The sequence below is a fragment of the Erinaceus europaeus genome, chromosome 17 (genome assembly GCF_950295315.1).
Source record: "Erinaceus europaeus chromosome 17, mEriEur2.1, whole genome shotgun sequence".
Classification (NCBI taxonomy): Eukaryota; Metazoa; Chordata; class Mammalia; order Eulipotyphla; family Erinaceidae; genus Erinaceus; species Erinaceus europaeus.
The window spans coordinates 210698-330000 of record NC_080178.1 but is presented as its reverse complement, the minus strand read 5'-3'; the positions used below and the strand labels follow the sequence as shown (position 1 = coordinate 330000).

Sequence of the window (119303 nt, the reverse complement as noted above, 5' to 3'; positions counted from 1 at the left end):
GTTATGCAAACAGTTCTTGCGCCTGAGGCTCCTAAGTCCCAGGTTCAATCCCTCGCACCACCATAAGCCAGAGCTGAGCAGTGCTCTGGTTTTTCTCTCTGTGTGTCTCTCTGAATCTCTCTCGAAAGTAAAATATTAGGGAGTCAGGCAGTAGCACAGTGGGTTAAGCACACGTGGCGCAAAGTGCAATGACCGGCTTGAGGATCCCGGTTCGAGCCCCGGCTCCCCACCTGCAAGGGAGTCGCTTCACAAGCGGTGAAGGAGGTCTGCAGGTGTCTGTCTTTCTCTCTCTCTTCCCCTCCTCTCTCCATTTCAACTTTTTAAAAATATTTTATTATTTTATTCCCTTTTGTTGACCTTGTTGTTTTATTGTTGTAGTTGCTGTTGTTATTGATGCCGTTGTTGTTGGATAGGACAGAGAGAAATGGAGAGAGGAGGGGAAGACAGAGAGGGGGAGAGAAAGACAGACACCTGCAGACCTGCTTCACCGCCTGGGAAGCGACTCCCCTGCAGGTGGGGAGCCGGGGGCTCGAACCGGGATCCTGATGCCGGTCCCTGCGCTTTGCGCCACGTGCGCTTAACCTACCCGACTCCCAACTTTTTTTTAATAGTTTTTCAGGTGGGGGTGGGTAGAATAATGGTTATGCAAAGAGTCTCTCCTGCCTGAGGCTCCAATAGTCCCAGGTTCAATTCCCTCACCACCACAAACCGGGGCTGAGTAGTGCTCTGGCAATAAATAAATAAAATTGGAGGCTGGGCAGTAGCGCAGTGGGTTAAGCACACAAGGTGTGAAGCACAAGGATCCCAATTTGAGCCCAACAACAACAAAATGGGAAGAAGGATGGCCACCAGGAGCGGTGGATTTGTACTGCAGACACCAAGCCCCAGTGGTAACCCTGGAGGCAATAAATTAATTAATTAACTAATTTCCATTTTCTTTTTTTTACCAGAGCACTGCTCAGCTCTGGCTTATGATGGTGCAGGGGATTGAACCTGGGACTTCAGAACCTCAGGCATGAGATTCTCTTTGCATAACCATTATACTATCTATGCCTGCCCTTAATTAATTTAAATTAAAAAATTATTTATTCCCTTTTGTTGCCCTTGTTGCATTATTGTTGTATTTATAATTGTTATTGTTGTTGATGTCGGCATTGTTGGATAGGACAGAGAGAAATGGAGAGAGGAGGGGAAGACAGAGAGGGAGAGAGAAAGACAGACACCTGCAGACCTGCTTCACCGCCTGGGAAGCGACTCCCCAGCAGGTGGGGAGCCAGGGGCTCGAACCAGGATCCTTCCTCTGGTCCTTGTGTTTTGTGCCACATGCGTGCATTTAACCTGCTGCACTTAACCGCCCGACTCCCAATTAATTAAAAAAAATTTTAAAGATTTTATTTATTAATGAGAAAGATAGGAGGAGAGAGAAAGAACCAGACATCACTCTGGCACATGTGCTGCCGGGGATCGAACTCAGGAACTCATGTTTGAGAGTCCAAAGCTTTATCATTGCACCACCTCCCGGATCACTAATTTAAATTTTAAGAAAGGACTTATTTCAGGGTTGGGGAGACAGCACAGTGGTTCTGCAAAAAACTTTTTTTTCTGCAAAAGATTTTCCTGCCTGAGGTTCTGAGGTCCCAGGTTCAATCCCCAGTACCACCATCAGCTAGAGCTGACCAGGGCTCTGGTAAATAAGTAAATAGAAGGCTGGGGGTAGATAGCATAATGGTTATGCAAAGAAACTCTCTCCAATGTCTCAGGTTCAGTCCCTTGCACCATCATAAACCAGAGCTGAGCAGTGCTCTAGTAAAGAAAAAAAAGTAAATATAAATTTAAAATAAAAGACCTCTTTAAAAATTGCAAATAAGCAAAAGCATTTTATTCTTTGCTTTGTAGAGCCAGGAATGGCAGAGGGCTGAGCCCCGGGGCCTCTGGTCCACAAGGCTGGTGCAGTACCTCCCCTTCCCCTGCGCCCCAGGAAGCTCTCAGAGTCCCCTCAGAACAGGGGTGACACTTGGCAAGGGGTCGGGGTATGATGATGCCCAGGACCCAGGGACCCGCTGGCCCGACTGGCCCCTCCCTGGCAGCTGCCCTCTCCTGCCCAGACCTGCGCCCGCCCGGGAGGGGCGTCTGTGGCTGGGGGTGCGGCCCGGGGTGACAGCTTGGGGGGTGGCCCTGACCTTCTACAGGATCGATGGGGCGGGGCAGACGGAGCCGGCCTGGCGCCGAGCCCCCCCCCCCACTCAGGCGAGTATAAAGGGCCGGCTCCAGGGCAGCACCCCAGCCCCGGCCCCTGGCCCCTGGCCCCCGGCCCGCCATGCTGCCCCCGGCCCTGCTGCTGCTGCTGCTGCTGGGGGTCTCCGCTGCCCGCCCTGCGCCCCCCAGGTGAGCCCCCCTGACCCCATACCCCAGCCCCAGGCCTCTGCACTCCCCCTCAGGTGCACAGGGTCCCCCAGTCACCCCCGGCCCCCTGAGCCGCCCTGTCCCCACAGGGCCCCCCGACACTCTGATGGAGCCTTCACGAGCGAGCTCAGCCGTCTGCGGGAAAAGGCGCGTCTCCAGCTGCTGCTCCAGGGGTTGGTGGGGAAGCGCAGGTGAGGGGACGCCTGGGGGGGGCACAGGTGAGGAATGGGCACAGGTGAGGGGACGCCTGGGGGGGCACAGGTGAGGGATGGGCACAGGTGAGGAGGGCACAGGTGAGGGATAGGCACAGGTGAGGGGGGCACAGGTGAGGGGGGCACAGGTGAGGGATAGGCACAGGTGAGGGGGGCACAGGTGAGGGATGGGCACAGGTGAGGGGGGCACTGGTGAGGGGAGGCACAGGTGAGGGGGGCACAGGTGAGGGGGGGCACAGGTGAGGGATAGGCACAGGTGAGGGGACACCCGGGGGGACACAGGTGAGGGATAGGCACAGGTGAGGGGGGGCACAGGTGAGGGATAGGCACAGGTGAGGGGGGCACAGGTGAGGGATGGGCACAGGTGAGGGATGGGCACAGGTGAGGGGGGACACAGGTGAGGGATGGGCACAGGTGAGGGGGGCACAGGTGAGGGGATGCCCGGGGGGGGCATAGGTGAGGGATGGGTACAGGTGAGGGGGGGCACAGGTGAGGGGTTTTCAGGTGAGAATAAGCACAGGTGAGGGCAGTCAGGCAACAACAGCACGCAGGGTGGGGCCAGGTGAGGGGCAGGCACAGGTTGAGTGGGGTAGATGGAGGCAGGAGCAGGTAGGGGGAGGAGTGCAGGAAAGGAAAGGCTTTTGCAGAAACAGGGTGGGTAGCAGAGGGCTTGTGGGCAGGGGAGGGCGGGGGCTGGCAGGGGAGGGCAGGGGCGGGCAGGGGAGGGTGGGGTGGGCAGAGCAGTGCAGGTGAGTGGCTGAGAGGCCTCTGGGACAGGGGGAGCCAGCAGGCGGAGGCCTAGGGAGCCGGGACAAGCACTGGGGTCCACAGCCGCCATGTCCCACCCTCAGCCTCAGTCCTAATTCTGATCTGGGGTGGGGGGCAGCGAGCCTGGCACAGAGAACAGCACCGCCGGGACCCCTCCCACAGAAGGCCGGATCTGTGTGCTGTGGGCACACACACCTGTCAGAGAGGCCTGGTGAGCTGCGGTGGCTGGCCCTACCCTCCTGGGACCCCAGCCCCCTCCCTCCCTCCTGGGACCCCAGCCCCTCCCCTCCCTCTTGGGACCCCAGCCCCTCCCCTCCCTCCTGGGACCCCAACCCCTCCCCTCCCTCCCTCCTGGGACCCCAGCCCCTCCCCTCCCTCCCTCCTGGGACCCCAGTCCCCTCCCCTCCCTCCCTCCTGGGACCCCAGTCCCCTCCCCTCCCTCCCTCCTGGGACCCCAGACCCCTCCCTCCCCCCCTCCTGGGACCCCAGACCCCTCCCTCCCCCCCTCCTGGGACCCCAGCCCCCTCCCCTCCCTCCTGGGACCCCAGCCCCTCCCCTCCCTCCTGGGACCCCAGCCCCCTCCCCTCCTTCCTGGGACCCCAGCCCCCTCCCCTCCCTCCTGGGACCCCAGCCCCTCCCTCCTGGGACCCCAGCCCCCTCCCCTCCCTCCTGGGACCCCAGCCCCCTCCCCTCCCTCCTGGGACCCCCACTAGCCAACCTGGGTCTGAGAAGGGGAAGCTGAGTCCAGCGCCAACTGGAGGAGACCCCCCCCCCCGCTGTGGGGGCTCCCGCTCAAGCCCCTCCCCTCCACAGGTTGCTGAGGACCCTACTGGCCCCCGCCTGGGCTGCCCTGCCGCCTCCCAGGGCCCTGCCTCAGGAGCTGGTTGCTGCGGGGCCCCAGCCGGCCGTCGTCCTGAGGGTGAAGGGGGGACAATAAAGAGGATGTCCGAGGAGTCTACTGTGTGTGTGTGTGTGGGGGGGGCTGGCAGTGCCCTTTGCCCGGCGGCCGCCATCCTGCCTCCCGCTGCCCCAGCCCCACCCAGCTCAGCCGCAGCGCAGCTGTGCTCCGTCTCCGTCTCCGGGAGCACGGGCCCACGGCCACCCTCACTGCGCTCCCAGCAGAGGGACCCCCAGCCACACCCTCCTGTTCTCCCAGCACAGGGGCCTTGGCCCAGGAGCCTCCCCAGACCCCAGGGGACGCCCCCAAGCAGCCACAGTGGGGGCAGGCTGGGCGGGGGAGGTGGACTGGAGCTCAGGGTAGAGCAAACCAAGAGCCAGGGCCCTCGAAGGCCACCCCCCAAGGCCCACTCAGCACACAGCAGCACCCTAGAGACCTCCTCCAGCCCAGAGGCCCCCAGCACCCCAGAGGCCCCCCAGCACCCCCAGAACCCCCAGAGGCCCCCAGCACCCCCAGAGGCCCCCAGCACCCCCAGAGGACCCCCAGAGGACCCCCAGCACCCCCAGTGACCCCCCAGCCCCCCAGAGGCCCCCCAGCACCCCAGAGGCCCCCCAGCATCCCAAAGGCGCCCCAGCACCCCAGAGGCCACCCAGCACCCCCAGAGGCCACCCAGCACCCCAGAGGACCCCCAGCACCCCCAGAGGCCCCCCAGCACCCCCAGAGGCCCCCCAGCACCCCCAGAGGCCACCCAGCACCCCCAGAGGCCACCCAGCACCCCCAGAGGCCCCCCAGCACCCCCAGAGGCCACCCAGCACCCCAGAGGCCCCCCAGCACCCCCAGAGGCCCCCAGCACCCCAGAGGCCCCCCAGCACCCCCAGAGGCCCCCAGCACCCCCAGAGGACCCCCAGCACCCCCAGAGGCCCCCCAGCACCCGAGGCCCCCCAGCACCCCAGAGGCCCCCCAGCACCCCCAGAGGCCCCCCAGCACCCCCAGAGGCCCCCCAGCACCCCCAGAGGCCCCCAGCACCCCCAGAGGACCCCAGCACCCCGAGGCCACCCAGCACCCCCAGTGACCTCTCGGCCCCCCAGCACCCCAGAGGCCACCCAGCACCCCAGAAATCCCCCAGCACCCCCAGTGACCCCTCGGCCCCCAGCACCCCAGAGGCCCCCCAGCACCCCAGAGGCCCCTCAGCACCCCCAGAGGCCCCCCAGCACCCCCAGAGGCCCCCCAGCACCCCAGTGTCCCCCTCAGCCCCCCAGAGGCCTCCTCAGCCCCCCAGAGGCCTCCTCAGCCCCCAGAGGCCTCCTCAGCCCCCCAGTGACCTCCCTCAGCCCCCAGAGGCCTCCTCAGCCCCCCAGTGACCCCCTCAGCTGCCCCCTTGCCCCCCCACAGTGGCATCAGCCTCCCAGCCCCCCAGCCCTGCCTGTGGTCAAGGCCGAGGCCCAGGGAGGCGAGAGGCGGCCTGCGGGAGCCCCCTTGCCGGCTTCCAGGACCATAAAGTGGGGCAGCGCCCAGGAAGGAGCGAAGGTCGTGGGACAGGCAGGCCAGGAGTAGACAGACGGGGGAGGGACGGACGTGTGGACATGGGGGCCTGGGCTTGGGGCCTGCTGCTCCTGCCACTCCTGGCCTCAGCCCAGATCCAAGGTGGGGGTCCCTGACACGGGACGGGGGCAGGTGGGGGCGGGAGCCAGGGAGCTGGGTGGCAGGTGTGGGTAGGTCCCTGGGAGCTGAGAAGCTGGAGAGGGTGGCGGGGCAGCGGTCACCCCTGTCCCCACAGTCTGCTCCGTAGACAAGACCGTGCTGAGCGTGGAGGAGAACACTCAGCCCCAGGGGCCCCTGGTGAAGGTCTCCCTGCCGGACGGCCAGCAGCTGGCCCTGGGGGCCCAGTCCACCCCCGGGGCCTTTCGGGTGGAAGGAGGCGAGCTGTACCTCAACATGACCCCCGACTATGAGGTGCGCTTGGCGGGCCGTGTCCTGTTGTGGCGGGCAGCCCCTCTCTGCCCTGGTGGGCCCGGGTGGGGGCCGGGGGCCTCACCTCAGGCAGCCATCCTCACCCTGTGCCCAGGAGACCACCGTGCTGCGGGCGGAGCTGGAGTGCAGAAGCGGGGATTCCGTGGTGAGTACTCACTCTCCTGTCAGATGCTGGCCCTGCCCGTGTCCCCTACCCCATCTTTGGGTCTGTCCGGATGCCCCCTTGCTCACACTGGCATCTTTCTGGAAGCCCCTCCTCTCTCAGCCCTGTCCACCCCCATGTGCCCTGGAGGGGTGTCCCCAGTGGACCCTCCAGAAGGCTGAGACACCCCGTCTGCAGGTGACCCAGCTGAGGGTGTTCGTGACGGTGCTGGATGTGAATGACAATGCCCCCACCTTCTCCTCCACGATTTTTGTGAAGAAGGTTCCTGAGGTGAGTGTCTCTGGGGCCAGGTGAGTGTGACCCCAGGTGAGTGTGACCAACCCCCAGACGAGTGTGACTGAGCCAGGTGAGTGTGACCAACCCCCAGATGAGTGTGACTGAGCCAGGTGAGTGTGACAGACCCAGGTGAGTGTGACTGAGCCAGGTGAGTGTGACTGAGCCAGGTGAGTGTGACCAACCCCCAGATGAGTGTGACTGAGCCAGGTGAGTGTGACTGACCCAGGTGACTGTGACCAACCGTGACTGAGCCAGGTGAGTGTGACTGAGCCAGGTGTCACTGAGCCAGGTGAGTGTGACTGACCCAGGTGAGTGTGACTAAGCCAGGTGAGTGTGACTGAGCCAGGTGAGTGACTGAGCCAGGTGAGTGTGACCAACCCCCAGGTAAGTGTGACTGACCCAGGTGACTGTGACCAACCGTGACTGAGCCAGGTGTGACTGACCCAGGTGAGTGTGACCAACCCCCAGGTGAGTGTGACTGACCCAGGTCACTGTGACCAACCTCCAGGTGAGCATACAGGGTCTGTGTGAGTGTGAACGCGACCCCTGCATGTTGGAAACCCCCAGCCCCACGCACCGAGGGAAGTGGAGGGACAGTGGCCAGGGGACAGTGTGCAGATGGAGTGGCAGGAGGGTGCCAACACCAGCTGTGTCTCCAGGACACCAAGGTGGACACGATTGTCATCCCAGCGTCCACCCTCCGGGCCCAGGACCTCGACAAAGACGACATCCTGTTTTACACCCTCCAGAGTGTGACCCCGGTCAGTACCCCCAGCCCCACCTGCCTGGCCACCCAGCCCTCCTGGCTCCACCTCACTGACCACTCCCCCCCCAGGATGCAGACTTCTTCTCCCTGGCCGGCGTGAACCAGCCGGACCTGATGCTGATCCAACCGCTGCAGTTCCAGGAGTGGACAAACATAACCCTTAAGCTGCTGGTGCAGGTGGGGAGAGCCCCCGCCGGACACAGGGCTGGCCCGGGGGTCTGCGGGCTCTCCTGACCCCCCTGCTGGCCTGGCCCGGGGGTCTGCGGGCTCTCCTGACCCCCCTGCTGGCCTGGCCCGGGGGTCTGTGGGCTCTCCTGACCCCCCTGCTGGCCACGGCAGGACGCCTCACCCAACCACACGGCCGCGGCCACACTGGCCCTGGAGGTGCAGCCAGCTGACCTGCGGCCCCCCTGGTTCCTGCCCTGTGCCTACACGGACTCCCACGTCTGCATCCAGGCCCGGTACCGCGGAGCCGTGCTCACTGGCCAGGCCATGGTACCAGCAGCTTCACGGGGGCTCCCTGAGGGTGGGGAGCCTGGCCGTACCCCGAGCCGCATGCGGGGTTGAGCTGGCCGCGTGGGGAGGGTGTCCTGGGACTGTGGCCATTCTGCCAGTGGGGAGCCCAGGCCCCACAGCTCCCTTGCTCCCTGCAGGTGGCCCCACTGGCCCTGAGCCCAGGGCCCATCTACGCAGTGGACGGGGACTGGGGCATCGGCGAGGGCATTGAGTACAGCATCATGGGGGGTAAGTGGAGTCCATAGGTCAGATGTTCTCCTGGGTCAAAAGTCCCCCCAGGTCAGGGGTCATCAGGGTCAGGGGTCTTCTGGTCATGGCTCTCGGCGTTCTGGCCCCCCCCCCAGGAAACCAGGAGGCCTTCTTCTCCATTGGCACTGACTCAGGCAACCTGACCCTGCGGGCCACTGTCCCCAGCCCCCAGACCTTTGAGCTGCTGGTCAAGGTGGGTTCTCCCCAGGTCGGCTGGTGGGGCTGGGTCCAGGGCAGCCACTCAGGGCCCCGTCCCCCCAGGCCGAGCAGGTGGACCGTGCCCGATACTCAGTGACGCAGGTGACGGTGGAGGCCAAGGACCCCGGCGGGGGCGCCCCCAGCTTCCCCCTGAAGTTGTACCGCGGCTTCCTGGTGCTCGGACACGGCGAGGGCGTGGCCGTCAAGGACACCGCTGACCCCTCCCAGCCTCTCACCATCCGGGCGCATGACCGAGAGTTCCCTGTAGGCACCTGTAATCAGTGTGTGTGGGGGGGTCCAGCCCCCTTGTGTTGGAGTCTGGAGTGTCCAGACCCCTGTGGTGGGGGGGGGGCCAGTGCCCTGTGGTGGGGAGTCCAGCACCCTGTGGTGGGGGGGATCCAGACCCCTGTGGTGGGGTGAGGGTCCAGTGCCCTGTGGTGGGGGGGAGTCCAGCACCCTGTGGTGGGGGGGAGTCCAGCACCCTGTGGTGGGGGGGGTCCAGACCCCTGTGGTGGGGTGAGGGTCCAGTGCCCTGTGGTGGGGGGGGTCCAGACCCCTGTGGTGGGGTGAGGGCCCAGTGCCCTGTGGTGGGGTGGGGAGCCCAGCGCCCTGTGGTGGGGTGAGGGTCCAGCGCCCAGTGGTGGGGTGAGGGCCCAGCACCCTGTGGTGGGGGGGAGTCCAGCACCCTGTGGTGGGGTGAGGGTCCAGCACCCTGTGGTGGGGTGGGGAGTCCAGTGGTGGGGTGAGGGCCCAGACCCCTGTGGAGGGTGGGGGCCAGGCTGATGGGCGCCTTATCCAGGACTACAATGGAGCCTTCACCTACCACATCACCAATGACTCCCACTTCCGCATGGAGGGTGAGGCCGTGCTGACCACAGGCCTGCTGGCGACCCCGGGGGTGTACTTCCTGGAGGTGAGTGCCGTGAGGGGCCGGGGTGGAGGTCTGGCTGTCCTGCTGCCTTGGGGGGTCACGTCCTGCCGCCTGCAGGTGCAAGCCGCCAACACGCAGACAAGCCGCTCGGCCTCTGCGGCAATAGAGGTCCAGGTGTCCTCGGAGCCCACGGCTGCCCCTGCCACCCCCTCCCCAGGTGAGCCCAGGGATGCGGGAGCTGGGAGGAGGGGAGCCCATGGAGGATCCCCTCACAGGGGTCCCCTCAACCAGCAGGGCTGGTGCTGGCCACACCTTTCCCAGGCACCACTCTGAGGCCTCCTGCCGTAACCTGGGGCCCCTGGGTGTGGGAACACAAGTCTCGCCTGAACTCAGGAAGCAGCCACACGGCCCACAGGTAGCACCCACAGGTGCCCCACCCTGGCACCTCCAGCTGCTCATTCTAGGGAGGTCAAGGCAGGCCCACCGCAGGCTGGCCACTGAGCTATAGGGGTTGCTTCTGTGTGGGGACCCAGTGATGAGGGCCATCTGGGGCCCTGGACCCTGGCCTCAGAGCTGGCCCCCAGGGCCCTGAGACACAATGGTGCCCGCTCCTCAAAGCTGCCACTGGACCACTGCCAGATAGGGCTCATGCTGACACTGACCTGACTGTGCTCTTGTCCACAGGGACATCGGTGACCAAGCCCGTGACAGGGGTCGTAACAGGGACGGTGACCCAGCCCGTGACAGGGACAGTGGCGGTGACCCAGCCCGTGACACGGACAGTGGCGGTGACCCAGCCCGTGACAGAGACAGTGACGGAGACCCAGCCCGTGACAGGGACAGTGACCCAGCCCGTGACAGGGACAGTGGCGGTGACCCAGCCCGTGACAGAGACAGTGACGGAGACCGAGCCCATGACAGGGACAGTGACCCAGCCCGTGACACGGACAGTGGCGGTGACCCAGCCCGTGACAGAGACAGTGGCGGTGACCCAGCCCGTGACAGAGACAGTGGCGGTGACCCAGCCCGTGACGGGGACAGAGACAGAGCCCGAGCCCGGGGGCAGCCTGGCTGAGGCCCCGCGCTTCTCCACAGTGCAGATGGCAGCGCTGGGCGGCGTGCTGGGGGCCCTGCTGCTCCTGGCACTCCTGGCCCTGGCGGTGCTGGTGCACAAGCACTACGGCCACCGGCTGCAGTGCTGCCCCTGCTGCTCCCACAAGGCGCCGGTGAGGATCTGGGCGGGGGGGGCGGGGGCGGGGGGCGGGGGGCAGAGGCACCGGCCGGTCTGCAGTAACCCACCCCTCCAGGAGGCCCTGCCCGACGGCCAGGACGACCAGGCCTTCGAATCGGACGGCGAGGACAACTGGGCACCCGTCCCCAGCCCACCCCCTGCGGCCCCCAGCCCGGGGCACACTGCTCTGGAGCCCCGCGCGCCCCCCCAGCCCCCTGAGTCCCCCAGCCCCGGCCCCGGCCCCAAGTCCCCCGCCTGTGCCGAGGGTAGCCCCACGGCCATGCGTTCCATCTTGACCAAGGAGCGCAGGCCTGAGAGCGGCTACAAAGCCGTGTGGTTCGGGGATGACATCGGAGCGGAGGCCGATGTAGTGGTCCTGAATGTGCCCGCGGCTGACACCGGACGCTCGGACAGTGAGGATGGGGATGGCTGGGACAGTGGGGACGATGAGGACAGCAAGAACATTGAGAATGGGGATGGCAGGGGCGGTGAATCCACCTTCGTCTAGGCCCCGGAGGATGCCCCACACTGACCACCCACAGCTAGGCCCAGGAGGACGCCCCACACTGACCACTCACAGCCAGGCCCCCGGGAGGACGCCCCACACTGACCACTCACAGCCAGGCCCCCGGGAGGACGCCCCACACTGACCACCCACAGCTAGGCCCCCGGGAGGACGCCCCACACTGACCACTCACAGCTAGGCCCCCGGGAGGACGCCCCACACTGACCACTCACAGCTAGGCCCGGGAGGACGCCCCACACTGACCACTCACAGCTAGGCCCAGAAGGACGCCCCACACTGACCACTCACAGCTAGGCCCAGGAGGACGCCCCACACTGACCACCCACAGCTAGGCCCAGGAGGACGCCCCACACTGACCACTCACAGCTAGGCCCAGGAGGACGCCCCACACTGACCACTCACAGCTAGGCCCAGAAGGACGCCCCACACTGACCACTCACAGCTAGGCCCGGGAGGACGCCCCACACTGACCACCCACAGCTAGGCCCGGGAGGACGCCCCACACTGACCACCCACAGCTAGGCCCGGGAGGACGCCCCACACTGACCACTCACAGCTAGGCCCGGGAGGACGCCCCACACTGACCACTCACAGCTAGGCCCGGGAGGACGTCCCACACTGACCACTCACAGCTAGGCCCAGGAGGACGCCCCACACTGACCACCCACAGCTAGGCCCAGGAGGACGCCCCACACTGACCACCCACAGCTAGGCCCAGAAGGACGCCCCACACTGACCACTCACAGCTAGGCCCAGGAGGACGCCCCACACTGACCACCCACAGCTAGACCCCCGGGAGGACGTCCCACACTGACCACTCACAGCTAGGCCCGGGAGGACGCCCCACACTGACCACTCACAGCTAGGCCCAGAAGGACGCCCCACACTGACCACCCACAGCTAGGCCCAGGAGGACGTCCCACACTGACCACCCACAGCTAGGCCCAGAAGGACGCCCCACACTGACCACCCACAGCTAGGCCCAGGAGGACGTCCCACACTGACCACCCACAGCTAGGGCCCCAGGAGGACGTCCCACACTGACCACTCACAGAGAAGACAGAGAGGAGGAGAGAAAGACAGACACCTGCAGACCTGCTTCACCGCCTGTGAAGCGACTCCCCTGCAGGTGGGGAGCCGGGGGCCTGAACCAGGATCCTGAGCCCAGTCCCTACGATTCGCATCACCTGCACTTAACTCGCTACACTACCGCCGGACTCCCCACCTCCATCTTCTGAACCTCCTTCCACCCCAGAGCCGGACCTGAGGAAGGGGAGGCTGCCCCCACTTCGTGCCTCCTGGCACGCCCTGCCCACAGCTGGAGCCCTGGCTGTGCCCCGTCCACCCACACGAGGGCCTCCTCCCTTGCAGGCACCACAGCCTCAGCCTGTCCACCCACAGCAGCCTCGAGGGGCCCCGGCCCACTTGCCTACCTGCCCATCTGCCCTCAGAGCTGGGTAGGCTGCCTGCACCCCGGCCCACCCGTTCAGAGGAAGACCCCCCTCACCCCCAGCAATAAAGACCAGCCCAGCCACTGGTGTCTTGGTGATGTGCTCACAGCCAGGCTCACGACAGTGCTGTCACGCTCACCCCCACACCCCATGCCGGAGGGGCCTGCCTTTAAAGCACTGACACAGCCAACAAATCTCTAAAGATAAGCGTTTTGATAAATTACAACACTTTGGAAACTATGTACATATAAAAACCGGGAGTGGGTGGGGTGGGGTGGGGTGGCTCAGCCCTCTGCACCCGTCTCCTCCGGGGCCTCGGGCCGGCGATGGCGCCTCATGTGGCGGTACTTGTCCACGTAGGCCTTCACCAGGTTGCCCACCTTCACGGGGTTGACTTCCCCACTCCTGCTGTGGCAGATCTGGGAAGAGCCAGACACACCTCGCCCTCACAACCCGCTTCAAGGCCGCTCCGCTCCGCTCCGCTCAGCACGCACGCACGCACGCACGCACGCACGCACGCACGCACGCTGCGGGGGCAGGTGGGGCCCCACACCCAGAGGGAGACCTGAGCCTGGCGGGCGGCCCGCTCACCTTCTGCACGGCCTTGCGCAGAATGTCCTTGTACTCCTCCTTGGTCACCTCCCTCTTCTGGTAGAAGGGTTTGATGGCCAGCTTCACCTCCTCCACGGCCCGCTCCTGCACCTGCAGCTTCTTCATGTACTGGGGGGACAGGCGTGTCACAGGGAAGGCCTGGGTGCCCGGGGGCAGTGGGGGTGGGCGGCGGGGCTGACCTCCTCATTCCTGGCCTTCTCGGCGGCAGGCTTGGGCACAGCAGTCCTCTCGTCCGAGTTGTTGGCAGCACGGCCGGTGGGCTCCGTGGCCGCAGGTGGGGTGGTGGACACAGGGGCCAGGCTAGGGGTCAGCCCGCAGCCCAGCAGGGGCAGGCCCCCCGGGAGGACGAACGCAGGCTGGCTGGCAAGTGTGCAGGGCGGGGCGGCCGAGTACAGAGCCGGGGCGGGCAGCAGGCCGGGGCTGTGGGCCTGGGGGAACACAACTGAGCACCGAGCCCACAAGCCACCCCGCCCCGGCCCCAGGAGTCAGGGAGGGTCCCTGGAGCACCACCACCACCCCCTGCCCCAGGAGTCAGGGAGGGTCCTTGGAACACCCCCCCCCCCGCCCCAGGAGTCAGGGAGGGCCCTGGGCACCCACCAGAGGAGGCTCGCCGGCAGGGAGACAGGGCTCATGCAGCAGGTGTGCAGGGAGCCCAGAACAGGGGGCCATCTGTGCCACACCCCAGGCCCCTTCTGGGGGTTTCAGTGGCTGGGGAAGTGGTGTCCCTGGGGGGGAAGAAGGAGACGGTCAGCCCATCTGTGACACCGCTTCCCACAGGAGGTGCCAGACGCTGAGGCCACAACCACCCCCCGCCCTGCACCCCAGAGAACACTCATGCTGGGCCCCCCACTCTCAGAAGCCCCCCCAGGAGAACCCCACTCACGCAGCACCCCGTCCTCGGCCTCCTGCAGGTTCCAGGTGACCCGCTTCACCAGGGCCTTGGCTCGCAGCAGGGTGGTCTGGGGGGTGCCCTCCTTCCCTGCGGCTGCGAGGACCTGGCCTTCCAGGAGGCCCAGTCCCGCGGAGGGCTCTGCTGCGTCCTGCTGGGGCCAAGGCTGCTCCTGGAGGCCCTGTGCTGGGGCTCCCCCAGTATCCTGGCCACAGAAGGGTGGCCATAGCTCCTGGAAGGTGGCAGGGGGAGCAGCGGGGACTGCAGGGAGGCTGGGCGGGAAGCTGCGCTCTGGCGAAGAGTCTGAGCTCTCCGGGGAGGGGGGGGAGCTCATGTCATCCAGCTGCATGAAGACGGGGTCACTAGCAAAATCCTCGAAGACGTGGCCTGCCTCCACCGAGTCCCCGTAGTCTAGGTCATCCGGGAGACACTCAGCTGGCATCTCAGGGACCCCAGTGGGTGCTGGGGCCATGCTCCAGGGGGCTTCGGGCAGGGTATCCCCTCCTGCCAGGGCTGGGAGCTCCTCCTGGGGGAGCTCTGCACCAGGCCTGGGGTCCTCCCGGGGAGGGGGCGCCCTGTCCAGCCTGGGGTCCTCCCGGGGAGGGTGCTCCCTGTCCAGCCTGGGGTCCTCCCGGGGAGGGAGTGCCCTGTCCAGCCTGGGGTCCTCCCGGGGAGGGGGCTCCCTGTCCAGCCTGGGGTCCTCCCGGGGAGGGGGCGCCCTGTCCAGCCTGGGGTCCTCCCGGGCAGGGGGCATCCTGTTTAGCCTGGGGTCCTCCCGGGTAGGGGGCATCCTGTCCAGTTTGGGGTCCTCCCGGGCAGGGGGCATCCTGTCCAGTTTGGGGTCCTCCCAGGGAGGGGGCGCCCTGTCCAACCTGGGGTCCTCTGGGGCAGGGGGCACCGTGTCCTGCCTGGGGTCCTCCTGGGGAGGGGGCGCCCTGTCCTGCCTGGGATCCTCCCGGGGAGAGGGCACCCTGTCCTGCCTGGGGTCCTCCAGGGAAGGGGGCGCCCTGTCCTGCCTGGGGTCCTCTGGGGCAGGGGGCTCCCTGTCCTGCCTGGGGTCCTCTGGGGCAGGGGGTGCCCTGTCCTGCCCCGGCTCCTGTGGACAGTGTGCTGGGGACACCTCAGCAGCCTCCATCTTCCTCTCTGGGGAGTGGGGCCTAGGCCGCTTCTCTCGGGAGCGTGGCCGCCGGTGCTCCCGGGCATGGTGCTCAGTGCCTGGGGACCAGGACCTGCGTCTCCTCTCTCGGGGGCGCTCCCGGCTGCGCTCCCTGGTGTGAGGGTGGCGGCGGCGGCGGGCGCGGTCCGGGCTGCTGTGGGGTGAACCCTCCCGGCCACGTGGCCTCTTGCGGCGGCTCCTGTCCTCGTGGGAGGGCCGCTTGCGGTCCCGACTCCGGTCCCTGCCCTTCTTTCTCCGGGCCCGCTCGTGGCTGCTGGAGCACTCGCTGGAGGAGCGCCGGCCGTGTGCTCTGGGCCGCCTCCTGGCCTGGTTGCTGGGTGGGGGCGAGGCAGAGCGGGAGCTGTTGGGGGAGCGGGAGCGGGTCCTCCTGCGCTCATGGGCCTCCGCCCCCTTCCTCACATCCTTCCTCGGGCTGCTGGAGCGTGCCGGGGCCGGGGCCCGCAGCTCCACAATCCTGTGCACGGTGGGCCGCGTGGCCTCGGGCTCCACGATGGTCACACAAGTCACCATGCGTTCCTCGGAGCTGAAGAAGGCGCTGCAGGGCGGCCCGTCCCCGTCATCCTCGTCCTCCCAGGGCCTGGGCGCAGGGGGGCCTGGCTTCCGGAGCTGGGCGGCTGGGCCCGGGCTGCCCGGGGGCCCCTCCTGCTCCCCGTCCGACTCCCCGGGCAGCTGGCACCGAAGCAGCAGGGGCTCCACGGTATAGGAGGTGACACATCGCACGGCCCGCTGCGGGGGCGCCGGGGGGCTGTCCAGGGAGATGGTGCGCGTGATCTCGGAGGGCAGTGGGGCAGTGCCCCGGTGCTCGGGGCTGTGGCCCGAGGAGCTGGAGTCGGAGCCCGTGGGCTCGAAGGGGTCATAGATCTCGCTCTTGACCTGCCTGTTCTTGCGCAGAGAGAACGGTGGCACGGGGCTCTCCTCGCGTGGTGCCTTGCCAGCCACCGGCCGAAAGGTGTTGTAGAAGCCGGGGGTGGCGGCCCGGCCAACGGGGGCGGCGTTCCCGGGAATGTTGATGCGGAAACTCTCGAAGGAGGAGCCCAGGCCCTTGCCTCTGCCGGGTGCCCTTGGCCCTGGACCCCGGGTGCCCCCTGCCTGCCCACCTGGCTCCTGCGCGCCCCGGCTGCTAGGCTCGCCCTCTGCCCGGGCGCTGCGGCTGGGCTGCCCGGGGCCTGCCCCACCTGTCAGCCGGCTGATGCAGGAGCCAGGCAGCTCCACGCGCTGCCTCGGGCGGGGGGCCACGTCGGCGTGTTCCCTGCTGACCTTCGGTATTCGGGGCAGCTGGGAGAGGTCGGTCCTCAGGGGAGCCGGCCTGGGGGCAGGAGCGCCAGAGCCACGGTTTGAGGCCTCAGAGGTGGCAGCGCTGAGCAGGGGGCCTTGTTGGCCGCTGCCTTCCGGCTGGGCATGGCCACTCTGCTTTGGAGCGGGCTTCTGGGGCCTCAGAGACTCTGGTCTCAAGGCCGTGCCCACGGTGGGTGCAGGAGCGCAGGCGGGGGTGCGAGCGCAGGCGGGGGTGTGCAGAGCCTGCGGGGGGCCCGGGGCACGTCTGCCCCCACCGCTGCCCGCGCCTGGTCCGTCTCCTACACGTGGCACTCCTGGCCGAGTGTGGGCCCTGGAGTCCTCGCCATACCTGGACAGACCGGCTGGGCTTCTCGGGAAAGACACAGGCGCTGGAAGAAAGCCAGAAGTTAACTGCAGGCAGCCTGCAAGGCCCCTGCTCCCGGGCAGCATGGGGGGGGGGGAGGGCGGGGTCACAAGGTGACGGGTGTGAGGCGCGGACCTGAGCACACGCCAGGCCTCAGCCACTATCCCACGGCCCCCCGCTCACTGGGCGAGAAGCCCCTGGGGGACGCGCCCTCACCGGCCCGCTTGGTGCTGAGAGAGCCGTCGCGGTGGATGGTGACGTCGGCGCTGTCCATCATCAGCAGACTCTGGTCCGACAGGATGCTGCCTAGCAGGTCGGGCATGGGTGCTGTGTCCACCTCGGGGGAAGGCGCCGCAGCAGGGAGGCTCCTCCTGCAGGTGGACGGAGGCGCTGAGGCTGGGAGACTGAGTGGCCTCCCCGTGGGGATGGTGACACTCCACCCGCTCAGGCCGGGGCAGGGGTGGGACGCACCTGGAGAGGCCCATGGAGACCGGCCTGGCCACGGGCTGGTGTGACCGCAGGGCCGATCGGGACAGCACCCTCCGCTTGGCACTCAGAGGAGAAGCAGACAGGTCTTCACTGCTGGAAGGGGCGTGGGCAGAGGGGAGGGTGACCCTGGCAGGCAGTCTGCGTTGGGGGGGGGTCCTTGGAGTAGGCGGGAGCTGGGATGACCCAGAGCGACTCCCAGGTGACACCCCCACTCGCTAGGCAGCCCCTGCAGAAGGAGTCCTATACCTGTCAAAGGGGTCCAACTCATAGGGGTCCCCAAACAGAGACAGGGCGGCCGCCCCAATGTCAGCACGCATCAGCGCCAGGGAGGAGTCTGCAGGCTTGTACACAGTGGGGAGGCAGGTTCCTCGGGCAGGCCTGCAGAGGCCCAGGGTGCGAGCCATGCGGGAGCGTGCCGTGACTTCATTCTGAGCCAGAGGGAGCCAGTCAGGGAGTGGCTGACGTCCTACGAGCCCACCAGGGAGAGCCTCCCGTGCCCCCCTGCCTGACACACCCTGTGGCACCAAGAGGGTCCTAGCCACGGTGGGCCCCACCCCCAGGAGCACCCTCGAGGCCTCAAGGTGAGCACCGGTGAAGGGGAGCATGTGGCCAGGTGGTGGCCGCCTTCCGGGTCCTGGGTCCAGCCTGGAGGTTCTCAGACCAGGCGGGCAGAGGCTACACCTCCCCCCGGCTCTCGCACCCGTAACTTATCACGTGCCGCAGAAATGCCAGTCGGGCCCAGGCCACGGCCGGCGGCCCTACCTTGGGCACCCTCGCCCGCCTCTTCACGCGGCCCTGGCGTCTCTTAGATCTTGTCCCCGAGCTCCGGCCTTTCCCGGACGACTTGGGCTGGGTCTTCTTTCTTCCCGACACCTTCTTCCGCCTTCCTGAAAGAGGACAGACGGTCAACTTGATTGTAAGCAGAGGCCCTCGGAACGTGCCCGCACAGCCAGCAGCTGGCCCCTGCTGCCACAGACCGGCCACCACTGAGGATGCCTCCCCTCGGACACAGCCTCATCTAGCCGGTGTCCAGGCTCAACCCCAGCACCGTACAGACTGGAGAGAAGCTCCGGATGGCGGGGCCACGTAGCGTCTCCCCCGCCCCCTCCCGGCTTCTATGTGGAACTAAAGCGGCCAGGAACAGCGGGATGGTGCGGCGTGACAGCCGGGCGGGAAGATGAAGCCTGGATGGGGCACGGCCGGGGGAGCCAGAGCCGAAGCTGGGGACACTGCCTGGCAGACTCAGCAGTCAGGAGAACCAAACCCTCAAAAGCTAGGCGGGGGCAGACGGCATAACGGTCATGCGGAGACTCTTATGCCTGAGGCTCCAAAGTCCCAGGTTCAACCCCCCGCACCGCCACAGGCCAGAGCTGGTGTTTCTCTCTGTGTCTTTCTCTCTCTGCATCTCTCTCAAAAAGAAGTCAGTAAATAAACACTTAAAAAAGTGAATTAAAAAACAAACACACCCTCAAGCGTAGTAGCCAGGAGAGTCCACAACTCTTCAGCTTGAGGCCCTGAGTTCAATCCCCGGCACTCCATGAGCCAGACGAATGCTCCAGCTCTTTCTCTTAGTTTTTACTATCTTTACTCACTTATTGCATCGAGACAGCCAAAAATGGAGAGAAGGGCAGACAGGGAGGGACAGAGACAAAGACACCTGCAGTCCCCTTTCACCACTTGCACAGATTTCTTTTCCCTCCCCTAGCAGGTGAGGACTGGGGACTCAAACCTGGGTCCTTATGCGTTGTAACCTGTGCATTCAACCAGGTGAGCCACCATCTGGTCCCTCTCTAATAAATCTTAAAAAAAAAAATCAGGGAGTCGGGCGGTGGCGCAGTGGGTTAAGCGCACATGGCGCAAAGCGCAGGGACCAGCGTAAGGATCCCGGTTCGAGCCCCCGGCTCCCCACCTGCAGGGGAGTCGCTTCACGGGCGGTGAAGCAGGTCTGCAGGTGTCTGTCTTTCTCTCCCCTCTCTCTCTGTCTTCCCCTCCTCTCTCCATTTCTCTCTGTCCTATCTAACCGCAACGAGGCTGCAACAACTAGGGCAACAAAAAGGGGGAAAAATGGCCTCCAGGAGCGGTGGATTCATGGTGCAGGCACCGAGCCCAGCAATAACCCTGGAGGAAAAAAAAAATAAAATAAATAATAAAAAAAAAATCAATTAAACTGCTCCCACATCTGTGAGATGAGAGCTTCCAGCCTGTGCAGCAGCCAAGTGCCGAGGGAGGAAGCTCCTGTCTGGACACTGCAGGGGGGAGGCTGGTGGCCTCCCAACACACGGGACTTCCTAGAGACCCCAGACGACGCCCTGTGTGTGACCTGCCCACGTGAAGCTGAGGCCTTGTCCCCTTCGAGGACCAGAGGCGCTACAGGGACGCGCCCGCCCGCTCGGTCAAGACCGAAGCAAGTCCCTCCACCAGGAGCAGAGCAACACTCACGCACACACTGTGCCGGCTACAGCCTGGGACAGGCCGGAGCCGCCAGAGGAAGGCACAAACGGGCAGGTGCCGTGCCCCACGCTTACAAGGAGACCCCTTACTTCAAAAGCCCTCGGCCTGGACAGAACGATTGCCAGCCTGCAGGGCGGGCCCAGAGCAGAGGTGCGGCCTACCGCAGGAAGACACGCAGGCCTCGCCGTGCCACCACCTACCTGTCTTGCGTCTGCGCTTGGCGGGGGCACGTGGAGCCGGGGGACGCTGATACACGGCCGTGCTCAGGCCGGCCACCACGGCCTCAATGGTCTCGTCCAGCAGAGACGACACGAGGTATCTTGGCGCGTGCTGGAGGCAGGACGGGCGACATGGTCAGCGGGGACCCCTCCCCCCACGGCGCCACGGCCAGGCGGGGGGGGGGGGGGCGGCTCAGCCCAGGCCTCCAGGAGCCCCCTGCCCCCCTCTGCTCCCCAGCACGCCACCTGGACGCCTCTGGCAGTGGAGATACGATTCCGATTCACCGTGGCTCTGACCCTCTCGCTCTGCCGCGTGCGGGCGATGGCCCGCGTCCGCCCCGTGCGAGGCCGTAGCCGCGTGCCAGTGGGCACCACGTCGGCCAACAGCAGGGAGACCTCCTCCTCACTCACGGGGCCCGTGTCTGCAAGGAGGATGTGTATGTCCGCCGACGCGGCCAGGGTGCCGGGGTCACCCTCCAGGGGCCGTTTGGCGGAGCCCACAGGAGGCTGCTACCCACAGACCCGGGCACCTCACCTGCAGCCGCCGCCACTGCAGGGGCACTGCACTCGGGGCAGAACCATTCGTCCACGGGCACTTCCTGCAGGGGGGGGTCCAGGCACTCCATGTGGTACCTGCAGGAAGGGACAGGCCGGCACCCCACGGTCAGCACACCCCAGACTGACCCAAACGGGGCGGGGGGGGGGGTGACAGGCTAAGTGACGCACCCGCCTGCCCAGGACTGCCCGGGACGTGTCTGCGCCGACCACCCACAGCACCGCCTCCTCCGCCACTCTGGTGACCAGACCCGCTTGGTCCTGGGCCCCACCACCTGGGGGACGGCGTCCCGGCGCCCACGCTCACCCGGCATCACAGCCGTCACACAGGAGCAGGCGGTCCTCCCGGTCGCTGCGGCCACACACCTCACAGAAGGTGGGGTCCTCCTCTTCCTCCTCAGGCTGGGCGCCCGTGCTCTCCACAGGCAGCTGGAAGCAGGAAGAGGTGTTCAGTGCCGGCTGAGGCGGCGGCCAGCCCACATACCGTGCCTCCGTCTCAGGATACACGGCAGGCGTGGGGGAGGCAGACAGACGGCCAAGGACAGAGACGGTAACCAGGGTGCCGCTCGCCTCTCAGAACCAAAGTGAAGAGACACAGAGTACAACGGGGCAGCAGGACAGCAGGCAGGCCACACCGGCAGGGCAGCCCGACTGACCTCCCCTCCCCAGCAGAGCTCAGGGCCCAGGCCGTCAGTGTCCCTCCCCTGGCAGTGCCCAGGCCGTCAGTGACTCTCCCCTGGCAGTGCCCAGGCCGTCAGTGACTCTCCCCCTGGCAGTGCCCAGGCTGTCAGTGACCCTCCCCTCACAGAGTGACCCTCCCCTGGCAGTGCCCAGGCCGTCAGTGACCCTCCCCTCAGAGTGACCCTCCCCTGGCAGTGCCCAGGCCGTCAGTGACCCTCCCCTGGCAGTGCCCAGGCCGTCACACCCCAGAGGGGTGTCCACAGTGGCTGGGAGCCGCTCTGCCCGCTGGGCCTGGGGAGCCTGGCCCCTCAGCGCATCCGGGGGAGCCTGCACAGCTGCCCCTATGCCACCTGACCCCCAGCTGCCGGGCGCCCGGTCCACGCCGCTGCCTGCCTGTGGGCAGCTCTCCAAGGAGCCGGTTTACTCAGGTGGGGGAGGCAGAGCCTGCGAGGCTGCGTGTGCAGGCCACTCACCTTCTTCAGGACTCTCCCGCCAAGCGCAGCCCGGATGCAGATGTGGCTAAAGGCCATGCGGTCCACGGGACAGGAGTTGGCGTTCTGGGAGAGACGGAAGCCCCGTCAGGAACCTGGTCTCTCCCCACCTGCAGGGGGGTCGCTTCACACGCGGTGAAGCAGGTCTGCAGGTGTCTGTCTCTCCCCCTCTTCCCCTCCTCTCTCCATTTCTCTCTGTCCTATCCAACAACATCGATGACAACAATAACTACAACAGTAAGACAACACGGCCAACAAAAGGGAATAAGTAAATAAATGTAAAAAAAAAAAAAAAAAGAAGAAGCCTTCTCAAGTCCCAGGTTCAATCCCCCACACTGCCATAAACCAGAGCTGAGCAGTGCTCTGGTAAAAGAAAAAAAAAAAGGAAAATAAAAAAAGAAACCTGGTCTCTCTCACTGCAGGCGGCTCGCACTCAGCAGGGACAGGGAGCTCAGTGAGCAGCGCCGAGCTGCCACTCAAGGCAGACGGTGAGAGCCGGCACGCACGTGCCCGCCCGGCTACGGGAAGCGAGGAGCCGGGTCAGTCACAGCCTGGGCTGCGCAGCCAACACAACGAGTGTTTAGTGTAGTGGCGGCCAGGACACGGCACGCAGTTCACTGTGAGACCCTCACGAGGAGCAGGAAACCACCATCCTCTTAAGATGGCCTCTCCTGATGTCCTCCACACACAGCCCAAAGTTGAATGCTGGCTGGGAGCAGACAGGTCGCTGCACAAAACAAGCCCACGACACACACACAACCGGGGATCCCCGTGACAAGAGCCTACGGGAGCTTCACGAGAAGCCCAGAGCCCGCCCATCCCGAGACACCCATGCCAGAGCCCGCCCAATCCCAGAGCCCGCCCAGCTCGAGCCCGCCCATCCCAGAGCCCACCCAATCCCAGAGCCCGCCCGCCCAGAGCCCTGACCACGAGCAGACGTCACCTTGGACCACTCCAGGATGCAGTCCAGGCAGAAGTAGTGGGTGCAGCTCTCCGGGGTCCCCACGGCCTGGTCTCTGAAGGCGTTGAGGCAGATGGGGCAGCTCTCGGACTCCTCGTCAGAACTGGCAGCACCACCGGCTCCCATCTTCCCCAGAGAGTCTGCCACGTCCTCATCTTCCTCTCCTTCCTCTCCAGAACCTGGAGAGAGGAGACAACGCACAGCACCTCCATGAGCCGTGGCAGCTCAGGGCAGCCTTAGCTGGGTCCCTCTCGGGTGCCACAGTGGGCAAGGGGACCCTCACACCTTGGGCCCCAGCCTGCAGAGCAGGACCCACAAGGGGAGGGGGGTGGGGGTCCGCAACTACACCTGCTCTCAGCCCCAGGCGCCACCTGTGCAGGCGAGCGCCAGAAAAGCAGAGAGCACAGGTGTCAGTCCGCCTGTCCTGGAGAGAGCTCAGGATGGAGTCAGCGAGCACCAGAAAAGCAGAGCACAGGTGTCAGTCCACCTGTCCCGGGAGAGAGCTCAGGATGGAGTCAGCGAGCACCAGAAAAGCAGAGAGCACAGGTGTCAGTCCGCCCGCCCGGGAGAGAGCTCAGGATGGAGTCAGGGAGCACCAGAAAAGCAGAGAGCACAGGTGTGAGTCCGCCCACCCGGGAGAGAGCTCAGGATGGAGTCAGCGAGCACCAGAAAAGCAGAGAGCACAGGTGTCAGTCCGCCTGTCCCGGAGAGAGCTCAGGATGGAGTCAGCGAGCACCAGAAAAGCAGAGAGCACAGGTGTGAGTCCGCCTGTCCCGGAGAGAGCTCAGGATGGAGTCAGCGAGCACCAGAAAAGCAGAGCACAGGTGTGAGTCCGCCTGTCCCGGAGAGAGCTCAGGATGGAGTCAGCGAGCACCAGAAAAGCAGAGAGCACAGGTGTCAGTCCGCCTGTCCCGGAGAGAGCTCAGGATGGAGTCAGCGAGCACCAGAAAAGCAGAGCACAGGTGTCAGTCCGCCTGTCCCGGAGAGAGCTCAGGATGGAGTCAGCGAGCACCAGAAAAGCAGAGAGCACAGGTGTCAGTCCGCCTGTCCCGGAGAGAGAGCTCAGGATGGAGTCAGGGAGCACCAGAAAAGCAGAGAGCACAGGTGTGAGTCCGCCCGCCCGGGAGAGAGCTCAGGATGGAGTCAGCGAGCACCAGAAAAGCAGAGAGCACAGGTGTCAGTCCGCCTGTCCCGGAGAGAGCTCAGGATGGAGTCAGCGAGCACCAGAAAAGCAGAGAGCACAGGTGTGAGTCCGCCTGTCCCGGAGAGAGCTCAGGATGGAGTCAGCGAGCACCAGAAAAGCAGAGCACAGGTGTGAGTCCGCCTGTCCCGGAGAGAGCTCAGGATGGAGTCAGCGAGCACCAGAAAAGCAGAGAGCACAGGTGTCAGTCCGCCTGTCCCGGAGAGAGAGCTCAGGATGAAGTCAGCGAGCACCAGAAAAGCAGAGAGCACAGGTGTCAGTCCGCCTGTCCCGGAGAGAGCTCAGGATGAAGTCAGCGAGCACCAGAAAAGCAGAGAGCACAGGTGTCAGTCCGCCTGTCCCGGAGAGAGCTCAGGATGGAGTCAGCGAGCACCAGAAAAGCAGAGAGCACAGGTGTGAGTCCGCCCGCCCGGGAGAGAGCTCAGGATGGAGTCAGTGAACACCAGAAAAGCAGAGAGCACAGGTGTCAGTCCGCCTGTCCCGGGAGAGAGCTCAGGATGGAGTCAGCGAGCACCAGAAAAGCAGAGAGCACAGGTGTGAGTCCGCCCGCCCGGGAGAGAGCTCAGGATGGAGTCAGCGAGCACCAGAAAAGCAGAGAGCACAGGTGTCAGTCCGCCTGTCCCGGAGAGAGCTCAGGATGGAGTCAGCGAGCACCAGAAAAGCAGAGAGCACAGGTGTGAGTCCGCCTGTCCCGGAGAGAGCTCAGGATGGAGTCAGCGAGCACCAGAAAAGCAGAGAGCACAGGTGTCAGTCCGCCTGTCCCGGAGAGAGCTCAGGATGGAGTCAGCGAGCACCAGAAAAGCAGAGAGCACAGGTGTCAGTCCGCCTGTCCCGGAGAGAGAGCTCAGGATGAAGTCAGCGAGCACCAGAAAAGCAGAGAGCACAGGTGTCAGTCCGCCTGTCCCGGAGAGAGAGCTCAGGATGGAGTCAGCGAGCACCAGAAAAGCAGAGAGCACAGGTGTCAGTCCGCCTGTCCTAGAGAGCTCAGGATGGAGTCAGTGAACACCAGAAAAGCAGAGAGCACAGGTGTCAGTCCGCCTGTCCCGGGAGAGAGCTCAGGATGAAGTCAGCGAGCACCAGAAAAGCAGAGAGCACAGGTGTCAGTCCGCCTGTCCCGGAGAGAGCTCAGGATGGAGTCAGGGAGCACCAGAAAAGCAGAGAGCACAGGTGTCAGTCCGCCTGTCCCGGAGAGAGCTCAGGATGGAGTCAGCGAGCACCAGAAAAGCAGAGAGCACAGGTGTGAGTCCGCCTGTCCCGGAGAGAGCTCAGGATGGAGTCAGCGAGCACCAGAAAAGCAGAGAGCACAGGTGTCAGTCCGCCTGTCCCGGAGAGAGAGCTCAGGATGAAGTCAGCGAGCACCAGAAAAGCAGAGAGCACAGGTGTCAGTCCGCCTGTCCCGGAGAGAGCTCAGGATGGAGTCAGCGAGCACCAGAAAAGCAGAGAGCACAGGTGTGAGTCCGCCCGCCCGGGAGAGAGCTCAGGATGGAGTCAGCGAGCACCAGAAAAGCAGAGAGCACAGGTGTCAGTCCGCCTGTCCCGGAGAGAGCTCAGGATGGAGTCAGCGAGCACCAGAAAAGCAGAGAGCACAGGTGTGAGTCCGCCTGTCCCGGAGAGAGCTCAGGATGGAGTCAGCGAGCACCAGAAAAGCAGAGCACAGGTGTCAGTCCGCCTGTCCCGGAGAGAGCTCAGGATGGAGTCAGCGAGCACCAGAAAAGCAGAGAGCACAGGTGTCAGTCCGCCTGTCCTGGAGAGAGCTCAGGATGGAGTCAGCGAGCACCAGAAAAGCAGAGAGCACAGGTGTCAGTCCGCCTGTCCTAGAGAGCTCAGGATGGAGTCAGTGAACACCAGAAAAGCAGAGAGCACAGGTGTCAGTCCGCCTGTCCCGGGAGAGAGCTCAGGATGAAGTCAGCGAGCACCAGAAAAGCAGAGAGCACAGGTGTCAGTCCGCCTGTCCCGGAGAGAGCTCAGGATGGAGTCAGGGAGCACCAGAAAAGCAGAGAGCACAGGTGTCAGTCCGCCTGTCCCGGAGAGAGCTCAGGATGGAGTCAGCGAGCACCAGAAAAGCAGAGAGCACAGGTGTGAGTCCGCCTGTCCCGGAGAGAGCTCAGGATGGAGTCAGCGAGCACCAGAAAAGCAGAGAGCACAGGTGTCAGTCCGCCTGTCCCGGAGAGAGCTCAGGATGGAGTCAGCGAGCACCAGAAAAGCAGAGAGCACAGGTGTCAGTCCGCCTGTCCCGGAGAGAGCTCAGGATGGAGTCAGCGAGCACCAGAAAAGCAGAGAGCACAGGTGTCAGTCCGCCTGTCCCGGAGAGAGCTCAGGATGAAGTCAGCGAGCACCAGAAAAGCAGAGAGCACAGGTGTCAGTCCGCCTGTCCAGAGAGAGAGCTCAGGATGGAGTCAGCGAGCACCAGAAAAGCAGAGAGCACAGGTGTCAGTCCGCCTGTCCTAGAGAGCTCAGGATGGAGTCAGCGAGCACCAGAAAAGCAGAGAGCACAGGTGTGAGTCCGCCCGCCCGGGAGAGAGCTCAGGATGGAGTCAGGGAGCACCAGAAAAGCAGAGAGCACAGGTGTGAGTCCGCCCGCCTGGGAGACAGCCCAGGAGCCCAGAGAGGGTGCTCCCTATGCACCAAGCCTGAAGGGAGCTGTGGGGGCCTTGCCCCAGCTCTGCAGGCTCAGGGCAGCGGGCACAGGCTGCTGAGCAGGGCCTCCAGGGCTCAAGAGAAGGAGCCAATCCCCAAGGACCCCAGGCCCCAGTGCAGTCTGTGCCGGAGCACAGCTGACCCCCAGCTCAAAGGACCCGACCAGGGGATGCAGAGAGAGCGGCGGCCGACCGGACCAGCAGCGGTGCAGCCTGGGGAGCCGAGAGCGGGGGAAGGGGTGCGTCCCAGCGAACGGCAGCCCGTGGGGGACGCGTGTCCGCATGAGCTGGCCAGCTGGTGTGGAGATGCGCTCTGTCCCCTCACGGCACGGCCTCGGCCTCTCGCCGTCACGACTACCCTGCTAGACCCTGCTCCCAAGCTTTCCTCCGAGTCTCTCAGTGTCGCAAGGCTGCGGGGTCCTGTCCTAGCGTGCCCCCACACCCGGCACCTCTAGAACGGCAGGGCCGCCGCCACGCTGCTGCAGACTCCCCGAGACCAAGGACGGGGCCCCGCAGGCATGGGGGACCGGGCCCTCCCCAGCACGGGCCGAGCGCTGCTGGGCCCCACGCGCCTCTGGCCGGGGTCTTAGGCCACCCTGCCCTCAGGAGGCAGGAGGCACCCACAGGGCACGTCCATCGGGCGCAGACACCCATGCCGGTCAGACGTTCCGGGTGCCAAGCCCCGGGTCCCACCGGACGCGCCCTGTGCCCAGGGGCCGTGAGCTCCTCAAGTTCACGGCGCCTCCCTCAGCGCATCACCTCCCGCCCTCCCAGAGAGAAGCAGCGGCAGGGAGCCACCTGCCGAGGCTGTGCCGGGGTGGGGCGGCTCACAGGGGCGAGGGGGACGGGCAGCGTCCTCACCAGATCCGCCCTCCGCGGGCCCGTCCCCGTCCCCGTCCCCGTCCTCGCCGTCGCTGCCGTCGCTCTGCTCGTCGCTCTGCTCGCTGCCCGAGTCGTCCTCAGAGCCTGCGGACACGCGGGCCGGGCGGTCAGTCTGGCTGACACAGGCCGGGGCTCCAGCCTTTAGCAAAACGCATTTTCCCGAAGAAGAGACTTGACTCGACGGGTGCAGCCCAGGGGGCGGCTCAGCGGAGGCGGCGCCGGACCCCAAGCTGGAGGAGCACACGCCCACAGCGCCGGTCCCCACACACAGGCCCTCCCTAGACGGAGGGCGGCCGCCATGGGGAGGACCTGCCCTCACGGACACCCCAGAAAGACACGCGGGCTCTGTCTCTGTCTCTCTCCCTCTCCCGGGGGCCAGGGAGATCCCACAATGGTTCTGCAAAAAGGCTTTTGCGCCAGAGGCACCGGAGGTCCCAGGTTCCACATGAACGAGTCCGGCGAGAGGCCTGACTCGACCGGGAGGGGCCTGCTCGACTCTGCCGGAAAGGCCCCGCAGCACACCTGCCGAGCGCTGCTGCTCTCCTCTCCGCACTCGGCTACGGCCCGCACACCACAGCCCCGCTCGGCCCCGGCTGATGGTGCTCGGGAGGGGCCTGGGGCCTGGGTGTTTTGCAGAACCACTGTGCTGTCTCCCCAGGCAGGCGAGTGAAGGACTGATAAAAATAAAATAGCGGGAGAGAAACCAGCGAGACAGAGATGGCCGCTTTGCCATGCACGTGACCCAAGTTCAAGCCCCACTCCCGACACACGGGAGGCTTCCAGGCGGTGATGTTTTTCTCTCTCTGTCCTCATCTAAAAAAAAAAAAACAAAAAAAAAAACACTTAACAGGGAAACCCTGGTGACATCTACGAAAGACAAATGACGCCAAGTCAGGGCCAGGAGGGGTCACGCCCAGTCAGCGCACGAGGACCTGGGTTCAAGCGTCCAGTCCTCACCTGCAGAAAAAAGGCCTAAGAGAAATGCTCTCAACGTCTCTCCGGGGCCTTCTACCAACACAAACCAACAAACCATCAGGGAAAAGCGCACAGGAGAAGATCGCCGCCCCCGGGAGCAGCTCGGCTCCCGAGGGGAAGGCCCACCCTCGGGCCCAGGAGACCCGGCTCTGCCGGGAGCGGCAAGAGGCTCACCGGCATCGCTGGCCGGGGCGGCGGCACCGAGTCGCCTGCGTCCGTCTGTCCGCGGGCTGCGGCCCACGAGCTCGTCCATGCTGTCCTCGTCCATCGCCAGACATGGGAGGTCGGCCCTGAAAGAGACGCCCGTCGGAGTGCCGGCCCGGCCGGCCCGACCCCCCCGCTTCAGCGGCGCCGGACGTCCAGCCGGGACAGGAGAGCTCGGCACAGCCGCCCAGCGGGGCCCTCCAGGCCAGGGGCCCGGCACCGGCAGCCTCTGTGGCCGTCCCGCGACAGGCAGAGGCGACAGGGCCGGATGCTGGGACCGGGGCAGCTCCTTTCTCAGACGGCGGAGGGCCCACGGCCCCGAGCTGACTGCACCGCCGGGCGCCCAGAGGGTCCCGCGGCTGCTCGGCTCCCGGGACACAGCAGCTCCGCGGCCCAGAGCCGCACCCTGAGCACCGAAAGGGCCCCGGGGGGGGGGGGGGGGGGGGGGGGCGCGGCCGGGGGCACAGCACAGGCGCCAGCCGGGCGGCCAGGAGTCCTGCCCGAGCTCCTCCGCGGCCGCCACGAACGTCCCCAACCAGAGCCCCCCAGTGCCGGCAGCGCGGGGACCCTGCGCCACCGCTCCGCTCACCCCGCCGGGCCAGGGGCTGCCCCCCCTCGACGAAGCCGGCAGGAGGGCGGGGCAGGCGGGGTCCCCCGGGCCGCCCGGCCTCACCTGGGCCTCGGGCTCCGTCCAGGCTCCTCGCCTCCCGCAGGTGGCCTCCCGGGTCCGGCGCGGCTGCAAGGTCAGGGAGAGAGCTGCGCCCAGGGCCCCCACGCCGACACCGCCCGCCGCAGGACACCCCCAGCTGGGCAGGTAGCCGCACACGAGAGTCGGGGAGCGGGCATGGTGCCCGGGGGTCACAAGGCTGCGGGGCAGGGAGCCGGGGGCAGAGGGGGTCCGAGGGGCAGGTACCAGGGGTCAGAGGGGGCAGGTACCGGGGGTCAGAGGGGTCCGAGGGGACAGTGGGGACAGGTACCGGGGGTCCGAGGGGGCAGGTACCGGGGGTCCGAGGGGACAGTGGGGGCAGGTACCGGGGGTCCGAGGGGTCAGAGGGGACAGGTACCGGGGTCAGAGGGGCAGAGGGGGCAGGTACCGGGGGTCAGAGGGGGCAGGTACCGGGGGTCAGAGGGGGCAGGTACCGGGGTCCGAGGGGTCCGAGGGGACAGGTACCAGGGTCAGAGGGGTCAGAGGGGACAGGTACCGGGGTCCGAGGGGCAGAGGGGTGCAGCGAAGGGCCCGGGGGCCAGCAGTAGCCGCAGGGGCGGGGTGGAATCAGGGGTCCGAGGGCCAAAGGCCGGGGACCGGGGCGGGGGGCGGAGCACCGGACGCGCCCTCAAGCCCCGGGACCGCCCGCAGCCGCAGGCCTCACGCCCGGCAGAGCCCGCCGCCCTCCGCGCCCTCCGCGCCCTCCGCGCCCTCCGCACCCTCCGCACCCTCCGCGCCCTCCGCGCCGCTGCCGCCCGAGCGACCCCGCTCAGACCCGCCACCGCCACCGCCGCCGCCGCCGCCGCCGCCGCCGCCGCCGCCGCCGCCGCCTGGGCCGCGCGCCCCGCAACCCGGAAGTGCTGGGCCGACTTCCGGCGGCCTCGCGGCGCGCCCGGCGGCCTGAACTACAGGCGGGGGGAGCGAAAGCAGAGGCGGGGGAGCGCGGCTCTCCGCGACCGGGCCCCGCGGTGCTGGGAACACGACTCGACGCCCCGCTGCCGCCCCGCTGCCGCCCCGCGAGGCTGGCGTCGCCTGTCCCCGCCGGCCCGAGACTCCCCCGCCGGCGCGTCTGGTACAGGCCGACCTCGCGCCCCAGCCAATGGCAGCGGCCGCCGGTCCGGGGCCCCGCCCACTGGCCTCGCCCCGCCCACCGCCGTGCCCCCCCCCCCACCTACATAAGCCCCCCCCCACCGCCCGGACTGGTCCCCGCGCTTGGCCCCGCCCACCGCCCTGGCCCCGCCCATCGCGCCGACAGGGCTCCGCCCCCGCCCTGTAGTGCGGGGATCCCAGCCCGCGCGCGTCTCAGGTGGCAGCGGAAGGATGTCCCGGGGTGTCCACTCCTCAACCTGCAGCAGCCCTCCTTCCACTCCTGCTGCCAGTGCCTAAGCCCACATGCCCACAGGTTCCGGGACTTCTGCACCCTCCCGCACCCCGTGGGAGAGGCCGGCTGTGTCGTTCTGGAAGGCCCAGGCCCCATGAGGTGCTGGCTCAGGGACAACTGGCTAGTGCCCGGCCCCAAGGTCCACCTGGAAGAATGAGGCAGCTGGGGAGACCGCCCGGCTGGGGTGCCACCAGGAGGTCCACCTAGTGCCCTCGGAGGCTCTGAGCAGGTGGGAAGCAGAGGCAGGCAGTCACCCAGCGGGGCCGGCACGTGGTCCCCTCCGCACACTGGCCAGCCCCCCGTTGCCAGGGTGAGGCAGAGCTCGTGCCCCTGCCACACAGCCCTGCACCCCTTGGACATCAGCACAGCCTGCCCTGCTCACGGCTGAGAAGCAACCTCACAACTCTCCTGTGACAGGATAGGGATAGGGGTGGTGTAGGGAGTGAGTAGCCTGGGCACTGTCCAGCCCAGGCCAGCCCAGGGAGCACAGGCAGGGTGTGTTCTCAACCTGGAAGGTGGCTGCTTCAGCAGCCTGAGGTCACCAAAACAAGTGACCACAAGCTGGACTGTTGCACACAAGAGAAATGTATTCTCAGCCTTGGAGACCAGAAGCCCAAGATCAAGGGAGTATTATTCTTGTTATTATTATTGGATAAAGACAAGAGAAATTGAGAAGCGATGTGAAGGTAGAGAGAGAAAGAGTCAGAGACACCTGTAGCCCTGCTTCATCACTTGTGAAGACCAGGGGCTTGAACCCAGGTCCTTGAGCACTGTAATGTGTGTGCTTAGTCAGGTGCGTCCCCACCTGGAACCCAAGATCAAGGTCTTCAGGGCCCCTTATTTGGTTCTTCGTGCCCCCTCTGAAAACTGCAGGGAGGATGCTTCCTACCCCTGCCCTGCTCTGGGCCCCCATGTCACCCTCTAGAGCCTCCTCTGTCTCTCGACAAGATAGCAGGCAGTGGGTTTAGGGCTCCCCTTGCTAATCCAGGCTGGACGGCTCTCAAGACCCCTTCACTAGGTCACACTTACGAAGATGCTCTTCCCAAATAAGGTCTGTCCCCAAGGTGCAGGTGTCCAACTAGGATAGGGTACACTTGCAGCTGGCAGGACTGCAGGGCACATGGAGTTGTGCCAGGGAGGCAAGCCAGAAGCTAGGATTGGCCTGACCACCCCCCAAAAAAAAAAAAAACCTCTGCCCCGTCTGCCCCCTAACCCTGCCCTGAGGGCCTTGTGCTTCTGGAGAGCTTAGATGCCCACACCAGCAGAAGCAGGCTTTGCTGGCCTAACTTCCCAGTCCTGCTGGAAGTAGCTCCCATGCCACTCCCCAGCCTTGTCCCTGGACCCCATCCCTGTCTCTGGCAGGATTGACAGCCTCCTTGGAGCCTCCATGCTGTTCTGGCAGAGGTTCTGAGGAAGATGTGAATGGGCGCCCATTGGCCGGCTCCAAAGCAGGCATCTGCTGGCCCCAGGAAGCCCCTGACATGGACGGGGGGTCTGTGCAGGACTCAAGAGCAGGGCAGAGCACCTGTCCAGAGTGGCTGAAGATGACGGGAACAACCCCTGACACGAGTGCCAGCCAGAGTGGCATGAGGCAGAAGAGCTGTGGAACTGTCAGCAGGTGGGGGAGGGCTCTGCAACTTGCTGGCCACACGGGTGCATTTGGGGCACAGGCACGAATGGCTCTGAGACAGGGTTGGGATGACCCCTGGCTCTGCTATGGCGACTCCCCTGTCTTGGAGCTAAAGGAATGGGGAGAGGGGCTAGGGACCAGACGCACCCTGGCAGCAGGCCCTTGCGTTCTGCGGCCACCCTCACTTGGTTGTCCTTTCCTGGGCCCTCAGAATGCTCTGCTCACACAGGTCTCATATAGCCTCCAGGGACTATGGACAGCCCCCCAGAGACCATGGACAGACCATACCAAAAGCCATAGCTAGAGCCCCCCACCCAGAAGCCATGGACAGACCTTCCCCCCCAGAGGCCATGGGCAGATCCTCAGGGGCCATGGACATCCCTTGAGAGGCCATAGACAGACACCCCCAGAGGTCATGGACAGACCCCCCCGGAGGTCATGGACAGAGCCCCCCAGAGGTCATGGACAGACACCCCCCCCCCGAGGTCATGGACAGAGCCCCCCAGAGGTCATGGATAGATCCCCAGAGGTCATGGACAGACCCCCCCCCCCGGAGGCCATGGACAGACCCCCCAGAGGTCATGGACAGACCCCCCCCAGAGGTCATGGACCCCAGATACCATGGACAAACCCTCCCAGCGGCTATGGACAGACCCGCAGGGGCCTGCCTGGTCTCGGCCTGGGGGAAGGAAGGCTCAGCCATAGGTCCAACCAGGCAGAGGCGTCAGGGACCCGCCCCGCCCCGGAATCCCGGCTCGCCGCCCCGCCCCCACTACGTGCGCGGGGAGCCCGAGGGGCGGAGCGCCAGCAGAGCCCCGCCCCCGGCCGGCAGGTGCGGCCCCGCCCCGAGGCCGACGTGCAGAAAGGAACGCGCCGGCCGCGCCCGCGGAGCTCCCGGCGATGGGCGGGGCGCGCGCTCCCTCGCGCCTATTGGTTGCTACCCGACGGGGCGGGCCCGGAAAGGCCTACCATTGGCTGTAGGGGCTCCTCATTTGCATAGGAGGCGGAGCCGCCGCAGAAGTTGGGCAGCGAGTGGGCGCGGGCACCGGGGGTCGCAGGTGATGCGGACGGGCTGGCATGGGTGCTGGGGCCGGGCTGCCCGCGGGTCCTCCGGCGCAGGGCGGCCACTGCCCCCCGCACACTGCGCTGCTCCGACCCACTGTGCGTGTGACAGCGGCTGTCCTGTCCTGGCAGCGCGACCGGGCCTAGGCGACCCCCGGCAGGAAGGGGACATCAGCCTGACCGAGAAACCCGGAGGCTGGAACGTGTCCACGTGGCAGCCGTGCGGTTCCCGGGACACCTCGACTGAGCCCCGGGCAGCCCTGGGCGGGGCGGTGACTGGCCACGCGGAGCTGCGGGACTGGGGGGGGGGGCGCCTCGAAGCTTCTGGCAGGAGCCATTCCCGCACCTTCCTGTCACCTGTGAGGCGCCAGGGGTCAGCACTGTGCTTCCTGAGCCATGGACACCGGTGCCGCCCTGGCCTGCTGGCTCCCTGCTGCATGCCCACCAGAACGGTGACAAGGGTCCACTTGGGGGATCATGCTTGGGGGGCCCTGGCCCGCCTGCTTCTGTCACCCACCGTGACAGCGGTGTCCCACCCAGCAGGCCCGCAGGTGATAGGCAAAGCGTCCTGTCCCTGCTCACCTAGGAATGAGAAGTGGCCCCAGGACAGTGACTCGTGGGGCAGCCTCCAGTGAGCCTTGGGGGGGGGGCTGAAGGGTGCCAGCCGGTGCACAGGGGTCTCTGCCCCACCCCGGCCTGGGGTGAAGTCTGCCTCGCGCAGCCCCACACTGGCCTGGGAAGGACACCCAGGACTCTGGGGTGCGGGCCCTCCCCCCTTCAGCACAGCTCACACTACTGATTTCCAAGGACCGTTGAAAATGAAAAGTAAACTTTTCAGCAACTCAGAGGTTTGCTCAGTGATCTGAAGCACCCTGGCCTTGGTGGGGTAAGGGACCTTGATTCTGGGTAGCCACAGGAAGGCTGCCCCCACCCTCTGCCCTGGAGGTGGAAGAGAAGGCTCCCGCGTGTCCCCTCAGCCTGTGCGCAGCACACCAAGGGCGGTGGGTTCAGAAGGGGCACGGCAAGCAGGAAGGTGTGGCCCGGGGGACTCGCTGCTGTGGCTGGTCCCTGGTCTTGCTCACTGCTGGCTGTCAGCGCTGTTGCCCGTGGGCACTGCCCAGGGCCATAGGCCAGCTTCCTTCAGCCCCAGGGCAAGCCTTGCTGCCATCTGGCCACCTGCCTGCACCGCCTCTTGTGTGCAGGATGCCCAATCTTTCCTGACGGGTGCCCACAGCCTGGGCCTGCCTCTGAGTGTGACTTCTGCAGCTGGGCCCCAGGCCTCAGGCCCCGCTCCTATTTGCCCTGGAAAGCGTGGGCAGTGCCAGGCCCTGCTCGGGGACCACCCCAACAGAAGCCTGCCTGCCTGCCTGCCTGTCCTGCAGACCTCTGCCCTTCATGATCTGGGCCGTTCCTACCTGAGCCTCAGAGACCCCTGGTTCTGGCTACCACAAACCTCCCATCCTGACCAGTGCCCTGTGAGTTGGGGTGGGGGTGCATCCTACAGAGCCTTGCCCTGACTCCAGGGTCAGGCGCCTCTGAGAGGGATGGCCGCACCCCCAGGAGGCCAGCAGAGTGCCCCTGGCCTGGCCGCCGCCATGGGCTACAGGTTCAGTAAACCTGACTGGCAGGTCTCTGGTGGGCGGCACAGGTCACAGGTGTGTGGTCCAGGCTGGGGCGGAGCCAGCTGGAGACGGCCAGAGTGGCCCTTCCCAAGAGCCTTGCTGTGGCCGGCCAGGGAACTCCGCCCAGTACAGCCACAGGACGCACTCAGGCCACTTGGGGCGGTTTATTGAGGTCTGGGTGCAGGGGCAGGGAGCAGCTGACACAGATACACGCACCCACAGGCTGATGGGCATCACGCCTGCCACCCCAGCAGAGTCCTGAGCTGGTCCACCTGGCTGGGCAGACACGGCGAGGGCTAGGGCGATGGCCCCAGCTCCCTGCGAGCAGCAGAAGGGCTGGGCTCCAAGGCAGCTGGTCAGACGAGGGCACCACAAGTCCGCCGCTGGTCCTCTGCCATCTGGGGACTGGGTTGCAGTGAGGTCCACAGGGGCCAGGAGTTGCTACCTCCAGGAGTTCTGCCTCACGGGGGCAACTGAGGGGGAGCATCACTGAGAGGCTGAGGGGCCCCGGGGAGGACCACCCCAGCCCACCCAGAGGGGGACAGACATACCTTCAGGGCTCAGGCTGGGCATGAGGGCTGGGCTCCGGGGGGCCCCTGAGATGGGCTCTTCTCTGGCCAGAGATGGAAGACCCTGTGGGCAGAGCGAGTCAGCTCACGGCGTGACCCCCACTGACCCGGCCTCCCGGCGGCAGGGCTCTGACCTGTGTGCCTGAGGGAGGCCTGTCCAGCCGTGGGGGAGGGGGTCCGGCCCCTGCCTGCCTGATGAACTGCTGCAGGTTGCACTGGCGCAGCTCCCGGTTCAGCTCCTCCAGCTCCTGGGCCTGGGCCTGTGGCAAGGACGCTCAGGGACGAACCAGGCACGTTGGCCGGGGCAGCCAGAGCTGCGGGCACTCAGGCCTGGCACTCTGTCCTCTGACCCCGAGGGGCACCCAGTGCGGGCACTCAGGCCTGGCACTCTGTCCTCTGACCCCGAGGGGCACCCAGTGGCAGGGTGTGGGTGGGGCTCACCTTCAGGGCGTGCTCCGCTGCCTCCAGCGCTCGGCCCACCAGCACCAGGCTGCCCTGCACCTCTGCGCTCTGCCGTTCCTGGGCAGCCAGGTCCTGCCGCAGGCGCTCCGTGGCTGAGGTCGTGGGCGAGGGGGCCGCGGGGGTCTCCGCGGCCAGGTGGAGCTGGGCCTCCAGGGCGCGGGCCTGGGCGTCCAGGGCCTGCAGCCGGGCAGCGTGCTCAGCAGTGGCTGCGCTCAGGGCCTGCAGGCGGGCCTGGGCCTCCTGTTCCCGGGCCTGCTCACGCCGCAGCTCCGCCTCCCAGAAGCCCTCCTGGCCCAGTTCGGCTGCGTTCCTCTGCACCCGGCGCTCCAGGCTCTGCAGGTCTGTGGTCTCTGGCTCCGGGCTGGGGGCCAGTCGAGGGCAGCCCAGGCCGAAGGCCGGTGCTTTCCGGGGCTTCGGGGGAAGGCTGGCACGGATCGTGCATCGCTCTGGGGGCGGGCAGCTGTCCGAGGAGGGCCTCCCAGCAAGGCTGGGTCCCGTCCGCCTCAGGACAAACTGGACGTCGCTGGCAAACTGCCCACAGGTGGCCTGGGTACCCACCGGGCACTCCTGGGGCAGCAACTGCCGCTCCTTCTCCCGGAGACGCTGCACCAGCACGAAGCGGCCGGTCTGCCCTGCGGGGGCGGGGGGGGGGGGCGGTGAGAGCCCAGCCTCAACCTCTCTGCCCGCCCCGCCGGGGGCTCAGGCAGCAGCCGGCCTCCACCCACCCCAGTCCACCTGCTGGCTCGGCCGCCCCGGGGGGCTCACCGATGGCTTGGGCCAGAGCAATGACGACTTCCTGGCAGGTGGTGTGCTCCGAGACCCCGCAGACCACGCGCTGGACACCATCCACCCACACCTTCAGCTCCATGGCCGCCGGCCCTGCGGGCATCCCGGGCAGCAGGGACTGAGGACAAGGGTCACGCGTCCCCTCCCTCACCCCATCCTGGCTGTGGGCGCTCGCCCAGCTCTGTGGAGCCCACCCCCACCCCGGCTGGGCCTTCCTGGAGGCCTGGAAAGTCAGGGCCAGCCCCCCACCCCGCCCAAAGCGGGAAGCTGGCGGCTCCCTGCAGACTCCTGGGACAGTCGTTACCCAGGCTGGGGGCTTCCTGTGGCGCGGCCACCTGAGGCCACCTGCACACCCGGGCTACCCTGAAGCCCCATCCAGGGGCATCTGCAGGCCGGGCGCGGCCCCACCTCCTGACTGGGCTCCCGGGTCCCGGGTCCCGGGTCCCGGGTCCCGGGGTGCGACACCGAGCCTGGCCACCTGGCACGAACCCGGCAGGCCCAGATGCTTCAAGCCCAGGTGTGACCCAGAGCCAGGTGTGACCCCAACCCCCGACACGGGTGCGACCCTCAAGCCTCCAGACCCAGCTGCGACCCCAGCCCTCTGGCCCTGGAGGTGACCCAGGCTCTCCAGATGCCAGCTGTGGCCCTGACCCCTCGGAGCCAGCCCCCTCAGCCCTCGGGAGCGACCCCGACGTTCCGACCCGGCCCCGGGCCTCCGCACCTCCCCTCGCCCCGCCCCGCCCCGCCCCTCCGGCCCAGGCCGTGAGCTCCCCCGCCGCGGACGACGCAGGTGCGGGATCCCCTCCCTCCGGCAGGACGGTCGGCCGGCGCTCGGGAGGCCCGGCGAGGCTCACCTGGGCTCACCTGGGCTCACCTGGGCCCACCTGGGCGCCCGCCGGCCTCCGCTCAGCCCCGCCGCCTCGGGCCGGCCCCGCCGCAACCTGCCGCCGCCAGCGCCGCGGGCGCACCCCGGAGCTCGCCCCCATTGGCCCGCCGCCGGCGCGCCCCGCCCCGCGGCCCCGCCATTGGCTTCGCAGCGCGCCCCGCCCAACCCCCAACGCCTCTCATTGGCCGTCGCCCGTGGGCCCCGCTTGCGCCCCTCCCATGGGCTCCCCGCCCCCGCCAGGTGCGGGCGGGGCCCTGGTGGGCGGGGCCGGCGGCGCGGTGGGCGGGGCCAGGCCCACGCAGGCTGGAAGCGCGTGAACAACGCGGAAGCGCGAGCCGCCGCAGGTGTTTGTCCCCCTGGCGCCCAGACACCCGGGATCATGCCGACCGACCCCCTCAGCCGAGACCCCCATGGCAGCCAGCGGGGAGGGGCTACTAGCGCACCCTCATAGTGACCATGGGCCCCCTCCACTTCTGCGACAATCATCCGCGGGGTCCTCAGCTACCCTGAGTATCGTGGGGGCTGTCGTGGGAGTGGCCATGCCAGGTGAAGTCCAGGTGACCGAGGCTGTCCCGAGCCGATTGGCAGCCTGAGTCCCTCACATCCTGCACTGTCTGCCCAGACCGGCCGGAGGGCCTGTGCCCACCTGCCTGCTCACTGCCCAGACCGGCCAGACGGCCAGTGCCCACCTACCTGCTCACTGCCCAGACCGGCCGGAGGGCCTGTGCCCACCTGCCTGCTCACTGCCCAGACCGGCCAGAGGGCCTGTGCCCACCTGCCTGCTCACTGCCCAGACCGGCCAGAGGGCCTGTGCCCACCTGCCTGCTCACTGCCCAGACCGGCCGGAGGGCCTGTGCCCACCTGCCTGCTCACTGCCCAGACCGGCCAGAGGGCCTGTGCCCACCTGCCTGCTCACTGCCCAGACCGGCCAGACGGCCAGTGCCCACCTACCTGCTCACTGCCCAGACCGGCCGGAGGGCCTGTGCCCACCTGCCTGCTCACTGCCCAGACCGGCCAGAGGGCCTGTGCCCACCTGCCTGCTCACTGCCCAGACAGGCCAGAGGGCCTGTGCCCACCTACCTGCTCACTGCCCAGACCGACCAGAGGGCCTGTGCCCACCTGCCTGCTCACTGCCCAGACCGACCAGAGGGCCTGTGCCCACCTGCCTGCTCACTGCCCAGACCGGCCAGAGGGCCTGTGCCCACCTACCTGCTCACTGCCCAGACCAGCCGGAGGGCCTGTGCCCACCTGCCTGCACGCCACCCAGACCAGCCGGAGGGCCTGTGCCCACCTGCCTGCTCACTGCCCAGACCGGCCAGAGGGCCTGTGCCCACCTACCTGCTCACTGCCCAGACCAGCCGGAGGGCCTGTGCCCACCTGCCTGCTCACTGCCCAGACCGGCCAGAGGGCCTGTGCCCACCTACCTGCTCACTGCCCAGACCGACCAGAGGGCCTGTGCCCACCTGCCTGCTCACTGCCCAGACCGGCCAGACGGCCAGTGCCCACCTACCTGCTCACTGCCCAGACCGGCCGGAGGGCCTGTGCCCACCTGCCTGCTCACTGCCCAGACCGGCCAGAGGGCCTGTGCCCACCTGCCTGCTCACTGCCCAGACCGGCCAGAGGGCCTGTGCCCACCTGCCTGCTCACTGCCCAGACCGGCCGGAGGGCCTGTGCCCACCTGCCTGCTCACTGCCCAGACCGGCCAGAGGGCCTGTGCCCACCTGCCTGCTCACTGCCCAGACCGGCCAGACGGCCAGTGCCCACCTACCTGCTCACTGCCCAGACCGGCCGGAGGGCCTGTGCCCACCTGCCTGCTCACTGCCCAGACCGGCCAGAGGGCCTGTGCCCACCTGCCTGCTCACTGCCCAGACAGGCCAGAGGGCCTGTGCCCACCTACCTGCTCACTGCCCAGACCGACCAGAGGGCCTGTGCCCACCTGCCTGCTCACTGCCCAGACCGACCAGAGGGCCTGTGCCCACCTGCCTGCTCACTGCCCAGACCGGCCAGAGGGCCTGTGCCCACCTACCTGCTCACTGCCCAGACCAGCCGGAGGGCCTGTGCCCACCTGCCTGCACGCCACCCAGACCAGCCGGAGGGCCTGTGCCCACCTGCCTGCTCACTGCCCAGACCGGCCAGAGGGCCTGTGCCCACCTACCTGCTCACTGCCCAGACCAGCCGGAGGGCCTGTGCCCACCTGCCTGCTCACTGCCCAGACCGGCCAGAGGGCCTGTGCCCACCTACCTGCTCACTGCCCAGACCGACCAGAGGGCCTGTGCCCACCTGCCTGCTCACTGCCCAGACCGGCCAGAGGGCCTGTGCCCACCTACCTGCTCACTGCCCAGACCGGCCGGAGGGCCTGTGCCCACCTGCCTGCACGCCACCCAGACCAGCCGGAGGGCCTGTGCCCACCTGCCTGCTCACTGCCCAGACCAGCCGGAGGGCCTGTGCCCACCTGCCTGCAGGCCGCCCAGACCGGCCAGAGGGCCTGTGCCCACCTGCCTGCTCACTGCCCAGACAGGCCAGAGGGCCTGTGCCCACCTGCCTGCTCACTGCCCAGACCGACCAGAGGGCCTGTGCCCACCTGCCTGCTCACTGCCCAGACCGGCCAGAGGGCCTGTGCCCACCTGCCTGCTCACTGCCCAGACCGGCCAGAGGGCCTGTGCCCACCTGCCTGCACGCCGCCCAGACCGACCAGAGGGCCTGTGCCCACCTGCCTGCTCACTGCCCAGACCGGCCAGAGGGCCTGTGCCCACCTGCCTGCACGCCGCCCAGACCGACCAGAGGGCCAGTGCCCACCTGCCTGCTCGCTGCCCAGACCGACCAGAGGGCCAGTGCCCACTTGCCTACAGGCTCCCAGCTCCGGCCCCAGTGAGACAGGTCCACCTGAAGGTGCAGTGGGGTCCTGGAAGTCAGTCTTTCTGTGCCCTGGGCAGAGGAGGCCGATGCCCCCAGAGTAGCCCAGGAGCCCCAGGTGTGTGGAGAGAGGCTGGGAGAGATGACACTGTCATCTTGGTGCTGAGTCTTCACCTACTGCGGCTGGCAGAGGCCATGGGAGAGGCTGGTCAGGGCTGAGAGTCTGTTTATCTGAGAATGGGAGGGGAAGAACCAGAAGAGCACATGTGATGTGATGTGATGCTGGGGTTCAAACTCCAGACTTGGTGCTTACAGAGTGGATGCACCAGCCACTGTGCCAACTTCCGGGCCTTTGTTGCTACCATGTTCACGGTCAGTCTGGCTTATGGTGGTGGTGGTCCTAGGACTGAAACCAGGACTGGGGTCTGGGGAGATAGTGTCATGGTTATGCTAACAGACTGTCATGCCTGAAGCTCCAAAGTCCCAGGTTCAATCTCCTGCACCACCATTAGCCAGAGCTGAGCAGTGACTCTGGAAAAAAAAAAAAAGAAAAAACTGGGACCTAAGAGCCTCAGGCAGGAAAGTCCTTGCACAACTGTTGTGCTGTCTGCTGTCTGCCTTGCTCTCTTTATTTTTTTCAAACTTTATTATTATTTTTTTAAATATTTATTTATTCCTGTTTGTTGCCCTTGTTTTATTGTTGTTGTTGTTATTGATGTCATTATTGGTGGACAGGACAGAGAGAGAAATGGAGAGAAGAGGGGAACACAGAGGGGGGAGAGACAGACAGACACCTGCAGACCTGCTTCACCATTTGTGGAGCGATCCCCCTGCAGGTGGGGAGCCGGGGGCTCAAACTGGGTTCCTTACACTAGTCCTTGTGCTTTACACCACCTGTGCTTAACCCACTGCACTACCGCCCAACTGCCTCAAACTCAAAAAATAAAAAACCCTCAAAAAAAAAAACTCAAAAAATAAAAAACCTCAAAATTAAAAAAAATAAAAAATAAAAAAATAATAAAAATAATAAATAATAAATAAAATAATAAAAATATAAATAAATTAAATAATAAAATAAATAAAAATAAAATAATAAAAATATTAAAACCTCAAAAAATAAAAAAATATTATTTTAAATATTTATTGATTCCCTTTTGTTGCCCTAGTTGTTTTCTTGTTGTAGTTATTATTGTTGTCATTGTTGTTGGATAGAACAGAGAGAAATGGAGAGAGGAGGGGAAGACAGAGAGGGGGCGAAAGGATCCCGAAAGGATCCCGGTTTGAGCCCCGGCTCCCCACCTGCAGGGGAGTCGCTTCACAGGCGGTGAGGCAGGTCTGCAGATGTCTGTCTTTCTCTCCCCCTCTCTGTCTTCCCCTCCTCTCTCCATTTCTCTCTGTCCTATCCAACAACAATGACATCGATAATAACTACAACAATAAAACAACAAGGGCAACAAAAGGGAATAAATAAATACATAAAAAAGATTTTACTTATTTATTTTTTATTATAAGTTTTTAAAAATATTTTATTTATTTATTAATTAGAAAGATAGGAGGAGAGAGAGAGAGAGAAAGAACCAGACATCATTCTGGAACATGTGCTGCTAGGGGTTGAATTCAGAACCTCATGCTTGAGAGTTCAATGCTTTATCCACTGTGCCACCTCCTGAACCACAAGATTTTATTTATTTCTTAATGAGAAAGAGAGTAGGAGAAAGAGTTAGACATCACTTTGGTACATAGATTGACCTCAGGACCTCATGCTTGAGAGTCTGCGGCTTTATCCACTGCGCCACCTCCCAGACCACTCAAACTTTATTTTTAAAATATTTTTATTATCTTTTTTTTTTTTGCCAGTGATTTTTCTATTTTTTATTTTTTATTGGGGAATTAATGTTTTACATTCAACAGTAAGTACAATAGTTTGTACATGCATAAAAAGATTTTATTTAATTATTGAGAAAGATAGGAGAGAGAAAGGACTAGACATCACTCTGGTACATGTGCTGCTGGGGACTGAACTTGGGACGTTGTGCTTGAATGTTCAATGCTTTACCCACTTTGCCATCTCCCGGTCCGCTGTTTTTATTACCTTAATGAAAGAGATATACAGAAAGAGGCCAGAACCCTGCTCAGCTCTGGCTGCGGTGGTGCTAGGCCTTGAAACCTGGGGCCTTGGAGCTGCAGGCAGGAAAGTCTTCTGCAGAACCACCACACATCAGATATGAAAGTTTTTTGCATAACCATTATGCTGTCTCCCCGGCTCCATTTGTTTGTTTTAATGAGAGAGAGATGGAGGGAGGTACTCGAGCCTTGCTCACATCTGGTTTCTGATGGTGCTGGGGATTGAACCTGGGACTCTGGAGCCTCAGGTATGAGAAGCTTTTGCATATCTATTATACTACCTTCTCAACCTTATTTTATTTACTTTTAATTTTATTACCATGATATTTTTATTGGATAGAGATAGCCAGATATTGAGAGGAGGGGGGAGACAGAGAGGAAGAGAAACAGAGACACCTGCAGCTCTGTTTCACCACTCAAAAAGCTTTTCCCCCATAACTAGGGACTGGGGGCTTGAACCTAGGTCCTTGCACATTCTATCATGTGCGATCAACCAGGTGATCCACCACCCAGTTCCCTCAAGCTTATTTTATATTTATTTATGATAGAAAGAGAACCAGGTGATGCACCTGGTTGAACGCACACATTACAGCGCACAAGGACCCAGCTTCAAGCCCCTGGCCCCCACTTGCAGGTGGATAGCTTCACAAGTGGTAAAACAGGGCTGCAGATATCTGTCTCTTTCCCTCTGTACCTCCTCAGTCCATCAAATAATATCATTAAAAAAAAAAAAAGGAAGAAAGAGAACCAGAACTCTGGCACATGCAGGGATTGAACTCGGGACCACCCCTGGGCTGCAGTGCTGAGCTCCTGCACAGTTTCTGCCCCCTGCCCTAGTCAGCCTGCCCACAAGGTCATGGTGCCAGTCTGCCAGCCTGGGGACTCACAGCACCGTTCCGGCACCCACCCTGGCTGGTCAGGCTGGTCTCAGTGGGGACTGTCCCCAGGGCTGAGCGCGTTGGGCCGGCCACCCTGTGTCCCCTGGCCCTCCTCTGAGGTCCTCCTGGGCCTGCTCAGGGCCTGCTTTGTCCAGGGAGGCCCGGGCCTGGGGTTGCCTGGTGCTCCTGGTAACAAACAGCCCCTCCCCTTCTGGGGGCTGGTGTCCATGGCAACGCTGTAGTCCCCTTCTCTCACCAGAAGCCTGCTTGGATCTCAGAGCTCAGGTGAGCGTGGGGGCTCTGAGGCTGGGGGCCACTGACATCTGCACTCCTGGTCCAGGGACCAGGCCTTTTAGCCAAGGATGACAGGGAGGGGAGATAGTGGGACACTGTGAACACCCAGTCACGTGCTGCCTGGGGTGACCTGCTCCACCGGTCCAGTCAGAAATGCAGGTGTGGGGCCAGGAGCTAGCTGCCCAGTCAAACACATATCTTACCTGTGACGTCCTGGGGGTTTGAGCCCCAGCACCCCATGAGTGCTCCAGGAGTGGTGGAGTACTGCTTCTCTCTCTCTCTCTCTCTCTCTCTCTCTCTCCCCCTCATTTCTCCGGCACTTGCTTCCTCTCTAAAACTGAAGAGTGAAGAAGTAAGGTAGGTCCCTTTATTAGAAGAACTACAGGGTTCAGGAGACGGCCCACAGGTAGAGTTCACACTTCCAGGTGCCAGGACCATGACCGAGGGCATGTGGGCACACACAGCAGTCCGTGAACAGCGGAGCACCGCAGTGCCGTGGTTTCTCCTGTCTCTCTTTCCTTCTATGTCTCTGCCTGAGCTTTCTTAAAAAGCCAACTATGGGGAGTCAGGTGGTGTTGGTCTGCTTCTAATTCTGCTTCTAAAACCCCTTCTGTTTCATTGGTTTAATCCCCCTGCTTAACCCTGTATTCTATTGACATAACCACTGTTAGCTAAGCACCGCCCTGCCTGCAGGGCACTGGTTTCATCCCCACTGGCTCACGATGTCTTTTTGCTCCGCCCCCTCTCGCGGTCACCCTGATTTGCACCAGTCTCTTTTCGCTCCACCCTCTCTACGTCACATCCTGTTTCCCCCGCTACTTGGCGAGTATATATAAGGACAGGATTGTGATTAGAGATGGCTTAGATTGCGCTGCGCTCCACATGAATAAAGAGATACTGCGTGCAGCTCAGCCATGACTCCCTGGTTGTCTCCTGCCCACGAAGCTAGTCCGGCAAGGTGGTAGCACACCAGGTTAAGCGCAGGTGGCCCAAAGTGCAAGCACTGTCGTAAGGATCCCGGTTCAGGCCCCGGCTCCCCACCTGCCATAAGGATCCTGGTTCGAGCCCCTGGCTCCCCACCTGCAGAGGAGTGGCTTCACAAGTGGTGAAGCAGGTCTGCAGGTGTCTGTCTTTCTCTCCCCCTCTCTGTCTTCCCCTCCTCTCTCTATTTCTCTCTGTCCTATCCAATAATGATGACAATAATAATAACTACAACAACAAAACAACAAGGGCAACAAAAGGGAATAAATAAATATTAAAAAAATTAAAAATTGAGGGAGTCGGGTGGTACCGCAGCGGGTTAAGCGCAGGTGGTGAAAAGCACAAGGACCGATGTACCAGTTCGAGCCCCCGGCTCCCCACCTGCAGGGGAGTCGCTTCCCAGGCGGTGAGGCAGGTCTGCAGGTGTCTGTCTTTCTCTCCCCCTCTCTGTCTTCACCTCCTCTCTCCATTTCTCTCTGTCCTATCCAACAACGATGACATCAATAACAACAGTAACTACAACAATAAAACAACAAGGGCAACAAAAGGGAATAAATAAATATTAAAAATACTTAAAAATTAAAAACTGAAAAAAAAGTCAACTATGGGGAGTCGGGCGGTGGCGCGGCGGGTTAAGCGCAGGTGGCGCAAAGCGCAGGGACCAGCAGAAGGATCCCGGTTCGAGCCCCTGACTCCCCACCCGCAGGGGAGTCGCTTCACAGGCGGTGAAGCAGGTCTGCAGGTGTCTGTCTTTCTCTTCCCCTCTCTGTCTTCCCTCCTCTCACCATTTCTCTCTGTCCTATCCAACAACGACATCATTAACAATAATAATAACTACAACAATAAAATAACGACAACAAAAAATAATAAATATAATAAAAACATTTAAAAAATAATAACTACAACAATAAAACAAGGGTAACAAAAGGGAATAAGTATTTTTAAAAAACCTTAAAGAAAGTCAAATATGTGGTCCAGAAGGTGAGTCCGGAGTTCAGTCCCCAGCAGTGCATGCACCAGAGCCGTGAACTTTCTCTCCCATATATTCGCACCTTTTAATACACTTTTAAGATAGTCAACAGAGTAATGGAACCATACAGGCACCAAGCCCTTGCAGCTGCCCCCCAGCTCCCCCCAGATAAAGAAATACAGGCTCAGACGCCCTGTGACTGGCACGTGAGCCCTGGTGTGCACAGGCACAGGCACACGCACATGCACAGGCACACGCACAGGCTCAGGCACAGGCACACAGGCATAGGCACACGCACAGGCTCAGACACAGGCACACGCATAGGCACACACAGGCACACACACAGGCACACGTACAGGCACATGCACAGGCTCAGGCACAGGCACACAGGCACATGCACAGGCTCAGACAAAGGCATAGGCACACGCACAGGCACAGGCACAGGCACACGCACAGGCTCAGACACAGGCACACGCACACGCACAGGCACACACACAGGCTCAGGCTCAGGTACAGGATCAGGCTCAGGCACAGGCTCAGGCACAGGCACAGAGGTACAGGCTCACAGGCACAGGCACAGGCACACGCACAGGCACAGGCACAGAGGCACAGGCACACGCACAGGCACACACAGGCACACGCACAGGCTCAGACACAGGCACACGCACACGCACACGCACACACAAAGGCACACGCACAGGCACATGCACAGGCACAGAGGCACAGGCACACGCACAGGCTCAGACACAGGCACAGGCACACGCACAGGCACATGCACAGGCTCAGACACAGGCACACGCACACGCACACGCACAGGCACAGGCTCAGGCACACGCACACACACACGCACATGGTTCCCTAGCACGATGTGTCTGGCTGGGGAGGTGCAGCAGGGCAGGGTAGCCCACATGTGCGACACCGGCAGACAGCTCCCTCCTTGTCCCCAGGAACATCCGGCATGGCCCCCCGGTCTTACCCAGAGGCCGAAGAGACGGAGGAGGATTCTCTGCCATCGCTGGTGAGCCGCAGGCCAACCAAGGGTCACAGGGGGTCCCCGGCTGTCCCTCACACAGGCCCACTGGACAGCAGTCTGCCCTCCGACGGGCTGGCGTTCCTCACGCACCTGCAGTAAGGAGGCAGGGGCAGCTGGTGGGGGGGGCTGGGTGGGTGCGGGGCCCGGTCAAGGCCAGGGTACCGGTGTTGCAGGCTGGCCCCCGAGGCCCTGGACCCTCGCACCCTGCGGCTGCTGTGGAAGCAGCGGGACCTGGAGATCCAGGCCCTGCGCTGGGGGGTCCGCAACCCCCAGGTCGCCCGGCAGCACCAAGCGCTTCAGGAGGTGGCTGGGCTCCCAGCGGTGACGGCGGCAGCGGAGAGGTCAGCAGGGCTTCCTGGTTGCTCGCTCCCGCCCCGGCCCTGGCCAGAGCCCCACAGTCCCCAGGCTGAGCCCCCCCACCCTGTGCAGCCCAGGCCCATGGCCTCCGTCCCCGTGCCCCCTCCCCAGGAGCCGGCCGGACCAGGAGCGCCTCCTACAGGAGCAGATCGAGAAGCTGACGCTGGCTCTGAAGGAGGAGCAGCAGCAGGCCCAGCTGGTGAGGGCTGGGCAGGGCCACGGCTGGGCGGCGGCCAGGCAGGAGTGGACGCAGCCCTGCCCACCGCTCGCTGTGTAGGAGAAAGCCGGCCTGGAGGAGCAGCTGCGGCAGACCCGAGGCACGCTGCAGCAACTGGAGTCGGAGCTGCAGGCCTTCCGCAAGTCCTGCCTCCTGCAGCTGGCCCGCTCCTCCTGGGTGGGCCGTATGCTGCGTTCTTCCACTGGCAGTGTGGAGGTGAGGGGAGGGGGGGAGCGTGTGGAGGGCCCCACGGTCCCACCTGCCCCGCCTTCAGCCTACACTACGCCCCTCTCGCAGGTGGTGACCGCAGAGGCCCTGATGGACACCTTGGACTTCCCAGATGAGCCGGGCATCTCTGCAGGGGAGGTTAGGCACCTGTGGTGGGCGGAGCGGCATGGGCGCCCTGGGGCGGGGGTTGCATGCCTGCTGCTTGGGCCAGGGCTTCCGGATGGAGAACGTGGACTGGAACAGCATTGCCCACCGCTACCCCAACCTCCTCACTGACCTGCAGAGCAGCCAGGAGCAGAGGTGACCCGGGGGAGGGTCCGGGATGCAGGGGCAGCGCCCTCGGGCCCCAGTGGAGGGGAAGGCAGGCTTCATCCCCTGGGCCTCGGGGCTGGGGGCACCAGGGCCACTGTGCCGCCTTCCTGGGGGATGCCGGGCTGGCTCCAGGAGCCAAGGCCCAGCGTCCAGCGAGCAGAGGGGCCCGCAGGCACGGCTGGCCGGCGCGGCCCACGCAGCTGCCCCCAGCCCCGTCCCCCGACGAGGAGGCCGACGATGATGACGACGAGGTGATGAGGCTGTACCAGCGGCATCGGCAGCGGCTCAAGAGCGTGGAGTGGAGTGCCCTGCCCCAGCGGGACAGCAGCAGCTCTGGAGACAAGGGCCCCGAGGCCAGCAGCGGCCTGCAGAGCCAGGGGGGCCGACGACACAAGGTGCTCGGCCGCCAGGACCAGCACAGGACCTACCGGCTCAAGGGGCACTCCACCGGGGACTCCGCGCCAGAGCGCGAAGGTGCCGAGGGCCGGGCCTGTCCTCCCCCCAGGTGGACCCGGTGGGTGGAGTGGAGCCCCGGGCGACCACGGGTCCCTTCCTGGACATGTCCCCCAGGTTTGCCAAGAAGCCACCCAGACCAGCAGGACAAGAAGGCTCCGGGTGCCAGGCTGCTGGCGGATGAGCGTCTCCAGGGCCCCGAGCAGCCCCCGAGGTGAAGAGGGGAAGGGGTGTGCCGGCTCCCTCCCCCACAGAGGGGCCCTAGGCGGGGTGGCCCTGCGCCCATCGCGCACCCTGGCTGCCGCCCGCAGCACCCCGAACTCCTGCCTGAAGATCGTGGCGGTGAGCCAGCGCCAGGGGTTCGTGCGAGTCCTGAACCAGTCGGCGGACGAGCCGGCCGACCTGAGCGACTGCTCGCTGCGGCAGCTGGTGGGCGGCTTCCCGGTGTGCGCCTACCGCTTCCCGCCCGGCACGCTGCTGGGGCCCGGCCTGCACATCACGGTGCGCCGCGGCCCGCCTCTCCCATTCCATGATTCCGTTCCCGCGACCCTCTCGCCCCACCTCCCCCTCGGACCCCGTGCCCCCCACGCCCGCTCGGGCCGGCGCCCCGTCCCTGTCCCCGTCCTGTCCCGTCCCGCCCCGCCCCTCACCTGCCGCCCGCCGTCCCGGTCCCCAGGTGTGGGGCGAGAGCAGCTGCGCCCAGAAGCCGCCGACCTGGTCGCTGGGCCGGGAGCCTGTCTACTTCCGCTCCGGCCCCGGCTGCGTGACCCTCCTCCTGAGCCCCACGGGCGAGGTGAGTGCGGGCCCCGGGTGCGCGCCGAGCCCGGGCCCGGGCTGACCCCTCCCGCCCGCAGGTCCTCAGCCGGCACCGGGCCCCGCACTGCGTGACCGCCGTCCCCAGAACCTTCGACGACAACACCGACCTGTCCATCGACCGCTTCCCGCTCGCAGAGCCGCGGCCCCGCGCCGCCCAGCCGCCCCGGCCGCCCCGGCCTGCACGCAGGGGTCGGGCGAGGCGCCGCAGGCCGGGCCGAGACCCCCGGGGCCCCGCGAAGCCCGGCCCCCGAGAGCTGCCGCCCCTGGGGGTGACCTCCGCGGCGCCCCTGCCCGCGGGCGCGCCGTGGCCGCAGGTCGCCCTGGTCCCCGCGACGCGGCTGCTCTGGCGCGGCCGGAACACCAGCCCGCCCCGGGGCCCGCGCACACAGCCTCCCGCGCCCGAGCCTCCGCTGGACCTCCCCGGTGAGCGCGGGGCCCAGGCGGGGGCAGCCGGCCGACCGCGCCCCGGCACCCCGTCATTGCATCCCTGTCCCCTAGGGGCCGCGCTGGGCCTGGAGTGCTGCCCACCGGTCAAGGAGCCCAAGCTCCGGGTGAGTGCGGGGCGTGGGGGGCGGCCCGGGACCGCTCCAGACCCGGCCCCGCTTCTCCAGTGTGCACCACCCTGCCACAGCCCGGGTCCCGCCCCCAGCACCGGACCCCGCCCCTGACCACGCCCTCAGTATTGGACCACGCCCTCAACACGCCCCTGCCCCCCCCCCCGCATCACCCTAGTACCGGACCCCGCCCCCGACCCCGCCCTCAGCACCGGACCCCGCCCCAGCACCGGACCCCGCCCCAGACCACGCCCCCAGCATCGGACCACGCCCCCGACCACGCCCTCAACACCAGCCCCTGGTCAGGACCCAGCACCGGACCCTGCCCCTGCCCACGCCCTCAGTCCCGGCCCCGGCCACTCCCTAGCACCGGACCCCGCCCATGACCACGCCCTCAGCATCGGACCACGCCCCTGCCCACGCCCTCAACACCGGACCCCGCCCCTGACCACGCCCTCAGTATTGGACCACGCCCTCAACACGCCCCTGCCCCCCCATCACCCTAGTACCGGACCCCGCCCCCGACCACGCCCTCAGCACCGGACCCCGCCCCAGCACCGGACCCCGCCCCAGACCACGCCCCCAGCATCGGACCACGCCCCCGACCACGCCCTCAACACCAGCCCCTGGTCAGGACCCAGCACCGGACCCTGCCCCTGCCCACGCCCGCAGTCCCGGCCCCGGCCACTCCCTAGCACCGGACCCCGCCCATGACCACGCCCTCAGCATCGGACCACGCCCCTGCCCACGCCCTCAGTCCGGCCCCCGGCCACGCCCTAGCACCGGACCCCGCCCACGACCACGCCCTCAGCATCGGACCACGCCCCTGCCCACGTCCTCAGCACCGGACCCCGCCCCCGACCATGCCCTCAGCATCGGACCACGCCCCTGCCCACGCCCTCAGTCCGGCCCCCGGCCACGCCCTAGCACCGGACCCCGCCCATGACCACGCCCCCAGCATTGGACCCCGCCCCCGACCTCGCCTTTAACACTGGCCCCGGCCCCCCCAGCACCGGACCCCGCCCATGACCACGCCCCCAGCATCGGCCCACGCCCTCAACACCGGACCCCGCCCATGACACGCCCTCAGCATCGGACCACGCCCCTGCCCACGTCCTCAACACCGGCCCCGGGGGCCCCCTGGCCACGCCCTAGCACCGGCCCCTGCCCACGCCCCCCTCTCTCAACACCGAACCCGCCCGTGGCCACGCCCCCAGCACTGGGCACCCCCCCCTCACCCCCCCCCCCCCCCCCCGCCTGTGGCCATGTCCTCAGCATCGACCGACCGGGCCCCGGCCAAGCCTTTAGCGTTGGCCCCGCGTGTGGCCACGCCCTCAGCACAGGGCCACGCCCCCGGGCACTTCCCCTCTGCACTGGGCCCGCCCCCAGCCGCCGGCCACGCCCCCACCCATCCTGTTGCCCCGCCCTCAGCACTGGCCCCGCCCTCTGTGCTCACGCTGGCCCATAGGCCCCACCCCTTCTCGGCCCCGCCCCCACCTCTGGTCACACCCCGGCCCCGGCCCCGCCCCCACCTAGTTTCTGCCGGGTCGCTGCAGGTGTGCCGACGGCAGGTGGACACGGGCTGCCCAATGGTGGCGCTGTCGGTGCAGAACACGGCTGAAAGCAGGTTTGGCTTCCGCTTCCTCAGCTGCCCCCCCATCACTGCAGAGGGACACACATGCAGCGTGAGGCCCCGGGAGGCCCGCGGTGGCCATGGCGCCAGGACAGAGAAGTGCGAGGCTGGTCGTGCAGGCTGCGGAGTTTATTGACACCCCCAGTAACAGGAATAAAGACTTCTGCACAGCTGAGAGCTGGGGGACTCGCTTGGTCTGGCGCACCCTTCCCTCTTCCTTGGAGCCCAGGGAGTGCCCCTCAGTGGGCCAGCGCAAGCAGTGGCCAGGCCGGATGCCCTGGCCCACCGTCACCAGGCCAGGGTCCCTTCCTCAGACCCCTATCTCCAGCCTGCCCAGATGCCCGGGGTTCCGGACACCTAGGAGAAGTGGGGGCGACACCCCTGCTGCAGTCTGGGCCTCACACTAGCGGTGGGCTGGAGTGATGGGGTTCAGGTGTGGCATGCACCCCAGCCCTGGGGGTCTGGCCGCTGGGTCGGGGCCGGGCTCCGGATCTGACCCCAGTGCCAGGGCTCTCAGAGTGGCTACTGCAGCCAGCCCCTGGCCCAGGCCGGGCCCCAGGCTACCCAGGGCTCTGAGCCGGCGACCCCGGAACTGCAGCTGCAGGGGGCCCCGCGAGGAGCTGCCCAAACCAGGTGGCATGGGGAGCCTGGGAGGTGAGGGCGTCAGAGCACAGCTCGGGGTCCCGGAAGGCTCTGGAAAACAAGAAGAGAGACCAAGTGCCAGGCCAGGACCACCTGGCAACTTTGGGGTGGGGGGATGATCACCACAGGTGGGGCTGCAGTGTCTGTGTGTCCCTCAGCGTCCCCCCAAAAGGCAGCACCCCTCTGTCCTCGCCTCCCGGGCTCCACCTCCAAGCACTGCTTACCAGAGGGGCCTTGGGTCCTGGCTTTGGACCAGGCCCCAGTCCCTGCCCCGCCCTGCAGGTGTGCCTGCAGCAGGTGGATGTCGGCTGCCCACGGGTGGTCCTGGCAGACCCTGTGGTGTCTCTCCAAGGCCTGCCCCCAGAACTGGACCTCTAAACCCCTGCTCTGGTTCAGAAGTGGTCCAAGAGTGGCCCTCCCCCCGCCCCCAGAGCTCCTGAGGCAGCAGGCCCCAGCCCTGTCTGCTCTGCTGCCTTCCACTCCGCCCTTGAGCTGTGGCGGGTCCAGGCCTTCCCTCCATCCAGGAAGCCGCTCTAGTCCCCTCTGCATAGGGGAGGGCCAGGCGCGGCCCGGTGACCCCAGGACCAGACCCTCGGGGCTTCGAGGAAAGGTCGGGTAGAGTACCTGGGGTCAGCCTCGGGGGGCTGGGGGAGGTCGTGGCCCGAGCCGTTTCCTTCTCTTTGGGGCCCCTCCTTGGGCTCTGTAGCACTGAAGCCCCTGGCTGCTGAGACCCCGGATACCTGTGAGCAAAGGTACTAAGGTGGGGCAGAGGAGCCACGCCCCCAGTCAGGCCCCTCCCCCCAGCCACCTGGAGCCCGCCGGGACAGCCACAGCATGGCCCCCACCTGGCGGGACCTGCAGACAGGGGGGTGGGGTGCACCTGCCCCAGGCACGGCTCTCTCAGGGCTGGAAGTGGGGTCCCAGCAGGCAGCTCAGGGCCAACAGCAGGGTCAAGGTCCCCGGTGGACACGCTGGTCAGAGCTTCCGGCCAGTGTGGGGACGGCTCCCGAGACACCCGGGCCTGGTGAGGGACGGAAGGTGTGGGGGCAGTCCTCAGACCCTCAGGAGGTGGAAGGGGCACAGAGATGCCCCTCACCCCCCCCCCCCCCGGCCTACCTGGCTCTGCTGTCTCCGCTCCCACAGGCCTCTGGTGGGGTTTCCGCAGAGGACTCGGCTGGCGCCTGAGAAGAGGGGCTGGCTGGGCCTTGGCTGGGCTTGGGTGGGGGGCCAGGGGCACAGGGCCACCCTCGGTGGGTTACCGTGGGTGAGGTTGCTGGTGTCATCCTCTGCCACTTGGTCCTTGGAATGCAGGCCCTGGGACAGGGGCCAGAGCCAGGGTGCCCAAGACTGGGGCTCCAGTGGGGACGGTGGAGGTGCAGGTCTCTGAAGGGGGGCTCCACGGGGTGCATCTGTGCAGAGGGAACTCAGGGCTCAGTGGGGACCATGCCGCTCTGCAGTCCCCCTACTGCTCCCGCAGCAGGGCCCCACCCCAACACCTGTGTCCCTGTGCCCCACCCCCAACAGCTGTGTCCCTGTGCCCCACCCCGACACCTGTGTCCCTGTGCGTGTGCGGTGGGAGGTCTCCCCTCTGTGGGTGGGTGTCCCCTCTGTGGGTGGGGTCCCCTCTCTGTGCATGGGGTCCCCTTTCTGTGCATGGGGTCCCATCTCTGTGGATGGGGTCCCCTCTCTGTGGACGGGGTACCCTTTGTGCATGGTGTCCCCTCTGTGCATGGTGTCCCCTCTGTGCACACAGACTCTGGAGACGGACTGAGTAGGAAGTTAGAGGCCCTCACAGCTGGGGGGGGGGCAGTGGTGGCTGTTTTAAACGTGGGGCCCCTACTGGAGGGGTCCTGCTAGGTGTGGGGCCCCATCTGGAGGTCCTGCTGGAGTGGCTCTGCATGGCCAGGAGTCGCATACCTAGCCCTGCGTAGTGGCCGTCCAGACCACACGCCTTGATGGCCTCCTTCACCAGCAGCCGGTCCCGGCCCAGCTCCAGGGGTCCTGGGCAGCCGGTGTGGGCGGCCGGCACGTCGTCCAGGACCCGCAGCTGTGGCAGCAGCCTCCGCAGCTCCACCCGGTAGCTGCAGTCCCCGGGTCCCTGCGGCGGAGGCAGGGAGGCCCCGCACTGAGGTCCCCGGAGTAAGCCCCCCTTGCTCTGCCCAGGGCAGGGGATGGTTCCCACACGGAGGCCCCCACAGTGAGCCTCCCCCCACCCAGGAGTGAGGGGCGCACCTGGTGGGCGGGGCCGGGCTGCAGGCTCACGGGGTTGCCGTCCAGCGTGAGCGCAGCCAGCCGGGGGCACAGCCGCAGGTACTGCACCTGGCCCAGGTCCTCCACGCTGTTGCCCTCCAAGTCCAGGGCCTCCAGCGCCTCCAGCTGGCACAGCGGGCTCAGCTCTGCGATGTCGTTGTACGAGGCGTACAGCTCCTGGGGGCACGGAGCTCAGCGGCGGGGGGCACCCACGGGCAGAGAGCCCCCCACCCGCACCCACCCACCTACCTTCAGGGCCGGCAGGGAGCCGATGCCATCCAAGTCCCGCAGGCCGCAGCGGGCCACCCACAGCACCTGCAGGCGGCCCAGGGAGGTGCCCAGGTCCCTGGTGGGGGGGTCAGCTGGGGGCTGGGGCCAGGCTGGGACCCGCCAGGCTCCCTCCGGCTCAGCCCCCTCCACACAGGGTGCCCCGACGGTGGTCTGCACTCTGCCCGCCCGGCTCCGGCTCCGCCAGCAGAACTCCTGTGGCCGCCAGCCCTGTGCTGGGACCTTGCGGACGGGGCCCTTCCCCCAGCCCAGCCTGTACTCACCGCACGGAACCCAGGCGGCTGCCGTTAAGCTTCAGCTCCCTGAGGCTGGGCAGGTGCAGGGCTGGGGGGCACAGGAGAGCAGGCTGCATCCTGCCCTCTACACACAGCCCTGCCCCTGTGCCCACTCACTCCCTGCACCCACCCCACCCCCGCACCCACCCCGCCCCCGCGCCCACCCCACCCCTGCACCCACCCCAACCCCACGCCCACCCCGCCCCCGCGCCCACCCTGCCCCCGCGCCCACCCCGCCCCTGCGCCCACCCCACCCCTGCACCCACCCCACCCCCGCACCCACCCTGCCCCTGTGCCCACTCACTCCCTGCAGCCACCCTGCCCCTGCACCCACCCTGCCCCTGCACCCACTCACTCCCTGCACCCACCCTGTCCTGCACCTACCCTGCATCCAACCCACTCCCTGTACCCACCCTGCCCCTGCATCCCACACTGACCTGCACCCATCCTGCCCCTGCACCCACTCACTCCCTGCAACCACCCTGCCCTGCCCCTTGACTCCACTCACTCCCTGCACCCACCCTGCCCTGCACCTACCCTGCATCCCACCCACTCTCTGTACCCACCTTGCTCCTGCATCCACCCTGCCCCTGCACCCACCCTGCCTCCTGCACCCCATTCACTCCCTGCCTGCACCCACCCTGCCCTGCACCCACCCTGCCTCCTGCATCCCACTCACTCCCTGCACCCACCCTGCCCTGCACCCACCCTGCCTCCTGCATCCCACTCACCCTGCACTCACCCTGCCCCCGCTACACACAGCCCCACCTCCTGCACCCCACCTGCTCCCTGCCCCCACCCTACCCCAAGCACCCTATCCATTCCCCTGCACCCCACCCTGCCTCCTGTGCACACAGCCCCGATGTCATGCACACACACGCCCCTGGACATCAGCACCCCAACCCCACCTCCCAGCGCCCACTCTGGGTGTGTGCAGGGAGGCCTCCGGCTGGATGCAGCCTGGGCTCCTGGGATGGTGGAAGGTGCTGTGGGGTGCTGGCCACACCCACGGGGCTCACTGCGGGTCTGTGGTACAGGCTGGCTCTGGGGTGCAGGGGTCTAGCCTGGAGGGCACACCCAGCGGGAGCTCACCGAAGCTACCCAGGCTGTTCTCTCGAGTGTCCACTGTCATCTCCAGCGTGCGCACCAGTGCCAGGTCATCCCCCCGGGCCAGGGCCTGCTGCAGACACAGCAGCATTGGCCAGGGCGGCCACCCCTCGCCCTGCCCCTGTCCTGCCCTGTGGGCACCCCAGGCTGGAGAAGGACAGACAGACTCCCCTGCTGCTGACTGAGCTGTCTCCCAGCCTGACTCAGGCATCAGGCAGGTGACTCAGGGCTGAGCACCCAGGTGAGTCCCACTTCTGGCACTGAGTTAAAAAAAGGCAGCACCCAGTTAAGTGCGCATATCACCATGTGCAAGGACCTGGGTTCAAGCCCTAGCTCCCGATCTGCAGAGGGAAAGGCTAGCGAGTGGTGAAGCAGGTCTGCAGGCCTCTCTCTCTCTCCCTCTCTCTCTCTCTCTCTCTCTCTCTCTCTCCCTCCCTCATCTCCCCCCTCTCAATTTCTCTGTCATATCAAATATAAAAGAAAGGAATAAACACAAAAAAGGCCACTTGGAGCAGTGGATTTGTAGTGCCGGCACCAAGCCCTATGGGTAACCCTGGTGGAAAATGAAAGAACAGAGGAGAGAGGGCCTCGCCGCCCTCAAGCGCAAGTGCTGCCTGTACACGCCTGGACCCAGGCTCGACCCCTGGCCACCCCATGGCAGCACGTGCAGGAGCGCTTCAGGGCTGTCTCTCCTCCCCCTCTCTGTCCTTCGCTGTCTCTCACCCTCTGGGAGTGGCGGAGCCCTAGCAGAGACCCCAGGGCCAGCAAGAGAGAAGGAAGTGGGCTCTAAGCTCACAGATAGAAAAGCTGGGAGAGGCAAGAGGTGACCCGCCCAGCCCCACCGTGCGGGCCGGCCCACGGGGGCTCTCGGCTCCAACAGGGACCGGGGGCCAGCGTCCAGGGGTGGGAAGAGCCATCGCTGGTGTGGCTTCTGGGGCCTGGCCGTGAGCAGACGTCTGCAGCCCTGCTCCTCCTCCTCCTGAAACTCCCCCACTGGCGGGAACCGGGAGCTTAATGAGGCAGCTTGTGCGCGGAGATCTTCACCGCCATCCAGACCAGTGAAGAAAACATTTTTCCAGTTCTGGCTCAGGATGTGGTGCAGTGGGTAAAGTGTCGGCCTCTCAAGGTTGAGGTCCCGAGTTGGATCCCCACCATGCACGAGCCCCAGCACCACACGGGAGGCATGACGACACCGGAAGCTCTATCAGAACGGCAAAGTAGTCCAGACTACTACTGACTTACCCACGTGCCCCCACACACAAGAGAGAGGGCTTGGCAGGGCCTGCTTGGTCTTGGAGTGTCAGTGAAGCCCCAGATCTGAGAGACAGGTGCTTGGCCTGCTGCCCCAGAGGCGGCAGTGGGACCCAGGTGGCCCCAGCTGATTGCCAGGCCATTCTGCCCCGTGCACCTCCCCACCAGGCCATCAGCAGCTTGAAGGAGGGTCCACGGAGGTCCTGGGCACAGCAGGGGCTGCTAGGATGGAAACAAGCTAATGGGCTGGCCTAGGGTGGGCAGCTGGGCATGGCCCGGGGATCCTGGGCATGGGGCAGATGACATGAGTCCTGGGACACCACTCCAAGGTGGGTCTCTGCTGCAAGAATCTAGCCCCGAGCCCACCCACCCACCCACCCTCAGTGCCCAGGCCCCGAGCACCCGGCACCCGAGTGCCCACCTACTTAGCTCAAGCCCCAGTGTCCACCTGCCCAGCGCCCGTGTCCACCTGCCCAGCACCCGTGTCCACCTGCCCAGCCCCCGTGTGCACTGGTCCAGTGCCTAGTCCTAATGCCCACCCGCTCAGTGCCCAAGTGCCCAGTGTCCATCTGTTCAGTGCCCAGCACTCAGTGCCAGTGCCAACCTGCCCAGCCCCAGTGCCCACCCATCCAGTACCAGACCCTGGCGCCCCCTTGACCAGCACCCAGCCATAGTACACACCACCCAGCACGCAGCCCTGGTGCATACTCAGTGATCACCCACCCAGTGCCCAGCCCCAAAGTCCAACTTCCCAGAACCCTGCCCTCAATGACCTTCCACCCAGTGCCCAGCCCCCAGCGCTCACCAGCCCAGTCCCAGTGCCTGGCATTGGTGCCTACACACACAGTGTCCACTGCCGAGCTCCCTGTCCCACTGTCCAGCTGCAGCCCCAGTGCCCACTGGCCAGCACTCAGTGCCCAGCACCCAGCTCCAGTATCTAACTGCCCAATGCCCAAGCCCGGCACCCAGCACCCACCTGCCCAGCACCCAGCCCGAGTGTCTAACTGTCCAATGCTCAGGCCCGGCACCCAGCACCCACCACCCACCTGCCCAGCACCCAACCCCAGTGCCCACCTGCCCAGCACCCAGCCCCACTGCCCACCTGCCAGCACCCAGCACCCACCTGCCCAGCACCCAACCCCAGTGCCCACCTGCCCAGCACCCAGCCCCACTGCCCACCTGCCAGCACCCAGCACCCACCTGCCCAGCACCCAACCCCAGTGCCCACCTGCCCAGCACCCAGCCCCATTGCCCACCTGCCAGCACCCAGCACCCACCTGCCCAGCACCCAACCCCAGTGCCCACCTGCCCAGCACCCAGCCCCACTGCCCACCTGCCCAGCACCCAACCCCAGTGCCCACCTGCCCAGCACCCAACCCCAGTGCCTACCTGCCCAGCACCCACCTGCCCAGCACCCAACCCCAGTGCCCACCTGCCCAGCACCCAGCCCCACTGCCCACCTGCCAGCACCCAGCACCCACCTGCCCAGCACCCAGCACCCACCTGCCCAGCACCCAACCCCAGTGCCCACCTACCCAACAGCCAGTCCCACTGCCCACCTGCCAGCACCCAGCACCCACCTGCCCAGCACCCAACCCCAGTGCCCACCTACCCAACAGCCAGTCCCACTGCCCACCTGCCAGCACCCAGCACCCACCTGCCCAGCACCCAACCCCAGTGCCCACCTACCCAGCAGCCAGTCCCACTGCCCACCTGCCAGCACCCAGCTCCCAGCCCTGGAGCTCACCAGCCGAGTAGGTGACAGGCACTCCTCTAGCAGCGACTCCCCGTGGTCACCCCTATGGTCGCCTGGATCCCTGCTCTGTGGGCAGGGGTTGCGCTGGCCCTGCCCACTCAGCTCCCACACACGCACGCTGGCCGTGCCTGGCCTCCGGCTCTGCCCCGGGCCATTCTCAAGCCTCCTGTGGGGATGGGAAGGGGCCAAAGGCCAAGCCCTGCTTTCTCTGACCCTCGGCCTGAACACAGGCCGGCAGCCCAGCATGCCCCACACAGCAACCCCCACCACCCAGAGCCCTGCTGGGCCTCACCCACTGGGGTGCAGCCTGCCTGGGGACCTCCCCATGTTTCTGCCCCACCCCCAGGGCTGCTGAGCCCTCACCTGCAGGCAGCAGCCTTCTCCCAGCACGGGTCAGACATCTGGGACAGGGGCTGGCATGTGGCGCCTGGGGTCGGCACCTTGGAGACAGAGGGACGACGGGCTCTGCTCAGGCCACCGTGCCCAAGGCCCAGGGTCTGCTGGACGAGACTGTTGGCCTGGGCCTGGCCTGCACGTCTCACTGGCCTTCCTGCAGAAGGCTGACCTGGGTGAAGCAGATCTGGGTGCCTCTGGGCCCCATTCCAATCCCCATGCCCTCCCCATCCATCTTCCCTGCTCAAAGGGTCCCTGTGGCCTAGACCACAGCCCTCCCAACCTCCTGAGTCCCTGCCCCTCCTTGCAGAGGTGTGTCTGTGTGTGTGTGGGGGGGTCTCTGGCCCACATGCCCACTTCCTTGGCATTTTTCTTGGTTGTGCAGGAGGCTGAACCTGGGGTCTTTGGTACCAAAGGCATCAGAGCTGTTTGCAGAGCCCTTCTGCTGTCTCCCTTACCTCCTGTCAGGGGCAGGAGCAACCCAGACCCCGTGTCACCTGTCAGGGGCAGGAGCCACCCGGATCCCGTGTCACCTGTCAGGGGCAGGAGCCACCCGGATCCCGTGTCACCTGTCAGGGGCAGGAGCCACCCAGACCCCGTGTCACCTGTCAGGGGCAGGAGCCACCCAGACCCCGTGTCACCTGTCAGGGGCAGGAGCCACCCAGACCCCGTGTCACCTGTCAGGGGCAGGAGCCACCCGGACCCCGTGTCACCTGTCAGGGGCAGGAGCCACCTGGACCCTGTGTCACCTGTCAGGGGCAGGAGCCACCCGGACCCCGTGTCACCTGTCAGGGGCAGGAGCCACCCGGACCCTGTGTGTCACCTGTCAGGGGCAGGAGCCACCCGGACCCTATGTCACCTGTCAGGGCAGGAGCCACCCGGACCCCGTGTCATCTGTCAGGGGCAGGAGCCACCCGGACCCCGTGTCACCTGTCAGGGGCAGGAGCCACCCGGACCCCGTGTCACCTGTCAGGGGCAGGAGCCACCCGGACCCCGTGTCACCTGTCAGGGGCAGGAGCCACCCGGACCCCGTGTCACCTGTCAGGGGCAGGAGCCACCCGGACCCCGTGTCACCTGTCAGGGGCAGGAGCCACCCGGACCCCGTGTCACCTGTCAGGGGCAGGAGCCACCCGGACCCCGTGTCACCTGTCAGGGGCAGGAGCCACCCGGACCCCGTGTCACCTGTCAGGGCAGGAGCCACCCGGACCCTATGTCACCTGTCAGGGGCAGGAGCCACCCGGACCCCGTGTCACCTGTCAGGGCAGGAGCCACCCGGACCCCGTGTCACCTGTCAGGGGCAGGAGCCACCCGGACCCCGTGTCACCTGTCAGGGGCAGGAGCCACCCGGACCCCGTGTCACCTGTCAGGGCAGGAGCCACCCGGACCCCGTGTCATCTGTCAGGGGCAGGAGCCACCCGGACCCCGTGTCACCTGTCAGGGGCAGGAGCCACCCGGACCCTGTGTCACCTGTCACCCTTGAGGCAGAAGCAGCAGGTGCAGAGTCCTGCTGGACCCCTAGGTTCACGGCCCTCCATGGCCCTGAGTGTCCCTGTCCCCCTGGCTGAGGGCCTGGCTCCTGTGCTGTGGGCATGGGGCCACACTGCAGAGGGCACAGGGGCCAGCACTTGTCTTGAAGCCCATGTGCACACTCAGTTCCATCTGCTCTGCCAAGCCAGGACGACGGCCAGCTGAGCTTTTGCTGGCACGTGAAGCAATACCAGCCCAGCTGGCCAGTCTGGCAGTGGCTTGTCCCCAACAGCAAGGGGAGGCCAGGCCAGGAGGAGGCTCCGGAGTGGGGCTCCGGAGTGGGTCTCGTGAAGTCCTCTGCGGCCCGCCTTTCTCCAGCCGGTGACTGGGACGGCCTGGCGGGCTGCCCTGGGGTGCCGTGGTCTAGAAGCACGGGCCCTCTCCCCTCCGTGGTGACAGCCTGCCCCGGGAGAGTGTCCAGTGAGCCCAAAGACTGGGGTGTGAGCGCCAGGGCCTCTGCACGCACGCTCAAGCCGGGCCAGGCCCTGCTGGACACCTGGTCGGCCCCAGCTGGGATCCCGGTCTAACCCGCGGGCGCCAAGCCCCTGCCGGGGTCCATCTGCCCACCGCGATGGGCAGGGGCTGTGAGGGCAGGGCCTGCGCCCCCACCCCGCAGCCCCCAGGGCATGGGGCTCCCTGAGCTGGCGGGGCGTCGCCAGAACACAGCCAGCGACCAGCGGCCCCGGAGGTGGACCCGAGCTGGTGCCCCGGTCCGACGGGCCTTCATCCCAGAGCCCAGCCCCGGCCACGTCGCCGCCCCGCACAGGTGCGGTGTGGAGACCTGGGGCGCCTTACCTGAGGTTGGGCCCGGCTGCCCCACCCTGGGGCTCGGCCCGGGGCGCCCAGGGCCGCCGGAGCTCGCTAGGACTCGGGTGCTCTTCCGGCCGCCGGGTTGCGGGCCCGGGCGCCATGGCAACGGGGCGGGGCCTTATTTGAATATCATGAATATCAATGAACCCGCCCCGCCGGCCACGCCCCCTGGCGGCGGAGTCCTCGCGCGCTGGCGGGAGTCGGGGCGCAGGTGAGGCTCCGAAACCCGGGCGGGCGAGGTGTCGGCCCCCAGACGCGACTCGGGGTGACGCTGGGGGGCTAGGGGGGGGGAGTCCGGTCCTGTGGGACGCCGCAGGTGTCCCGGAGCCGCGCCCAACGGCCCTAGTGGACGAGGGACACCTGGACACCTGGACACCTGGACGGGGCAGTGTCCGCGTCGGGGCGGCAGAGCGCACTGTGGGCCACCTGCTGTCGCTGCGCGGGGCCAGGACCCAAGCCAGAGGCCAGGGCGGGATGGGGTGCGGCACGGGGCCGGGGTCCCGAAGCAGCGGGTCGGAGCAGGCGGAGCCTGCAGGGCGAGCCCCAGGGAGCGAGGGATGGATGGAGCAGGTTAAGATGCAGACTTGTGAAGACCCTCTGGCGCTTCTTCATTTTCTCAAAGAAGGGCAGTGGACATAATTGAATAGCTAGATCATTTTTAACTTATTTTAACTTGTGAGGTTTGGAGGTGGCACAGTAGATAAGCCGTGAGCCCTCAAGTTTGGGGTTCCCAGTTCAATCCCCAGCGTGGCATATACCAGAGCGGTATTCTGGTTCCTTGTCCTTTTGAGCGCTCTCATTAATAAATATACTTTATTTATTTATTTATTTATTTTTACCGGAGCATTTTTCAGCTCTGGCTTGTGGTGCAGGGGACTGAACCTGGGACTTTGGAGCCTCAGGCAGGAGAGTCTGTTTGCATCACCATTATGCTATCCACCCCTGCCCATATACATTTTTTTAAAAAAAATTCTTATGAATGAGGCAGGGCTCTGGTACATGCCGTGCGGGGATCAAGCCGGGGACCCCAAACTCGAGGGCCCACGCCTTATGCACCGCGCCACCTCCGCCCCTGAGAACCTGGGGGAGCCCAGGCAGGTGGGAGTCTGGGTGAGGCCCCCGTGCGGGAGCTGCGTGGGGGCAGCGGGCGGGGTGGTGGCAGCTTTCAGTTTGGGGGAGGGTCACTTCACTGCGGGGTGAGTGCGGGGGGGCGCCCCCTGCGGGAGAGGGCTGCCGCCCAGAGGCCTCGGCGACCGGGCCCAGGTCCCCGCGCCCCCGTCCCCGGAAGCGCCGCGGAGCAGCCCCCCGGCCGCGACCCACGAGGCCCCGCGCGGCACCGCCCTCGCCTCTGCCGGAAGCCCCGCCCGCCGCGACCTTGACGGACGGGCCGCGAGACCAACCGCGAGGCGGGGCGGGCCGATGTGGGGCGGGGCCGCTCGCGGAGCCAATGGCAGGCCGCGCCGGGCTGACGGACGGGCGAGGGGCGGGGCGAGCGCGGCGGGGCCCCGAGTCTGCCGCCCGCCGCCGAGCCGCGCCCGCTGCCGCCCGAGCCCATGCGCCGGGTCAGCCGCGCGACCCCGCCCCGGCCCGGTCCCCGGGGCAGTCGCGCCAGCGAGCGGTGAGTCGCGCGCCGCCGGGCCGGGCCGAGCTGGGCCGAGCTGGGACGGGCGGGGCGGGGCGGGGTGGGGTGGGGCGGGTCCGAGTCCGGGGCCCAAGGGCGGGGCGCCGGGATCACGCTGCGGGGGCCGGGCCGGGGCCGGGGTCGGGGTCGGGGTCGGGGGTCGGGGGTCGGGGGCCGGGCCGGGGCCGGGGTCGGGGCCGGGGTCGGGGGTCGGGGCCGGGGTCGGGGTCGGGGGCCGGGGGTCGGGGGTCGGGGCCGGGGGCGGAGTCGGGGGCCGGGGTCGGGGCCGGGGGCCGGGCCGGGGTCGGGGTCGGGGGTCGGGGGCCGGGGTCGGGGGCCGGGGGCGGAGTCGGGGGCCGGGGTCGGGGCCGGGGGCGGGGGCCGGGCCGGGGCCGGGGTCTGTGCGCGGCCAGATGCGGGTCTCAGCGGAGTCGGCTGGGGAGCCGGCGCCCTGGCTGCTGGCTGCTGGCTGCTGGGACCCGGGGCCGGGGCGGGGCCGGACTCCTCCGCCGGGGTCGCGACCACCCCCGCAGGGTCGGGTCTGCGGAGCCGTCGCCCCCCCCGTCCGCCCCCCACCCCCGCTCCTGCCGCCCGGTTGCCGGGGTGGGAGCCCGGTCCCTGGGTGCGCTGCTCCAGGCCACCCCGGGCCCGTCCGGACACGCTGGGCGCCTCGGCGCGACCCGTTCTGGAGGGAGCGCCCGCCGACGCCTCCTGGCTGCCCGGCAGCCCCGCATCTGGGTGCGGGGCGGGGCGGGGCGGGGCGGGGCGGGGCGGGGTCGCGGCGCTCAGCCGTCTGCACCCTGCCGCACCCGCGGCCCCGGCTGTGACTGCGCCCCCTGCAGGTGGGCCGGGAGACTGGGGCGGCGGCCCCCCGGACTCAGCCATGACCGAGTACAAGCTGGTGGTGGTGGGCGCTGGCGGCGTGGGCAAGAGCGCCCTGACCATCCAGCTCATCCAGAACCACTTCGTGGACGAGTACGACCCCACCATCGAGGTGAGTGAGCCCCCGGCCACGCAGGCGCACAAGGCCGGGCTTGGGACCCCGCACCGCCGCGCCCGCCGCGCCCGGAGCCTGAGCGCCGCCCTCCCCGCAGGACTCGTACCGCAAGCAGGTGGTCATTGACGGGGAGACCTGCCTGCTGGACATCCTGGACACGGCGGGCCAGGAGGAGTACAGCGCCATGCGGGACCAGTACATGCGCACCGGCGAGGGCTTCCTCTGCGTGTTCGCCATCAACAACGCCAAGTCCTTCGAGGACATCCACCAGTACAGGTAGGCGAGCCCCGCCGCAGCGCCGCCACGGGGGCCGCTCCTGGGCCGCCCGCTCACGCCCGCCTCCTGGCAGGGAGCAGATCAAGCGGGTGAAGGACTCCGACGACGTGCCCATGGTGCTGGTGGGGAACAAGTGTGACCTGGCGGCTCGCGCCGTGGAGTCCCGGCAGGCACAGGACCTGGCCCGCAGCTACGGCATCCCCTACATCGAGACCTCCGCCAAGACGCGGCAGGTGAGCGGCGCTCCGTGCCCCCCACCTCCGCACAGGGCCTGGGGAGGGAGAGTGGCCTGGGGCCCTGCCTCTCTGGAGCAGTGTGTAGAAGGCCCAGCCCTGCCCTGGGCAGTGCAGGGACAAGGGCAGCAGGCCAGAGGGGCACAGGACAGTCCAGCTCGGCGGCACACCTGGGGCTGCGGGCTGGGCAGGGCAGGGCAGGGCAGGGCAGGGCGAGCTCCCTTTGCGCGCGCAGGGGCGTGGGAGTGGGAGGGGCCGGGGCGCCCCGCAAGTCCTGCTGAGCGGCCCTCCTGCCCAGGGCGTGGAGGACGCCTTCTACACACTGGTGCGCGAGATCCGCCAGCACAAGCTGCGCAAGCTGAGCCCACCGGACGAGGGCGGCCCGGGCTGCACGAGCTGCAAGTGCCTGCTGTCCTGATGCCTTCGCCGCCGCCGCCGGTGACCCCGCAGCCCCCCCACGGCAGGCACCACAGCCCGGGGTGCAGGCAGGAGGGCCCCAGTGAGGAGGCCGTGCCCGACGTGCAGTCGGGAAGGGGACGGACACGGACGCGGCCCCGCCCCTCACCAAGGACACTTTGCACAGACTGTCTGGAACTGCCGCCACGGCCCCACCGCCCCCAGCCCGCCGGGCCCTGGGGTGCAGGTGGGATCACAGTAAATTATTGGATGGTCTTTTTTTTAAAGACTTCTTTATTCATTTCGTGTGAGGTAGGTAGAGCAGTGTGAAGGAGCCTCAGCGGCTCCCCCCACCCCTGCACGGGTAGCTCCAGGCATTGGGCTGGGGGGCCTGTCATGCCAGCCCTGTGCTCTGCCAGCCGAGCTGTTTGCTGGGGTGCCCTGGGGAGACTGCACGGGGTGGGGGGTGTGGGCGCCTCTGCCTCTGAGGCACCACAGGATGATGGGAGGGAAGAGTTGGGTCTCGACAGGGAGACTCACTGGCCACGGAGGGGAAACCGAGGCATGGCGGTGCCCTCGCCCTGGCCTTAGACCTTCTTAGTGGGGTTGCTCTCCTCAGAACAGCCTCAGGTCACTAAGGCCATCTTACAGAGCACACAGGCGACCCCCCGGCCAGCCACCTCATGGACAGGACTCGTCTTACCTGGATACTGAACTGGGGGCCAGTCAGGCCCACGCCGTCCCCTCAGTCCCGGCTCCCGTTCTGGGGGGGCTCATGGCGCACCTTTCCTCCCTTGGCTCAGGATCCAGGCAGGACACGCCTGCAGCAGATGGGACCCCAGTGAGGGAGTGTGAGAGAGGAGACTGGTGAGGAAGCAAGTGACAGGGATGTGAGCCCAGTGAGAGTGGCTTGGGGCAGGGGTGTCCTGAAGAGGCGGGACTGAGGACCTGCCACCACCCCACCCCACCCCCCCGGCATGGGTGCTCTCTCCCTGCCTCGTTCCCAGTCCCCCACATGTCCAGGGGACCGGTGGACACAGAGGCGTGGAGGACAGGAGACCACATGGACACAGCTGAGGGTCTGGGACAGTGGGCTCCCCTGCAGCTGGGCAGGGACCCCAGGAGGGTCTGCTGGTCCTCTGTGGCCAGGATGTTCCTGCTACTCGGCCTGGATGCTGGGGGTTCAGGCTTCCTGTCCAGGGGCAGAGGACAGAACTCCAAGCTCCATGCAGGAAGTGGCCTGGTGAGAATCTGTACCCACCCATGTGGCTGTGGGTGGGGTCGTCATGGAGTCCTGGGTCCCTGGTGTCCTGGGCTTCCTGTGGGGCTGCTCCGGTCTGAGTCAACAACCCTTGACACCTGAGCCCCAATCCTGGCTAAGTGTCAGAAGCTTCTCAGATCAGAGAATCAGATGAAGTGTATAGGGATCGGGAAGGGAGACCGCGGGGCTCCGAGCCCTCCCCTTAGAGGGGCCTGTGGGGCCCAGCCCAAGACCACCTGGAGGGGATGGTCCAGCCAGGGCTTCCTGAGCCAGGCCGTGCAGACCTGCGGGCTCTTAAGCGCACGCTTCTTCCTGTGGTTCAGCCTGGGGACCCTAGTCACTGGTGGACGCTGAAGTCACCACCGAGGATACAGGTCCCACATTTCAGCTCTAGGGACACCAAAAGATAGCGAGCTCAAGGTGGTACTGTCAACCCACTCTTGTGTTCAGGACAGGTGAATGCATGGGCTGGGGGCAGTAGGCCATTGGAGAAGGGGGCAGAACCAGAGCTCCGCCTGCAGGTAGCCACTCTGGGACCAGGAGGGGGAAGTTCCCTGGGAGACTACACACAGCTCACTGGCCTTGCTTGCTTGCTACCAGGTGACCAGGAGGTGACTGTTGGGCCTGCAGGAGAACGCCCTGCTGGCCCCAGGATCCTGGTGGTCTCTGAAGGTTAGTGTGGGGGTTGCATGGTCAGGCTGCTGGGGGAACAGGGTTGGCCTCCCCTAGGACCCACACAGCCCTGGGGGGAGGGCCGGGCACAACGCAGACACCCAACTGTTGCCCTAGTTCTCCGGCAAGAGGCCCGGGAATTGGTTCTCCCAGGCTTCTCACCCCTGGCTGGCCCAGTCCAGACAACAGCTGGTGACCAGGGGCAGGGGGGTGGAGGAGGGAAACTGTGGGCCTTCCCTTGGTGAGGGCCCAGGGTGGGCACCATCCTGGCACTGTGTCTGGAAAAACTAGACGTGAGCTCGTGTGTGGGCAGCAGGGCACCTGCCATGTGCTCCTGTGGTCTCAACCCCAGGCTCACAGGCACGTGGACAGCTGCATACTTAGACAACTGCAGAAAAGACAAAAGTGTAAAACTTCAAAACTAGGGGGAGTCGGGCGGTAGCGCAACGGGTTAAGCGCAAGGACCCGCACAAGAATCCGGTTCGAGCCCCCGGCTCCCCACCTGCAGGGGAGTCGCTTCCCAGGCGGTGAAGCAGGTCTGCAGGTGTCTGTCTCTTTCCCCTTCTCTGTCTTCCCCTCCTCTCTCCATTTCTCTCTGTCCTGTCCAAGAAGGACGGCATCAATAACAACTACAACAAGAAAACAACAAGGGCAACAAAAGGGAATAAATAAAATAAAATAAAAACACTTCAAAACTAGGGGGTCGGGCGGTAGTGCAGCAGGTCTGCAGGTGTCTTCTCTCCGTCTGTCTCCCCTCCTCACGATTTCTCTGTCCTGTCCAACAACATCAGTGGCAAAAATAGCAGTAAGGAAGGACAACAGAATGGGAAAAGATGGCTTCCAGGAAGAGTGGATTCTTAGCGCAGGCAGCGAGCCCCAGCAATACAACCCTGGAGGAGAAAAAAAAGAAAAACTTCAAAACGGCAAGCAGCTCCTTGGAGGGGACGGCTGGGGTGGGCCAGAGGGCCCGCCCGCCCGCCCGCCTGTCCCCGGGCACCATCCCGGGCTCCGGCGGGAAGTCCACATCCAACCTCCGCTCAGTCTGTGACCCGCGCGCGGACCCCGCAGGGTCCACAGTAGACCGCGAGCGGCCACGCCCCCCCCGTCCAGCCCAGCCCGGCGAGGGGGCGGGGACCAGGACGGCCAATCAGCTGGCGCCACGTCGGAGGCCCCGCCCCGTCGCAGGCTAGGAGCTCGGCCTCCGCACTGAATTCGCGCGAGGCTTCGTGTCAGGCCTCGCCTCTCCGTGCCATCGCGCGAGACCCTGCCGGTCCGAGGCCCGCCCACAGACGTTGGGCCCCGCCCCGCAAGCGGCCTGTGTGCCGGGACGGGGAGTGCGCCTGCGCAGTGGCGTTTCTGCTCCGTCGGGCCGAGTGCCCAGCCCCGAGCGTCGCCTCTCGGCTCCAGGACTGCGGGTGGCGCCTGCGACCGCGGATCCTGTGGCGTCATCCGCGGCGCCGCCCGTCACGCCCCGCCCCTGCGGCGGGGAGGGCATGGATGACGTCATAGCGTCTGCCCTGGGGGTGGGGGGCGCGGGGCAGGTCAGGGGTGACGGGTCAGAGGGCACAGGCAGCTTGGTCCTCGCCCACCAGACCCTGGCAGGCTCCTCTGTGAGGAGAGTGTCACCTGTGTCCCTCCGCTCCTCAGTGTCCCCGGCTGTGGGGTCAGAGGTCACGGCCCTCCACGTTACGGAGAAAGTTCTGCCCGCTGGAGGCAAGGGCTGAGGAAATGGCGTGTGGGGGCTACTGGACACAGGGACTGTGAGGGGACAGGGCGGGGGGAGGGGACTGTGAGGGGACAGGGCGGGGGGAGGGGACTGTGAGGGGACAGGGCGGGGGGGAGGGGTCAGGGTGGGAGGGAGGGGACTGTGAGGGGGACAGGGCAGGTGTGAGGGGACAGGGTGGGGGTGAGGTGACAGGGTGGGGTGAGGGGACTGTGAGGGGACAGGGCGGGGGGGAGGGGACTGTGAGGAGACGGGATGGGGTGAGGGGACTCTGAGGTGACAGGGTGGGGTGAGGGGACTCTGAGGTGACAGGGTGGGGTGAGGGGACTGTGGGGGGACAGGGCGGGGGCGGGCCGTCCGATTCCTCACGTCACGGGCCGCTCTGGGCCGGTGGGTCTGGGGGGAGACTCGGCCTCTGCGGTGACGGACGGACGGACGTGGGTCTCCGGGAAAGAGCGGCTTGGCAGGGGTGAGGAGGGACGGGGAAGGTGTCCGCTAGGTGGATGCCGGGACAGCGCGGCTCTGGGGGGACCCCGACCATCCGGCTGCGAGGCCCCGGGCTCCGCTGAGACAGGGGAGCCTAGAAGGGGTCGGGACGACCACCGCCCCTGGTCCGCGTGCCGCCCACTTCCGGCACTGCCACCACTGGGGGCTTCTCCACAGCCGGCACTGCCACCACTGGGGGCTTCTCCACAGCCGGCAGGACACTGGGGGCTTCTCCACCGCCGGCAGGACACTGGGGGCTTCTCCACCGCCGGCAGGACACTGGGGGCTTCTCCACAGCCGGCACTGCCACCACTGGGGGCTTCTCCACCGCCGGCACTGCCACCACTGGGGGCTTCTCCACAGCCGGCAGGACACTGGGGGCTTCTCCACCGCCGGCAGGACACTGGGGGCTTCTCCACAGCCGGCACTGCCACCACTGGGGGCTTCTCCACAGCCGGCAGGGCGCTGGGGGCTTCTCCACAGCCGGCAATGCCACCACTGGGGGACTTCTCCACAGCCGGCAATGCCACCACTGGGGGCTTCTCCACAGCCGGCACTGCCACCACTGGGGGCTTCTCCACAGCCGGCAGGACACTGGGGGGCTTCTCCACAGCCGGCACTGCCACCACTGGGGGCTTCTCCACAGCCGGCAGGGCACTGGGGGCTTCTACACAGCCGGCAGAGCACTGGGGGGCTTCTCCACAGCCGGCAGGGCACTGGGGGCTTCTCCACAGCCAACACTGCCACCACTGGGGGCTTCTCCACAGCCGGCACTGCCACCACTGGGGGCTTCTCCACAGCCGGCAGGGCACTGGGGGGCTTCTCCACAGCCGGCAGAGCACTGGGGGCTTCTCCACAGCCAACACTGCCACCACTGGGGGCTTCTCCACAGCCGGCACTGCCACCACTGGGGGCTTCTCGACAGCCGGCAGGACACTGGGGGGCTTCTCCACAGCCGGCAGGACACTGGGGGCTTCTCCACAGCCGGCAGGGCGCTGGGGGCTTCTCCACAGCCGGCAGGGCACTGGGGGCTTCTCCACAGCCGGCACTGCTACCACTGGGGGGCTTCTCCACAGCCGGCAGGGCACTGGGGGCTTCTCCACAGCCGGCACTGCCACCACTGGGGGCTTCTCCACAGCCGGCAGGGCGCTGGGGGCTTCTCCACAGCCGGCACTGCCACCACTGGGGGCTTCTCCACAGCCGGCACTGCCACCACTGGGGGCTTCTCCACAGCCGGCAGGGCACTGGGGGCTTCTCCACAGCCGGCAGGGCGCTGGGGGGCTTCTCGACAGCAGCAGGGCGCTGGGGGCTTCTCCACAGCCAGCAGGGCACTGGGGGGCTTCTCGACAGCCGGCAGGTCGCTGGGGGCTTCTCCACAGCCGGCAGGGCACTGGGGGCTTCTCCACAGCCGGCACTGCCACCACTGGGGGCTTCTCCACAGCCGGCAGGGCGCTGGGGGCTTCTCCACAGCCGGCACCGCCACCACTGGGGGCTTCTCCACAGCCGGCAGGACACTGGGGGCTTCTCCACAGCCGGCAGGGCACTGGGGGGCTTCTCCACAGCCGGCAGGGCACTGGGGGCTTCCCCACAGCCGGCAGGGCACTGGGGGCTTCTCCACAGCCGGCAGGACACTGGGGGGCTTCTCCACAGCCGGCAGGGCACTGGGGGCTTCTCCACAGCCGGCACTGCCACCACTGGGGGCTTCTCCACAGCCGACAGGGCGCTGGGGGCTTCTCCACAGCCGGCAGGGCACTGGGGGGCTTCTCAACAGCCGGCAGGGCACTGGGGGGCTTCTCCACAGCCGGCACTGCCACCACTGGGGGCTTCTCCACAGCCGGCAGGGCACTGGGGGCTTCTCCACAGCCGGCACTGCCACCACTGGGGGCTTCTCCACAGCCGGCAGGGCACTGGGGGCTTCTCCACAGCCGGCAGGACACTGGGGGCTTCTCCACAGCCGGCACTGCCACCACTGGGGGCTTCTCCACAGCCGGCAGGGCACTGGGGGGCTTCTCCACAGCCGGCAGGTCGCTGGGGGCTTCTCCACAGCCGGCAGGGCACTGGGGGCTTCTCCACAGCCGGCACTGCCACCACTGGGGGCTTCTCCACAGCCGGCAGGGCGCTGGGGGCTTCTCCACAGCCGGCACTGCCACCACTGGGGGCTTCTCCACAGCCGGCACTGCCACCACTGGGGGCTTCTCCACAGCCGGCAGGACACTGGGTGTTTCTCCACAGCCGGCAGGGCACTGGGGGGCTTCTCCACAGCCGGCACTGCCACCACTGGGGGCTTCTCCACAGCCGGCAGGGCACTGGGGGCTTCTCCACAGCCGGCACTGCCACCACTGGGGGCTTCTCCACAGGCGGCAGGACACTGGGGGCTTCTCCACAGCCAGCACTGCCACCACTGGGGGGCTTCTCCACAGCCGGCAGGGCACTGGGGGCTTCTCCACAGCCGGCACTGCCACCACTGGGGGACTTCTCCACAGCCGGCAGGGCACTGGGGGCTTCTCCACAGCCGGCACTGCCACCACTGGGGGTCTTCTCCACAGCCGGCACTGCCACCACTGGGGGCTTCTCCACAGCCGGCACTGCCACCACTGGGGGCTTCTCCACAGCCGGCACTGCCACCACTGGGGGCTTCTCCACAGCCGGCACTGCCACCACTGGGGGCTTCTCCACAGGCGGCAGGACACTGGGGGCTTCTCCACAGCCAGCACTGCCACCACTGGGGGGCTTCTCCACAGCCGGCAGGGCACTGGGGGCTTCTCCACAGCCGGCACTGCCACCACTGGGGGACTTCTCCACAGCCGGCAGGGCACTGGGGGCTTCTCCACAGCCGGCACTGCCACCACTGGGGGCTTCTCCACAGCCGGCAGGACACTGGGGGCTTCTCCACAGCCGGCACTGCCACCACTGGGGGTCTTCTCCACAGCCGGCACTGCCACCACTGGGGGCTTCTCCACAGCCGGCACTGCCACCACTGGGGGGCTTCCCCACAGCCGGCAGGGCACTGGGGGCTTCTCCACAGCCGGCAGGACACTGGGGGCTTGTCCACAGCCGGCAGGGCACTGGGGGCTTCTCCACAGCCGGCACTGCCACCACTGGGGGCTTCTCCACAGCCGGCACTGCCACCACTGGGGGCTTCTCCACAGCCGGCACTGCCACCACTGGGGGCTTCTCCACAGCCGGCACTGCCACCACTGGGGGCTTCTCCACAGCCGGCAGGACACTGGGTGTTTCTCCACAGCCGGCAGGGCACTGGGGGGCTTCTCCACAGCCGGCACTGCCACCACTGGGGGCTTCTCCACAGCCGGCAGGGCACTGGGGGCTTCTCCACAGCCGGCACTGCCACCACTGGGGGCTTCTCCACAGGCGGCAGGACACTGGGGGCTTCTCCACAGCCAGCACTGCCACCACTGGGGGGCTTCTCCACAGCCGGCAGGGCACTGGGGGCTTCTCCACAGCCGGCACTGCCACCACTGGGGGACTTCTCCACAGCCGGCAGGGCACTGGGGGCTTCTCCACAGCCGGCACTGCCACCACTGGGGGCTTCTCCACAGCCGGCAGGACACTGGGGGCTTCTCCACAGCCGGCACTGCCACCACTGGGGGTCTTCTCCACAGCCGGCACTGCCACCACTGGGGGCTTCTCCACAGCCGGCACTGCCACCACTGGGGGGCTTCCCCACAGCCGGCAGGGCACTGGGGGCTTCTCCACAGCCGGCAGGACACTGGGGGCTTGTCCACAGCCGGCAGGGCACTGGGGGGCTTCTCCACAGCCGGCAGGGCACTGGGGGGCTTCTCCACAGCCAGCACTGCCACCACTGGGGGCTTCTCCACAGCCGGCAGGGCACTGGGGGCTTCTCCACAGCCGGCAGGACACTGGGGGGCTTCTCCACAGCCGGCAGGGCACTGGGGGCTTCTCCACAGCTGACACTGCCACCACTGGGGGCTTCTCCACAGCCGGCAGGACACTGGGGGCTTCTCCACAGCCGGCAGGACACTGGGGGCTTCTCCACAGCCGGCACTGCCACCACTGGGGGCTTCTCCACAGCCGGCACTGCCACCACTGGGGGCTTCTACACAGCCGGCAGGACACTGGGGGCTTCTCCACAGCCGGCAGGGCACTGGGGGCTTCTACACAGCCGGCAGGACACTGGGGGCTTCTCCACAGCCGGCACTGCCACCACTGGGGGCTTCTCCACAGCCGGCACTGCCACCACTGGGGGCTTCTACACAGCCGGCAGGGCACTGGGGGCTTCTCCACAGCCGGCAGGACACTCGGGGCTTCTCCACAGCCGGCACTGCCACCACTGGGGGCTTCTCCACAGCCGGCAGGGCGCTGGGGGGCTTCTCCACAGCCGGCAGGGCACTGGGGGCTTCTCCACAGCCGGCACTGCCACCACTGGGGGCTTCTCCACAGCCGGCAGGGCACTGGGGGGCTTCTCCACAGCCGGCAGGGCGCTGGGGGGCTTCTCCACAGCCGGCACTGCCACCACTGGGGGCTTCTCCACAGCTGGCAGGGCGCTGGGGGGCTTCTCCACAGCCGGCACTGCCACCACTGGGGGCTTCTCCACAGCCGGCAGGGCGCTGGGGGGCTTCTCCACAGCCGGCACTGCCACCACTGGGGGCTTCTCCACAGCTGGCAGGGCGCTGGGGGCTTCTCCACAGCCGGCACTGCCACCACTGGGGGCTTCTCCACAGCTGGCAGGGCGCTGGGGGGCTTCTCCACAGCCGGCAGGGTCAGCTCAGAGCTGGGGCACCCACCCCTGCAGGGACCAGGGTCTGCTTAGAGCTGGGGATACCCGGGGTGGGGCTGGGGCTCTCCCTGGGTCCCACACAGCTGCCTCAGTAGGGGTGACATTCTCCTCTGACCCCCGCAGCTGCCCTGAGTAGGGGTGACCGTCCCGCAGCCCCCACGCCCCCGGCACCCCCAGCAGCAGCCCCCCCCAAGCAGGCTCGGCTGTTTCTGGGGAAGCGCCAGGCTGGCTCTGAGGGAGGAGGGGTCCCCCACGTGGAAACGGGGCTCCTGCCGCCTCCGGGAGCCCAGGCCACACCTCGTGTCTCCCGGGGTCAAGGTTGGCGGCCTTCACCTGCTCCGCACTCAGCAAAACGGCCCACACCTGGCCGCGCACCTGTGGGGGGAGCCCTTTGTACACCTGCCTGCGCATCTGGGGACAAAAGCAGCTCTGGGCCTGGGCCGGGACACGGGGCGGACCACCCACGGGCACAGGGCCGGGACCCCCACATCTGGGTCTCAGCTGGGACAAGGTCAGGCCACCCACAGGGGCAGGGGGATCCCACATGTGGGGAGGAGGCTGCCTGGAGCCAGCCTGTTCCCCACTGAGGACCTGGGGGTGCTGGGCTCTGGAGGGGACCCTGCTCTGCACCTGGGGCTGGACTCTGCTAGGAGGACCCAACTGAGGAACCTGGGGACTGGGCTCTGCTGGGGGAACGCCACTGAGGACCCCAGGGATGGGTTCTGGAGACGGAACCCCCTGTCAGACCTGGGCACCTCTCAGATCTGGGCACCTGTCAGACCTGGGCACCACTGAGCCAGGGCACCTCTCATACCTGGGCATCTCTCATACCTGGGCACCTGTCAGATCTGGGCACCTGTCAGACCTGGGCACCTCATACCTGGGCATCTCTCATACCTGGGCACCTGTCAGACCTGGGCACCTCTCACATATGGGCACCTGTCAGATCTGGGTACCTCTCATCCTGGGCACCTCTCAGACCTGGGCACCTCTCACATATGGGCACCTGTCAGACCTGGGCACCTCTGCCTGGGCACCTGCCAGCCTGAGTCCCTCCCAGCTGTGTGTGTCCCCCACCCCATCCCCCGGCTCCTCTGCTCTATCCTTGGGTTCTTGCCTCACCTGGTCACCCTGGGCTCTTCCCAGCTGTGTGTAATGCCACCCACCCTCTGTGTGCTCTCTCTCGGGTCCTTGCCTCACCTGGTCACCCTGGGCTCTTCCCAGCTGTGTGTAACGCCACCCACCCTCTGTGCTCTCTCTCGGGTCCTGGCCTCACCTGGTCGTACTGAGCGAGAATCCTCTCGCGCTCCGAGCCAGGCACAGCTGGGCCCCCAAAGGCACAGGTGACGCAGGAAGATGCTGGGACCCGGCTGCATATGGGCTGAGCTGAGCCGGGACCCCCGGGAGTGAGGAGACACCCACAGCGAGTGACAGCTGGGACCCCAGAGTCCCTGGGGCCGGACAGTGAGGAGGGGGAGGGGGACAGAGGGACTGTCCCCGGATGCCGCCCAGTAGGGCCAGATGTGGGTGCGCCCAGGCAGGGGCCTCCCCACAGGCAGTGCCGTCCCATAGTGAGACCTGTGTCTGGGGCGGTGGCCAGCATGAGGGTCCCCACGGTGGGACTGGGCCCTGAGCTGAGGGACCCCCGTCATGACGGGCTCTATCCCCAGCCCCCAGGAGGCCAGACCTGCCCCAGGAGCCACGTCCCCAGGCCCCTCACCCAACTGGGGGCTGGGTCAGCTGAGCCGGTCAGGCCCGTGGGGCCACCGAGTGCCTGGGGAGGGCAGAGCTGGGGGACTGCCCACCACTGTGGACCCCCGGGCTCCTCCTCTGTCACCTCTCCTTTCTTCCCCTCCTCCTCCTCAGTCCTCCCTCTCTCCTCTCTCCCTAACTCTCTGGCCTGTCAGTTCCCCTGGGGATTGTACCCTCCCCAGGACCTGTCGCCCCAAGGCCTGTCCCCCACCTGCCCCCCTCCTGGGCCTGTCCCCCCCCCGGCCTGTCCCCCCAGGGCCTGGTCCTCACACCCTAGGGCCTGTTCCTCCCCCGGCCTGTCCCCCCAGGGCCTGTCCTCCCTTGGCCTGTCCCCCCCGGCCTGTCCCCCCAGGGCCTGTCCCTCCCCCGGCCTGTCCCCCCAGGGCCTGGTCCTCACACCCTAGGGCCCCCATCTGAGGGAGCACCCTACCTGAACTCTGGAGCTGGGACTTCTGCCTCAAGGACACGCTGAGCAGAGCCGCCAGTCACCAAGGACCAACCGCCACCTCCAGCCGGGGTCTCGGCACAAACCAGGGTGGCGCCGACCCCCACCTTACAGCACCGCTGTGTTCCGTGACCTCACCCCGGGGCTCCTCAGCCCTGTCCGTGACGTGTCCCGGGTCCCCATCCCCACAGCCTGAGCACTGGGTGTGGAGCCAGCACTGAGGGGCGCTGGCTGTGCCCTCGGGGTGGGGCCCGGACGCTCTGAGGGCAGAGGCCACTTGGCTGGGCCGCCGCGACCTGTGCTGGGGTCCCCAGGGCCCTGGTGTGGGGGTGAGGACGGGGTGCCCTGCCTGACCCTTGAGCAGAGTCCCCCCTCAGCCCCAGGGAGGCTCCCACTCCCCCAGCCTCGGGTGCTCTGGGCTGTGGAGACTTTGTCTCTGTGAGAGGCCTGACAGGGAGACTGAGGCAGGGTCTCAGCCGCAGTGGTGCTGGGTGCTCAGTGACAGGGCTGAGGAGCAGGGTGGGTACTGACCCTGGACGTGGGGGCCAGCAGGGTACTCCCCCATTTCTGTAGGAGGGAGGGCGTGGCGGGGCCATTCCTAGCCTGGGGTCAGCAGAGAAATGGAGCAGGTGGCCTGTGTGTCACCCACCCACCAGGCTGTCCTCTCCTCTGTCTACCCCATGCCCTCCGTAGACCCACCACCACCTGCCCGCCTCTCTACTGCCGTGTTCTATCCATCCAGGCCTTAACTATCTCCAATCTGTCTGTCTGCTGTCTGTCAGTCCCCTTCACCATCCACCCACCCACCCATCCACTTCTCCTTTCTCCTCTCTCTCCCCCCGAGGACCTCTGTCCACCTGCACTTTTCTTCAGACTGCCCGTAGAGTGTGGGGCTGTGAGCCAGGAGCTCGGGGTGGACAGACAGATTCCTCCCGTTTGGAGGCCCCGTCTTCCCTCAACATCCTCTCTGCTCGGGCCAGGCCCACCAGCGCGGGACCTGCCTCAGCCGGCGGCCCTCCGTTCAGAACGCGTGTGAGCTTCCCATGTGGCGGGGGGCACTCGACAGGTGGGTGGGGTGGTGGGGCCCGGGACCCCAGATCTGCGTGTCCACACCACAGGCCCCTGAGGGACCTTTTGTCACTCGCCCTCTGCCCCTACCCCCCAGTTTGGACCCGGCCCTTCCCGCCCCTGCTCTGCTTCCTCCCTGGCCGAGGGACCCCGAGTCCCACGCCCCAGAGCTCAGGGGGCAGCAGGCCTGGCCCAGCCCCGCGCAGCAGCACCGAGGGCGCGTCCCCTCCCCACTCCAAGTCCCTGGGGTCCCGTTTCCAAGGCTGGGGCTGGCACACAGGACACAGTCCACAGAAGGGGCCTGGACGCCGCCCGGAGGAGGGACCTGCTCCCCTCGTCCTTGCTCCCCAGACGGGATCTCTGGCTGCCGGCATGCAGAGCCGGGGTCCTGGGTGCACGGGTCAGTGTCCGCACTCGGGGACATGTGGTGTGTCCTCTTGCCGTGTCTTCAGGGTCGAGGGGGAATGTGGCCACAGGCGTAGACTTGGCTGGGCTCACTTACTGGCACCGTGCAGTACCTGGCGTTGGGGCGGAACCCAGGGCCAGAGGCTCGGAGCCAGCGTGCGCGGTCGCGTGTCCCGGGCGTGTGGCTCCAACACTCAGGACGGCAGTGGGAGAGCCGCCAGAGGGGAGTTTCCCTCTTGCCCCACGGCGGCCCCCACCGTCTTTTCCAGCCGCACAGGGGGGCTCCGTGTCCCCGGCCGTGTCCCCACCCGGCCCTGGCGCCCTCCTCCACTCTCCCCCCCCTGGAGGTCTCGGCCGTGGCTCGCGGAGGCCGGGGTGGCACCCCGCTGCCTGCTTCTGCGGGAACCTGCCCCGAGCCCCTGGGGACGGCGGGGTGCCCGCTGCCCTGTCTGCTGTCAGGTCCAGACCCGGAGAGACCTGTGCCGCCCCGTCTGTGGCTGGGTGGGGACGCTCACTGCCACCACCGCAGTGCCACCAGCCTGCGCGCTGCGGAGGCCTCCAGGGGACGGGGTGGGCTCCCACGCCGCGTCGTGACAGGGACGCTCCCCCAGGGCTCGGGGCCCCGAGTAGTGACCCCCACAGGGCCTGTCAGAAGTATGTGGCCACTGAGGGAGCTAAGCCAGCTGGCCCCCTGCACACGGGCTGGCATTTCCGGTGTCTGTCCTGTCCGTCTGAGCCCTCCACGCCCAGGGACACCCACGACCGACAGATAAGCACCTCACCCGGGCCTCCTCCCAGGAAACAGCGGAGCTGGGGGAGGACTGGAGAGTGAGTGCTCCCGGTGCTGGGAGTGGCCTGTGCCAGGCTGGGGTCTCGGTGACAGGGGCCGGGATGCCCCACTGAGGACCCGCAGAGCTAGCGGGGCCTGTGCATGGCACGGCCGACGGTCCTGACCTGCAGGCGGCCTGCAGTCCCCACCGCCCACCGCCCACCCTGCTGGCACAGAGTGGGTCTCGGAAAAGCAAGCGCCCATCCTTCCTCTGTCCCTGTCCCCCGGGACCACCCACCCTGCTGTCCACTAAGAGCCATCTGCTCACCGCCCGTCCACGGGCGCCCGGCCTGTCCACCCCTCTGTCCACAGGGCGACATCCCTGTCCACGGGGCAGTGACCCGCCCACTAAGCACCATCTCTGCCTAGCCTCTGTCCACCCAGGTCCAGCTGGCACCGGACTCGCCCATCCCCTGCCCGCCGACACCGCTGTCCGGCAGCCCCGCCCGTGGCCTTCGCGCACACTGATGACGCGGACGAGCGCCCGCGACGCCCCGCCTCCTTCCAGGCCCCGCCCCCACCGACACGCACTGTGTAGCCCAAAGCAAGGTCCCGTCCCCTCCGGCGCACGCGCAGTGTAGCCCAATGCAAGGCCCCGCCCCTCAGGCGCACGCGCAGTGTAGCCCAATGCAAGGCCCCGCCCCCTCCGGCGCACGCGCAGTGTAGCCCAAACAAAACCCCGCCCCCCCTCCGGCGCACGCGCAGTGTGTAGCCCAAGCAAGGCCACGCCCCCGGAGGAAGCGCAGTCTTTGGACGGCGCTGCCAGGTGAGCTGCGGGGTCGGGGTCGGGGTCGGGGTCGGGGTCGGGGTCGCCGTCTGGTCGCGTCCGGTGGCGCTCGGGGCTCTGGGGCCCGGGTCTCGGCCTCTCGCAGACAGACCGGCGGGCGCGACCTGCGCTGACTTTCGGGGTGCTCCGTGTCAGCGGCTTCGCTGCCCGCGTGACCCGTGACCCTCGACCTGTGACCCGCCCGGCCATGCGCAGACTGGGCTGCGCGTGCTGGGCGGCGGCGGTCTCGAGGGGGCTCGCGGGGACCCCCGCTCGGACCCGCGCAGGTGACCGCACCCCGGGCCCTCCGCCTGGGGTCTCCCGGAGCCTCGGACCCGGGCCTGGCCGCGGCGGCCCCCCCCATTCTGACTCGGGTCCAGTGGCCGCGCCGCTTCCGGGTGGACGCCGCCAGGGCCGCCCCTGCCGCCGCTGGGCCCCTCCCGCGGCCTCGACCCGCCCCTGACCCCGCCCCCGGACCCCTGACCCCGCCCCCAGACCTGCCCCTGACCCCGCCCACGGACCTGCCCCGACCCCGCCCCTCGCCTGACCCCGCCCCCGCCCCGCCCCGCCCCGCAGGCCGCAGCATGGCCGCCGCCGCGAGCCTGGACATCCAGTGCGAGGAGCTGAGCGACGCCCGCTGGACCGAGCTGCTGCCGCTCATCCGCCAGTCCGAGGTGGTCAGGTGAGCCGGGGGTCGGGGTCCCGCGTCTGTCTCCCTGTGTCCGTCTCCCCGCGTCCGTCCATCCGTGTCCCCGCGCCCGTCCGTCCGTCTCCCCGCGTCCGTCCGTCCATCTCCCCGCGTCTGTCCGTCTCCCCGCGTCCGTCCATCCGTCTCCCCACGTCCGTCCGTCCGTGTCCCCGCGCCCGTCCGTCCGTCTCCCCGCGTCCGTCCGTCCGTCCCCCCGCGTGACCGCCCCGGCCCGGCCCCTCCCCAGGCTGGACGACTGCGGGCTGACGGAGGGCCGCTGCCGGGACATGAGCCGCGCCCTGCGCGCCAACGCCTCCCTGACGGAGCTCAGCCTGCGCGCCAACGAGCTGGGCGACCCGGGGGTGCACCTGGTGCTGCAGGCGCTGCAGACGCCCACCTGCCGGATCCGGAAGCTCAGGTGCGCCCGTCCGCGCGTCCGTGTGTCCCGAGCCCGCCCCGAGCCCCCGCATGCACGTGCGTGTCCGCGTGCCGCCGCCTCGCCTCCCAGCGCCTCGTGCGTGTGCCCAGCTTGCAGAACTGCGCGCTGACGGAGGCTGGCTGCGGGGTGCTGCCGGGGGCGCTGTGTGCGGTGCCCACCCTCCGGGAGCTGCATCTGAACGACAACCCGCTGGGCGACGCGGGGCTGCGGCTGCTGTGTGAGGGGCTGCGAGCCCCCCAGTGCCACCTGGAGCGGCTGCAGTGAGTCCCCGGGCGGGGGAGCGGGGTGCGGGTGGGGGTGGGGCGTGCGGGCCGGGCCTCAGCGGCTTCCCGCAGGCTGGAGTACTGCGGGCTGACGGCGGCCGGCTGTGGGGCCCTGGCGGCGGTGCTGCGGGACAAGCCCGACGTCAAGGAGCTGGTGCTGAGCAACAACGAGCTGGGCGACGCGGGCATGCGGGAGCTGGTGCGGAGCCTGGCCGCCGGGCCCAGCGCGCTGGAGACTCTCAAGTAGGCGGGCGGGGCCGTGGTCGCGGGTGGGGGCCGGGGGTGTCCTCGTCCTGCGGACCCCCAGCACTGCGCCCGCCCCCCAGGCTGGACAGCTGCGGACTGGGCCCGGAGGCCTGCTCGGAGCTGAGCGGCCTGCTGAGCGCCAAGCCGTCGCTGCGGGAGCTGGACCTGGGCAGCAACGCGCTGGGCGACGCGGGCGTGGCCGCCCTGTGCCCCGGGCTGCTGAGCCCCGGCTCCAGACTGCGGACTCTGTGGTGAGCGGCCGGCCCCAGGGTGGGGAGCCCGCGACCCCGTCTGTGCTGACCCGCGCTGACCGAGCCGCCCCGCCCCGCCCCGCAGGCTCTGGGAGTGCGGCCTGGGCGCCGAGGGCTGCCGGGAGCTGTGCCGCGTGCTGGGCGCCAAGGAGACCCTGCGGGAGCTGAGCCTGGCCGGCAATGAGGAGCTGGGCGATGCGGGCTGCGGGCTGCTGTGCGAGACCCTGCTGGGCGGCGGCTGCCAGCTGGAGACGCTGTGGTGAGAGGCACAGGCCCCGTGGGGTGGGGGGCCGAGGCGGCGCGGACCCCGTGGGCTCCCGCGCGCAGAGAATCTTCCCAGCGCCCCTCTGCCACAGGGTCAAGTCGTGCGGCCTGACGGCAGCCAGCTGTCCAGCCTGGGCCTCGGTGCTGACGCGGACACAGAAGCTCCAGGAGCTGCAGCTCAGCGGCAACCGACTGGGGGACACGGGCGTGCGGGAGCTGTGCGAGGCCCTGGGGCAGCCAGGGGCCACGCTGCGGGTGCTGTGGTGAGCAGAGTGGGGGGGGCGGTCGGCAGGCCCCTACACGGCCCGGCTCCCACGCCCGCTCCCCCCCGCACAGGCTGGGCGACTGCGAGGTGACCGACAGTGGCTGCGAGAGCCTGGCCTCCCTCCTGCGGGATACCCGCAGCCTGCGAGAGCTGGACCTGAGCAACAACGGCCTGGGCGACGCGGGCGTGTTGCTGCTGCTGGGCTGCCTGGAGCGGCCCGAGTGCCCCCTGGAGCAGCTTGTGTGAGTGTCCGGCCGGCGGGGGGACGGGCGCCCCGGAGGGGGTGGGCGGGTGCTCACCGGCAGCCCCTCCGCACGCAGCCTTTACGACATCTACTGGACGGAGGCCGTGGAGCAGCAGCTGCAGGCCCTGGAGCAGAGGCGCCCCAGCCTGAAGATCGTCTACTGAGGGTGCCGGGCCGCCCGCCACGGGCAGCCCCTGCCTTAGGCCTACCCTGGGCGCTGGCCGGCATTAAAGTGCTTTCTGGACGGCGTGGCTCTGCGGGTTTTTTTGAGGGCTCGGTCCAGGGTCCACTGGAGTCCCACCCCCCAGGGTTGGGCTGGAAGTTGCTCCAGCCACCCACTTGCCCAAGGCCCTCAGCTGGGACCTATGGATGCCCCCTCGTGTTAGAGGCAGAGGGTGGGGGATGCCTGTGGTGTGTGGGGCTTCATGTTGGGGCCGGTCTCGTCCAGTTTGACCCAGTATAGCCCTGGAGGTGACCTGGGGGACTGCAGCACGTGTGCGGCCTACTGCAGGGGTGCTGTGCTCCCCTCCCCCCCACACACACAGAGGCTGTGCCAGAAAGGAAGCGCTGGCTGGGCTCAACCACGGCTTTATTTGTTGCCTCTGTGGCCGAGTGGAGTGGCAGCACACTGGTCACTGGTCCAATGCGTGTGATTTGTTCTTTGCTCTCGGGTGGGGAGACAGCTGACAGCTTGGCCCCACCTCTCCCAGCTGTCTGGGGGGCCCTAGACTCCTCTCTCGGGCTGCCCGGCATGAATGCCCTGGGCCCTGGGGGTGGCCACGGCACCTCCCCTTCAGGGCCAGGCCTGAGGGTGGTGGGGGCACACTCCTAAACCGGCCACCTCAGCTGGCTGGGAGGAGACCTTGGTGGACTGGCGGGGCTCCCTCGGGCGGGGGCTGCGCTCAGTGAGGAGCCGGCACACCCTCACCCTCGGAGGCCTCGGGCCCCAGAGACCCCTCCGGGCCGGACAGGTGCCCCTCGCCGTTGCCCACCCCGCCCTCGTCTCCCCGGCTCCGCTGCTTCTGTCGCCGGGTCTCCTTGTAACGCAGCGTGATGTCCCTGTGGGGAGAGGGTGTCAGGGGCTGGGGTGCCAGGGGCGGGGCGACGGGGCCAGGAGTCGGGGGTTCCGCTCACCGCAGGAAGAATCGCCAGGCTGTCCAGGTGAGCGCCAGCACAGAGCCGAGCGTCCAGCACTGGGAGATGTAGAAAGGCAGCGACAGCGTGAGCGTGTGCGGGTCGTACTTGACCACGATGAGCAGCTCCGTGGCCGTGATGGCCGCCACCAGCCAGGCCTGCTGGCCCAGCTTCTTGTGCAGTTTCCTGCAGGTCGAGGGAGCAGGGGGCTGCCAGGGCCGCCCTGCCTGACGCCCCCCCACACCCCGGCCCCCGGCCCCCCTGCCCTACGGGTCATCCAGGAAGTCGTAGATCTCCCGCATGGCCACGCCGCCCACGTTGACGAAGAAGACGAGGCGCAGCAGCACCAGCCAGTGCTCGGGGGGCAGCCACAGCACGAACTTCAGGTAGAAGGTGTTGAGCTCCGCCAGCAAGAACTGCCGCGGGGTGGGGCGGGGCGGGGTGAGGCGGGCGGGGGAGACGCAGGGCAGGAGGGCAGGAGGGCGGGGGAGACGCAGGGCAGGAGGGCCGGGGCGCTGCTCACCACCAGGATGATGCCGCACACGGCGAGCCAGCGGCGCAGGCTGGAGGCGGGCTTCCACTCGAAGCGCACCCAGCTGTAGGGTGTGAACTGGAAGGCGATGCGCTTCATCTTGCCCCTGGGGACAGGCGGGGTCGTGGGGGCGCCGCAGGTTCAGGCCGGGCCCGCCCACCCCGGGCCGAGGGGGCCGCGCACCCACTTGTAGGTGGGGATGTTCCAGAGGCCCTGCCACTTGTAGGTCTTCAGGGACAGCCACTCGAGCGTCTGCATCCCACAGTAGATGCCCAGCCCGTTGCAGACCAGCACGTCCATGATCCACTGCGGTGGGGGTGGGGTGGGGATGCGAGTGGTGGGCGCCGGCCGGGTCCCTGTCCCTACCCTACACCCCACCCCGGGGGCACATGGCCAGGACACCTACGTGGTCCCACCAGCACTCGCTGAAGTTGGGCAGCTGGTGCTCCAGGCTGTATTCCAGGAACTCGAACATGACGCTGATGATGGAGCACATCCACCAGTCCCGGATCATCAGCGTCTGCGGAGAGGATGCTGGGACGGGCCGTGGGGCCCAGGGTGGGGGGGACGGACAGACGGACACACAGGCAACTGCGGGGCAGCAGCAGGAGGGCACGATGCAGGTTGGACACGCCCCAAGGGACTGCCTCAGGACCCCGGACCGCCCCCACATTCAGCCCTCACCTTCAGGTACCAGCCAATGAAGTGTGCAGGCACGAAGCCGTCCATCTTGTCCTGCAGTGACAGCTCAGACTCGCACCCACCTACCTGTCCCCACCCCTCCCTGCCCGCAGGGTGTGGGTGTGAGGGAGTGAGTCCGGCAGGCCTCCCTCCCCAGGAGCCCAGAGTCCTCACCCAGATGTTGTGGAAGGGGTCAGTCTCGTTGTCTGGGTCGTAGAGAAGGCAGTTGCCCCCATAGTCCCTCTCAGGCAGTGGGACCCCCAGCTTGGGGTCAACATATTTCAGGAACTGCCGGCCATCTTGCACAGTCTGCAGGGGCAGCTGGTCAGCAGGGTCAGAGGCCCTTGTCCCCAGGTGTTCCCACGTGACCAGCCACAGGACAGCACGGCAGCCGCAGAGGGAACTAGGAGCCCCATGTGACCACACCCAGCACGAGCCACAGCAGGGTGATCCCCAGAGATGGCCGGGGGTGGGGGTGGGGGTGGGGGGTGGACCGACAGATGAGTAGACAGAAGGGCCAGCATTCAGACCATCTGAGCCTGGGGTGGGGTGGCAGCCAGGGCCCTGGCCGGGTGCTGTGCAGGCCCTGCAGGGAACAGGGCAGCCTTGTGCACAGCCACACCTGCCGTGACTCCCCGAGGGCCTGCAGGCTCTGTGGACAGTGTGCAGCGGTGAGGAGGTCTGGGCGTTTGGACAGCCTCACAGTGGGCGGCACAGGTACCAGGCCAGGGACCACCTAATGCAAGAGTAGATGCTGGCTTGGTTTATCATTTAAAGGGGTCTTAAAGAGTCAGGCGGTAGTGTAGCGGGCTAAGCACATGTGGCGCAAAGCACAAGGACCGGCGTAAGGATCCTGGTTCGAGCCCCTGGCTCCCCACCTGCAGGGGAGTCGCTTCACAAGCAGTGAAGCAGGTCTGCAGGTGTCTGTCTTTCTCTCCCCCTCTCTCCATTTCTTTCTGTCCTATCTAACAATGATGACATCAATAACAATAAAAATAACTACAACAATGAAAAACAAGGGCAACAAAAGGGAAACTAAGTATTAAGAGGGCGCACCAGGTTAAGCGCACACATTGTAGTCCACAAGGACCTGGCTTCAAAAGCCCCTGCTCCTCACCTGCAAGGGGGAAGCTTGATGAGTGGTGAAGCAGGTCTGCAGGTGTTTGGCTTATCTCTGCCCTCAAATTCTCTCTGTTCTAATTAAAAAAAAAAAAAGCAGCCACCAGGAGGGGGTGGATTTGTAGTGCCGGCATGGAGCCCCATTGATAAGCCTGGTGGCAATAAAATAAGGGACATCATTAGTACCGGTAGTGGTACACCTAGTTGAGTGCACACACCAGTATGCTCAAGGACCTGGGTTCAAGCCCCTGCTCCCCACCTGCAGGGGGAAAACTTTACGAGCAGTGAGGCAGGTCTGCAGGTGTTTCTCTCAATTTCTTTCTGTCCTATCAGACAAGATACAAGGGGGAGCAGTGGACTCATAGTGCTGGCACTGAAAGATACGGTAATCTTAGATACCACATCAAAATTGCAGTACATGGACAGAGAAGAGCAACGACTGGAGGAAACCCTCCCACAGGGGACTTCCCAGGAGGCCATCTGCAACCAGGAGCCAGGCCCACAACCTGAGGCCCAGGTTCAACCCCCAATAGCACTGTGCTGCATGGGTCTCTCTCAGTAGCTCATAAAATAGGAGCCTTGAAAAAGGAGCCATCAGGCTACTCAGAACCCAGACAGCAGCTTCACGAGCTGAGGCACCCGCTTGGCCGCCTGGAGGTTAAACACAAGGCCTGAAACACGGTGCGCGCCTGCCCGAGGATCAAGCAGACCACTGACGCCTGTGTGCTGGCGGGGGCCGAGAGAGCTGACCCAGACACCCGTGGCATCCCCTCACCTGGGCCCACCTGCTCACCTGGAAGAGGATGAAGATGAGAAATAACTCGTACACCACGCTCACACACAGCCAGAACCTCCAGTAGGCTGCAAGACAGGGCAGAGGGTTGGCCCAGGCCCGGGAGTGGCACACAGGGCAGGACCCAGGTCCTTTTGGCTGTGCCCAGCACACCACCCTACACTCGACTTTGTTTGGGGGGAGGTGAGGGACCCCAGCAGTTGGTCCCTCACCTCCAGTTGACACCCATGGTGCCAAGGTCTGAACCCAAGGCTCTCCCTGTGTACACACACACACACACACACACCCAGAGCTGCCCCACAGCCAGTTGCTCCTCTTGTCCTCTCCTTCCATCTGTCCACAGGGACAGAGGCCTTGCATCATTCACACTGTGGACTGGAGGGACACGCAAAGTTTGAGGGAGCTGTACTCAACTCCCACACATTTCTCTCAAGACACCACGACTGCCCAGTCAGCAGTGCAGCTGACAGCAGGACACTTGGGTGGGGGCTGGGCCCTTTGGCATGTGCTCAAGTGTCACTCAGAGGCCACAGGATGACAGCAGGAGGTGCCAGACCACACCCACATCATGCTTCAAACCCTGTTAAGTCTCTGAAGGCAGGCGGTGGCCTGCCCGGGGCACTGGGAGATCAACACCCACCCTTGTTCTGGGAAGCCTCTGCTTTAACTGACTGCAGCATGGCGTGGGGCAGACCCACTGAAACGTCTGTCCCACGGAACCAGCAGGGCACCAGTTCCACAGCTGAGGGGACATACCTACTGTCATGGCCTCTAGGGAAGACTGGGAGTCCACCTGGCACAGCCTGGTGGCTGGCACCTCGGGGACCCCAAGCTCAGCTGCCTAATGGGTGCTGCCGAGTCTCCCCAGATTTCCCTCCCTTCCCTGTACCCCTAACTTCAGGTCTGACATGCCCCAGCATGGGAACAGCTTGCTGCTGGCCCACAAAGAACCTGGAAAGGCCAGTCTCCCGTGAAGGACATTTCTCCACTGGCGTCTGAAACTATAGCCTTTTCCAAGAGGCGGCTCCCCCAGCAGCCCCCTTCAGGGCCAGAGGGGTCTCCAGCTGCACCACAGGCTCCCTATCCTCACTGCAGCTCAAGGCAGGGTGGACACTGGCCCCACAGGCCAGAGCAGAGTGGATGCTGCCTCCAGTGTGTCTCAGAACAGTGCACGCTTGCTCCAGGAGAGGCTCAGAGCAGGGTGGATGCTGCTGCCAGTGTGGCTCAGAACAGTGCACACTTGTTCCAGGAGAGGCTCAGAGCAGGGTGGACGCTGCCTCCAGTGTGTCTCAGAACAGTGCACGCTTGCTCCAGGAGAGGCTCAGAGCAGGGTGGATGCTGCCTCCAGTGTGGCTCAGAACAGTACACACTTGCTCCAGGAGAGGCTCAGAGCACGGTGGACGCTGCCTCCAGTGTGTCTCAGAGCAGTGCACACCTGCTCCAGGAGAGGCTCAGAGCAGAGTGGATGTTGGCCCCAGGAGAGGCCCAGAGCGGGGTGGACGCTGCCTCCAGTGTGGCTCAGAACAGTGCACGCTTGCTCCAGGAGAGGCTCAGAGCAGGGTGGATGTTGGCCCCAGGAGAGGCTCAGAGCAGGGTGGATGCTGCCTCCAGTGTGGCTCAGAACAGTGCACACTTGCTCCAGGAGAGGCTCAGAGCAGGGTGGACGCTGCCTCCAGTGTGTCTCAGAACAGTGCACGCTTGCTCCAATAGAGGCTCAGAGCAGGATGGACGCTGCCTCCAGTGTGTCTCAGAACAGTGCACACTTGTTCCAGGAGAGGCTCAGAGCAGGGTGGATGCTGCCTCCAGTGTGGCTCAGAACAGTGCACACTTGCTCCAGGAGAGGCTCAGAGCAGAGTGGATGTTGGCCCCAGGAGAGGCCCAGAGCGGGGTGGACGCTGCCTCCAGTGTGTCTCAGAACAGTGCACACCTGCTCCAGGAGAGGCTCAGAGCAGAGTGGATGTTGGCCCCAGGAGAGGCCCAGAGCGGGGTGGACGCTGCCTCCAGTGTGGCTCAGAACAGTGCACACTTGCTCCAGGAGAGGCTCAGAGCAGGGTGGACGCTGCCTCCAGTGTGTCTCAGAACAGTGCACGCTTGCTCCAATAGAGGCTCAGAGCAGGATGGACGCTGCCTCCAGTGTGTCTCAGAACAGTGCACACTTGTTCCAGGAGAGGCTCAGAGCAGGGTGGATGCTGCCTCCAGTGTGGCTCAGAACAGTGCACACTTGCTCCAGGAGAGGCTCAGAGCAGAGTGGATGTTGGCCCCAGGAGAGGCCCAGAGCGGGGTGGACGCTGCCTCCAGTGTGGCTCAGAACAGTGCACACTTGCTCCAGGAGAGGCCCAGAGCACGGTGGACGCTGCTTCCAGTGTGTCTCAGAACAGTGCACGCTTGCTCCAGGAGAGGCTCAGAGCAGGGTGGACGCTGCCTCCAGTGTGGCTCAGAGCAGTGCACGCTTGCTCCAGGAGAGGCCCAGAGCAAGATGAATGCCTGACCACAGGGGAGGTACCATGGCAGAAGTTGTGTCATGTCAGCAGTTGGGGCTCCTAGACAGAATCGGAGTCTCCTAAAGCACAGAACTGACTGATGTTCAGATTAGGCCGTTGGCTGCATCCTACACCTGTCTTTCCAGAATGCCAGCTCACCAGTGACTGACTGTGCCTGGCTGTGCCATGGGAGTCTGCCATGCTGGGATCTGCTGTGTGGCGATTGCTATCCTGGGATCCATGGTGGAGATCTGTTATCCTGGGATCCACATTATGGGATCCTTTGTGCCAGGACAGAAGTGTGGCCAGCCACCAGCACCCAACTTTCCTCACTTCTGTCCATATTTCCCGATGACTGGGAGCCCGGCTTGTGCTGGGGCTAGTGGTTTGGAAACAGGACCACCACCCCCCCACACCCTTTACTCAGGTGAGGCATCCAAACCCATGAGGCAGGCCTGGACCAGCCAGGCTGTGACTGAATGTGGGTTCACAGCTACTCTGGGACAGCCCTGCGCTCCTCCCATGCCTGGGCTGGCCACTTGTCCCAAGGCCACCGCACCCAGGGCGTCAGTTATATGCCCAGACACAGTCAAGGGAAAGTCACTCTGCCCAGGGCTCCTGGGGAAGTCATTCCACACACATGCATGGACAGTGAGCTGGGCCGGCACATGCGGCCACTGCAGCCCTGAAGCCAGGTGGCAAGTATGTATGAACAGGACAGACAGCCAAGTGTAAATGGACAGGCTCTTGGGTATCAACAGGGCTGCTTGTTTCCATGTAATTTTTTAGATGTTCTGCTGATTCCCACCACCCACAGTGATCCCACCTCCTACTGAAACTCTAAAGGAGCACACCACTCTCTGGCCTGGGGTACGACCAGCTCTGGGACCTCTGGCCTGAGCCCCAAAGACTCAGGCTGAGGGGGGGGAAGCAGGTGGAGCAGGTAGGTTTGGGAGAGCACTCAGAAGGGCAGGGGAAGAACATGATGAAACTGTCTAAGCTTGGGGTGGGGGGCAGGAGACCCCAGTGCAGAGTGCTAGGGGCCAGGGGAGGGCCCTCAACTGATGGTGCAGCCAGGGGGCGCTGACCACTGCCCAGGACACTCACGGGCGGCTCAGGATAGGAGCCTGACTGATGGGGAGAAATGGCACGTTACCTGGATGAGGTCTGGAAAATGGCCCGTCTTTAGCTTGTGTGACTCCAAAACATAAGAAAACCAAAATACTGGCCACAATACCTCTGCAAACAAAGAACAAACAGCCCTGAGTGTCAGCCTGTGACCGTGAGCAGAGCAGGCGGGACTGGGGACCCAAGGCACTGGGGCTGGGGGGCCACAAGGTAGGGCCACTTTAATCCCTGCAGCATGCCACGCCACATGGACACTGGACACACGGTGCCACCATGCAAAGCACCCAGGGCTGACACAAGTGTGGGCCAGGCAGCCACACCTCAGCAACCCCAAACCATATCCATGCAAAGCAGGCTGAAGGAAGCTGAGGGAATCCCCACTAGCCCAAAGAGGTCAGAGCAGAGAGCACTGGCCCTGCCCTCGCTGGTTGTGTGGCCACAGGGTATGTGGGCCATGGCCAGGGACACCTTTGTCCCACTGAGCTATCCCCTCAGGGTGAGGTTGTGCCTCCTGGTTTCCACGTCCCTCTGCTGCCCTCCTGCATCTTGAGCTCCCAGTGACTGCACTTTGCAGACACTGCCTGTCCTCAGGCTGTGATCTGAGGTGTGTGATGACACAGAATGCCCCCCACCTGCCACAAAGCATTGGACCAGTAGCATCCTGCATCCCACCCTCACCCCAGGCCCTGGAACATGGGCTATTTGGGTACGTCAAGAGCTGGTCTTCATGCTGCCTTTCTGACTGGCTTCTGGCACGTACACACTTCACAACTCAGGGCTCGTCACCAGGCAGCGCCCTGCAGTCTGCCCACCTCCTGGAGAGATATCTCACTGTGACTTGAGTTCTGGGGACCTGAGTTTCTGATGCACCTGGACTGACAGCTGAAGGAGTACTGGGTCATTTGAGAGCATGTGTTTTGTGAGGAGCGACACCTGGGTCCAGGATGGAGCTGTAGGGCTGCTCAAGGGCTCGCAGAGGCCCTGGGGATGAGATCAGCACCCAGTTTCCAGCACAGCACACCCACCCAGTCATATCCTTTTTCAGCCATGTTCTTCCACTGGTGGTAAGGGAGAGTTCCCACAACAGCCTTGTGTCACTGTGGCCACTCTGGGTCCCGTGGTGCTGGGATCATAGAGAAGCCTGCGGTCACTCTGGGTGGCCCAGTGCTGAGGTCATAGGGCAGCATGTGGTCCCTCCAGGTCTCCTGGCACTGTGGTTGTGGGGCAGCCTGTGGTCCCTCCATGTCTCCTGGCACTGTAGTGGTAGGGCAGCCTGTGGTCCCTCCATGTCTCCTGGCACCGTAGTGGTAGGGCAGCCTGTGGTCCCTCAATGTGGTCCCTCCAGGTCTCCTGGCACCATGGTTGTGGGGCAACCTGTGGTCCCTCCATGTCTCCTGGCACTGTAGTGGTAGGGTAGCCTGTGGTCCCTCCATGTCTCCTGGCACTGTAGTGGTAGGGCAGCCTGTGGTCCCACCAGGTCTCCTGGCACTGTAATGGTAGGGTAGCCTGTGGTCCCTCCATGTCTCCTGGCACTGTAGTGGTAGGGCAGCCTGTGGTCCCTCCATGTCTCCTGGCACTGTAGTGGTAGGGCAGCCTATGGTCCCACCAGGTCTCCTGGCACTGTAGTGGTAGGGCAGCCTGTGGTCCCACCAGGTCTCCTGGCACTGTAGTGGTAGGGTAGCCTGTGGTCCCTCCATGTCTCCTGGCACTGTGGTTGTGGGGCAGCCTGTGGTCCCTCCATGTCTCCTGGCACTGTGGTTGTGGGGCAGCCTATGGTCCCACCAGGTCTCCTGGCACTGTAGTGGTAGGGTAGCCTGTGGTCCCTCCAGGTTTCCTGGCACTGTGGTTGTGGGGCAGCCTGTGGTCCCTCCAGGTCTCCTGGCACTGTAGTGGTAGGGCAGCCTGTGGTCCCTCCATGTCTCCTGGCACTGTAGTGGTAGGGCAGCCTGTGGTCCCTCCATGTCTCCTGGCACTGTAGTGGTAGGGCAGCCTGTGGTCCCTCCAGGTCTCCTGGCACTGTGGTTGTGGGGCAGCCTGTGGCCACTCTGAGCAGGTGGCAGCATGTGATATGGCAGCACAAAGTCTGTCCATGTGTCTAACCCCCATCTGAAACTTCTGGACCCTCTGGGGGATGCAGGTGCACCTGAGGACTATGGACTGAGGCAGCGGCATTAAAGGTCCCGGGGATGCAGCACAGCCACTGACCCCGCCCCCCGCCCAAACGCATAGGCCAAAGGATAGGCCACCATCGTGATGTTTCCAGTGTCCCCATTCACATAGCTACAAGGTAGTGTGGGGTCCCTCGGTCAGTCAGCCTTCCACCTCTGGAGTATGAGCTGCTGGCCCCAAGGTGACAGGAGATCAAAGCCACCCTGACACAGACACCCTGAGGCACCCCAGGCCATGTGGGCCACCCTCGCCTGGTGACAAGATACCCACTTCAGAGGTATGACCAGGCTCATTTTTTTGCCAGTGGTTTTAGACCTCAATTTTGTCAGTGTTTCCCAGGGGTCTTAGGCCCTCCCCAGCAGCAGCCAATGACAAAACCACAGAAAAAGCCAAGTCCTAGAATGCCCCCTCACCCCACCCCCACACGCTCTAAGGTGGGTCCATGCCAGGATGCGCTGCCTGGCCTCTGTGGCTGAGGGAACTGGGCCCAGCAGGCAGAGGCCTGAGAATCCACAGACAGAGATCCACAGAGGCTCTAGAGAAGGCGTAAAGCCTAGAGCAGGGCTGGTGGCAGCCAGGTCTGGGCTGGGGGCTGAGGTGAGGCAGAAGCCCATGCTCTCCAGGCAGGGCTGTGCTGCAAGGGGGGGGGGGGCAGCTCGCTGTGCTGGGGCCTCAGAAAATGAAAAGCTCCTGTCCACCCCCCATGACCACAGCTGGCCGAGGTCCCCACCAATACCAGGCTTCCTCTCCCACGGTCCCCCCACCGGGTCCCAGGACCAGAGGACCACAAGGGGCTCCCGGGGCAGGAAAGGAAGCGGCGGGTCTGACTGGCAGCACATAGGATGAGCAGAGCGCTGGCCGGCAGGCTCGTCCATCTCTGGAAGGGACGCGAGACTCAGCTACGGTCCCTCCCCCAACCCAGGGCCCCGAGGCTCCGCAGGCCCCACTCACCTCTTAGTGTTGTAGGCCGTGTCTTGCGGCGTCTCCTCCAGCAGAGTCACGTAGCCCAGCACGCAGGTGAGGATGAAGAGCACCGTGAGCGTGTGGGCGCGCCTGCGGCGGACACGGACAGGACAGGACAGGACAGGACGCTCAGCCGCGGCCCCGGGTCCCCAGCTGCCCAGACACACCCGGCCGCCCGCCCAGGCGCAGGAGGCTCAGCGGCCCTGGTGTGCGGGCAGGGCCAAAGCCCACAGCCGCCGGCTCTCGCCCGGGCACGGTGCCCAGCGGTCGGGGCGAGGAGGCGGCGGCCGAGCGGGGAGCCGAGGCCGGGAAGGACGGCCGCCTCTGGGGACGCGGCGCGGCGCGGGGATGCGGGCGGCGCCACCAGGAGTCGTGCTCCCCGGGGCCACCTGCTCACCTCACCCCGGCCCGTTGCCAGGAGGGCTCCGGGGTCTCGACCCGGCGGGCGGGCGCGCTCTGCGGACCCCACCAGAGCCGTCGGGGCGGCCTTGAGGTGACCGCAGCCCCGCCCTCAGGCGACCCCGGCCCTCAGCCTCACGCCCTCATCTCCACTCCCGTCCCTTCAGGAGCCCCGTCCTCTCAGCCTCCCCCGGTGACCCTGTCCCCTCAACCCCCAGCGACCCCCTTCCCTCAGCCTCCCCCGGCGACCCCGTCCCCTCAGCCTGCCGCGCCCCCAGCGCCCCCGTCCCCTCAGCCTCCCCCGCCCCCGGCGCCCCCGTCCCCTCAGCCTCCCCCGCCCCCGGCGACCCCGTCCCTCAGCCTCCCCCGCCCCCGGTGACCCCGTCCCCTCAGCCTCCCCGCCCCCGGCGACCCCGTCCCCTCACCCCCGCCCCCGGCGACCCCGTCCCCTCAGCCTCCCCCGCCCCCGGCGCCCCCGTCCCCTCAGCCTCCCCCGCCCCCGGCGACCCCGTCCCTCAGCCTCCCCCGCCCCCGGTGACCCCGTCCCCTCAGCCTCCCCGCCCCCGGCGACCCCGTCCCCTCACCCCCGCCCCCGGCGACCCCGTCCCCTCAGCCTCCCCCGCCCCCGGCGCCCCCGTCCCCTCAGCCTCCCCCGCCCCCGGCGACCCCGTCCCTCAGCCTCCCCCGCCCCCGGCGACCCCGTCCCTCAGCCTCCCCCGCCCCCGATGACCCCGTCCCCTCAGCCTCCCCGCCCCCGGCGACCCCGTCCCCTCACCCCCGCCCCCGTCCCCTCAGCCTCCCCCGCCCCCGGCGACCCCGTCCCCTCACCCCCGCCCCCGGCGACCCCGTCCCCTCAGCCTCCCCCGCCCCCGGCGCCCCCCGTCCCCTCAGCCTCCCCCGCCCCCGGCGCCCCCGTCCCCTCAGCCCCGCCCCCGGCGCCCCCGTCCCCTCACCCCCGCCCCCGGCGACCCCGTCCCCTCAGCCTCCCCCGCCCCCGGCGACCCCGTCCCCTCAGCCTCCCCGCCCCCGGCGACCCCGTCCCCTCAGCCTCCCCCGCCCCCGGCGCCCCCGTCCCCTCAGCCTCCCCCGCCCCCGGCGCCCCCGTCCCCTCAGCCTCCCCCGCCCCCGGCGCCCCCGTCCCCTCAGCCTCCCCCGCCCCCGGCGACCCCGTCCCTCAGCCTCCCCCGCCCCCGGCGCCCCCGTCCCCTCAGCCTCCCCGCCCCCGGCGACCCCGTCCCCTCACCCCCGCCCCCGGCGACCCCGTCCCCTCAGCCTGCCGCGCCCCGGCCCCGGCCCGCACCCACCAGAAGAAGGTGTTGGTGCCGTCGTCGTAGACCTCGGACTCGGTGCTGCGGCGGCCCAGCGGCTCCCGGGGCGCGGCCCAGCGTGCGGGCTCGGGGGACCCCGGCCGCGACCCCCCGACGGCCCTGCGCTCGCCCCTCCGCATGGCTCCCGAGCCGCCCGCCTGACCCCCGCGTCGACCCCGAGCCGACCCCGCGCACGGGGTCACGGGACGCGCGGGGCGCGCCGGGAAGGGGGCGCGCGGCGGGGTCTCCGGAGGGCGGCGGCGGCGAGGAGGGCGCGCGGGGCACCATGGGGCTTGTAGTCCGCCGCGGGGTGTGCTGGGCGGCGGCGAGGAGGGCGCGCGGGGCACCATGGGGCTTGTAGTCCGCCGCGGGGTGTGCTGGGCGCTTCCGGGCCGAGCGGGGCTGGCTGGGAGGAGGCCGCCGGCCGGTCGCTAGGCGACGGAGCCGGGTTGCTAGGCAACAGGAGCCCGCAGGCGCGGATGGCGGGTGGCTCCTGGGAGCGGCTGGGACCCGGTCATCGGGTTCCCCTCGGGACCCTCGGCCTCCCTGACCCAGCTCCCTGAGAAGCTCCGGGGACAAAATAAATAATAAAGAAAAGATGTTTCGTTCACGCTCGCAAACGTGTCTGCTGCCACAGTGGCATGAACGGTCCAGAGCAGGCCGGTCCCGGAGACAAAGCTGCTCTCTGGCCACCGGAATACTGGCCACCGGGCTGGAAGGGGCGGGGGCTGGTCACTGGGGCTGGTCCCTGGGGCTGGTCACTGGGGGATGGTCACTGGGGCTGGTCACTGGGGCTGTTCACTGGGGCTGGTCACTGGGGCTGGTCACTGGGGGATGGTCACTGGGGCTGGTCACTGGGGGATGGTCACTGGGGCTGGTCCCTGGGGCTGGTCACTGGGGGATGGTCACTGGGGATGGTCACTGGGGCTGGTCACTGGGGCTGTTCACTGGGGCTGGTCACTGGGGGATGGTCACTGGGGCTGGTCACTGGGGCTGGTCACTGGGGGCTGGTCACTGGGGCTGGTCACTGGGGCTGGTCACTGGGGGCTGGTCACTGGGGGCTGGTCACTGGGGCTGGTCACTGGGGGATAGTCACTGGGGCTGGTCACTGGGGCTGGTCACTGGGGCTGGTCCCTGGGCTGGTCACTGGGGCTGGTCACTGGGGGATGGTCACTGGGGCTGGTCCCTGGGCTGGTCACTGGGGCTGGTCACTGGGGCTGGTCACTGGGGGATGGTCACTGGGGCTGGTCACTGGGGCTGTTCACTGGGGCTGGTCACTGGGGCTAGTCACTGGGGGATGGTCACTGGGGCTGGTCACTGGGGGATGGTCACTGGGGGCTGGTCACTGGGGCTGGTCACTGGGGCTGTTCACTGGGGCTGGTCACTGGGGGATGGTCACTGGGGCTGTTCACTGGGGCTGGTCACTGGGGCTGGTCACTGCGGTTGGTCACTGGGGCTGTTCACTGGGGCTGGTCACTGGGGCTGGTCACTGGGGCTGGTCCCTGGGGGCTGGTCACTGGGGCTGGTCCCTGGGGGCTGGTCACTGGGGCTGGTCACTGGGGCTAGTCCCTGGGGGCTGGTCACTGGGGCTGGTCCCTGGGGGCTGGTCACTGGGGCTGGTCACTGGGGGCTGGTCACTGGGGCTGTTTACTGGGGGCTGTTCACTGGGGCTGTTCACTGGGGCTGTTCACTGGGTGCTTGGGGGTGGAGGATGGATGTGGTCACTGGGGGCTGGTGGATGGTCACTGAGACTGGGAGCTGGGCACTGGGGCTGGGCAGTGGGGCTGGGGAGTGGGCACTGGGGGCTGGGGGATTGCTGAAGACACTGGGTTTCTTTGGGGATGATGAGAATGCTGTGAATGGACTGGGGCAACTGCACAGCCCTGAACACCCTTCCCCTAGCAGCTGTCCCTGGGGAGTGTGGACTATGGAGTGATGGCTGCTTCTCACCCTCCCTGCAGGCCCCTGGTTACCCACTCAAGCACCTGCACAGTGTCTGCTATAAAGAGGGCTGGCTTTATTACAGCGTGTCTGTCTGTCTGTCGGGAGAACACATCCACATGTGGAGCTGTCACTCCAAGGAAGGCAGGCCCTTTAAGAGCCAGCCGCAGGTCAGCCGGTTCGGTCCTGCTGAGGGAGAAGGGGGCAGAAGGTGTCCTGCCCAGGAGTGGGGGCCTCTAGCCTGTGACTCTCCTGAGCTAGGGGGTGGGGGGAGCCCTGGCAGGGCAGCCTCCTCCTGCTGCACTTTGCCCCGGAAGGAGGAAGGAGGGCAGCTCTGCAGTCGGAGGAGGAAGGGGCAGGGCCAGGGCTCAGGGTGCCTGCAAGGATGGAGCTGAATGAGAACCCGGGTGGGTGGACACCTCCAATTGGGGAATAAGTGGATGGATGTGCCACTTGCCCAGTAGGGAGCTGGTGCTTTGCTGTGCATGAGGCCCTGGGTTCAAGCCCCAGCACCACACAGGAGTACTGGGAACTGCACCAGGGGAGGTCGATGGATGGTGGAGCAGTGCTATGATGTGTGTCTCTCTCTCTCTTTCTCCCTCTCCCTCTCCCTCTCCCTCTCCCTTCCCCTCTATCTGAAATATGAAAGGGGGCCAGGAAGACAGTTCAATGTGTCAGGTATAGACCCTGAGGCCCAGGCTCCATCCCGGGCACAACCATCAGCCAGGGCCCCACACCCTGAGCAAGGTGTCTCTGTCTCTTCCCCACCCCGTCCCTCTGTCACAGGAAAATAAATAGATGTGTCTGTGTGAGTCTTCTGTCCCTGCCCCAGTGACTCAGGCCCCATGTCCAGTGGACCCCTTCTGCCCCTGCCCTGCACCGTGGAGATCCTGTCCGAACCAACTCCCCCCTCCCTGTGGGTCACTGATACCACCCTCAGGATTGGGTGGTCACTCCCACAGTCCAGGTCTGCCCAGCCACTGCTCCTGGGCCATAGGCTACACACGTCCTCAGGAGCACTGGCTGGCCCCATCCAGGGCTACAAGGGCTCAGGTGTCACCCCACCTCCCATCCACACTCTCCTCTGAGGAAGCAAAACTGGACATGGAGCTGGAAGACTGAGTCCTCTGGAGGGACCCTGGGGTGGTCTGGGGGAGGTGGTCTGGGGGAGATGGTCTGGGGGAGGTGGTCTGGGGGAGGTGGTCTGGGGGAGGTGGTCTGGGGGAGATGGTCTGGGAGAGGTGGCCTGGGGGAGATGGTCCTGGGGGAGGTGGTCTGGGAGAGGTGGCCTGGGGGAGGTGGCCTGGGGGAGGTGGCCTGGGGGAGATGGTCTGGGGGAGGTGGCCTGGGGGAGGTAGTCTGGGGGAGGTGGCCTGGGGGAGGTGGCCTGGGGAAGGTGGCCTGGGGGAGGTGGCCTGGGGGAGGTGGCCTGGGGGAGATGGTCTGGGGGAGGTGGCCTGGGGGAGGTAGTCTGGGGGAGATGGTCCTGGGGGAGGTGGTCTGGGAGAGGTGGCCTGGGGGAGGTGGCCTGGGGGAGATGGTCTGGGGGAGGTGGTCTGGGGGAGGTGGCCTGGGGGAGGTGGTCTGGGGGAGATGGTCCTGGGGGAGGTGGCCTGGGGGAGGTAGTCTGGGGGAGGTGGTCTAGGGGAGGTGGTCCTGGGGGAGGTGGTCTGGGAGAGGTGGCCTGGGGGAGGTGGCCTGGGGGAGGTGGCCTGGGGGAGGTGGCCTGGGGGAGGTGGCCTGGGGGAGATGGTCTGGGGGAGGTGGCCTGGGGGAGGTAGTCTGGGGGAGGTGGTCTGGGGGAGATGGTCCTGGGGGAGGTAGTCTGGGGGAGGTGGTCTGGGGGAGATGGTCTGGGGGAGGTGGTCTGGGGGAGGTGGACTGGGGGAGGTGTCCTGGGGGAGGTGGCCTGGGGGAGATGGTCTGGGAGAGGTGGCCTGGGGGAGGTGGTCTGGGGGAGATGGTCTGGGAGAGGTGGCCTGGGGGAGATGGTCCTGGGGGAGGTGGTCTGGGAGAGGTGGCCTGGGGGAGGTGGCCTGGGGGAGGTGGCCTGGGGGAGATGGTCTGGGGGAGGTGGCCTGGGGGAGGTAGTCTGGGGGAGGTGGCCTGGGGGAGGTGGCCTGGGGAAGGTGGCCTGGGGGAGGTGGCCTGGGGGAGGTGGCCTGGGGGAGATGGTCTGGGGGAGGTGGCCTGGGGGAGGTAGTCTGGGGGAGATGGTCCTGGGGGAGGTGGTCTGGGAGAGGTGGCCTGGGGGAGGTGGCCTGGGGGAGATGGTCTGGGGGAGGTGGTCTGGGGGAGGTGGCCTGGGGGAGGTGGTCTGGGGGAGGTGGCCTGGGGGAGGTAGTCTGGGGGAGGTGGTCTGGGGGAGGTGGTCCTGGGGGAGGTGGTCTGGGAGAGGTGGCCTGGGGGAGGTGGCCTGGGGAAGGTGGCCTGGGGGAGGTGGCCTGGGGGAGGTGGCCTGGGGGAGATGGTCTGGGGGAGGTGGCCTGGGGGAGGTAGTCTGGGGGAGGTGGTCTGGGGGAGATGGTCCTGGGGGAGGTAGTCTGGGGGAGGTGGTCTGGGGGAGATGGTCCTGGGGGAGGTGGTCTGGGAGAGGTGGCCTGGGGGAGGTGGCCTGGGGGAGGTGGCCTGGGGGAGGTAGTCTGGGGGAGGTGGTCTGGGGGAGGTGGCCTGGGGGAGGTGGTCTGGGGGAGGTGGTCTGGGGGAGGTGGCCTGGGGGAGGTAGTCTGGGGGAGGTGGTCTGGAGAGGTGGCCTGGGGGAGGTGGTCTGGGGGAGATGGTCCTGGGGAAGTGGTTGAGGGTTAGCCAGGGGGACGTGACCGTGTGGAAGAGTCCCTGGGGGAGGTGCCCCCCACGGTGCCGCGTGGGAACAGGGGTGCCTGGGGAGGTTGTGCCCCCGGCAGCACTAGCCCCCCACATCAGGGGCCTCGGCAGGCACAGGTGGCCTCAGGTGTGCAGATGCAGGGAGGGGCTGGCCTGCTGGGTGCCTGGACTGCGCCCGGGCGTGGCAAGGACGGAGTAGGCGGGAGGCGGGAGCAGGAGGTGCCCCACGCGGAAGTCAGGACAGTGGCCACCCGGCCACACTCTGCCTGCCTGGTGTCAGTCTGCTGTCAGCCGACCCCCACTCCCGGGAACTCTCCGGCAACCAGCCAGCATGCAGGTGAGGGCCTTCCTCTAACTGCCCTGGCACTGCCCACCTCCTGCCCACTGCCTAGCCTCATCTGGAAGGCTGCCTGGGATCTGCAACCCCACCAGGGCAGGGCACCCCAGCTGGGGTCTGTGGATCCCCATCCAACCCTTGGGCGTGCTTGCTTCCAGGTGGGACCCCAGGATGCAGCCCACCTACAGATGCCCCTGGGAAGCAGAGTGGAGGGGTCAGTAGCCAGGCAGAAGGGACTAGGGGCTGGGAGCTGGGGGCTGGGGACTTTGGCTTGGGGATGGGGTTAGTTGGGGACTGGGGTTGGGGTTGGGGGCTGTGGCTGAGAGCTGGGGGCTGTGGCTAAGGGCTGGGGACTGTAGCTGGGGGCTGTGGCTGAGAGCTGGGGGCTGTGGCTGGGGGCTGGGAGCTGTAGCTGGGGGCTGTGGCTGGGGGCTGGGGACTGTAGCTGGGGGCTGTGGCTGAGAGCTGGGGGCTGGGAGCTGTAGCTGGGGGCTGTGGCTGGGGGCTGGGGGCTGTGGCTGAGGGCTGGGGGCTGTGGTTGAGAGCTGGGAGCTGTCTCTGGGGGCTGGGGGCCGGGGCTGAGGGCTAGGGCTGGGGTCTGGGTGCTGTGGCTGAGGACAGGGGCTGGCCCCAGCTGTGAGCTTTGGGCTACAGCTGGGGTTGGGGGCTGCGGGATGCAGCTGGGAGAGCAGTGTTGACCTGGGAGGGCAGCATTACTCCGTGGGCTGATCAGGTCAGAGGTGGGTGGCGTGGAGAAGCAGCAAGGAGCGAAACCAGCCTCCCCCCGGCTCCCAGGACTTCCGCGTGTGTTTGGGTGAGGGGCTCCCAGCCCCACCAGGTCCAGCCTGGGACTGTCCACTGGGTCCCCAAGCCTCCTCCTGTGACGGGGTTTCCTGCCCAGCGAATACTGGCTCAGTGTGCCCGGGCTTGCATCCTGGCCTGGCAGTCGCAGCCTGCTTGGCCCTCAGCTCCCACTCCCTGCTCCCCACTGGCATTGAGGTCTCTGTTCTGCCTCTGATACAGGCTGGGTCCCTGGTGCCAGGAAGCGGGCCTCTAGGGTGGGAGAGCAGCTCTGAGGGTCAGCTTTGCCCCTCTGCCCTCCACCCTGCACCACGCTTCCTGATCCCCAAGCCCGAGCCCATGCTTGCCAGTACAGGGGGGCTAGCCTGCTCTGGCTCCTGACCCCCCCCCCCATGAAGGCATGTCCCCTCTGGCAGGAGGCTGAATTCTGGGAGCCCAGGTATAGAGCCTGGCTGGCAGAGTGAGGAGGCTGGGGGCTGTCCCCTGAAGCCCTAGCTTCTGTCTTGGCTTCTTTGGGTGGGGTGGGGGACTGTGTTTAGCAGAATGAAGAGCAGACACCCTGTAAGTGGGCTCTCACACAAACAGGGATGCTCTTGGCTGAGCGCAGACTGTGAGGAGACTCCTGTTTCTTGGCAGCCATGGGCAGACTGGCTGGGGCAGTCTGGGAGGCTCCCTGGGGGAGGCAGCAGGAATGTACTTGGGGAGCAATCAGGAGACTGGCCACAGCCTGCCAGTGGGCAGGAGGGGAGGACAGACAGTGCTGGTTGGGTGTGACTGCAGATGGTGTGTGGGGGCCGCAGGTGCCAAGTGGGGTGGTGGTGCCCACACCTGCCAGCCCAGTAGGGTGAGGTGGGATGCTGCTGGGGGACAGACTCTGGCCCTGGTCACTGTGGGGTCCCTATCCCTCCCTAGGGGGCCCTGCTAGCTGCGATGCTGGGGACCCCTTCCCATCACATGTGGCCTGAGGCTGTGTGACCTCTCCTCACCCGCGTCTGGTCAGGGCCCGGGCTGCACCTGCCATGACACTGGTTAGGGCGCAGGCTGCACCCCCCATGGCCCCTGGTCTGGACCCAGGCTGCACCCCTCATGGCCCCTGGTCTGGACCCAGGCTGCACCCCCCATGGCCCCTGGTCTGGACCCAGGCTGCACCCCTCATGGCCCCTGGTCTGGACCCAGGCTGCACCCCCCATGGCCCCTGGTCTGGACCCAGGCTGCACCCCTCATGGCCCCTGGTCTGGACCCAGGCTGCACCCCCATGGCCCCTGGTCTGGACCCAGGCTGCACCCCCCATGGCCCCTGGTCTGGACCCAGGCTGCACCCCCCATGGCCCCTGGTCTGGACCCAGGCTGCACCCCTCATGGCCCCTGGTCAGGGCCCAGGCTGCAGGCAACCCCATGAGGGTCTGGTCCTCAGCTTGTGTACCTGTGACACAGGCAGGGCTCTGCCAAACCATCCAAGCTGCAGTGCTGCCAATCCCAGTGGCTGAAGATGCCATCTGTACCTGTCCTGGTCAGGTGTCCCTGATAGCCAGTCCCTGCTTCTCTTAAGATGATGGTCACCTGGTGTCTGGGAGCCTTGTGTGTACCTGCGGCCATGTTCTCACCTGGGCGTCTGGAGGAGGAGCCCTGAGCACACCTGCAGCCATGCTGTCACCTGGGCGTCTGGGGGGAGGAGCCCTGAGCACACCTGCAGCCATGCTCTCACCTGGGCGCCTGGGGGGAGGAGCCCTGAGCACACCTGCAGCCATGCTCTCACCTGGGCGCCTGGGGGGAGGAGCCCTGAGCACACCTGCAGCCATGCTCTCACCTGGGCGCCTGGAGGAGGGAGCTCTGCACACACCTGTGGCCATGTGAGCCTGTTCTTTTTTCAGGGTTTAATGAGCTCTGTGTTTCCCCATACAGTGGGTGGCCTGTGCCTGGCCTTGGGCATCCCTGCTGTCCTGCCCTGTCCTGTCCTGTCCTTTCTGGGCACAGATCACACGCCCACTGGTTCCTGTTCTGACTGTGTCCTGCTCAAGCGCATGGTGTGCAGCTCCTGGCCCAGGATGCAGCGTCCTGTCCCCCTCCCCCCAGGATGAAGAGAGGGCCCTGTTCTCTGCGGGGACACAAGGGGACAGTGCCCTGCCCATGAAGAGCCGTGGGGTGGGCATGCACTTGGGCCAGTCTTGGCTGTGCTGCAGCTTGTCCTCCCCTGTGCCTGGCCCTGGGCCCCACCATGAAGACCCTGAGCACTGTGACTATGTCCTCGTGGCCAACACAGCTGCCCGGAGGAAGCCGGGCCTGGCCAGAAAGCAGCAGCAGTTCCTGAAGGAGCTCAGAATGAAGGGCTTTCGGGTCAAGGTGGGCTGGGCTGGAACCCTGGGGACTGAAGTGGGGCACGGGCGGGCCGTGCATGGAGGGCTGGTGGCTTGTGGGCTGGGGCTGCAGGGCCTGCGGGTGGCTGAGGATTCTAGGGACCTGGGACAGGGAGGCCCCGGGGTGGGGGTGGGTTCAGGGCAGGGGTCCTTGAGTGGGGGCCTAGGGCAGGGGTGGGTGGTGCTGATGGGGACCTAGGGCCTAGGAGCATGGAGTGGGTGGCACACAGGTTGAGCTGAGGGTCCAGGCCAGTGGTCAGGGAGGAAGGGGGTCCTCAGAAGGTCCATGTGGCTCCCCTCCAGGAGGTGGAGGACGGGAAGAAGGTGTTCTTTGGCATCTGGGCAGAGAAGAGTGTCTCCGAGCAGTACTGCATGCTCCTAGAGACCCAGGAGGCCACCCCCATCACCACCAGGTGAGAGGACCCCTGCCCCACTGTGGCCCCGAGAGCCAGGGCCTCCGTTTCCCTGTCTCACAGCTGAGAGCATGCCAAAGTTTGAGGGTTGTGGAGGCAGATGCAGAGGTGGGGTGGGCTGTGGACACGGCTTGCCCAGACCTTCCTCTCCTGGCCTTCCAGCACAGCTGGATGACGCTGGGGGCTGTGGTCACTGGGTGAGCGGGCTCTCTCGTTACAGAATTCGCATCTTCAACTTCATCCTGAACAGCGAGCTGGGATTCACAGGTAAGGACAGGAGGGACAAGTGGCCCGAGCAGCTTGCCAGGTGGGGAGTGGGCCAGGGCATGTGGGGGCCTGTGTCTCTCATCCCTGCTGACCAGAGACCCCTGTGCCTCCCACCCCCAGACACGTTTCAGGATTTGGTGAAGTGCGGGGTCTTTGAGACCAGCTTCCCCCTGCACCAGGTGAGGGCTGGCCGGCTGGGAGAGGGCTGGGGTGACTGGAGGCCGGGGCTCTGACTTGCCCTGTGCCCAGGAGGAGAAAAAAAAGTTTCTGAAGAAGGAATGGGCGTGCTGGACACAGCTGTGTGCCAAGAAACAGCCGATTGACAGTATCAGGTAACGCAGAAGAGAAGGCACCTGGGCACTGACAGGAAATCTGCGCCCCTGCAGACACACCTGTGCCCCTGACGCTGCTGTGCCCCTGCAGACACACCTGTGCCCCTGACGCTGCTGTGCCCCTGATGCTGCTGTGCCCCTGCAGACACACCTGTGCCCCTGATGCTGCTGTGCCCCCTGATGCTGCTGTGCCCCCTGACGCTCCTGTGCCCCTGACACACCTGTGCCCCTGACACACCTGTGCACCTGACGCTCCTATGCCCCTGACGCTCCTGTGACCCTGACGCTCCTGTGCCCTTGACGCTCCTGTGCCCCTGATGCTCCTGTGCCCCCTGACGCTCCTGTGCCCCTGACACACCTGTGCCCCTGACACTCCTGTACCCCTGACACACCTGTGCCCCTGACGCTCCTGTCCCCCTGACACTCCTGTGCCCCTGACGCTCCTGTGCCCCTGACACTCCTGTGCCTCTGATGCTCCTGTGCCCCCCGACACACCCGTGTCCCCAGACATGCCCGTGCCCTGACACCCTGCACCATCTGTGACTAAGGTCACAGACACTATGGTCGCGAACCCTTAGCCTGGTCCCATTAGGGTGCCCAGTGTGGTGGCCCTGACGGACAGCTGTGCCCACAGGGACTACTTCGGGGAGAAGGTGGCGCTGTACTTCGCCTGGCTGGGCTGGTACACCTGCATGCTGATCCCCGCGGCCGGGGCGGGCCTCCTCATCTTCCTGAGCGGCTTCTTCCACTTCAATGCCAGCCAGATCAGGTGGGGCGGGCGGGGGCGGGTCGGGGCGAGGAAGGGGTGGGGCGGGGCGGGGTCGGGGCGAGGAAGGGGCGGAGGGCCGGACACGGGCCGGTGGGCGGGGCGGAGGCGGGGCGAGGCGGATGGCGATGGGCGGGGCGGAGGCGGGGCGAGGAAGGGGCGGGGCGAGGCGGGTGACGGTGGGCGGGGCGGAGGCGGGGCGAGGAAGGGGCGGGGCGAGGCGGATGACGGTGGGCGGGGCGGAGGCGGGGCGAGGAAGGGGCGTGTTGCGGGGGCTGTCGCCGGTGGGCGGGTCAGGGCGGGTTTGGGGCGAGGAAGGGGCGGGTAGGGCGGTGGGGTGGACAGGTAAGGGGCGGGGCGAGTCGGGTCGGTGGGCGGGGCTGTCGCCGGTGGGCGGGTCAGGGCGGGTTTGGGGCGAGGAAGGGGCGGGGCGGGCTCTGCATGGCCAGGGCGGAGGAGGCGATGGGACCTGGAAGCCCCTAGTCACCCGGCCAGCGGTGGGGGCGGCGCCAGTGCGAGGGGCGGGTCTGGGGAGGGGCCGGCACAGGGCGGAGCGCAGCCGCTGGGTTCCTGCACCGCAGTGGTGGCCTGGCCCCTGCCCCCCGCACCCCAGCAAGGAAATCTGCAGTGCCCACGACATCTTCATGTGCCCGCGAGGCGACCACAGTCACAAGTTCCAGCGGCTTTCCGACACCTGCACCTTTGCCAAGGTTTGCTCTTGGGGTCGGCCTCCCTCGCAGCCAGCCCACCTGGGAGGCCGGCCTGTCCTGGAGAAACCCAGGGGTCAGAGGCCTGGCTCCTTGCAGCCAGGCCTCCCTGGCCCTCAGGGAAGGCGACAGGCCTGTCCTTGACCACCCGCCCTGCCCACAGCTCACCCACCTCTTTGACAACGAGGGGACGGTGGCCTTCGCCATCTTCATGGCTCTGTGGGGTGAGTCTGGGGGCGGCGTGAGCCCAGGCGGTGACACCCCGCTGCCAGCTTGACGCCTCCTTGCTCCCACCCCAGCCACCGTGTTCTTGGAGTTTTGGAAGCGGAAGCGTGCCCAGGTGGTCCAGCACTGGGACCTGTACGGGTGGGACGAGGAGGAGGTAAGCCGGCCAGCCTGGGCTCTGCCCGCCATGTGTCCAGCGTCGTGAGGTCTGAGCCCAGGCCCTCCTGCAGGAGGAGATGGCGCTGGCCCTCATCAACAGCCCCCACTACCAGCTGAAGCAGCAACAGCACTCGTACCTGCGAAGCACAGCAATCCTGCTCCTGTCCCTGCTCATGGTAGGGGCTGCCCCTGCAGCACAGTGACCCTGCTCCTGTCCTGCTCATGGTAGGGGCTGCCCCTGCAGCACAGTGACCCTGCTCCTGTCCTGCTCATGGTAGGGGCTGCCCCTGCAGCACAGTGACCCTGCTCCTGTCCTGCTCATGGTAGGGGCTGCCCCTGCAGCACAGTGACCCTGCTCCTGTCCTGCTCATGGTAGGGGCTGCCCCTGCAGCACAGTGACCCTGCTCCTGTCCTGCTCATGGTAGGGGGCTGCCCCTGCAGCACAGTGACCCTGCTCCTGTCCTGCTCATGGTAGGGGGCTGCCCCTGCAGCGCAGTGACCCTGCTCCTGTCCTGCTCATGGTAGGGGGCTGCCCCTGCAGCACAGTGACCCTGCTCCTGTCCTGCTCATGGTAGGGGCTGCCCCTGCAGCGCAGTGACCCTGCTCCTGTCCTGCTCATGGTAGGGGCTGCCCCTGCAGCGCAGTGACCCTGCTCCTGTCCTGCTCATGGTAGGGGGCTGCCCCTGCAGCAGTGACCCTGCTCCTGTCCTGCTCATGGTAGGGGGCTGCCCCTGCAGCGCAGTGACCCTGCTCCTGTCCTGCTCATGGTAGGGGGCTGCCCCTGCAGCGCAGTGACCCTGCTCCTGTCCTGCTCATGGTAGGGGCTGCCCCTGCAGCACAGTGACCCTGCTCCTGTCCTGCTCATGGTAGGGGCTGCCCCTGCAGCGCAGTGACCCTGCTCCTGTCCTGCTCATGGTGGGGGCTGCCCCTGCAGCGCAGTGACCCTGCTCCTGTCCTGCTCATGGTAGGGGCTGCCCCTGCAGCACAGTGACCCTGCTCCTGTCCCTGCTCATGGTAGGGGCTGCCCCTGCAGCAGTGACCCTGCTCCTGTCCCTGCTCATGGTAGGGGGCTGCCCCTGCAGCACAGTGACCCTGCTCCTGTCCTGCTCATGGTGGGGGCTGCCCCTGCAGCGCAGTGACCCTGCTCCTGTCCTGCTCATGGTAGGGGCTGCCCCTGCAGCACAGTGACCCTGCTCCTGTCCTGCTCATGGTAGGGGCTGCCCCTGCAGCGCAGTGACCCTGCTCCTGTCCTGCTCATGGTAGGGGCTGCCCCTGCAGCACAGTGACCCTGCTCCTGTCCTGCTCATGGTAGGGGCTGCCCCTGCAGCGCAGTGACCCTGCTCCTGTCCTGCTCATGGTAGGGGCTGCCCCTGCAGCACAGTGACCCTGCTCCTGTCCTGCTCATGGTAGGGGGCTGCCCCTGCAGCACAGCAATCCTGCTCCTGTCCCTGCTCATGGTAGGGGCTGCCCCTGCAGCACAGTGACCCTGCTCCTGTCCCTGCTCATGGTAGGGGGCTGCCCCTGCAGCAGTGACCCTGCTCCTGTCCTGCTCATGGTAGGGGGCTGCCCCTGCAGCAGTGACCCTGCTCCTGTCCTGCTCATGGTAGGGGGCTGCCCCTGCAGCACAGTGACCCTGCTCCTGTCCTGCTCATGGTAGGGGGCTGCCCCTGCAGCACAGTGACCCTGCTCCTGTCCTGCTCATGGTAGGGGGCTGCCCCTGCAGCACAGTGACCCTGCTCCTGTCCTGCTCATGGTAGGGGCTGCCCCTGCAGCACAGTGACTCTGCTCCTGTCCTGCTCATGGTAGGGGCTGCCCCTGCAGCAGTGACCCTGCTCCTGTCCTGCTCATGGTAGGGGCTGCCCCTGCAGCACAGTGACCCTGCTCCTGTCCTGCTCATGGTAGGGGCTGCCCCTGCAGCAGTGACCCTGCTCCTGTCCTGCTCATGGTAGGGGCTGCCCCTGCAGCACAGTGACCCTGCTCCTGTCCTGCTCATGGTAGGGGCTGCCCCTGCAGCACAGTGACCCTGCTCCTGTCCTGCTCATGGTAGGGGGCTGCCCCTGCAGCACAGTGACCCTGCTCCTGTCCTGCTCATGGTGGGGGCTGCCCCTGCAGCACAGTGGTCCTGCTCATGGTAGGGGGCTGCCCCTGCAGCACAGTGACCCTGCTCCTGTCCTGCTCATGGTAGGGGGCTGCCCCTGCAGCACAGTGACCCTGCTCCTGTCCTGCTCATGGTAGGGGGCTGCCCCTGCAGCACAGTGACCCTGCTCCTGTCCTGCTCATGGTAGGGGGCTGCCCCTGCAGCGCAGTGACCCTGCTCCTGTCCTGCTCATGGTAGGGGCTGCCCCTGCAGCACAGTGACCCTGCTCCTGTCCTGCTCATGGTAGGGGGCTGCCCCTGCAGCACAGTGACCCTGCTCCTGTCCTGCTCATGGTAGGGGGCTGCCCCTGCAGCACAGTGACCCTGCTCCTGTCCTGCTCATGGTAGGGGGCTGCCCCTGCAGCACAGTGACCCTGCTCCTGTCCTGCTCATGGTAGGGGCTGCCCCTGCAGCACAGTGACCCTGCTCCTGTCCCTGCTCATGGTAGGGGCTGCCCTTGCAGCACAGTGACCCTGCTCCTGTCCCTGCTCATGGTAGGGGCTGCCCCTGCAGCACAGTGACCCTGCTCCTGTCCTGCTCATGGTAGGGGGCTGCCCCTGCAGCGCAGTGACCCTGCTCCTGTCCTGCTCATGGTAGGGGCTGCCCCTGCAGCACAGTGACCCTGCTCCTGTCCTGCTCATGGTAGGGGGCTGCCCCTGCAGCACAGTGACCCTGCTCCTGTCCTGCTCATGGTGGGGGCTGACCCTGCAGCACAGTGACCCTGCTCCTGTCCTGCTCATGGTAGGGGCTGCCCCTGCAGCACAGTGACCCTGCTCCTGTCCTGCTCATGGTAGGGGGCTGCCCCTGCAGCAGTGACCCTGCTCCTGTCCTGCTCATGGTGGGGGCTGCCCCTGCAGCACAGTGACCCTGCTCCTGTCCCTGCTCATTGTGGGGGCTGTCCCTGCAGCACAGTGACCCTGCTCCTGTCCTGCTCATGGTAGGGGCTGCCCCTGCAGCAGTGACCCTGCTCCTGTCCTGCTCATGGTGGGGGCTGCCCCTGCAGCACAGTGACCCTGCTCCTGTCCTGCTCATGGTGGGGGCTGCCCCTGCAGCACAGTGACCCTGCTCCTGTCCCTGCTCATGGTGGGGGCTGCCCCTGCAGCACAGTGACCCTGCTCCTGTCCCTGCTCATGGTAGGGGCTGCCCCTGCAGCACAGTGACCCTGCTCCTGTCCTGCTCATGGTAGGGGGCTGCCCCTGCAGCACAGTGACCCTGCTCCTGTCCTGCTCATGGTAGGGGGCTGCCCCTGCAGCACAGTGACCCTGCTCCTGTCCTGCTCATGGTAGGGGGCTGCCCCTGCAGCACAGTGACCCTGCTCCTGTCCTGCTCATGGTAGGGGCTGCCCCTGCAGCACAGTGACCCTGCTCCTGTCCCTGCTCATGGTAGGGGCTGCCCTTGCAGCACAGTGACCCTGCTCCTGTCCCTGCTCATGGTAGGGGCTGCCCCTGCAGCACAGTGACCCTGCTCCTGTCCTGCTCATGGTAGGGGGCTGCCCCTGCAGCGCAGTGACCCTGCTCCTGTCCTGCTCATGGTAGGGGCTGCCCCTGCAGCACAGTGACCCTGCTCCTGTCCTGCTCATGGTAGGGGGCTGCCCCTGCAGCACAGTGACCCTGCTCCTGTCCTGCTCATGGTGGGGGCTGACCCTGCAGCACAGTGACCCTGCTCCTGTCCTGCTCATGGTAGGGGCTGCCCCTGCAGCACAGTGACCCTGCTCCTGTCCTGCTCATGGTAGGGGGCTGCCCCTGCAGCAGTGACCCTGCTCCTGTCCTGCTCATGGTGGGGGCTGCCCCTGCAGCACAGTGACCCTGCTCCTGTCCCTGCTCATTGTGGGGGCTGTCCCTGCAGCACAGTGACCCTGCTCCTGTCCTGCTCATGGTAGGGGCTGCCCCTGCAGCAGTGACCCTGCTCCTGTCCTGCTCATGGTGGGGGCTGCCCCTGCAGCACAGTGACCCTGCTCCTGTCCTGCTCATGGTGGGGGCTGCCCCTGCAGCACAGTGACCCTGCTCCTGTCCCTGCTCATGGTGGGGGCTGCCCCTGCAGCACAGTGACCCTGCTCCTGTCCCTGCTCATGGTAGGGGCTGCCCCTGCAGCACAGTGACCCTGCTCCTGTCCTGGTTATGGAGTGAGCTTGGGGTGCAGGGACATCCCTTAACCCTGCCCACCTCCTGTCACCCCTGCAGATCTGCCTAATGATTGGCATGGCCCACCTGCTGGTGGTTTACCGTGTGCTGGCTGCCGCTGCTTTCGGCTCCCTAGACTTGCCCTTCCTGCAGGTGACCACAGCCGTGGTGGTGACTGGGGCGCTGGTGCACTATATGATGATCCTCATCATGACCAAGGTGGGTGACGGGGGGCGGGGTGCATCCCCGGGCCCTGCTGAGCCCTCTCTCCCTCCCTCCCTCCTGCAGCTCAACAAATACGTGGCTCTGAAGCTTTGTGACCTGGGTGAGCCTGGGCGCACGGGAGGACCCTGTGCCAGTGGGAGCCACGGGGGCTGGGGCCACGGCAGCCACACCTCCTGTCCTTCCAGAGCAACCGCGGACCTTCTCTGAGCGCGAGAGCAAGTTCACCATCAAGTTCTTCACGCTGCAATTCTTTGCTCACTTCTCCTCACTCATCTACATCGCCTTCATCCTGGGCAGGTGAGGTGCTGCCCCCACGGGGACACCCTCGCTCTGGGGGCTCTCTGGGCGCCTCACTTGCAGGAGTCCATCGCCTGCTCTTGGTGGATTCTTTCCCCTCTTCCTCCTCCCTCTCCTCCTCTTCCTCCTTCTTTTGCCTCCAGGGTGCTCACTGGGGCTTCAAGCTGGCACTACAAATCCACTGCTCCTGGTGGCCATTTTTTCCATTTTATTAGACAAGTCAGAGAGACATTGAGAGAGGAGGGGAGATAGAGAGGGAGAGAGGGAGCCAGCTGGTGGTACACTGGGTTAAGATCACATAGTACAAAGCGTAAGGACCTGCCCAAGGATCCGGTTCAAGCCCTTGGCTCCCCACCTGTGGGGGTGGGATGGAGGTTGTTTCACAAGTGGTGAAACAGGTCTGTAGGTGTCTGTTTTTCTCTCTCTCTCCCTCTCTGTCTTCCCCTCCCCTCTCAATTTCTGTTCTATGCAAACAAATGGCCTCTAGGAGCAGTGGGTTTGTAGTGCAGGCACCGAGCCCCAGCAATAACAGACTGGAAGCGCAGCACAGAGTCCCTGGGCTCCAGGTCTTGAGCCATTTCCATGGCTGCACAGACAGACGGAGAGTGGGGGGGAAGATGTCATGGCCCCACTCCACCATCATGAAGCTCCTTGTTGCCAGGTGCTCCTATGTGGGTTAGGGGCTCAGAGTTGGGCTGTGTGCAGGAAAGTGTGCTTCCCTGGGGGAGCCATCTCCTGGCGCCACTTCTTACTTTAGCTTAGTTTTAATTTTATGTGTTCACATTTAAGACTTGATGATATTACTGATGAGAGAAGGAGAGAGCCAGAGCGTCACACTGGCACATACACTCGCATTCTGAGGGCTTAAGTAGCCACCTCCAGGGCTGCCCCTCCTGATTTCTAGAACTGTTTGGGCTCAGAACACAGAAATGTGCTCGAGTGAGAGTCGGGTGGGAGCGCAGCGGGTGAAGCGCACGTGGTGCAAAGCGCAAGGACCGGTGTCAGGATCCCGGTTTGAGCCCCGGCTCCCCACCTGCAGGGGAGTCGCCTCACAGGCGGTGAAGCAGGTCTGCAGGTATCTGTCTTTCTCTCCCCCTCTCTGTCTTCCCCTCCTCGCTCCATTTCTCTCTGTCCTATCCAACAGCAACGACATCAATCTCTCTGTCCTATCCAACAATGATGACAACAACAATAAAACAACTAGGGCAACAAAAGGGAATACATAAATATTAAAAAAGGGAAAAGAAATGTGCTCGAGTGCGTGGTCCGGGAGGGGGCGCAGTGGGTAAACACTGGACTCTCAACCACGAGGTCCTGAGTTCAATCCCCGGCAGCACATGTGCCAGAGTGGTGTCTGATTCTCTCTCTCTCTGCCTATCTTTCTCATGAATAAATAAATAAATTCTTTAAAAAATTTTTTAAAATGTGCTCGAAGGCCGGTGAGGCCATCCAGCGAGCCTGCCTCCAGCCCCATGCACTGGTGGTGCTGCTGTCCTGTGCTGGGCCCTCCCATGCTCGTCCACACTCCATGCCACAGGCCTGCGGATTATCCCTGGGGATAACTGTGCCCGCTGTTCACACCCAGACGCGGTCTGCTCACACTTGCTTGATGAGAGATTATGTTATTGCCATTATTCTTTTTTGGTCATTCTTTTTATTACCTTTATTTGTTTATTGGATAGAGACTGTCAGAAATCGAGTGGAAGAGAGAGACAGAGAGGGAGAGAGACAGAGAGACACCTGCAACCCTGCTTTATCACTCGCAAAGCTTTCCCCTGCAGGTGGGGTCCGGGGACTTGAACCTGGGTCCTTGCGCATTGCAACACGAGCGCTCAACCAGGTGCGCCACCACCTGGCCCCTAAGGTCATTCTTTTTTAAATACAAGTTTAAAAATATTTTATTTGGGGGCCAGGAGGAGGGGGTCCCCAGGAGGCGGGGGTCCCAGTAGGTAGAGTCCCAGGTTAAGCACAGATGGCATGAAATGCAAGGACGCGCACAAGGATCCCAGTTTGAGCCCCTGGCTCCCTACCTGCAGGGGGTTCGATTCACAATTAGTGAAGTAAGACTGCAGGTGTCTTTCTCCCTGTCTTCCTCTCCTCTCTTGATTTCTCTCTGTCCTATCCTACAACAATAACAATAATAACAATAACAACAAAAAGGGCAACAAAAATGGGAAAAATGGCCTCCAGGAGGAGTGGATTTGTAGTGTAGGCACTGAGCCCCAGCGATAACCCTGTAGGCCGTGTGTGTGTGTGTGTGTGTGTGTGTGTGTGTGTGTGTGTGTGTGTGTGTGTTTTATTGGATAAAGACAGAGAGAAATCGAGAGGGAAGGAGGAGGTAGAGAGGAAGAGACACCTGCAGCCCTGCTCCCACATTCATGAAGCTCCCATAAGTGGGGAGCAGGGGCTTGAACCTGGGTCCTTGTACATTGTAATGTTCACTCTAAGGTGCTACTGCCTGGCCCCTGAATCCCTGTTTTTAGAACCGAGTTAAGTGCTGCTGGAATTTGCTTTTTTTGTTTTTTAAGAAGTGCATTTTATTCACTTTGTATGAAATCCAGCTGAGAGACAGGGAGAGGGGGAGCTTGGAGCCAGAGACGCACTCTAGGGCGTGCGGCCCCAGGGACAGGACCAGGAGCCTCTAAGCCTCACCAGCTGAGCTGTCTCTCCCCCACCACCCTCTCTGATTTTTAATTCAAGTAACGTTTTCTCATCTTGCTAAAGAAAAGCCACCCCCTCCGTTCCGCGTGTGCTTTTGCTTTGCAAGCTGTGCACACATTGCCGGGGACCCAGCTCCTCACCAGAACCTTCCAGGAGCCACCCAACTGCTCAGAGGCCTGGTGGCCCTGCTCCCCAGGGTGCTGTGTCCTCCCACCCTGGGGACCCCAGGTCCTGTCCAGAATGGGGTTCAGAGCCAAGACAGCTGAGCGTCCGCCTGCATGCATGTGAGCGTCTGTGAGGTGTGCACAGTTTGAACGCACGTGTGTTTCTGTGGCTGTGTGTGTGTGTATGTGTGTGCATCTGTGCTGGGTGTGCCTGTGCATGTGTGAGGAGGGGCATCCAGGGCTGAGTCCTGCCCACAGTCCTTCCCTCAGGTCTCTCTTCTTTCCCACCTTGACCCCAGCCCCCTCCCCGGCGGTGTCGCCCCGCCTCATGTCCTTCTAGGATCAACGGTCACCCTGGGAAGTCTGTGCGCCTGGCTGGGCAGTGGAAGCTGGAGGAGGTCAGTCCTGGAAGCCTTGTGGCCCTGTCCCTGAGTGGGCCCAGGACCCCCTCCCAGCCCCTAAGCCCCCCAGCCCTATGTCCCACAGAGCTCTGTGTCCCCCCACCCTAGTGCCACCTTAGCGGCTGCATGATGGACCTGTTCGTGCAGATGGCCGTCATCATGGGACTGAAGCAGACACTCAGCAACTGTGTGGAGTACCTGAGCCCGTGAGCTGAGCACCCCCAGTGTGTCCTGCAGCGCCCCAGCTAGGGCGCACCAGCCGCAGAAGCCCCTCCTGCCCCAGCCCCTAGGCACCCCATCCCTGAGCACTCTTCTCAGATGCCAGGCCCAGAGCGCCTCCTCCCACCCCCAGCCCCAAACAGCCCCCTTCAGCCCCTTGTCCCCCAGAGACGCCCTTCCCACCCCCAGGCTCCAGAGCACAGGGCCTCTGGCCCCACGGCCTTCTCGCCTCCCCCAGTGCCCCTCCCCCTGCCTCCTCCGTGCCCCCATCTCCTCCTCCTCTCCTCCCCTCCCCCAGCATCCCCTGTCCCCTTCTGACCCCAGATGGCTGACCCTCAAGTGGCGCTCCATGCAAGCCAGGTGGGACCGGCCAGCGGACCCTGAGCTGCAGGTCTGGAGGCAGAACTACCGACTCAACTCAGTCTACACTTTCAGCCTGTTTGATGAGTTCATGGAGATGAGTGAGTGGGGGCTAGGCTGGGGGGTCCCGGGAGCCAGGGGGTGCAGGGCTGGGGCTCCCAGGAGGTGGGGGGAGTCCCAGGAGGTGGGGGTCCCAGGAGGTGGGGGTCCCAGGAGGCGGGGGTCCAAGGAGTCTGGGGTCCCCAGGTGGTGGGGGTCCCAGGAGGCGGGGGTCCAAGGAGTCGGGTCCCCAGGAGGCGGGGGTCCAAGGAGTCTGGGGTCCCCAGGAGGTGGGGGTCCCAGGAGGTGGGGGTCCCAGGAGGTGGGGGTCCCAGGAGGTGGGTGTCCCAGGAGGCGGGGGTCCAAGGAGTCTGGGGTCCCCAGGAGGTGGGGTCCTAGGAGGTGGGTGTCCCAGGAGGTGGTGGTCCCCAGGAGGTGGGGGTCCCAGGAGGTTGGGATCCCAGGCGGCGGGGGTCCAAGGAGTCGGGTCCCCAGGAGGCGGGGGTCCAAGGAGTCTGGGGTCCCCAGGAGGTGGGGGTCCCAGGAGGAGGGGGTCCCCAGGAGGTGGGGGTCCCAGGAGGTTGGGATCCCAGGCGGCGGGGGTCCAAGGGGTCTGGTGTCCCCAGGTGGCAGGGGTCCCAGGAGGAGGGGGTCCCAGGAGGTGGGGGTCCCAGGAGGTGGGGGTCCCAGGAAGCAGGGGTCCAAGGAGGTGGTGGTCCCAGGAGGTGGGGGTCCCAGGAGGTGGGGATCCCAGGAGGCGGGGTTCCAAGGATTCTGGGGTCCCCCAGTGGCATGGGTCCCAGGAGGTGGGGGTCCCAGGAGGTGGGGGTCCCAGGAGGCTGGGTTCCAGGGAGTCTGGGGTCCCCAGGTGGCGGGGTTCCCAGGAGGTGGCTGTCCCAGGAGTTGGGGATCCCAGGAGGTTGGATTCCCCAGGAGGTGGGTGTTCCAGGAGGTGGGGGTCCCAGGAGGTGGGATCCCAAGGAGTCTGGGGTCCTCAGGAGGTGGGTGTCCCCGGAGGTGGGTGTCCCAGGAGTTGTGGGTCCCAAGAGGTGGGGGTCCCAGGAGGTGGGTGTCCCAGGAGGTGGGGGTCCCCAGGAGGTGGGGGTCCCCAGGAGTTGGGGGTCCCCAGGAGGTGGTGGTCCCAAGAGGTGGGGGTCCCCATGAGTTGGGGGTCCCAGGAGGTGGTTGTCCCAGGAGGGGGTCCAAGGAGTCTGGGGTCCCCAGGAGGTGAGGGTCCCATGAGGTGGGGATCCCTGGATTCGGGGGTCCAAGGAGTCTGGGGTCCCCAGGTGGCGGGGGTCCCAGGAGGTGGGTGTCCCAGGAAGTGGGGGTCCCAGGAGGTGGGTGTCCCCAGGAGGTGGGTGTCCCAGGAGTTGGGGTCCCAGGAGGCGGGTATCCAAGGAGCCTGGGTTCCCCAGGAGGTAGGTTTTCCTGGAGGTGGGTGTCCCAGGAGGTGGGGGTCCATGGAGGTTGGGGTCTCAGGGAGCCGTGGTTCCTGGAGGTGGGTTTCCTGGAACCGGCCAAACAGCAGCTCCCCGCAGTGATCCAGTACGGCTTCACCACCATCTTTGTGGCCGCCTTCCCGCTCGCCCCTCTGCTGGCCTTCTTCAGCAACCTGGTGGAGACTCGGCTGGACGCCATCAAGATGTTGAGGCTGCAGCGGTGCCTGGTCCCACGCAAGGCCAAGGACATAGGTCAGCTGAGGACTGGGCGAGTGGGGGCCGGGCTGGGGCCCGTGCAGGGTGGTCTGAGGAGCTGACCTGGTTGAGGGGAAACCCTGAAACCCTTAGCCAGGGAACGGTGCTGCCCTGGGCTGTGGGCCCTGGAGACAGAGACAGCCATAGCCGTGGCCGGGGCAGAAACCGGGGACCCTCTGCTCTGAGCTGGGTGGCTGAAGGAGGTGGCCTCCTGATCCGCTCCCCCCCCCCTCAGGGACGTGGCTGCAGGTGCTGGAGATCATCGGGGTGCTGGCGGTCATCGCCAACGGCATGGTCATTGCCTTCACGTCTGACTTCATCCCCCGCGTGGTCTACAAGTATCACTATGGGCCCTGCCGCAGGGGCACCCTACCTGGCCTGGAGTAAGGGCCTTAATGTGGCGTGTCCAGCCAGGAGAGCTCTGTCCAGCTGCAGCTGGAGAGGCTCCATGTCCATTTGGGCAGGCACTGTCTAGCTGAGCAGGGCTCTATGTCCGGTCATGAGGGCTCTGTGTCCTGCCAGGAGGGCTCTGTGTCCATCCAGGAGTGCTCTGTGTCCAGCCATGAGGGCTCTGTGCCCAGCCATGAGGGCTCTGTGTCCATCCAGGAGGGCTCTGTGTCCATCCAGGAGGGCTCTGTGTCCATCCAGGAGGGCTCTGTGTCCAGCCAGGAGGGCTCTGTGTCCATCCAGGAGGGCTCTGTGTCCTGCCAGGAGGGCTGTGTCCATCCAGGAGCGCTCTGTGTCCTGCCAGGAGGGCTGTGTCCATCCAGGAGGGCTCTGTGTCCATCCAGGAGGGCTCTGTGTCCATCCAGGAGGGCTCTGTGTCCATCCAGGAGGGCTCTGTGTCCATCCAGGAGGGCTCTGTGTCCAGCCAGGAGGGCTCTGTGTCCTTCCAGGAGGGCTCTGTGTCCATCCAGGAGGGCTCTGTGTCCATCCAGGAGGGCTCTGTGTCCATCCAGGAGGGCTCTGTGTCCATCCAGGAGGGCTCTGTGTCCTGCCAGGAGGGCTCTGTGTCCTGCCAGGAGGGCTGTGTCCATCCAGGAGCGCTCTGTGTCCTGCCAGGAGGGCTGTGTCCATCCAGGAGGGCTCTGTGTCCAGCCAGGAGGGCTCTATGTCCAGCCAGGAGGGCTCTGTGTCCTTCCAGGAGGGCCTTGTCCAACTGGGGAGGGCTGTTTTGTGTCCTGGGTACCCCTGACCTGCATTCCCATCCTTCAGTTGCCTCACTGGCTACATCAACCACAGTCTGTCTGTCTTCCACACCAAGGACCTTCCGATCAGCATCAAAGGGACTGAGAACGAGAATGTGACGGAATGCAGGTCTGGCCCCATCCTGCCCCAGCTCTCACTGCATTGCTGACCATTGACCCCATCGCCCTCTGTGCTCCTGACCGCTGACCCCAGCCCCCAACACCCCCCTCTACGCCTGACTGCTGACCCCAGCCCCCAACAAACCCCTGTACCCCGGACTGCAGACCCCAGCGCCCAACACCCCCCTGTACTCCTGACTGCTGACCCCAGCCCCCAACACCCCTTGTATCCCTGACTGCTGACCCCAGTGCCCAATACCCCCTGTACCCCGACTGCTGACCCCAATGCCCAATACCCCCCTTGTACCCCTGACTGCAGACACCAGCGCCCAACACCCCCCTGTACCCCTGACTGCTGACCCCAGCCCCCAACAGCCCCCTGTACCCCTGACTGCTGACCCCAGCCCCCAACACCCCCCTTGTACCCCTGACTGCTGACCCCAACCCCCAACACCCCTTGTACCCCTGACTGCAGACACCAGCGCCCAACACCCCCCTTGTACCCCTGACTGCTGACCCCAGCCCCCAACACCCCCCTTGTACCCCTGACTGCTGACCCCAGCCCCCAACACCCCCTGTACCCCTGACTGCTGACCCCAGCCCCCAACACCCCCTGTACCCCTGACTGCTGACCCCAGCCCCCAACACCCCCTGTACCCCTGACTGCTGACCCCAGCCCCCAACACCCCCTGTACTCCTGACTGCTGACCCCAGCGCCCAACACCCCCCTGTACCCCTGACGGCTGACCCCAGCCCCACCCCCAGGTACCGGGATTACCGCAACTCCCATAACTACAACTTCTCGAAGCAGTTCTGGGTCCTCCTGGCCATCCGCCTGGCCTTCCTGATCCTCTTCGAGGTGGGTCAGGCCTGGTGGCTCCCAGGCTGTCTCTGTCCCCAGATGACCCCATCTTGTCCCCTGCAGACCACTCCAGCCAGTCTTCACCTCAGCACACCCTATCCTGCCCTCAGCCCCTCCCCAGCTGGGCCTGTTCTGCCCCACAGCTGTCCCCAGCTGCGCCCTCCTAACCCAAGCCCACCCTGTCCCCAGCACGTGGCCCTGTGCATCAAGCTCATTGCTGCCTGGTTCGTGCCTGACGTCCCTCAGTCAGTCAAGAACAAGGTTCTGGAGCAGAAGTACGAGCGGCTCCGAAAGATGATGAGACCAGGGCTGCAGAGACCTCCCGGCTCCCCCCTGCCCCCCAGCTGCAGCCTCAGGAGCACAGCTGTATAGGCAGCAGAGCCCTCCGGCCAGTGTGGCATCTATGTGGGTGCATGTAGAGCCTGGGGACACGCGTGTATATGAGGGCCCTGGGGACACGTGTGTGTATGGGGGCTGGAGACACGTGTGTATATGAGGGCCTGGGGACACGTGTGTGTATGGGGGCCTGGGGACACGTGTGTATATGAGGGGCCTGGGGGCATGTGTGTATATGGGGGTGGGGAACACGTGTGTATATGAGAGGGCCTGGGGACACGTGTGTGTATGGGGGCTGGGGACACGTGTGTATATGAGGGCCTGGGGACACGTGTGTGTATGAAGGGGGCTGGGGACACGTGTGTGTATGGGGGCCTGGGGACACGTGTGTATATGAGGGGCCTGGGGACATGTGTGTATATGGGGGTGGGGAACACGTGTGTATATGAGAGGGCCTGGGGACATGTGTGTATACGAGGGGGGCTGGGGACATGTGTGTATATGAGAGGGCCTGGGGCACGTGTGTATGTGAGGGGCCTGGGGACATGTGTGTGTATGAGGGGGTTGGAGACACGTGTGCTTGGGGGCTGAGAGCACATGTGGGGGCCTGGGAAGCTGTGTTGAGGCCAAGGGCACAC

The 119303-nt window shown here is 66.1% G+C and overlaps 10 protein-coding genes and 4 long non-coding RNA genes across 38 annotated transcripts; 8 read left to right on the top strand and 6 right to left on the bottom strand.

The window, feature by feature from the left end:
* The first annotated feature begins 5784 nt into the window (after window positions 1-5784).
* Window positions 5785-12116, top strand: CDHR5 (cadherin related family member 5). Its single transcript, XM_060175911.1, has 15 exons — window positions 5785-5925; window positions 6038-6234; window positions 6347-6397; window positions 6593-6685; window positions 7351-7452; window positions 7527-7634; window positions 7797-7952; window positions 8111-8201; window positions 8318-8415; window positions 8484-8684; window positions 9220-9333; window positions 9409-9483; window positions 10341-10517; window positions 10599-11024; window positions 12063-12116. The coding sequence occupies exons 1-15, from the start codon at window positions 5865-5867 to the stop codon at window positions 12090-12092; spliced, it is 1980 nt and encodes a 659-aa protein (XP_060031894.1). The 5' UTR covers window positions 5785-5864; the 3' UTR covers window positions 12093-12116.
* A 579-nt stretch (window positions 12117-12695) lies between these two features.
* On the bottom strand, window positions 12696-30074 carry PHRF1 (PHD and ring finger domains 1). The gene is made up of 19 exons (XM_060175864.1): window positions 30055-30074; window positions 29234-29296; window positions 28531-28646; window positions 27361-27465; window positions 22645-22841; window positions 21684-21767; window positions 20837-20958; window positions 20510-20607; window positions 20221-20396; window positions 19957-20086; window positions 18068-18192; window positions 17552-17733; window positions 17288-17398; window positions 17033-17187; window positions 13995-16841; window positions 13709-13836; window positions 13291-13539; window positions 13091-13219; window positions 12696-12918 (listed from the first exon to the last, which is right to left on the bottom strand). The coding sequence occupies exons 3-19, from the start codon at window positions 28622-28624 to the stop codon at window positions 12784-12786; spliced, it is 5067 nt and encodes a 1688-aa protein (XP_060031847.1). The 5' UTR covers window positions 28625-28646; window positions 29234-29296; window positions 30055-30074; the 3' UTR covers window positions 12696-12783.
* Window positions 30075-33298: 3224 nt separating this feature from the next.
* Window positions 33299-34184, top strand: LOC132533811 (uncharacterized). The gene has a single exon (XM_060175905.1). It carries the CDS (start codon window positions 33339-33341, stop codon window positions 33972-33974), a length of 636 nt encoding a protein of 211 aa, XP_060031888.1. The 5' UTR covers window positions 33299-33338; the 3' UTR covers window positions 33975-34184.
* A 925-nt stretch (window positions 34185-35109) lies between these two features.
* On the bottom strand, window positions 35110-37761 carry RASSF7 (Ras association domain family member 7). Of its 8 annotated transcripts, none has more exons than XM_060175893.1 (6): window positions 37653-37761; window positions 36758-36871; window positions 35972-36624; window positions 35665-35790; window positions 35513-35594; window positions 35110-35434 (listed from the first exon to the last, which is right to left on the bottom strand). In XM_060175893.1, exons 2-6 carry the CDS (start codon window positions 36858-36860, stop codon window positions 35403-35405), a joined length of 996 nt encoding a protein of 331 aa, XP_060031876.1. In that variant the 5' UTR covers window positions 36861-36871; window positions 37653-37761; the 3' UTR covers window positions 35110-35402. The 8 variants fall into 8 exon arrangements, with proteins under 8 accessions (XP_060031876.1, XP_060031877.1, XP_060031873.1 ...); XM_060175894.1 differs by having other exon boundaries at window positions 37643-37754; XM_060175890.1 differs by having other exon boundaries at window positions 36758-36896; window positions 37653-37753.
* Window positions 37762-46461: 8700 nt separating this feature from the next.
* On the top strand, window positions 46462-50889 carry LMNTD2 (lamin tail domain containing 2). Its single transcript, XM_060177344.1, has 15 exons — window positions 46462-46892; window positions 46971-47138; window positions 47266-47353; window positions 47432-47587; window positions 47669-47737; window positions 47811-47899; window positions 48084-48385; window positions 48482-48578; window positions 48676-48865; window positions 49041-49157; window positions 49219-49816; window positions 49861-50035; window positions 50079-50363; window positions 50492-50684; window positions 50776-50889. The coding sequence occupies exons 1-15, from the start codon at window positions 46723-46725 to the stop codon at window positions 50887-50889; spliced, it is 2811 nt and encodes a 936-aa protein (XP_060033327.1). The 5' UTR covers window positions 46462-46722.
* A 592-nt stretch (window positions 50890-51481) lies between these two features.
* Window positions 51482-61781, bottom strand: LRRC56 (leucine rich repeat containing 56). 11 transcript variants are annotated; one of them, XM_060175875.1, is made up of 14 exons: window positions 61652-61780; window positions 59300-59376; window positions 58928-59102; window positions 57172-57246; window positions 55915-56002; window positions 54811-54871; window positions 54509-54605; window positions 54242-54436; window positions 53927-54134; window positions 53269-53418; window positions 53126-53190; window positions 52855-53030; window positions 52634-52749; window positions 51482-52060 (listed from the first exon to the last, which is right to left on the bottom strand). In XM_060175875.1, exons 2-14 carry the CDS (start codon window positions 59335-59337, stop codon window positions 51771-51773), a joined length of 1734 nt encoding a protein of 577 aa, XP_060031858.1. In that variant the 5' UTR covers window positions 59338-59376; window positions 61652-61780; the 3' UTR covers window positions 51482-51770. The 11 variants fall into 11 exon arrangements, with proteins under 11 accessions (XP_060031858.1, XP_016049553.2, XP_016049554.2 ...); XM_016194067.2 differs by having other exon boundaries at window positions 53927-54107; window positions 54272-54436; XM_016194068.2 differs by having other exon boundaries at window positions 53927-54107; window positions 54329-54436.
* LOC132533815 (uncharacterized) lies at window positions 57285-58271 on the bottom strand. The gene is made up of 3 exons (XR_009545550.1): window positions 57806-58271; window positions 57692-57749; window positions 57285-57628 (listed from the first exon to the last, which is right to left on the bottom strand). It is a non-coding gene; the product is annotated as an uncharacterized LOC132533815 (long non-coding RNA).
* A 1350-nt stretch (window positions 61782-63131) lies between the features above and the next one.
* On the top strand, window positions 63132-65465 carry HRAS (HRas proto-oncogene, GTPase). Its single transcript, XM_060175902.1, has 5 exons — window positions 63132-63284; window positions 64130-64281; window positions 64382-64560; window positions 64634-64793; window positions 65092-65465. Exons 2-5 carry the CDS (start codon window positions 64171-64173, stop codon window positions 65209-65211), a joined length of 570 nt encoding a protein of 189 aa, XP_060031885.1. The 5' UTR covers window positions 63132-63284; window positions 64130-64170; the 3' UTR covers window positions 65212-65465.
* Window positions 65466-74284: 8819 nt separating this feature from the next.
* LOC132533814 (uncharacterized) lies at window positions 74285-76070 on the bottom strand. Its single transcript, XR_009545549.1, has 3 exons — window positions 75364-76070; window positions 74961-75287; window positions 74285-74825 (listed from the first exon to the last, which is right to left on the bottom strand). It is a non-coding gene; the product is annotated as an uncharacterized LOC132533814 (long non-coding RNA).
* Window positions 76071-79237: 3167 nt separating this feature from the next.
* RNH1 (ribonuclease/angiogenin inhibitor 1) lies at window positions 79238-82256 on the top strand. Of its 2 annotated transcripts, none has more exons than XM_016194058.2 (10): window positions 79238-79352; window positions 79929-80034; window positions 80288-80458; window positions 80569-80739; window positions 80815-80985; window positions 81069-81239; window positions 81325-81498; window positions 81596-81766; window positions 81840-82010; window positions 82089-82256. In XM_016194058.2, exons 2-10 carry the CDS (start codon window positions 79937-79939, stop codon window positions 82174-82176), a joined length of 1386 nt encoding a protein of 461 aa, XP_016049544.1. In that variant the 5' UTR covers window positions 79238-79352; window positions 79929-79936; the 3' UTR covers window positions 82177-82256. The 2 variants fall into 2 exon arrangements, with proteins under 2 accessions (XP_016049544.1, XP_007536626.2); XM_007536564.3 differs by lacking the exon at window positions 79238-79352 and adding an exon at window positions 79359-79639.
* Window positions 82257-82584: 328 nt separating this feature from the next.
* On the bottom strand, window positions 82585-95002 carry PTDSS2 (phosphatidylserine synthase 2). Of its 4 annotated transcripts, none has more exons than XM_060175885.1 (12): window positions 94715-94998; window positions 93000-93101; window positions 89908-89990; window positions 86272-86339; window positions 84534-84668; window positions 84363-84413; window positions 84085-84198; window positions 83866-83984; window positions 83670-83784; window positions 83417-83526; window positions 83147-83332; window positions 82585-83071 (listed from the first exon to the last, which is right to left on the bottom strand). In XM_060175885.1, exons 1-12 carry the CDS (start codon window positions 94855-94857, stop codon window positions 82915-82917), a joined length of 1383 nt encoding a protein of 460 aa, XP_060031868.1. In that variant the 5' UTR covers window positions 94858-94998; the 3' UTR covers window positions 82585-82914. The 4 variants fall into 4 exon arrangements, with proteins under 4 accessions (XP_060031868.1, XP_060031866.1, XP_060031867.1 ...); XM_060175883.1 differs by having other exon boundaries at window positions 83417-83562; window positions 94715-94996; XM_060175884.1 differs by lacking the exon at window positions 83417-83526 and having other exon boundaries at window positions 83862-83984; window positions 94715-95002.
* LOC132533813 (uncharacterized) lies at window positions 87307-87743 on the top strand. The gene is made up of 3 exons (XR_009545548.1): window positions 87307-87427; window positions 87524-87553; window positions 87651-87743. It is a non-coding gene; the product is annotated as an uncharacterized LOC132533813 (long non-coding RNA).
* Window positions 87770-88117, top strand: LOC132533816 (uncharacterized). Its single transcript, XR_009545551.1, has 3 exons — window positions 87770-87782; window positions 87849-87946; window positions 88044-88117. It is a non-coding gene; the product is annotated as an uncharacterized LOC132533816 (long non-coding RNA).
* Window positions 95003-99699: 4697 nt separating the features above from the next.
* On the top strand, window positions 99700-118818 carry ANO9 (anoctamin 9). Of its 4 annotated transcripts, none has more exons than XM_060175870.1 (22): window positions 99700-99818; window positions 102692-102958; window positions 103276-103385; window positions 103606-103652; window positions 103773-103831; window positions 103902-103984; window positions 104619-104753; window positions 105379-105460; window positions 105621-105681; window positions 105757-105839; window positions 105913-106017; window positions 110158-110316; window positions 110386-110422; window positions 110508-110619; window positions 113785-113842; window positions 113954-114051; window positions 114389-114525; window positions 116005-116157; window positions 116396-116543; window positions 117376-117477; window positions 118221-118326; window positions 118519-118818. In XM_060175870.1, the coding sequence occupies exons 1-22, from the start codon at window positions 99813-99815 to the stop codon at window positions 118699-118701; spliced, it is 2331 nt and encodes a 776-aa protein (XP_060031853.1). In that variant the 5' UTR covers window positions 99700-99812; the 3' UTR covers window positions 118702-118818. The 4 variants fall into 4 exon arrangements, with proteins under 4 accessions (XP_060031853.1, XP_060031852.1, XP_060031851.1 ...); XM_060175869.1 differs by having other exon boundaries at window positions 105364-105460; window positions 118233-118326; XM_060175868.1 differs by having other exon boundaries at window positions 105364-105460.
* Window positions 118819-119303: the final 485 nt, after the last annotated feature.

What these genes read in the sequence shown, in the direction of transcription:
- CDHR5 (XM_060175911.1), top strand. Translation starts at nt 5,865, where the DNA reads ATGGGGGCCTGGGCTTGGGGCCTGCTGCTCCTGCCACTCCTGGCCTCA. An exon ending in TTGTGAAGAAGGTTCCTGAG is followed by an intron (nt 6,686 to 7,350) that starts GTGAGTGTCTCT and finishes CTGTGTCTCCAG; the next exon opens with GACACCAAGGTGGACACGAT. An exon ending in CCCTCCAGAGTGTGACCCCG is followed by an intron (nt 7,453 to 7,526) that starts GTCAGTACCCCC and finishes CTCCCCCCCCAG; the next exon opens with GATGCAGACTTCTTCTCCCT.
- PHRF1 (XM_060175864.1), bottom strand. Translation starts at nt 28,624, where the DNA reads ATGGACGAGGACAGCATGGACGAGCTCGTGGGCCGCAGCCCGCGGACA. An exon ending in GCGGGAGAGTCCTGAAGAAG is followed by an intron (nt 20,959 to 21,683) that starts GTGAGTGGCCTG and finishes TCCTGCTTCCAG; the next exon opens with CTGCCTGTGGAGAGCACGGG. An exon ending in CAAGCGCAGACGCAAGACAG is followed by an intron (nt 18,193 to 19,956) that starts GTAGGTGGTGGC and finishes GTCCTCTTTCAG; the next exon opens with GAAGGCGGAAGAAGGTGTCG.
- LOC132533811 (XM_060175905.1), top strand. Translation starts at nt 33,339, where the DNA reads ATGCGGACGGGCTGGCATGGGTGCTGGGGCCGGGCTGCCCGCGGGTCC.
- RASSF7 (XM_060175890.1), bottom strand. Translation starts at nt 36,881, where the DNA reads ATGCCCGCAGGGCCGGCGGCCATGGAGCTGAAGGTGTGGGTGGATGGT. An exon ending in CAGCGGAGCACGCCCTGAAG is followed by an intron (nt 35,791 to 35,971) that starts GTGAGCCCCACC and finishes TCCTTGCCACAG; the next exon opens with GCCCAGGCCCAGGAGCTGGA. An exon ending in GGCCTCCCTCAGGCACACAG is followed by an intron (nt 35,595 to 35,664) that starts GTCAGAGCCCTG and finishes CTCTGCCCACAG; the next exon opens with GGTCTTCCATCTCTGGCCAG.
- LMNTD2 (XM_060177344.1), top strand. Translation starts at nt 46,723, where the DNA reads ATGGCCCCCCGGTCTTACCCAGAGGCCGAAGAGACGGAGGAGGATTCT. An exon ending in GCGTTCCTCACGCACCTGCA is followed by an intron (nt 46,893 to 46,970) that starts GTAAGGAGGCAG and finishes CCGGTGTTGCAG; the next exon opens with GCTGGCCCCCGAGGCCCTGG. An exon ending in GGCCCGGCCTGCACATCACG is followed by an intron (nt 48,866 to 49,040) that starts GTGCGCCGCGGC and finishes CCCGGTCCCCAG; the next exon opens with GTGTGGGGCGAGAGCAGCTG.
- LRRC56 (XM_060175875.1), bottom strand. Translation starts at nt 59,337, where the DNA reads ATGTCTGACCCGTGCTGGGAGAAGGCTGCTGCCTGCAG. An exon ending in AGCCCGGCCCCGCCCACCAG is followed by an intron (nt 54,135 to 54,241) that starts GTGCGCCCCTCA and finishes CGGGGACCTCAG; the next exon opens with TGCGGGGCCTCCCTGCCTCC. An exon ending in CGGCCACTACGCAGGGCTAG is followed by an intron (nt 53,419 to 53,926) that starts GTATGCGACTCC and finishes CCCTCTGCACAG; the next exon opens with ATGCACCCCGTGGAGCCCCC.
- HRAS (XM_060175902.1), top strand. Translation starts at nt 64,171, where the DNA reads ATGACCGAGTACAAGCTGGTGGTGGTGGGCGCTGGCGGCGTGGGCAAG. An exon ending in AGTACGACCCCACCATCGAG is followed by an intron (nt 64,282 to 64,381) that starts GTGAGTGAGCCC and finishes CCCTCCCCGCAG; the next exon opens with GACTCGTACCGCAAGCAGGT. An exon ending in GAGGACATCCACCAGTACAG is followed by an intron (nt 64,561 to 64,633) that starts GTAGGCGAGCCC and finishes GCCTCCTGGCAG; the next exon opens with GGAGCAGATCAAGCGGGTGA.
- RNH1 (XM_007536564.3), top strand. Translation starts at nt 79,561, where the DNA reads ATGCGCAGACTGGGCTGCGCGTGCTGGGCGGCGGCGGTCTCGAGGGGG. An exon ending in CCCCGCTCGGACCCGCGCAG is followed by an intron (nt 79,640 to 79,928) that starts GTGACCGCACCC and finishes CCCGCCCCGCAG; the next exon opens with GCCGCAGCATGGCCGCCGCC. An exon ending in CGCCAGTCCGAGGTGGTCAG is followed by an intron (nt 80,035 to 80,287) that starts GTGAGCCGGGGG and finishes GCCCCTCCCCAG; the next exon opens with GCTGGACGACTGCGGGCTGA.
- PTDSS2 (XM_060175883.1), bottom strand. Translation starts at nt 94,857, where the DNA reads ATGCGGAGGGGCGAGCGCAGGGCCGTCGGGGGGTCGCGGCCGGGGTCC. An exon ending in TGGAACATCCCCACCTACAA is followed by an intron (nt 83,785 to 83,865) that starts GTGGGTGCGCGG and finishes GCCTGTCCCCAG; the next exon opens with GGGCAAGATGAAGCGCATCG. An exon ending in TGTGCGGCATCATCCTGGTG is followed by an intron (nt 83,563 to 83,669) that starts GTGAGCAGCGCC and finishes ACCCCGCGGCAG; the next exon opens with TTCTTGCTGGCGGAGCTCAA.
- ANO9 (XM_060175868.1), top strand. An exon ending in CATCTTCATGGCTCTGTGGG is followed by an intron (nt 105,682 to 105,756) that starts GTGAGTCTGGGG and finishes CTCCCACCCCAG; the next exon opens with CCACCGTGTTCTTGGAGTTT. An exon ending in ATCGCCTTCATCCTGGGCAG is followed by an intron (nt 110,620 to 113,784) that starts GTGAGGTGCTGC and finishes ATGTCCTTCTAG; the next exon opens with GATCAACGGTCACCCTGGGA.